At 40.6% G+C, this 121,896-nt stretch overlaps 1 protein-coding gene across 1 annotated transcript; it reads right to left on the reverse strand.

Moving 5' to 3' along the window:
• Nucleotides 1-62,817: 62,817 nt before the first annotated feature.
• Nucleotides 62,818-110,697, reverse strand: LOC143736301 (uncharacterized). Its single transcript, XM_077227043.1, has 5 exons — nt 110,360-110,697; nt 108,292-108,612; nt 63,425-63,550; nt 63,286-63,317; nt 62,818-62,859 (listed from the first exon to the last, which is right to left on the reverse strand). The coding sequence occupies exons 1-5, from the start codon at nt 110,589-110,591 to the stop codon at nt 62,818-62,820; spliced, it is 753 nt and encodes a 250-aa protein (XP_077083158.1). The 5' UTR covers nt 110,592-110,697.
• Between the last annotated feature and the right edge of the window lie 11,199 nt (nt 110,698-121,896).

Here is a 121,896-nt window from a genome sequence, read left to right on the forward strand (position 1 = left end):
GTGCCGATTGTCTGAAGCCTTATAGAATCACGCCAATTCATTGGCGGATGGCGTCCGCGCGATATGGCTCCGCCCCGACGCTCTTACGTCGCATCATTACATATTCGCGCGCGCGCCATCTGCTCCTCAGATTTCTCTGCCGAAAAGAAACTGTCAGCAGCGCGAGGAGCTTGGCCGCCCACGCAGCGTCTCGTTCCCTATTCAGAGAACATAGGTTACGCAAGTAACCAGAGACGTTCTCTTTCATAGGTTCACTCAACCCTGCGGAAAGCACAGTGGGAACAGACTACCAAACTCGCCAAGCTAGAGTGCTTTTATAACTGGTAGATAAAAGAGACAACGACCGAAATGAGTTCAAACAGAAAGAACCTGGGAACCCAGGGTCATGTCAAGATCCAAGCTATAGAACCTTACAAAAGTGTGCGGAGAGGACCAGCATGCCGCAACACAAATATCCTCCAAAAGTGCTCCTCTGAAAAGAGCTTGAGAAGATGCTACACTTCTGGTGGAATGTGCTCTAATGCTAAGAGGTGAAGGCAAGCCACGCACCCCGTAAGCCAACGAGATAGCCTCTGTGACCCAGTGAGAAATCCTCTGCTTTGATGCAGCAAGCCCACGGCGGCTAGCACCGAAGCAAACCAGAAGCTGGTTAGATTTCCTCCAACCGCCTGAGCGGTCTACATATATCTTAAGAGAACGAACTGGGCAGAGCAAGTTAAGCTTCCTATCTTCCTCAGACGAAAATGGAGGAGGGTGGAAAGCGTTAAGGTTAACTACCTGTGAGCGGAAAGTTGAGGAAAGAACCTTGGGGACATACCCTGGTCTCGGCCTCAAGGAAACTTTGACCAGGCCAGGGGCAAAGTCCAAGCAAGACTCGCTAACAGAAAGAGCTTGTAAGTTTCCCACCCGCTTTAATGAGGACAAAGCTAACAAAAGAGAAACCTTGAGAGTCAGAATCCTCTCCGGGGCTGACTCCAAGGGCTCAAAGGGGGCTTTCGTCAAACCCTCTAGGACAACAGAAAGATCCCATGAGGGAACTCTAGGGGAGCGAGCCGGTTTCAGGCGCTTCACCCCACGCATAAAGGCAGAAACTAACCTTAATTTGCCCAGGGGAATCTCATCCGATTCCCTATGCGCTGCAAAAGCCGCGACATAAACTCTGAGAGTGGTAGCGGCTGCTCCAGCCGCAAACTTCTCCTGCAGGAATTCCAGTACTGAACCAGCAGGGCAGTTAATTGGGCTCCTATCATGTGCTAAGCACCAAGTCTCAAAAACCTTCCATTTGGAAGAATATAATCTCCTTGTAGAAGGGGCTCTAGCACTCGCAATGGTCTCCTGAACGTCAGTTGGGAGACCAGAACTTAATGCTAACGGCCTCTGATCGGCCAAACATACAGCTTCCACATGTCTGGGCGAGGATGCCATATCGTGCCCTCTAGCTGGGACAGCAGATCTTCCCTGACCGGGATCCTCCAGGGGGAAGATTCCAGTAGAGGTATTAGCTCCGAAAACCATGGCTGAGATGGCTAGAACGGAGCTACCAGGAGGAGGCGGACTCCACTCTCTCTCACTCTGGCCAAGACCGCCTGGATCAGTTTGATGGGCGGGAAGGCATAGAGTTTCTGCGTTGGCCAAGGGTGAGCGAACGCATCTATCCCCAATGGGGCCGGGGGACTCAGGGAGAACCAAAGCGGGCATTGGGACGACTCTTGAGATGCAAAGAGGTCCACCTCCGCCTCTCCAAAAACCTCCCAGATCAGGCCCATCGTCTGGCGGTTAAACATCCATTCCCCCGATCTGAGTTTCTGTCTCGACAGAAAATCTGCTGCGAGGTTCAGAACCCCTGGGACATGAACCGCTCTTAGAGATAGGAATCTGCTCTGAGACCACAGGAGAAGGTGAGAAAACAGAAGAGGCATGCCTGTCTAGGGTGCGCGACCAAGAACCTCCCTGCCGGTTCACATGAGACACCACTGCCATGTTGTCTGTTCTGACAATGACATGGTGACCCTCCAGAAGAGGGAGGAAATGATGCAGAGCCAGAAAAACTTAACTCCAGGCAGTTTATGTGCCAAGAGAGAGCCTCTCCGGTCCAGACCCCACATGCTGGTCTGCCCTCGAAAACCGCTCCCCAGCTGGTGAGAGAGGCATCCGTCTTAATCATCTGGCGACGAGATACCGCACCCATGCTGACCCCTTTCCGAAGAAAAAGAGGGTACCGCCAAACTGACAGGGCTCGAAAGCAACTGCGCGATACCTTCAGTAGGCGAAGGGTTGACCCGGAGGGTCGAACCCCTGAGAGTTTCACCCACCACATGAAGGGTCTCATGTGGAGTAGGCCCAGCGGTAGCACGGAGGAGGCCGCGACCATAAGGCCCAGCATCCTGCGGCAGGTGCCCACAGACACATGATGGCCTAGCAAAAAACGAGCCATGCATGTCATCAAGCTGGAAATCCGTGCAGGGGCCAAGCGGGCCTGCATGAGAACGGAAAACGAGTTCCCCTCATGTCTAAAAATACTGTCTAAAATAACTCACTGAAAATATTTAATACGCGAACATATTAACAGTCAGTAACTAAAGTCAACAAGTTAATAACAACTAACCAAGTCTAAAAACACGTAACGTTAATCCTCCGGGGCCAATTTCTGTCATCCGTTTATCGAAAACATTTCTCAGAAAACTCAACGTTTTTCTAACAAAAGAATATTTTTCAATAAACAAAATAAGTAACAAGTTACACAGAACAAAATAATCACATACTGGCCTGAAAATTGTGTGTTTGAAATGGATAAAAATAACTTACTGATCACAAGAGAGTCCGTTGCTACCGAGGCGATGCTTCTGTGTAGACTTGATCACGCGCATAAAAACGTGCACGCGCCACCTAAATGCCCCCTTGGTTAAAAAGGCAATATTTACTTTTGTCTGTTTGTTGGGTATTATCGATATAACATAAATTGTGGCATACGGATCTACACAAGCTCAACATACCTTCGCGCTTACATTGCCGGCTTGACGTGGACCACGGTTGCGTAGATCTAGTAGGCAGCAGCATTTGTGGAAAAAAAGAAAAAAAAGCGGGATCGGCAAAATGGTTCCTCGCGGTTCCTCCGCCGATCTCCGCAGTGTGCATGAATTGGAGTGGCTGTAGACTCATCCCGCCGATGGTTTACCCACCTAAGTTTTTTTGGTGTGCAGGGGAAAAACCCCTTCCGATACTTTGCCGCTGGTGCCCTCCAATTGCCAACGTTGGTAAGACTGAACGTGCTGTCTGGGATGAGAATGTGCGCGGCTCTGCGTGCCTATTTTAAGTTTGAAAATACGTCCGTTACTCTCGGTTGGTGAGCAGCTGCTGTTTGCGTTGATTACTCGGTCAGACCTGGATTATTTTATATCTGCCTGTTGAATTCTTAAATTTTGAGTGAATTTTAGTTGATATGTCAATGAAGAACAAAAGCTGGAATATGAACAGAGGAAGGGGTCATACGTGGTCTGTTGGCGATATCAGGTAAGAAAACATTTAGTCAACAGTCTAACGTTTAGGGACACGGGTAGCTAATTTAACTGTCATAGGCTTACTGCAACCTCATAAGATAAATAAGTTATCTCTGTGTGTGTTTTTGTACTGCTTCACTATTAACGTAGCGATTTTATCACGTGTTTCAATGTGTTAGTACCATCTAACTTTGCTGTGATTTGTTGTTGGTAAGTTAACATGAGAGGTAAAAAAAGCGTGGGAATGAGTAAAGTGATAAAACCGTAATTTATTCGTTAGAAGTATGTTTACATAACCTCTTCAAACACTGATAACATATTGAAAAGATATTACTTTATTTTTTATTTTTTAGATCAAGCATTGGAATAAGATGTTTATCGGGGGAGAACACCAAACAGAAAGACCCATTCACCAACTAACGTTACAGTAAGTCAATTTTACCCACGTACTGTTCGAAAAACCTACACTGGAATAGTATTAAGTGTGATTTTCATACTGTTACTGATGGAAAGTCTGAGTAACTTTCTGTCCTTTTGTCTTTCTTCTGCTGAAGTGGCGCACTGAAAGGGGAGATTCGTGTCACCTTCATCAGTCCTTTCTTTAATAACTGGAAACCATTAAAGGAAATACCCTCAGATGCAGGTACAATTATTTGATGGGGTTAGGGTTATTTGATTTTGGTGTACCAATTGGCATTTTTTGTGTGCTTCCCTTTCTATGATACACATTTCTGATGGGATTGCCATGCTTTATGTGTATGTTTACATTTTTAATCATGTAATAATGTCACATGTCTGTCCTGTCTTGTGATGCACATGGGTGTTTTGTTATTTTGAGCCATGTGCTCTTGTCATTGTTTGATCCCTCCCCCTTGTTATCTGATTATTGGTTTAATTGCTCCACCTGTCTGTCTCGTTACCCTCCTTTGTTTGCCTCCCTATTTAGTCTTCCTGTGTTTTCTGTCCTGTGCTCGTTCGTTGTATTTGTTACGCGTGTTGTATTCTGTGCCTGTTCCTGCCTTGTCTGTTTTCGGATTTAGATTTGGTTTGTTTATTTTATGTTTTGTCTCATTAAAATACTTCTTCTCTGCACCTGAATCCACAGATTTATTCCCAATACCCACCGTGACAGAACGAACGAGCCACATGTGGATTCAGCGGAGCGAACTTTGTCCGGCTGAGAGAGAGAATGGGATCGCTCTTTTTAAATATTTCTCTCTGTTTGCCCAGAGGAATGAGGAGAGGAGGGCAGCAGAGTCTTCCTCACTGGTCTCTCCTGGAATGGGATCATTGTCGTTGAGTCGTTCCAGCGTTGGGATTCCGTCTATGGTTTTGACCAACCTCGAGTCTGCACAGATCCGTCAGAAGGGACGGAGAAGGAGAAGGGGGAGACACGTCACGTCTGCCCAGTCAGAGACTGTTCATGTTCCGGCTGCCCAGTCAGAGATTGTTCACGTCCCGTCTGCCCAGTCAGAGACGGCTCACGTCCCGTCTGCCCAGCTAGAGATTGTTCACGTCCCGTCTGCCCAGCCAGAGACTGTTCACGTCCCGTCTGCCCAGTCAGAGACTGTTCACGTCCCGTCTGACCAGTCAGAGACTGTTCACGTTCCGTCTGCCCAGCCAGAGACTGTTCACGTCCCGTCTGCCCAGTCAGAGATGGCTCACGTCCCGTTGCCCAGCCAGAGATTGTTCACGTCCCGTCTGCCCAGCCAGAGACTGTTCACGTCCCGTCTGACCAGTCAGAGACTGTTCACGTTCCGTCTGCCCAGCCAGAGACTGTTCACGTCCCGTCTGCCCAGCCAGAGATTGTTCACGTCCCGTCTGCCCAGCCAGAGACTGTTCACGTTCCGTCTACCCAGTCACGGACTGTTCACGTTCCGTCTGCCCTGTCAGAGACTGTTCACGTTCCGTCTGCCCAGTCAGAGACTGTTCACGTTCCGTCTGCCCAGTCAGAGACTGTTCACGTCACGTCTGCCCAGCGAGAGACTGTTCACATCACGTCTGTCCAGTCAGAGACTGCTCACGTCCTGTCTGTCCAGTCTGGGACAGAGCAAGAGATGCCCATTCGCGTGGCTGCCAAGGCTATGTTGGACTATCTGGAGCGTTTCTGGCTCGGATCCTGGACATGCCGGTGGATGCTCCGGGGCCGAAGGCAGAGCCAGTTTCTGCTGTCTCTGAGCCGGAGCCAGTGTCTGCTGTCTCTGAGCCGGAGCCAGTGTCTGCTGTCTCTGAGCCGGAGCCAGTGTCTGCTGTCTCTGAGCCGGAGCCAGTGTCTGCTGTCTCTGAGCCGGAGCCAGTGTCTGCTATTCCAGAGCCAGAGCCAGTGTCTCCTGTTCCAGAGCGGGAGCCAGTGTCTGCTGTTCCAAAGCTGGAGGCAGAGCCAGTGCCCGTTCCAGAGCTGGAGGCAGAGCCAGTGCCCGTTCCAGAGCCGGAGGCAGAGCCAGTGCCTGTTCCAGAGCCGGAGGCAGAGCCAGTGCCTGTTCCAGAGCCGGAGGCAGAGCCATTGTCCGTTCCAGAGCCGGAGGCAGAGCCAGTGCCCGTTCCAGAGCCGGAGGCAGAGCCAGTGCCCGTTCCAGAGCCGGAGGCAGAGCCAGTACCCGTTCCAGAGCCGGAGGCAGAGCCAGTGCCGTCTGCCTTCATGGACCTGGACTATCTGGAGCGTCTGGCTCGGATCCTGGACATGTCCATGTCTGCTGTTCCAGGGCCGGAGCCGGTGTCTGTTCCAGGGCCGGAGCCGGTGTCTGTTCCAGGGCCGGAGCCGGTGTCTGTTCCAGGGCCGGAGCCGGTGTCTGTTCCAGGGCCGGAGCCGGTGTCTGTTCCAGGGCCGGAGCCGGTGTCTGTTCCAGGGCCGGAGCCGGTGTCTGTTCCAGGGCCGGAGCCGGTGTCTGTTCCAGGGCCGGAGCCGGTGTCTGTTCCAGGGCCGGAGCCGGTGTCTGTTCCAGGGCCGGAGCCGGTGCCTGTTCCAGGGCCGGAGGCAGAGCCAGTGCCTGTTCCAGAGCCGGAGGCAGAGCCAGTGCCTGTTCCAGAGCCGGAGGCAGAGCCAGTGCCTGTTCCAGAGCCGGAGGCAGAGCCAGTGCCTGTTCCAGAGCCGGAGGCAGAGCCAGTGCCTGTTCCAGAGCCGGAGGCAGAGCCAGTGCCTGTTCCAGAGCCGGAGGCAGAGCCAGTGCCTGTTCCAGAGCCGGAGGCAGAGCCAAGGCCTGTTCCAGAGCTGGAGCCAATGTCTGTTCCAGAGCCGGTGTCTGTTCCTGAGCCGGTGTCTGTTCCTGAGCCGGTGTCTGTTCCTGAGCCGGCATCACCGCCCTGGCCGCCCGAGGGGTCTTCACCGCCCTGGCCGCCCGAGGGGTCTTCACCGCCCTGGCCGCCCGATAGACTCTGTGTTTCGCCCTGGCCGCCCGATGGACTCTGTGTTTCGCCCTGGCCGCCCGATGGACTCTGTGTTTCGCCCTGGTCTGTTCCTCCCGTCCCGTCCTGGTCTGTCCCTCCCGTCCCGCCCTGGTCTGTCTCTCCCGTCCCCCCCCTGGCCTGTCCCTCCTGTCCCGCCCTGGTCTGATGGAGCGTCTGGTAGCCGCTCCGTAGGGAGGGGGTTATGTCACATGTCTGTCCTGTCTTGTGATGCACATAGGTGTTTTGTTATTTTGAGCCATGTGCTCTTGTCATTGTTTGATCCCTCCCCCTTGTTATCTGATTATTGGTTTAATTGCTCCACCTGTCTGTCTCGTTACCCTCCTTTGTTTGCCTCCCTATTTAGTCTTCCTGTGTTTGCTGTCCTGTGCTCGTTCGTTGTATTTGTTACGCGTGTTGTATTCTGTGCCTCTTCCTGCCTTGTCTGTTTTCGGATTTAGATTTGGTTTGTTTATTTTATGTTTTGTCTCATTAAAATACTTCTTCTCTGCACCTGAATCCACGGATTTATTCCCACTACCCACCGTGACAAATAACTAACAGTCTCAAAGATGCCATTACTCAAAGATAACATTTTTACAATTTAAATCAATTTCATATACATTATATATATATATATATATATATATATATATATATATATATATATATATATATATATATATGTTTCCTCACAATATGTCAAATGTGCTTGTTAACTGCGGCAGCTTTTATACATTTTACAATTTTAATATGCAAGTTAACATTATGTCGAGTCAGCAGGGCTAACGTTAAAACTGGCCGTTTGTTACGTTATGTATTAACCTTATAAAAGTCTGTCTAGCTTTAGCAAATGTAACATTATGCTGGTCGTAATAAAGTTAAACCGTTAGTAACGTTAGCCCTGAATGTGAAACATGCATCACAGGGCTCCAGACTAACTTTTTGCCTTGATTGCACTGGTGCGCCTAACTTTTTTATTTAGGTGCACCAGCACAAAATTTAGGTACACTCAAATTTTTCCTCGTCTCGCGTCGCCTTTAACGCCACAATTTGAAGGTCACCTTTTTATCACGCTCCATATATTCATATATATTATGTAAATGCTTTTAAACCAGAATAAGTTGTAGTTTTTTTTTTATTTGAAGCACAATTATACTGTATATAAAAATATAAATCTTTTAAAAAAAAAAATTTAAAGTTCTGTTTTTACATTGTTCAAGTTAGGGCAGGGTATTGACACAAATTTCACAATTCGATTCAATATTGATTATTTTGGATATCAGGTACAATACATGGCAAATTTTCTCAAGGAAAACAAATCTCAACTAATGCTGTAAACTGGGAGTCAGTTGTAGCCCACTATGCTTCATTAGCCTAGAATAATATTGAAGGTAAAATTACCTGATTTGTAGACAAACACTTAAATTACACTTCTATTTATTTTTATAATAATAAAGTTATATGAAATATAAACATTTAAATGGTGGCTGCATAAAAACTTGCCAGATTTTTTCAAACAACATGCATTAAATATTGAAAAACATTAAAAATTATAATGACTGTAATATGGTGCATATATTTGGCAAAATGCTCCTCTAGAGTTAATTTTTCTAGCTAGCTAACGAGTTTATGGTCACTGGATATGTTTTTTCTGAGGTAAATGTGTTACATTACATTGTTTACAAGCGTTTTACTGACGTCTTTCCACGGTTGAAACACTGATTGAGCGATTCCATGTGAAAGATACGGATTTCGATAAGTTGTACTCTATCTTTTAACACACTTTCAGATGCTCGTTCATGTTTATGTCATGAATCAGCTTCTTTCCTCTCTATTTCCGCAGTGTTACACACGCACACACGCCCAGCTGTTCATCATTATCTCAGCCTTCGCGCTGCGCACACTTAGTTGCTCCCATTCATGGTTTTCCCCTATCTCTCTTCTCGCAGCTGTTTCCCATAGCAATTAACACTTACACTGATCCTGTCTCACCTGTGCTCGCTTCCTCTCTAATTACTCGACTACTTCTAGTCACTGTTTTCTCTGCTTCCTTGTCAGTTTGTTGTTATACGTTGAGCTTTCGCTTTGTCTCTTTGTTTACATACCTACCAATATATTCTCTCACGAGTTTCTGCATCCTGTCCTGTCGAGGTGTGTGAGTTGTTTGGAGATTCACCATTGTTCTCTACCCAGTTCATCTGCTGTCTGAGGATCACCAGCTTGCCTGCCATCCGTGAGTTTCATACATTGGACACGGTTCTCAGTTGCTGCTCGCCTCCTTGCCGGAGCTGAACCAACTATTTACTAGGACGGTATTATTGTTTTCGTTTTTGTCAGATCTGCGTCCATTGACGGCAGTCTCCTTATTTCCAGTTACTAAGAAATAAACTCTGTTATTTGCATTACCTCTGCTTTTGGGTCCTCTGTTCGAACTGTGACAGTTTATTTTGCGCTGTAACAGGTATTATTAAGGCGGAAGAGAAGATCATGTGCGCTCCGCGCTGCTGCATCTCTTGAGCTGAGCCAGAGCGATCTCATTCCACAGCGTCAAAACACTTATTTATGTTTTTGAATTTCGTAAGAAAATGGACCTAATTTGAAATCTGAGACTTTGTTTCATATCAATAGTAACAAAGCACAAAGATTATTGCGATTTATTGGATGGGATGCTCGCTACAATGTTCCATTCATCAACTGAAAACAGCATAGCCCAACGGTTCTAACAATGAGGGTCCGTGTACGTTCGTTTGTTTTTTCGTTTGAACCACAAAACAAAATAACGAGAAACCACCTTTTTTTTCGTTTGTAGTTTCAAACCAAAAACAAAGAAACGATAAAAAAAGAGCCGTTCTCCCGTTTTTGGTTTCTGAATCCAAAAACGAAAAACGACTAAACCAAATTCAAATAACGGTCCGATTTTGGTTTTTTGAAATTCCTTTTTTCATTTCTCCGTTTGAAGATCTACATTAAACGGAAAAAATCGGATAAATGACTTCAAAATCCGTTTTGCACATGTGGGCGGTCATGAGACGTCCCTTTCAGCCGATTGGTCAAGCAAATCTGAGCCTGTGACGTCATCAGCAATTCCCCAGGTCTTTTCAACAAAGTAATAGTCATATCTGCGTACCGCTTCTTAAACTCTACAGGGCTGTGCAACGAGCGAGATGATTGACAGGACAATAGCAGAGGAAAAAGATCAAGATAGCCTAACATGTGTTAGTTAAAAAATATTTCTTTGTTTAATATAAGTGAGTTTGTATTTGAAAACGACAACAAAGAAACAATCAAATAACAGCGTGAACCACAAACTGAGCGTTCATTTTAAAGATAAATTTCCAAATATATTTTATTTATTTGTTATAATGCTGTTGTTTTATGTATTCCGTCTTAATCGTTTTGTTAAAAGAAGTTTAATACTATGCGGGAGTTTTTTACTACTATTTTATTATAGGCCTATATTTACCGAGGCATTTCATAAACCTAATTAGAAAGCTAAACCGTTCTAAGCATGAACAGCAAGATCAATTAAGATTTTCATTTGGGTTTATGAAGTGCCTTGGTAAATATAGCATAGGCTACACATTGCATTATTTATGGGTATGTTCATGGTAGCCTACTACTAATTGCATAAGCTCCTGTGGTTTTGATGCAATACATTTTATTGACCCATGCATGTTTCTCATTTTTATTTTTGATTATACAGCCAAGACTGGAGTTGTCTGGACCATTGGGCTAGACTGGGCACCATTTGGGTCCCACCCAATATGATCCTGAATCAACAGATTGATTGAACGCATGTTCGCTTGATTTGTTCCGTTTATCTCAGTCAGAAATTATGATGGGCCGACAGTAATGCCACCAAATTTAAAGAAACTGAGACCAATGCAACTGAGTTAATGTATCATATTTTCATGATATAATTATGTAATTTGCTTATGGCTGACTTGGCGCCACCTACTGGCGGTCTTGAAAGTATTGTTACATGTAACTTCATATTTTTCACTGTGGCATTTAATAGTCTCTTAGTATGCAATTGAAATTTATATGTAAATGCACTTACTGTGCCACATTTGAGCTGCATAAAACTGTGTAAATGCATCTAAATTCCATATCAGATACAGATGTCATCAGACAGCACAAATTGCAGTAGCCATACTGTAGGCTGATTAAATATTTAGAAAGTGATGACATTTACAGGTTTTAAAGAAAACAATTCTACATTTGCCAACAACATTTTTTTTACGAAAACATAATTTCGCTGGACAATGTCTATTACAGTATACAACATATAGGTGCTAAGAGTGATACAACACTCTTTAAGAAAAGTTTGTTCATCACACTGTAAAGTGATTTAGAGGAAAATAAATTAAAAAGTTCAAATTCCAAAGATTTAAATATAAACTCTGTATGTAATCCATCATAGGCTACTGTACATTAGTTGGTACCGCGGGAAGTAGGGGTGCTGAGGGTGACCCCTGGCGTAGAGTCCAGGGAAAATATGCTGCCAATAAAGCACCTAAAAGCGGTCACAAAGAACTGGCAAAAGTGATGAATATAAATGTCAAATACAGCAAGGAGACATTTTAATTGTTTATTAATAAACATATGTTTTTTGTGTGTCAGTGTCGGCTGCAAAGATGAAGTTGAAGATGCTGACTCTTGATCTTCGCAGTAGTGAACGCGCCAGAGAGAAATGTACATTTCATACGGATAACATAAGCAGAGAGCTGTCTGTTTTTTTCTTTCGTTTTGAATTGTTCTGTTTAAAAGCTTTCTATAGATACATTTCTCAGGTCTGTGAGGCAAGTAGGCTACCTTATACGTGGAGTTTCGGTTCATTTAAGAGGCGAGCTCCAGTTCACGCGCCGGCGCCTCCGTGTCGTGATTATCTATTGTCTGCTACATATTTACTTCTTATTTATTAAAGCCAGGCAATTGGTTGATGAAACATTGATTCAAATTAAGATCCAATTAATAAAAAACAAAATTCACTTTAAAGAAAGGCTTTGTGCTTTCTGTTTGAGGTCTTTGAAGTTTTAAAGTCTTTTAGTGCCGCTTTCAGAGCGGTCACGTCCGTAACATTGTTTTTTCCGCATAAATGCGAACACGAAACATTTAATAAAATGAATATTTTATGTTCTGTGGAGAACCAACTCAACTCGCAAATTGTAAATCACAGAATTACTACAAAATATTTTGCCACCTAAAAGTTAAAGATTTTTTGTCACGTCCGCAACGCATATGTACTTCCCTCATATTAAATATAAAACGCATGTGTATTTCCTTCATATTAAATATACAACGCATGTGTAGAATTATATTTTTCTAATGTCTGAACTCCTTTATTAAGGAGTAATAAACAAATTTTGTTTTGTTTTATTTGCACTATACAAAGAGTAGGTATAGGCCTATTTGTTATTTCTTTTTGGTATAGTGCTTAACAAGCATAATTTAATTGTGCCCAGTTGTGGCCTATTGAGGGGCAATAAATATCAAAAGTTCCAAAACATATATTGTGTTATTTGTATCAATCCACTATAAACATAATATCTACATGGCATTTGATTTAACATCTCACTTTGTTCCAGGGCAACATTAAAATAGTTTAGATTGTGTACATTGTTTCTGTTAATAATGTATTGTATTAAGTGTCCATTTCATTATAATATTCAGGTTTATCATTAATAATTGAACATGCACATGTATTTTAAGTTCGTTAAAGAGGGGTGGAGGTGGGGTCACATTTGATTTAAAAAAGTTACTAGTTACTTTGTCATTTGTAACTGAGTAACTAATTTAGTTACTTTTTGGAAGTAGTAACTAGTAACTAAGTAATTACGTTTTTAAAGTAACTTGCCCAACACTGATCATAACAAATAAAAGATATATTGGAAATTTCTCTTTAAAATGAACGCTCAGTTTGTGAGTTCACACTGTTATTTGATTGTTTCGTTGTTGTTGTTGTTTTTAAATACAAACTCACTTATAGGTTATTAAACAAAGAAATATTTTTTAACTAACACATGTTAGGCTATCTTGATCTTTTTCCTCTGCTATTGTCCTGTCAATCATCTCGCTGTCTCACTCTCGCGGTTATGATTAGTTACATTTTAATTTACCATCATCGGTACCCACCATCCATCAGCAGTTTTGCATTACAGTATTTGCAATGACCACCCCTTGTCCAAAACTGAGCGTATTGTCTAAAAGAAGAGTTATGACTGCTGCGTATTTACACTTGACAGAACATTGGTCTGAACTTCACCCGCTCTGCGCTGTCTAGTGCAGCACTACACAGATTTAACTCTGCACAGCTAATTAAAACCGTCTGGGTGCAGATTAATACTTAATATTTCTGATATAAATATTTCTGTGAAACGCGTTAAGTTGCACAGCCCTGTACAGTTTAAGAAGCGGTACGCAGGGCAATATGACTATTATTTTGTCGAAAAGACCTGGGGAATTGCTGATGACGTCACAGGCTCAGATTTGCTTGACCAATCGGCTGAAAGGGGCATCTCATGACCGCCCACATGTGCAAAACGGATTTAGAAGTCATTTATCCGTTTTTTTCCGTTTAATGTAGATCTTCAACGGAGAAATGAAAAAAGGAATTTCAAAAAACCAAAATCGGACCGTTATTTGTATTTGGTTTAGTCGTTTTTCGTTTTTGGATTCAGAAACCAAAAACGGGAGAACGGCTCTTCTGGGGTCAGGGGATCTCTGGATAATCCGTAATTCGTTTGAAATTACAAAACGAAAATGCCGTTTTTCTGTTTTTTGTTTCAAAACGAAAAACCAAATAACCGTTTTTGGTGTAGGAATCAAAAAACGAAAAACCAATTAAAAACGGCCCGTTTTTCGTTTTTGGCGATCATTTTATCTTATTCCTTTTTGAACAAAGAATGAAGAGAGTCTTTGAACTTCAGTCAATTTGTTTTTCGTTTATAAACCAAAAACGGAAGTCACGTGGTATATTTCTTTTTTGGAAGCGAAAGTAACTGGTAACACTTTCAAAATAAAAGTAGGCTAACTATAGTTAGCGAGGTGATTGTAGACTAAAACTGAACTAATATAACGTTTTTTAGTAAAACTAAAGTAGCACTGGGTGTGAAAAAAACACTTTAGTTAACTGAAATAAAAATTTAAAATAATAAAATAATAACTCTGGCTGTTAGGGAGAATTAAACATTTGTAAGACCATTGGTGACCTGCAACTTCAGATTAAGACAAGTGAACTCATTTTATATGTAGCTTAGGATAGCAGGTAGCCTATTTATTTATAAGTTTCTATTATTTAATTCACATTTTAGTTTTGTAACATATTTATAGCCCTTCTTGCTATGTGGAAGCTCAACCAGCAGAGGTCACTCTACCCCCTTCTGTGCACCGACTCTTTCTGTGGGACAACAGGCAACAAGTGTTTGACCTTTTGACTTGTGTTTATATCAAAGAGAAGGCAAGCACTGCTACCAACAGAAGCTAATCACTGAGTTTGAAGGGTGTGCAGAACTTCACCTGCCTTCCAGCTCCTCTTTCTATGGCACTATATCTGCTAAACACTCTCAGATTCCACCATCTGCTGTTACTGTGTCAAAACAAAACTCTTCCAAAACAAATCTATAAAGTTGTATACTTTTTCTTTTTCTTTTGCATTTTTCTCCAGTGTAATATAGCCTACTTATTATGTTAGTTAAGTAGATGAAATATTTGTTATGCAGCTTGTAGTTCTGGTTAGTTATGTAGACCTATTGTGTGTGAAACCTAGCATTACTCAGTCAAAAATGGTCTCTAGCTCTGGGACTTTCAGATCTTTTAGTGCTTTTTTGGGGTTTAATTCTGTTTGATGAACCACCAGGGAAAGGCAGTGCTCTGTACTCTTGGTACTTGTGTAAAATAAAAGTGTAGTTAAATCATTTAGTTTTTCTCCCTGGTACTCATCTCAGGACCTTCCAGATTTGACCCAATACCTGGAGGATGTGATCCTGTGCACTGTGTGTAGGGTTTAAGGACTGATGATAGTATTAAGACTGGCCCCAGTCACCTACCATCACTCTCTCTTCAAATAAATGCTGGACTGGCAGGACAAAGCAGCACACCACTCCTTCCTCCGGCACCATAAAAGGGCCTTGTTGTCACTTTCAGATATTTACATCATGGTTTATGGTAAGCCACATCTTTGAATTGTGGCACTACTTTTGTGGAATTGGATATTGAAATAAGTGTGTCCTAAGACTAATTGTGACTTTGGTGCTACAAGTGCGGCACCCAGTGTCACTAGTAATGCTTCTGTTGGAAATAGTGGGACACAAGTGCCACTAAATGGAGTGTAATGGAAACTGTTAAAAGGAGTGACCAGGGCACAAATTAGTGGTTGATTTTCCTTTATCACCAGCCCAACAAACAATACTACTATTATGTTTATGGTTAAAATTGAACATTCACCCAAACAAATTTCGTTTTTTTAGTTGTCACAGGTAGAACTATTCTGTATGCTTTTCATTAAGTTATTTATTTAAATGTATTGTTATTCTAGTTCTCATGGCTGTGCTGTATTTATTTAATTTGCTTGACTGTTTCTTCTTTTGATTCTCCCTCAGTTGTTTTCTTATGTTAGCTGTTTATTGCTGTTATTTGGCTGGTTGTCTAGGTTTCACACACAAGTAGGTCTACATAACTAATGAGAACTACAAGCTGCATAACAAATATTTAATCTACTTAACTAACATAATAAGTAGGCTATATTACACTGGAGAAAAATGCAAAAGAAAAAGTATACAACTTTATAGATTTGTTTTGGAAGAGTTTTGTTTTGACACAGAAGGGGTAACAGTAGATGGTGGAATCTGAGAGTGTTTAGCAGCTATAGTGCCATAGAAAGAGGAGCTGGAAGGCAGGTGAAGTTCTGCACACCCTTCAAACTCAGCGATTAGCTTCTGTTGGTAGCTGTGCTTGCCTTCTCTTATCTTGATATAAACACAAGTCAAAAGGTCAAACGCTTGTTGCCTGTTGTCCCACAGAAAGAGTCGGTGCACAGAAGGGGGTAGAGTGACCTCTGCTGGTTGAGCTTCCACATAGCAAGAAGGGCTATAAATATGTTACAAAACTAAAATGTGAATTAAATAATAGAAACTTATAAATAAATAGGCTACCTGCTATCCTAAGCTATATATAAAATGAGTTCACTTGTCTTAATCTGAAGTTGCAGGTCACCAATGGTCTTACATGTTTAATTCTCCCTAACAGCTGAGTTATTATTTTATTAGTTTAAATTTTTATTTCAGTTAACTAAAGTGTTTTTTTCACACCCAGTGCTACTTTAGTTGTACTAAAAAACGTTATATTAGTTCAGTTTTAGTCTACAATCACCTCACTAACTATAGTTAGCCTACTTTTATTTTGAAAGTGTTACCGGTTTCTTTCGCTTCCAAAAAAGGAATATACCACGTGACTTCCGTTTTTGGTTTATAAACGAAAAACAAATTGACTGAAGTTCAAAGACTCTCTTTATTCTTTGTTCAAAAAGGAATAACGATAAAATGATCGCCAAAAACGAAAAACGGGCCGTTTTTAATTGGTTTTTTGTTTTTTGATTCCTACACCAAAAACGGTTGTTTGGTTTTTCGTTTTGAAACAAAAAACAGAAAAACGCTATTTTCGTTTTATAATTACAAACGAATTACGGATTATCCAGAGATCCCCTGACCTCTTTTTTACCGTTTCTTTGTTTTTGGTTTGAAACGATAAACGGAACAAAGGTGGTTTCTTGTTATTTTGTTTTGTGGTTAAAACGAAAAAACAAACTATCAAAACGTACACGGACCAATGAGAATCGATTAAAATCGAGAAATCAATATTTTTTTACCTAGCCCTAGTTCAAGTAGCCTACATTTTTAAAAGTTTCTTCGTCGTCTGTTTTCTTGCGTTTATTTAGCTGATGCTGCTGATTGCTGTAACTGATTCTCTGGTGCACAGGTCGCAATTTATTTCAATCACACAGTGCATTTTAGTCCTACAGGAATATCTGAACCACAGTCAATCAGAGGCAAAGACCCGCCCAATCTCTATCTCTGATTGGTTTAGACCACGATATGATCCAACCATGCGTGCAAGGAGAACAAAAGACTTGTTTGTGGAGAGGCAGCAGATGCGATCATGCGAGTACGTTAGGTGCACTGGTGCGACCTACGAAAAATTGTCGTCGCACCCTTACAAATTTTGGTCGCACTCTAGAGCCCTGCATCAGCCATCATAACATTAACGTTAAATACCGACTAACATTAATTTAATAACGTTAACTTAACGTTACATCTTACAAGTTACTGTTGCCTCTTGCAAACACGCATGCGCGTAATTTGCACGGGGGTTACGGGGGTCATGACCCCCTCAAAAATCAGATCCAGCTAATATAACCCCCCCCCAATTTCATCACATCATTCAGATTAAAATAAATATGAAATATTCTGAATGAATACTTTTGTTCGTTTTCTTTATTAAATTCATTTGCCACTAAGAAAGATATATCCTATTTAAAATAATCTGTAATGTACTGTACCCCCGCCCACCGCACCGACTACTTGGTATTACCCAACCCGCTTTCTCTACCAAGTTTGTTCACTATTTTGCGCAGTCGCTGGGATGAATGGTTGGAGAAAGCTGACGGTGCATGCTAACGGATGGAAAGATGAAAAGGACACTGAAAGGCAGCCAGACAACGATTTTTCATTGTTGGTCGACACCAGCCAAAAAGAGGAAAAAGTCCTGACCAAACGGAGGTACCCCATTGCTAAGTTAGCTGTTAAAGTAGCTCAGCGTTTCTCAAATTGTGGGGCGCGGGTTTTGTCAAACAGGTTTTGTGCCCATCTTTTTAATTCCTTTATTTATTGACCATACACTCAAAACAACACAAAGACACATTTAAATGTAATCCTTACTTAACCTTTTCACACGTAAGTTTAAAAGTTTTTCAAGGCGACCGTTATTGATCGTAGTATCACTTTATGGTTCCCATGGAGACGCGTCATTCATTGCTTGTCACACCGCAGCCACAATAGCTGAATGACTGATGATCTGCTTTTATTTCCTTTTTTATTCAAAATTTCCCAAATGTGTTAGCTATAGCAGGATATATCTGATATTCCGATTGTCAAATATGTGCAAGTGGATGCGTTTTGTTGTTCAAACACCTTTATAACGATCGCGTTAGTTGATCTGTATGCGCAACGTATTTTAGGTATCTTATTAAAATACCTTAAAAAAAAATACGTACATTATTAGGAATTTACCACCTCCGGCTCAGTTTGAGATTATTATTATTATAATTTTATTTTTTGTTCTTTTTACACGGAGTTTGCAAAGTGACCAAATAAATCAAAGCACAACTAACGTTAGTCCACACTTGTATTATCTCAGTTTCTGAATTTGATGTTATCAGAGGCTAAATGCAAACACAATTTTTTTTATCTACTTTTGAGTCTTATTTCATGCAAACTGATAATATAATTGCACTTTCATTTTCTCTATTTGAAAGTTTTTAATGCTGTTATTTGATGTTAAGTTTTTAAAATGTGATGTTAATAAAATACATTTTAACAGTTAAACGTAAAGCCTTATTTATTAACATTTTGTTGGGGTGATTGGGGACACGTTTCCTACCTCCGAAGTGGGGAATGGCATAAAAGTTTGAGAAACACTGAGTTAGCTGATGATTTGTTTTGTTTTGTTGACTGGATGGCGAGTTTTGGTGATTCCCACTAATATGTGAAATCTGTTCAGAATAAAGGTGCAAACTGCACTCCAGTGTGCCACCCTGTATTGTGTAATGTATTGAGAGTTGTATTGTGCATAATGCATTTGCTGCATGTAGGTGCCAATACAGTGATGCATTTGATTAATCTTTAAGTAATTGTGTTTTTTTTCATAAGATATTGAACACACACACAAAATCAATTAAGTGGAAGCTGCCACTGCTGGCTAGTGTTTAAACACCTAATTTAACTACTGTGTCATTATGGCATAAATAGTCAAGCGAGTAAAAGTATCACGATGTATTTCTAACTGTGCGTTCACACCGCCGCCGGCGAGAGCGTCAAAGTGGCCGGAAGTCATTCATTGTCAATGAGAGCCGGCGGCGAGCTCCGGCGAGAGCGGCGCGGCACGTCTTGGACGGTGAGAGCGGCGAGGAGAGTTGAAGTCAGGTCAACTTTATGGTAATAAGCAATGACGCGGTTCGGCGGCAACCGGCGGCAACCAATCGGAATATAGAGGTGCTCCGTTTGAGAGGAGTCCAGAGAACGCAGTCCTGTAAACTTTGGTTCCGACCACATTAGTTCCCAAGCAAAATTGAGGAGGTTGATCATTTGAATTTGATAAGGCGCGCAACACTAGTATTTATAGGCAATATTTTCGCGCTAGAACGCTTGTTTTTCAGCGGGAATGCAAATTATAATAGCACTTAACCATGAACACAAAAGCCACACCACACAAATGGCTTTTAATTTGTTTATTTCATTAGCAAACATGTCACTATAATTGTTAAGTTTTTTCCATCGATCAATTTTCTGCAAAAATAACGATCGACATGCTTGTTTGCTTTGTGGCCCCTTTAAATACAGTTGTAAAAAAGACCACGCGTTCGATCTACGTCAGAGCATCAGAGCGTCCACGAATCTTTCCAGGCGTCACTGGCAGGGCGGCGAGAGCGAATTTTGCCGCTCTCGCCGGCGGCGGTGTGAACGTACAGTAATACAGGAATGGCAAATTAGCATGTTACCTTTTACACAAGAAAATTATTCAATAAATTAATAAATATGCCGTGAGTTTAACCCCCCCAATGGTAGACCCAAAGTTACCCCCTTGCAAACACGTAACAGTAGGGGTGTGACGTTATTATATAACCGTGAGACCTACGGTTATAGTTGAACACCGTCATTAGAACTCTATAACCGCCAAAACCGTTATTAAAATATTTTTTACAAACATTTTTTTATCATAGAGAATGTTTAAATACTATTATCAGCTTACGAGGGAAACAGAGGTGGAGAGGGTGCTTCGGAGGCTGCTACTGCTGGAGATGATTCGGGAGAGGTATGTGCACCTTTACCGATCAGAGCGCACGCTGACACGGAGTAAAGCCTTGTTTATACTCGACGCGTCCGTTTCTTTTACTGTCTATGGTCCGCGCGCACCTTGCAAAAATGACGCGTTGGGTGCGCAAGACCCCATTTCGCTCGGCTGTGTGCACGGTTTTTTTGTAACAGTGCGCACGACGCCGCATCCGAGGATGAACGACTTCAAGCCGAATCTGCCCGAGCGTGTACGTCTCCGCACCGGCATCCAGTTTAGGCGTCTAAATTGCAGTTCATTGCAAAGTTTTTTTTTTGTTAAGGTTTTGTTTACTCTGCAATGAACGTGCTTTGTTTTGAATAAATCACACAAAATGTTTTTGTTTTTTCTTAAGGATTTGTTTACTGTGTGTGATTCATTTAATGGAAAGCACATTCACTTCTAGTCGTCTTGCTGTTAATTTTAAATAAACGTAGAGCAAGTAGCTAATCAGTGTCTGCTCATTTATTCAAACTAAGTTGTCCTATAACAGACGAACGTCGCAACGCAACCAGTTAAATTTTCATTCAAGCTCCAAACTGCAATTATTGTTAAGGGGCAACCTAATGGCTCTGCTCTGGCGATTTTTACAAGCATGATACATCTTATCTATTTTTCAGGACAATGCCTGGTGAGAGCCACTACAGAGGATCATAGCCATCGTTGGAATTTTGAAAGGACGTGGGTGAATATCAATCTGCCAAATGAACTTTTTTAGCATGCACATTCACATCTGTATATTAATACTGATTATATATGAACTTTGTTTGTTACTGGAAAGAACTTAGCTTCTGAGCTAAGAACAAAGAACTTTTTGACTGAAGGACTTGACCGTGTTTTAAGCCTATGTGAATTTTAGCCTATGTGCATTTTAAAGTAAACCCCATGCCGTAATGGAAAAAAGTATGTACATATATTGGACAGTTGCTTGTATAATTGCTATCAAATATTGTTTACATAAAATAAACGTGTATTTTTACATATATTGGAGAAATGCTTGTAATTACTGTCTATTAATGTTTATATAAAGTGAACCCATACATTGAGTAAATGTCATGTTGATATATTGGAAAGTTGATTTTAATTAGTATAAAGCAATGTTTATATAAAGTATACCGCATACATTGATGGTAAAAGTATATACAAGGTAAAGCCCCATACATTAAAGGTACAAGTATGTAGAAATATTGGAGAGTTGCCTAATTATTGTCAAATAATGTTTATATAAAGTAAACCCCCTTATTTAAATGGTAAACATATGTAAAAATATTGGAGAGTTGCTTGTTATTACTGTCAAATCTTTATATAAAGTAAACCCCCGTATTTAAATGGTAAAAATATGTAGAAATATTGGAAAGTTGCTTGTAATTACTGTCAAATAATCTTTATATAAAGTAGCACACTGTATTTAAATGGTACAAATATGTAGAAATATTGGAGAGTTGCTTGTTAAATAATGTTTATATAAAGTAAACCTGCATACATTAATGGTAAAAGCTTGTAAATTTATTGGAGATGTGTCTGTAATTTCTGTCAAATAATGTTTTTATAAAGCAATAACTGTTAAAAATATGTTTCTGAAACTTAATATCACAAGATCTTGTTTTATTTGTACAGGATAAAACCAATATTTAACAGGAATTTACTGTAAATAGATTGAATAATGACATAAAATAAAAGTTTAAATCGATCAATATACTGATATTGGGCTTTAAATTAGGGTATCTGAAGGTAATTATACAACATTTGCTGTGTGTTTTACATAGAAAAGTCTTTACTTTGACAAGGAGTTCTTGTAGATGGATTGGATTATCCTAAAAATATACCAAATATTACTGTATTAAAACAGAAGTCTTTGTTTTAATTATGCAATTTTAAGGTATTTCTGCAATATTTGTAGGTTTCTATACAGCTTTATACATTCGTTTAACATTCAACAGACATTTATTATGAGATTTTTTTTTCTACAGCAGTTTGACTGTAAAAATACAGAATGTTTACGGTAAATATCCGTTTTCAAAAAACAACATTTTTCTGTAAAATAATTTAAGTTTTTTTACTGTAATTTGACAGTAAGTGGTTGGCAACTTTGCTGCCAGACTTTTTACCGTCATTTTATGATTTTTTTTTTTACAGTGTAGGGTTGAACGGTATATCTTTAAAGTATTTGCTTATATACTCTCCTCAACCAGGCTTAGTTGATGTTAAAATCCATTTAGCAGATAATTTAAATGCCTTGAAGTATTTTCTACATAAAAAGAGTGTTCTCTTTCATAGGTTCACTCAATGCTGCGTAGCTTTAAGACGCAGTGGGAACGCCCTCTGGGTGTGCCGATTGTCTGAAGCCCTTATAGAATCACGCCAATTCAGTGGCTGATGGCACGGGCGCCGCCCTGATGCTCTTACGTCGTAACATTATATACGCGCGCGCCATCTGCTCCTCAGATTTCTCTGCCTTCACGAAGCGGCCATTTCATGCCCTTCGCTTTCGGTTTTTCTGAGCCCGAAACTTCGGATTTTCAACTGCTTCGTCGTCTTCCGCACTTCAGCGACTGGAATAAGTGGAACTCTGTTCTCCTTACGGTGAAGTGCAATGGAATATCGCCATTGTTCTCCGCCATGTGCTCGCTTCATTGCGAGCAACGACCCTCACAGTAAGTGCGTTAAGTGTTTGGGTTTGTCGCATGCGCGTGAGGCTGTTTTATAATAGTCTAAATGCAAAATCTTTGACCATATGCTTCTCAAAAACCTCCGCTCTAGGCTCGCGGTTTTCGAGAAGGAGTCATTCGTTTCCCCCGTCGCGATCCCGAGACAGCCGAAGCTTCTCGAGGATCCGCGACCCGGGGTTCGGATGTAGAGCTCGAGGATTTGGAATATGAGCAGACGGGCCTCGCCCTTCCTCTCCCGAGCACGCACGTGGCATGCCAGTCGAGTTCGCACATGATTATTTATGCCCCAGCCCGGGAGCACGCGAGACGGTTTCTTTCGGGCTGGAAGACGTCATTTATACTGCAGCTTCCGACTCCAAGGATTTCGGGCCTGCTTTAAGTAACAACGTTATCCCGCCTAGCGGCCAGGAAACGCGGCCTACTGCGGCCTACACCGAACTTATCGACGTGCTTTCGCGCGCTATGGAAAAGCTCGCTATCGACTGGCCTGACGAGCCCGCGAGTCACAGTCGTCCAAACTCGACGAGAGATTTCCTAGTGGCCCTAATTCTAGGCCCGAGCGAAGAAAACTGCCCTTTTTCAGAGATCTGCATCACGAGATTTCCAGATCCTGGAAGCAGCCTTTCTCTGCTCGTTTGACTAATGCATCAGCCGCTGACTTCACCAACCTTGTGGGTTCTGTGGAGCAGGGTTATTGCCTCATTCCAGCGGTCGAGGACACGTTAGCTAACCACCTCGCTCCGTCGTCTGCGCCATCTTGGAAGTCGCATCCGCTCCTTCCTTCTAAACTATGTAGGACTACTTCCTCCCTTATAGCGAAATCCTACATGGCGGCTGGTCAGGCAGGCATGGCCCTACACACTATGGCCATTCTTCAGGCCTACCAGGTGGACGTCCTGAAGGAAATGGACGAGGGAGATGGAGTGACTCCTGAGGCTGTCAAAGAGCTTCGTAAAGCCACAGATCTGGCCCTAGGAGCAACTAAGCACACCGCACGCGCTGTAGGCCGTTCTATGGCGGGTGCGGTTGCCGCGGAACGCCATCTATGGCTCAATCTCACTGAGATATGCGTCAAGGAGAAAGTTTTTCTCCTAGACGCCCCTATTTCACAGTCTGGTCTGTTTGGGGAGGCGGTCAACACGGTGGTTGATAAATTCCAAGCTGCTAAGTCTCAGTCGGCGGCGTTTAAGCAATTAATGCCTAGGAGGGTTAGGGAATCGTCCAACCCCCGACGCTTTCTATTCCTGCCGATCGCATCCTCGGAGGCACATTTCGTTTTCCTCAGGAGCAGGCAGACCCTGTCACTTTGATCCAGGCAGTGGCATCTCCCGTCACGTGTCAGGACGCCAAGTGCTCTCCTCCACGGCCAACCACGCCACCCCACGGGAATCAGCGCGACACCCTGACTCAGGTATGACAAACAGCTTTCTTAGGGGTGCACATGGATTCCATTCTTATGCAGGCCCGCTTGGCTCCTGCGCGGATTTCCAGTTTGATGACATGTTTGGCCCGCTTCACGCTAGGCCATCATGTTTCTGTGGGCACTTGCCGCAGGCTTCCATTTTCTATGGTGGATGAAGCTCTCAGGGGCACGGCCCACTGGTCCAGCCCTTCGCCTATTGAAGGTGTCGGCCAGTTGCTTCCGCGCCCCATCAATTTGGCGGGACCCCCTCTTCCTTCAGAAAGGGGTCAGCATGGGTGCAGTATTCCGTTGCCAGATGATTACGACGGATGCCTCCCTGACCGGCTGGGGAGTGGTCTTCGAAGGCAGACCAGCATGTGGAATCTGGACTGGCGAGACCCTCTCTTTGCACATAAACAGCTTGGAGCTGAGAGCTGACTTCCTGGCTCTGCATCATTTTCTCCCTTGTCTCAAAGGACACCATGTCATTGTCAGAACAGACAATATGGCGGTAGTGTCCCATGTAAACCGGCAGGGGCGTTCACGGTCTCGCACCCTGAACAGGCATGCGCGTCACCTCCTTCTGTGGTCCCAGGACAAGTTCCTCTCTGTTCATGTTCCGGGGATTCTGAACCTCCTTCTTGTAGCCCCATTCTGGCCGTCCCAGCCGTGGTTTTCGGAGCTTATTCCACTGCTGGAATCCAGAGGAATTCAATATAAATGAAATTAATAGCTTTAAGCTTTGGTCTCCCAACTGATGTTCAGGAGACCATCGCAAGTGCGAGAGCCCCTTCTACAAGGAAGCTGTACTCCTCCAAGTGGAGGGTGTTTGAGTCATGGTGCTCAGCGCATGCTAGGAACTCAATTAGCTGCTCAGTTGGCTCAGTGCTGGAATTCCTCCAAGAAAAGTTTGCTTCTGGAGCGGCCGCTACCACTCTCAGAGTGTACGTCACGGCTATTGCCGCTCATAGAGAGTCGGACGAGATTCCCCAGGGAAATCTTATGTTAGTTTCGGCCTTTATGCGTGGGGTTAGGCGCCTAAAACCGGTACGCTCCCCTGGAGTTCCCTCGTGGGACCTGTCAGTCGTCCTGGAGGGCTTGACAGAGGCTCCCTTCGAGCCCTTGGTGTCGGCCCCTGAGCGGATTCTGACTCTTGAGGTTGCTCTTTTGTTGGCTTTAACTTCGTTGAAGCGGATAGGGGATTTGCAAGCTCTCTCTGTTAGCGAGTCATGCTTGGACTTCGCTCCTGGTCTAGTCAAGGTTACCTTAAGGCCTAGGCCAGGGTATGTACCCAAGGTTCTGACCACAACGTTCCGCTCTCAGGTTATTAACCTTAACGCGTTCCATCCTCCTCCTTTTGCCTCTGAGGAAGATAGGAAACTTAACTTGCTCTGTCCAGTTCGAGCTTTGAAGTTCTATGTGGATCGCTCGAGCGGTTGGAGGAAATCAAACCAGCTCTTGGTATGTTTTGGTCCTGGCTGCCGCGGGCTTGCCGCATCAAAGCAGAGGGTTTCCCATTGGGTTACGGACGCTATTTCACTGGCTTATGAGGTGCGTGGCATGCCTTCACCTCTTAGCATCAGAGCACATTCCACTAGAAGTGTGGCTTCCTCTCAAGCTCTTTTTAGAGGGGCCCTCTTGGAAGACATCTGTGTGACGGCAGGCTGGTCCTCTCCGCAAACTTTCTATTATTTCTATCACACAGATTCTATTATTTAGATCTTGACATGACTCCAGGTTCCCAAGTTTTATCTGCTTGAACCAGTCGTGTAAGAATTTCTGGTCTTGTACTAGCTATGGCAGCGCGTTAGCTTGGCGAGTTTGGTATTTCGTTCCCACTGTGTCTTAAAACTACGCAGCGTTGAGTGAACCTATGAAAGAGAACGTCTCTGGTTACTCACTTAACCTATGTTCTCTAAATAGGGAACAAGACGCTGCGTTCGCTGCCAAGCTCCTTGCGCAGAGAAATCTGAGGAGCAGATGGCGCACACGTATATAATGTTACGACGTAAGAGCGTCAGGGCGGCGCCATGAATTTGCGTGATTCTATAAGGGCTTCAGACAATTGGCACACCCAGAGGGCGTTCCCACTGCATCTTAAAGCTATGCAGCGTCTCGTTCCCTATTCAGAGAACATAGGTTGCGTGAGTAACCAGAGACGTTTTCCACCCATTGTAGGAATAAAAGACTAAATTCAATCCGTTCAATCATATAAAGCGATCAAGTCTCTTCAGAAAAAAAGTCCTCTTTGGACTACATTGCCGGATTCATATAAATTGTTTTGTATTAACTTTTGTGACAAAGTGGTAGTTGTGTGTGCTGTCAATGGAGGGACAGACATTTCTTTTAGATTCCATTTAAAATATCTCCATATTTTTTCTAAAGATGAACAAAAGTGTTGTGGGTTTGGAACAACATGAGGTTGAGTAAATGATATCGTTTGCATTTTTGATTTAACTACCTCTTTACCATAAATCGCTGTGGAGCAGGATAGGTTTGGAGAGAAAATTCCCGTTTGATAGTAAAAATACCCATGTTGCATAACCTGCTGTCTGGACATTTTATCTGGGTATGTCAGCGAAACAAGCAAAGACACAACTAGTCATAAACAACTTTCGGTTTGCATTTATACAGAAGAACACAATTTTACTTGTGCATTTACACTGACAAAAGCTTTTATTTCCACAGAATCGGGGATGTGTGACTACTGTAAAATGAGGGTCTTTATTTTGCTCTTAGTGTGTGTGTTAGTGGCTGGTAAGTGCCTTTATTTGTTGCAACGTCTTTTTCGAATGATAATGAAACAAAAAGTGTGTAGTGTGAACATGACCCTGTTTGAATTTATTCAGGTTTAATCATTTTTAGCTATTGCTGTTTCAAATATGGGTTTATGACTAAATTGTTATTTTAGGAGGTTTCTGTAACAAATTTGCATGTAAAATTGTGTCCTGGTCAGTTATTCGGAATCACTATTAATGTTTAATAGAAAATAATTTGAATTGTTCTGTTAAATGTAAAACTTTCAATTGCTGATAAATCAGATTCTGTAAATGCAGTAAAAACAAAAGGGCATTGATACTGTACAATAAAACAATGAATACAAAACATGAATTTGTATGGTGGAAAATAGCAATAAAACAATTCACACTGGGTTCTAGGGGTTGATAAAACAAGCAATGATCTCTGTGTGGGAAGGGGATTTGTATGAAGAGGTGTGTGTGAGTTATGTGTAAGATCATAATCTCTGTGTGGGAAGGAGATTTGTATGAAGAGGTGTGTGTGAGTTATGTGTAAGATCATAAATGTGTAAATAAATAATGTTCTTCTGCTGTTTGATTCCATGTTACATTATGAATTTGGTCTTTATCTCATTTCCTGAAGGCAATATGGTTGCAGCATTTAGACATATAAACAATACACAAAAAGTACATGACAATGCATACACCCTTAAGAATCTTAATTTAATTTCTTCCCAAAATTGGAAAATGAAATATTAAATTTAAGAGCTCTACAGATGATTAGAAAAACTGTCCAGACTGATTTGTTCTAATGCTGGATATTCTAAAATGAATGCAAGAGCAGAGTTGAAACTCGTAGTGCTTCCCTTCCCTTCAAACAAAGTAAAAAATATTTTGGTAACACTTTATTTTGATGGTCCCTTTTGAACATTCTGTTAACTATAGGTAACTTTGCAACTACATGTCAACTAACTGTCATTAGAGTATTAGTGGACTATCTGCTTCATATCTGCAAACTCTTTATTGTGATGGTCCTCCAACAGACACTCTACTGACTATAAGTAACTTTGCAACTACATGTCAACTTATTCTAACCCTACCAGTCTACTAATACTCTACTAATACTCTAATGAGAGTTAGTAGACATGAAGGTGCAATGTTACTTATAGACAACAGAATGTGTTAAAGGGACCATCAAAATAAAGTGAAACCAATATTTTCACAGCACTTTCCTGATGTATAATTTTGTTCAGCTTATAATTCACTTTTTGTCTTCTTTAGGTGTTCCTGGTGTTAGTGAACATGAAGTGATTGTGACAAAGGGAGATTCAGTCACTCTACACACTGGTGTTACAACAGACCAACAAGAAGAGATTAGATGGTATTTTAATGACATTCTCGTCGCTCAAATCAATAGAGATCTCATTGATATCTGTACAGATGTTCAGTGTAATGAAGATGCTAAGAGATTCAGAGACAGACTGAAGCTGGATCATCAGACTGGATCTCTGACCATCACAAACATCAGATACACAGACTCTGGAGTTTATCATTTACAGTTTAACAGCAGCAGCGACAGTGAACAGATCTTCAAGGTTATTGTCTGGGGTAAGTTGAGTGAAAGGCAGGTTATATATGTTTAAATCATAATATTTTTTTTATTATAATAGTAATGTTCAGACATTCCTGTAGTAAATTTACAGTTTATACAATTTTGTGATCACAATAAGCTATTTTTATGGTTGTTTATATACACGTGCATGTGTAAATTGAGTATTGTGTGGGTCAAAAATGGCTCCTTGCAGCATCCATTGGTTTGCGTTTCAGATATTTCTGTTGCAAAACAAAAGAAGGTCACGGAGGGAGAATCTGTCACTTTAGACGCTGGTGTAATAAAACAAAATGAAATGGTAACATGGTATTTTGATGACACTCTCATCGCTCTTGTCACTGGAGATCTCAGTAAGATCTGTACAGATGTTCAGTGGAAGGATAGTAATGACAGATTCAGAGACAGACTGAAGCTGAATTATCGGTTTTCATGGTCTCTGATCATCACAAACATGAGTTTCACCGACTCTGGACTTTATACACTAAAGATCAACAAGAGCAGTTTCAGCATCATGAGGAGCGTCACTGTGACTGTTTCTGGTGAGTGTCATTTAATCATTCAGGGCACTTCTCCCTTGAGCAGTTTTAGAAAACAGGTGTTAAATTGACGCAATAATGTTTTTTGTAAAACTTTTTTTAAATTGAATATCATTTCACCTTCGCATGCATGTCAAAGTAACACAATTTTCACCTTGTGTATTACTCTCAAAATCATGAAAAGCAAGTAAATGTTATGAAAGTGATAGTTCACCCAAAAATGAAAATTCTCCTATGACTATATCATTTCAAATGAATACATTCAGAATTATATATATTTATATATACATATATTTAAAAATATTCTACTCAAGTAAAAGTACTACTACTTCAATGAAATTTTACTTAAGAACAAGTAAAAGTACCGGTTTAAAAATCTACTCAAGTAAAAGTAAAAAGTAGCTCATTTAAAATTGACTCAGAGTAAAAGTTACTGAGTTACTTTTTTAACAGCGGGGGTGGGGTGGGGGACCCTCCCGTGTAGGGTTGTAATGGAATAAGATTTTCACAGTATGGTAACGTCTCAGAAAATATCACGGTTTACAGTATTAATCAATTGTTAAATAAATAAAGTGTATTATTAAATTATGGCTATTATTATTATTATCATCAGTTAAAATGACAGTTAAAGTAATGAAAACAGGATTTTTTTTTTTGGTTGAACAAATGCTTTTATTATAACAAACTTGAAATAATTTGTTTGTTTATTAAAATTTCAATAAAACATGTCTAATCAATTAAATTCGATAATTAATAATGAATTAGATTAACAAATTATTTTTAACATTAATAATTTATTAAAATGTTTAAGAATAATATTGTCCTATGAAATTTATTTTATTCAGAAAATTAATGTTTCTTTTTATTTGGGGTGTAACGATATTCGAACCAAACCGAAGAACCGCGATACAGAACCCACGATTCGAATGGCGATACTCTCATTGCGTACCGAACACGCCCCGCCCTGCAAGCTACCCCGGCCCCGCCCAGCCCGGCTCATTGATTGGACCTGGAATCAGTGTTGCCAAGTCCGCTTATTATAAGCAACTTTGGGCTTGTTTTTCTGTAAAGTCGCTTACAAATATTCTGCCCTACAAAGGCAAAAGACCTTAACTCACCAGAGTGTGAAACTGAGAAAAATGAGTTTAAAGTTTTTTTGTTGTCCAGCCAATTGTATGATAGGTAGGACACTGAAAATGTGCTAAGTAGTTGTCATAATGAATATATTTATCTACATAAAAAAAAAAAATAGCTCAAACTTTACATTTGACCTTTATTCGGAAGTTACTGTATTCTGCCTTTGCATTATCTGCAAAACAATCATGGGTCATACAAAGGTAAAATACCTTAACCTGTTAACCGTTGCCAGAGCGTCGGCGCACTGAAGCGTTTTTTTTTTTTTATTTAGTTCAAATTTACTATCAGATTAATGTTATACCTTGACAAACTATACATCATTAAAAAGATATAATACTCAAGATTCAGTATTTGACCACTATTGTATTCTGAGAAACTTATAGTGACTTAAGGTTCATAACTCCTGACACAAATTAAGACATAACTGTCACTATAAGTTTCTATGCGCGGTTATGTTTTCTCCTCGCCAGGGGAGGTGTGTCGTGAGCGTATCGTGAGGCGTCCCCAACCCACTCGCGTTGTTTTCTGTCAGTGAGTGTCGAATTGGCAGGCAGCTAGCCAGCTTGTATGGCACGAGAAAACTTGTAACGTTAGGCCTACTACTAGTACTAGTACTACTAGTTAATACAGTATCCAGGCTTTGATTTATGGTGTCTTACAGCGGGCACACCATCATGTAGGCTATTTGTGGATCAGGAACAGTTGTGTTTCGTGTGTCAAGTAACGTTACGTTAGCCTTGTTTAGCCCAAGTTTGCATCGCTAGCTAGCTAACTAGGCAACCAGTATCCTAGCAGAATTAAAATCTAAAGTAGAATTTTTTTTTCTTCATGTAATGTTATCCATATCATCCATATTGATCTTGGTGTTTGCGTTTTAAAGCCATCTCTACCATAGTTTTCTTGCGAGAATAGGAAATTCTTAATGCTAGATAGAAAACAACCACTACAACAATTTTATTTTCACTTTATTTAATGCGTGTTGCAAAAGAGCTTCAATTACATATAGGCATAACACCGTAACTTCAGCACGGCAAACGCATTGCTGGTGGGTAAAAATAAGGCAGAGAGTATTAACTCCACTGTAACTTATAATAACAGCGTTCTAAAGTGTAGCGGTACAAAGCAAAAAGACTGTAACTGATGTTAGGGTCTTCTGCCTTTGCTTTCCCTCTGCTTTTGGAAGTTATGGCAAAAAACATCATCTTATTTTTAGCAGAAAACAACAAAATTGACGCAAGATATTTGTCCACATGATAAAACTGATCTCGATTGTTCCAAATATGGCAATAACTCATTTTGACCAAAATTGAAGTTAAGGTCTTTTGCCTTTGCACGGCAGTATTGGTGGTCGCGTTTTTTTTTGGGCTTGTTTCTAAAGTGTAGTTGCTTATTTGGGCTTGTTCTCAGCTCGTTGTCAAGCAGATATTTTCTATATGTTATTTAAACGTAGGAGTTTGTCTTGCCTGTTCCCTCTGTCTCTCCCCTTTCCCTATACACAGAGTTTTTTTCCCACCCACATCCTGCTTCTAATTGGCTCTGACCCAGATGGCAATGAGTACTAGCCAATCAGAGGCAGAGCAGGGCAATCGTTTTTTTTTTTCTGGTTAGGAAAACGTCAGTGAGTGACGTTTAAATGAAAATACGTGCGAGTCGCGAACGGTCGCGACTGATGGTGACTGGACTGTAGGAGAGTTTTTATATATAATTTATATTTTAGATATTATAGATATAGATATTATAGTTTAATATTGTTTAACCCTTTAACTGTCACTCCCCCTTTTTTCGCATAGACATGAAAATCACTTAAATGGTTGTAATTAAAGAATGCTTTGGAATATAGACCTATGGTTGGTCTTGTTTTAAAGAAGACATTTGCCAGATTATTGTTGAAGTGAAGTTTTATGAAATTATGAAAGTGAAACAGAAAAAAAGTTATACAAGTTTGAGTTTATGAAAATGAACAATGTAAAAATATAATTCCCTTTCGAGGGAACTCGCGATGCGTCAACGACGCTTTGGGAACGCTCCCAGCGTGAATGCGTCTGAAGCATCTATGTCAACTAGTCCAATGGAAGGAATGAATGTCACGGGCGGGTGACGTCATGACCAGGAAGTGATAAAAGAGCATCCGGTGCAAACCGGCATTAGCTTCTGTTGCCTCAGCAAGCGATCTGTGTCAAACTGTCTGTTATATTTACTGTTGTCTGTCTGATATATATATTTATGGAAACTAAACAATTGCACAAACTCTGTGTTCTCCCTGCTCGCGCTATTTAACGAGTAGGGACACACACGAGCTTTGTGTGATGTGTTTGGGAGTAGAGCATGCGGTATCAGCCTCCGAGGGGGCTGATTGCCAACATTGTGAGAAGCTTTCGCTTCGCATGCTCCGCTCCCGCCTGTCACTTTTCGAGGAAAGTGGCCGGGCTCGCAATTCTCAGGGTGACAGGTCCCGCGTCTGCCGAGGCAGCGCGGAGAATGCATTCCTGTGGATCGCGAATAGGATCTCTTTACGGGGTTGGAGACGGGTCCGCGGATCTTATCTCCTCCCTTTCCACGAGGGATCCAGTGCTCTCTCGCCGGTCTCGGAAGCCCGCGCTGCGGTCTCTTCCGCCCGGGGAGAGAGAGAAATCAATGCTTCAGTGCTCTACCTCCGAGGAGGTAGATGTGCTGGGCATTGAAAGTGACACAATCATGGGGGAAGTGAATTTGCCATCTCTTTCCCCAGCGTATGAGAAATATATATAGCCTATATATATATATATGATAGTTTATATATTATATATAAAATAAAGTGAATATATATAAAAAATATATATAAAAAATAATAAGCTGGTGGAAGTGTTTACTAAGGCTGTAGATAAATTAAATATTTATGGCCAGCAGAAATAAGGGGGCACTCGTCCTAAAAATAAATAAATTAAACGAGTTCCTTCCCTCTATTTTTCCACCTCCATCACGGGGCCTTCCATTTTTCCCGATCTGCACAGCGAGCTGTCTAGATCATGGAAAAAGCCTTACTCCTCTTGTCTTTTAGCCCCCACATTCATGTATATTCAGATATTTGGGGTTAAGAGGGTAAGGCTATGGGGCAATACCCCGGGTAGAACAGACGCTTGCGAGCTATCTGTCTCCCGGTTCAGTATCGTACCTGAAGGCGTCGGCTTCTCTCACTAAACCATTAAAGAAAACTATTTTTTAATCTAGTGGGAAAAGCATATATGGCAGTGGGTCTAGCATGGGCCTGCTTGCACACCATAGCAGTGCTACAAGCATATCAGGCTGACCTGCTGCGGTATTTGGACAGAAGTGAGGGAGTTTGGCCCGATGGGGTTTGAGAACTCCGTCGGGCCACAGATTTATCTCTCAGGGATGGCAGCCCTTGTGGTCACTGAGAGACACCTCTGGCTCAATTTGATGGGAATCATAGAGAAAGATACAAGATAATCTCTCCCTCGCTATGTCCAACCCCCTGGGGCTGCTGGGCGTGAGCAGCTCCAGCCGTCTAGTTTCTCATACACAACACAGCAGCCAAAGCCTTCAAAGCAGAAGCAGGATCCGAGGACCGTTCTTCACGCTGAGAAGGCTGCGGCTCAAAAGAAAAGGTCTGGCCGGTGAGGGCAGCCCCAACCGGGGTGGAATGGTGTACACCTCATTATACGGTGCCCTTTCCATCTCGGTGCCCTCAGGGGACCGTTCTGCCAACCCCGCCACCCTTGGTGCTTCGGGGCGCAGCGGTCTCCAGCGAGCTTCTGGCGCAGCGTCAACTCGACATTGCGTCGGAATGCGCCCTCTGAGGGGGGTTCGAAAACAGTCAGTTCGGGTGGTTCCTGCCAGTATGCTTCAGGTCCCCGAACTGGCTGTCTTTATTACACCAGAGGCCAGCCTCGAGGGGCTGGTTCCCTTGGTAGATTTTCTGGCAGCGCGGAAGCTACTGCCAAATATATCTCTATGGGTCCTGCAGTTAGTAGTAAGAGGCAGATTTGGTTCTCGTCCTCCAGGCTACAACGGGGTGTTGCTCACGTTAGTGCATTCCGAGCAGGCTCTGGTAATGGAGCAAGAGGTAAAGGCCCTGTTAGCAAAGAAAGCTATAGAGCAGGTGTACTCACCCGACATTGCGTCGGGTCTTTACAGTCGTTATCTCATTGTTCCAAAAAAGGATGGAGAGCTGCGTCACATACTAGATCTTCGTCTGTTGGAGTGTTTGGTGCTGGAACTCAAGTCCAAAATGCTGACACTCAAACAGATCGTGACTCAAATCAGATCCGAGGACTGGTTTGTCACGATAGATCTAAAAGACGCATACTTCCATATCTCCATCCTCCCTCAACACAGGAGGTTCCTGAGGGTTTCTTTGGGGCAAAGAACACCAGTATCAGGCACTTCCTTTCGGTCTAGCTCTATCACCCCGCACATTCACGAAGCGTGTAGACGCAGCTCTGGCCCCGCCAGGCTGCAGTGCATATGCATTCTGAATTGCATAGATGACTGGCTGATTCTAGCGGAATCAGAACAGTTAGCGGTTCGGCACCGAGGTGTCGTTCTCGCTCCTATGCAGATGTTGGGGTTGAGGCTCAATGCCAAGAAGAGTGTGCTTTCTCCAGTACAGAGAACCACTTTCCTTGGTGTGGTATGGGATTCAGTGACGATGCGGGCCACTCTGTCGCCCGTTCGTGTAGCTGCTATCCTAACAGCCACAAAAGAGCTGAGGCTAGGCCAGTCACGCACTGTAAAACAGTTAGAGAGACTGTTGGGTCTTGTGACAGCAGCGTCCAACGGGATAACTTTTGGCCTGCTGTACATGAGACCTTTACAGTGGTGGCTCAGGACCAGAGGGTTCTCCCCGAGGGGAAACCCACTTCGTATGATCAAGATCACGCGGCGGTGTCTCCGCACCTTGGTTATATGGAGGAAACACTGGTTCTTAACCCAGGGTCCGGTGTTGGGAGCTCTTTGCCATCGAGTTGTGATCTCGACAGATGCTTCCCTCACCGGCTGGGGAGCGGTATTGGAAGGCCGCTCAGCTCAGGGCTTGTGGAGGAGTCATCATCTCTCTTGGCACATGAATTGCCTAGAGATGATGGTCGTCTTCAATGCGTTGAGACATCTCCTCCCAGACCTGAGGGGCCATCATGTGTTGTTCTGGAACAGTGACTGTTAGGCCTCAGGGCAGCAGCGTCCAATGTGATACCCTTTGACCTGCTGTACGTGAGACCTTTACAGAGGTGGCTCAGGACCAGAGGGTTCTCCCTGAGGGGAAACCCACTCCTTACGATCAAGATCACGCGGCAGTATCCCCGCGCCTTGGTTATATGGAGGAAACTCTGGTTCTTGACCCACAGACAACACGTTGGTGGCCTCTTATTTTGGTCCCTCAAGAAATTACGCTGTCTGAGGGCAGTGTATATTCCAGGGGGGGCCAGAATATTGGAGCAGACACCCTGTCGAGGCAGGGGCTGAGGCCAGGGGACTCCACCCCGAGGCGGTGGAGCAAATATGGGAGTTTTACGGCCAGGCAGAAGTGGATTTGTTCTCGTCTCAGCATACGACGCACTGTCCACTCTGGTTATCCCTCACTCAACCAGTCCCCTCGGGGCTGGATGCTATGGTGCAGACGTGGCCGAGGCTACGTCTGTACGCATTTCCCTCCGTTGCTCTGCTCCCAGGAGTTCTGGAGTGAACCCGCCAGGATGGAATAAGCCTATTTAGTAGCACCACCCTGGCCGAGCTGAATTTGGTTTGCGGACCTAATTTTTCTCCTCGACGGACCTCCCTTGGAGGTCCCGATCAGGAGAGACCTTCTGTCTCAGGCAGGGGATGCAATATTGCACCCCCGGCAGGGGATTTGGGAACTGTGGGTTTGGCCTCTGAGGGGGCCCAACTCATAGAGAGTGGTCTCTCAACCGAGGTTGTTTTGACCATTCTAAGCTCCAGAGCTCCCGCTACGAGGAAACTATATTCACTATTTCGAGAGTTTTTCACTTCTTGGTGTTACCAGCGTCAGTGGGATCCGGTTAACTGTTCAGTAAACACAGTATTCGAGTTTCTGCAAGAACGCTTTGTATCAGGTCTATGTCCTTCCACGCTTAAGGTATAATATGTGTGGCGGCCATTGCGGCTTTCCACGCCCTGGTGGGTAGTACATTTTTGGGTCGAGACCCCCTGATCACTCGTTTCCTTCGTGGCACTTTGAGGCTGAGGCATGCAACTTGCACTAAGGTGCTGGCTTGGGACCTTGCAATAGTTCTAGAAGGCCTATCTGGGGCTCCCTTCGAGCCCTTAGATTTGGTCTCACAGAAGTTCCTTTCTTTTAAGACTATTTTCTGCTAGCTATTTCGTCCCTATAAGAGTCAGAACTTCAGGCCCTTTCGGTCCCCACCTGCCTTGAGTGCACCGGGATGGCCAAGGCAATCTTACCCGAAACATGGATATGTTCCAAAGGTGCCTACCATTATTCCGAGGCCTATTGTGCTGCAGGTTTCTGTCCTCCCCCATTTTTCGGACCAGGAAAAGCTGAACCTCTTGTGCCAGTGCGAGCACTGGACACTTATGTTCATCGGACTTCTCTGTCGAGAAAATCCAACCTATTGAGCATATAGATAGTCGAGACTATTCTTCTTGCTTGTGAGTCTTCTGGCCAACCATTTGGTCGTCAGGGCTCATTCCACTAGGAGTATGGCTTCTAAGCGTATTATCTGGAGTTCTCTCCAAGACGTTTGTGATGCGGCGGGCTGGTCCTCACCGCTCACATTCATGAGGTTTTACAGCTTGGACCTGGATGCTGCCCCAGGATCCCAGGTGCTTGGTGCAGTGTGACAACAGGCTGACACTCAGGCATTTGAAAGTCTGGCGTTTTGGGTATTCTCGTTCCCAAAGCGTCGTTGACGCATCGCGAGTTCCCTCGAAAGGGAACGTCTCAGGTTACGACTGTAACCATAGTTCCCTGAGAAAGGGAACGAGACGATGCGTCACCCTGCCATACTTCCTGCATCCCTGTGATCGGCTTGCTTCGGCAATTTTTGAAGCTAATGCCGGTTTGCACCGGATGCTCTTTTATCACTTCCTGGTCATGACGTCACCCGCCCGTGACATTCATTCCTTCCATTGGACTAGTTGACATAGATGCTTCAGACGCATTCACGCTGGGAGCGTTCCCAAAGCGTCGTTGACGCATCGTCTCGTTCCCTTTCTCAGGGTACTATGGATACAGTCGTAACCTGAGACGTTATTTATATTTTATATAAAATATATATATTACAAAATATATTTTACTCTAAAACTGCCAGAAAATGTAAGCCAAAAATCTGAAGAAGTTGTGTTCCAAATTTTAGGTTGATATCTCAAAAAATGAGCTTTCAGTAAGATTTTATTTGGCCGCAGTACCAACATTTTTCACTAAACGGACAGCCAAGCTTCATACCAGAAGAAAAATAAACTACCGTGTGCACAGTTTTACAAAACTAGGCACAGTTTACCAATCTGTCCACATGGATGTAAATTGACAATCTGTACCCACAGTTTAAAACTATCTGTCACCACGGATTGTAAAACCGTGCACACAGTTTATTTATTTTTCTCTTCCCGGAACCTAGGGGGGCTCTGTAGAAAAAGCTCTTTTACTGTCTATGAGAAAAAGTCGCTTGTTTTGGGCTTGTTTTCACGGGCCTGGTTGCTTTTGTGTCCCGCGAGATCTGGCAACACTGCCTGGAATGTGTACACAACGAATTCAGTTTTGTAGCCAGTGCTTTAAGTGGCCCAAAAGAGGTGCCGGTACTCTATTATAATTTTTTTTTTTTTTTTTTTTTGCTGACTCCCCTCCTCCCCTGAGGTAACAACAACTATATTGAAGGGTTTATATATAACATTTTGTAGCCAGTGCTTTAAGTGGCCCAAAAGAGGTGCCAGTACTCTATTATAATTTTTTTTTTTTTTTTTTGCTGACTCCCCTCCTCCCCTGAGGTAACAACAACTATATTGAAGGGTTTATATATATATATATATATATATATATATATATATATATATATATATATATATATATATATATATATATATATATATATTTACAGTCAACAGACGACCTTATAAAAAATAATTTAATTGTGGATTTGCTTGAGCTAGAAAGAGCTACTGAACATAAAGAAAATGTGCAAAAGGGTATTGAAAACATTTTGAACAAAATGTTACATAAAATTACACAAAATTACATAAAATAAATTATAAAACATAATAGCATAATAACCATAGAACAGTAGAACATAAACATGAGTCTTGCTATGGTTCATTCATTTCTTTACCCGTTTCACACACCCTCTGCGGACCATGTTGTGTTGACACCATGATTGACACATGGACACTTATAATCGGATTGACAGCTCGATCGGACTAAAAAACCTCATGTAAACACCTTAATCGATTCGATTGAGCTCGATCCGAATGACATATCGATCGGATTGAAAGGGTTGGTTTATCCCTTATGTAATCCGATCGAGAGAACATGTAAACACTTGATTGGAAACCGAAACTGAATGGACTGCACATGTGCAATGACGTTAAATAAATATGAGTATAACGCGCGCAACGAGCTGTTTTTCCTGTTGAATAAAGTGTCATATTAATAAGCTTCCCGTCATTCTAAAATTCTCATTTCACTCGCGTATTCACTCGTATTTGAAGTGAAGCAGGACAACGTCCCACCAGTCCTTGTCATGGATTCTCATCCACAGACGCCTGGTTTTGGCGGCGGGGAGGGGCATTTTTACTTCGTGATCAGCACGGCAAAACGGTTAATATGCTCTAAATTATGACCAGAGACGAATTATTATTACGTCTGCTTTTTAAAACAAATAAAGAACCAATAGTGGAGAATATTTATGCGCGAACAGCGGGAAACTCTGTATATTCGTGCAGTTTGTGCATGTCAAAAAATCAGATCCGATTTGAAACTTGTGACATATAAACGCGCACATCAACCCAATTACTTTATCATTCATGTAAACACCTTGTTCAGATTCATCAATCGTATCGATTTCATTCCGATTGTGTCCATGTAAATGTAGCTACTGACAGCGGCAAAAGCGACGCATGCTCTTTTCACTTGTAAAACTCAAGGGTGTATGGGTAATGTAGTCTCTGCTCTCGGTGGGACGAATTAGGAAGCGTGCCGTGCATTGTGAAGGGCGCTCTGAAAAGCGAGAGCGCAGCCAAAGGATTAAAACGGATGTGCAAATGAGCGTACCGGTACGCTAAAAGCACGTTCTGGGCGCACGGAGAGGTGGCGGTACGCTCAAGAGCTATATTTGGAAGTGGCGGTACTGAGTACCGGTGCGTACCGGCCCACTTAAAGCACTTTTTGTAGCCTAACCAGGGGTGCCGCTAAGGGGGGAAAAGTTAGGACGATTCTAAGGGCCCACACACTTTTGGGGCCCCCAGAGATCGATTTTATTAATGGAATGGGTGGGGTAGGGGGCCCAACCTCATATTCTTTCATAGGGCCCAACATTTCTAGCCGCGCCCCTGCGCCTAACCACCATTAACACCAAATAGCAAGCTCCGTGTTTTGTTACTTTCGATAATAAGCAAGGTGTAATCTTCAAATTCTGACTATTTGATCACAAAAATCAAACAATAAATGCCGTTTTGGCGCTCTTTGATGTGGCGTGGCAGATCGCTGTACTAGCTCCTCATTTCAAGCGGCAGCGCGGAGTAAACGCGAGTAAACGCGATCATCTCTTCCTCAGTTACAGAATAAACATGAATGGACACCTGAAGGTATGTTGAAAAATACAGTATACTTACTGAAAGGCATCATAGCTCGTGTAATCGCTCAATCAGTGTTTCAGCAGCGCAAAGACGTCAATAAAACTGCATAGCTTGTCACTAGCATTATATTTACCTCAGCAGGGAAGTGATTCAGTGTCCACAACTTGTTGGTTCCTATAAATGAACTCTTGCACTAAATAAATGCACAATATTATCCTATATATTATATTTTACTTAACCTGTTAATTATATCTTGATTATTTAATGTACGTTTAAAATATCTTTCATGAAAATGACAGCAACTGTATAAATTATTATATTTCAATAACAAATTAGAGTAAAGTTAATGCAAAAACTGCCTTATGTTCAGTTTACATGTTTTCATACAATGTGTTGGGTGTTGATTATTATATCTAAAAAATAAATAGCATCTAAATTTAGGCTCTGTTGTTAACCTTTAATGTTATAGTAATGTGCGGCTCCCTATATAGTTTACAGCATTAGCAGATTCTTAATCCTTGCAAAACGTTTAATTGTAATTGAATTAATTTAAAGACAAAGACACCATTTTTTCATTAAACCACTGTTTAATTTTTTTTTTTAGCTTTCTAAACCGAACCGAACCTAGACGTCAAAACCGTGGGAAAACCGAACCGTCAGTTTTGTGTATCGTTACACCCCTACTTTTTATTATTTAATCCAAATATATTATCAAAAACGGTGGTAATCAAATGTAAATTTAAACTTGTGTCCTTTTATTTTTTGGGGAAGCGCTGCAAAAACAGATTTACTAAATTAAACCATGGACAAAAAAAAATATTCCTTTAAATAATGTTCAAATAAAATGTATTATTATTGTTTTATTATTATTATTTTAAGTAGGCTACGTTCTATTGTATGCCTACAATAGTAATATATTTCAGTCATAATTTCTCCTAGTAAAACCGAACTTTTATTTTGACGGGTTGTAGTGAAGACTGGTTTCAAAGTGTATTTGACAATGGTTTTTCTCAAATAAAATTATGAAAATGCTCATTAGGCGTTCTCTCAGAGCAGCTCTGGAAATGTTCATGTATTCATATCCTCAAATTGTTTGTGAGACGCTGAAAACACCATGAACGTCACGAGTACTTCAGTATGTAGTAGACAAACGCAGCTCAGCAGAACAAACAGGGTTATATATGCAGTATATATTATGCAGTATTTTTGCGATTGGATTTATTGCACAGTTCTACTTTCCATGTATTCATCCATCCATTATTTTGCATGTTTTACGTGACATCTGCATTAATTGAATTCCATTTTCATGACTGGATTCCGGGATTCCCTTTGCATCACGTAAATCGGGACATACCTTTATCTGCAGGAGGGATGGTGTCCTATATCCTCTTTTTGCAGCCACTTTGCGTCCACATTTTTTGCAAATTGGATATCTATCCTCGAGGACAACCACGCTTTTTTTCTTCTTTTCATACTGGCCATAATTCGCTTGGCGCTTCGCTTTCAGCTTCAGCTGGGTCTGCGTCACCTTTTGTGCGCGTTTGTTCTCCCGCCCTTCAATCAATTCAGTAGTTTCCGGAGTGTGTGATTTTTTTTTCTTTTTTTTTTTTCTTTTTTTTCCTTGTATTATTATTTTTTACTCCGTAACGGATATGATTTCAAATGTAGCGAAGTACAATACTTCAAAGAAAACGTACTTAAGTAAAAGTAAAAGTACAGATTTTAAAAACTACTTTAAAAAGTAGAAGTACACAAAAAAACTAAATGTAAATGTAATTCGTTACTTTCCACCTCTGATTATTAGGAACACCTGTTCAATTAATCATTAATGGTCATCTAATCAACCAATCACATGGCAGTTGCTTCAATGCATTTAGGGTTGTGCTTCTGGTCAAGACAATCTCCTGAACTCCAAACTGAATGTCAGAATGGGAAAGAAAGGTGATTTAAGCAATTTTGAGCGTGGCATGGTTGTTGGTGCCAGACGGGCCGGTTTGAGTATTTCACAATCTGCTCAGTTACTGCGATTTTCACGCACAACCATTTCTAGGGTTTACAAAGAATGGTGTGAAAAGGGAAAAACATGCAGTATGCGGCAGTCCTGTGGGCGAAAATGCCTTGTTGATGCTAGAGGTCAGAGGAGAATGGGCCGACTGATTCAAGCTGATAGAAGAGCAACTTTGACTGAAATAACCACTCGTTACAACCGAGGTATGCAGCAAAGCATTTGTGAAGCCACAACACGCACAACCTTGAGGCGGATGGGCTACAACAGCAGAAGACCCCACCGGGTACCACTCATCTCCACTACAAATTGGAAAAAGAGGCTACAATTTGCAAGAGCTCACCAAAATTGGACAGTTGAAGACTGGAAAAATGTTGCCTGGTCTGATGAGTCTCGATTTCTGTTGAGACATTCAGATGGTAGAGTCAGAATTTGGCGTAAACAGAATAAGAACATGGATCCATCATGCCTTGTTACCACTGTGCAGGCTGGTGGTGATGGTGTAATGGTGTGGGGGATGTTTTCTTGGCACACTTTAGGCCCCTTAGTGCCAATTGGGCATCGTTTAAATGCCACGGCCTACCTGAGCATTGTTTATGACCATGTCCATCCCTTTATGGCCACCATTTAATATACATGTAGATAACGAAAAAGATGCATTGTGATTGGCATTTAAAGACATTCTGAACTCTATTGGAGTTAGACAACACGTGTCAGAACCTACTCATTGTCGTAATCATACTCTAGATCTAATATTATCCCATGGAATCAATGTTGATGCCGTTGAAATTCTACAGCACAGCGATGACATCTCAGATCATTATCTAATCTCAAGGAAATTTTGTTTAGCCAAGGCTGCAAAGCTGACTCCGTGTTACAAATATATTAGACATATCACTTCTGCCACTAAAGATTGCTTTATTGATAATCTTCCTGATCAGTTTCATCATCTCAGCATCCCAGATAACTCGGTTTTGCGACAGAAACTTTTAACTCTCTCTTTTCCAGCACTTTAGACACTATTGCTCCTTTGCGCTTAAATTAGATTAAAGAAAATAGTCCAACGTCATGACGAGCACACACAGGCCTCAGGCCCTTAAGAGAGCAGCCAGAAAAATGGAGCGCAACTGGAAGAAAACAAAACTAGAGGTATTTCGCATTTCATGGAAAGAGAGCATGATTGCATACAGAGAGGCATTAAAAGCTGCTAGATCTGCTTGTCAACCCTATTATAAGAAAATAAACAAAAACCTAGGTATTTATATGAAACAGTGGCTAAACTAACGAAAAATAAAGCTTCAAGCCCAGACGTTTCCAAGCAGCACAGCAGTAATGACTTTATGAACTTCTTTACTTACAAGATTGATATCAGGGAGAAAATTATAACTATGCAACCGTCTACTACAGTGTTGCATCAGTCAGTGCATTGTTGTCTCCCTGACGAAAAATTCGATTCATTCATTGGTATTGGAGAGGAAGAATTTTCTAAACTCTTTAAATCATCTAAATCGACAACATGTATATTAGACATACTGGCTAAGCTACTGTAGTGTTACAAATTTATTAAATGTTTAATTAGGTTCCAATACAATAGAATATAAACTGAGAAAGTTATGTAGGCTACATTGTGTTTTACATTTTAAGGTTATGATGATGATGATATCACCTGTTAAGCATGACAGTCCTGCCAGTAATCTTCTCTCTATTGTAAGTTGAATGAATCAGATTACTGAGACTCTTTGTCTTTAATGGCTCTGGGAGACCCTGTCTCAACGTTTGAAGAGTCATGCTGAGCAGGTTTGAAAACCTTGGGGTTCCTGTCTCAGTGCGGGAAAGGCCTGCCCTTCCTGTTCTCGTGTCTTAACGTTTGAAGAGTCATGCTGAGCAGGTTTGAAAACCTGTATACTTCATTTCAGGGTGTCTCCCCCCTCGATGTAAATCCCTCCCCCTAAAATGTGTATAAAATTGCCATGTAAAGTTCCCTTAGTCAGACTTGATTGAGATGGCTACAGCGACGCAATAAAGAACTTCTTTTTGAAAGATACCTCAAAGTCTCCTGGTCTGAGCTTCTGAGTTTTTCTACACTTTAGAAGGAAAAAGTTCACAACACTACTGAAAGAGATGCTTCCAGAGGTCATAGATCTTCTTCTTAATATCATTAATTCATCTTTGTCATTATGATACTTACCAAAAACTTTTAAGCTGGCTATGATAAAACCACTTGTTAAAAAAATGCAACTTGATCCTATATAATTAGTCAATGACAGGCCGATCTCGAATTTACCTTTTCTGTCAAAGATACTAGAAAAGGCAGTATCTTCACAACTATGTTCCTTTTTAGAAAGAAATGATATCTGAGAGGATTTTCAGTCAGGATTTAGACCGTACCATAGTACTGAGACAGCTCTCATTAAAGTCACAAATTTGCTCTTATCATCCGATCGTGGCTGTATCTCACTACTATTGTTACCCTTAGAATCTGATTATTGGACAAAAAAACTTCCTCACGTAATAACCTAGAATACTGTCTAACACTTGATGGCTGCTCTGTTAAGTCTTCGTCGTCAGTTAGGAACCTGGGTGTGGGCTCTTTGAACCTCTTTGAACCTGGGCTCTTTGATACCAATCTTTCATTTGAAAGTCACGTGTCTATCTGTAAAACCACATTTTTTCATCTTAAAAAATATATCTAAATTACATCATATGCTCTCAATGAAAAATGCAAAACAATTAGTTCATGCGTTCATGACACTAAGGCTAGATTATTGTAATGCTATTATGGGTGGTTGCCCTGCACACTTAATAAACAAACAACTGCTGGTCCAAAACGCAGCAGCTCGAGTTCTTACCAGAACCAGGAAGTATGACCATATTAGCCCGGTTCTGTCAACACTGCATTGGCTCCCTATTAAACATTGTATCAGTTTGAAAATATTGCTGATTACTTACAAAGCACTAAATGGTTTAGCTCCGCAGTACTTGAGCGAGCTCTTAATGCATTATAGTCTATTGCAATCTCAAAGTAGCCAGTTGATAATACCTAGAATATCAAAATCGACTGCTGGCGGTAGATCCTTTTCCTATTTAGCACCAAAACTTTGGAACAGTCTTCCTAACATTGTCCAGGAAGCAGACACATTCTGTCAGTTCATAAAAACACATCTCTTCGAACTAGCATAGACAACACATTATAGACTTCTATAATTCAATATTAGACTGCATAGATTAGGTCAGCCGGAACTGGGAACACATAAATCCTGATGTACTTGGTACATCATAAGAAGGTGTCTGCGCTAATATTAGTCTCTCTGTTTATCCCTTGGTTTAGCACAGTCCACCAGATCCAGGCCGTATCCAGATCTAATGAAGGACAAGCGCCTGTACACGACAACAACGCAGCCCTGAAGTGTCAACTAGTTCCTTTCCTGTGAAGGCCTCCTTCCCTTTAACCCTGTACAGATAAAACGCTGTCGGGATAATTCTGGTTCGTGTGGCTACGCAGACGCAACAAATATTTCTGTATAATACATTTTTAAGGCCAGACAAGTAGTTAGCTGAGGGTTGATTTATGAAGAAGGACTAAATGCCTGCGCACATATATATTCAAACACGCATACCTATGGACTGAAAACGTGATGCGCATGTCTGCGGGTTTGCCTTTTTGAGGTTTGCGCAGAGATAACGTATAATCGTCTGCACTTTCGAACCTATTTCAGGGAGTGCGTTCTCGAGACACCAGGCCCTGTTTTGTTGGATAAACGGCCGGAGAGTGTTAAGGGTTTTTCTGTTAGAATGGTGTCGTATAAGCAACCCCTAAGCTAATAACTAATGATCTTCGCAACAGAAGTGAATCAATCAATCAATCAATACTAACTTTAGCTGGACAACAACTTTATCCTAGAGCTGTGGTAAAGCCTAAACAATCTGTTATGGTAATTTATTTTATCACTGTAAAGGTGTTATTATGGTTTATAAAGTTTTAAATATGGATATTTTTCTTACACAAAAACATTTTTATTATACATTTTTATGGTGGGTGGACGCACATTTTCAGGCTTCAAAATCTCGTGCCCTATTCACTACCATTATAAAGCTTTGAAGAGCTTTTAAAGATTTTAAATATAACTTTGATTGTGTTTGTCTGAAAGAAGATAGTACTGTACATGTAGGATGGCTTGAGAGTGAGTGAATCAAGGGATACATTTTATTTTTGGGTGAACTAACCCTTTAAAGTGAAAAATTTATGAAATATTTGTTTTTCCTGGGCTGATGTTTACCATTGAGCTCACAGTAATGTGATGATGTTTGAGCTTCTGTTATTCAAAAACCCACCAGATGGTCTCATTCAACGGATGATTAAAGTCGAAAGTATATCTGTAAAATCAGTTCCATCATTCCAGTAATAATGACTGTCTGTCTTTAAAAATTCCAGTTCCAAGTCTGATACCGGCTGCTTTTGCTACTGCTGTTCTGGTGTTGGCTGTTTGTTCCTGTTGCACGGATCTTCTAAGTCAGAAAGGTGAATATTACAAACAGACCATTTGGAAACACAATGGAACTAGATTTATAGTGGGGAAATATTTTTCAAAGAAAACAAAAATATGTATTTTCTTCTAATTTTCCAAATAAATAATGTGTTTAATTGATATATATGTGCAATTCATCACATACTGAACCACCTTGAGTCCGCAAACACATATGCCTGCATCCTGTTCATGGATTTTAGTTCTGCATTCAATACAATAAACCCGGTCAAACTGTTCAATATATTTCTGGACATCGATCCATGCATCGGTCACTGGATTCACAATTTTCTTTGGAACAGGCAACATAAGGTAAAGATTAATAATAATAATATATCCTCCCCTCTGTTCCTCAGCACAAGCGCGCCCCAAGGCTGTGTTCTCTCACCCTGGCTATTCTCTCTCTACACAAACCAGCTCACATCACACCACAGTTCTGTCAGCCTTATTCGGACGATACAACCATTATAGGACTCATCACCAACAACCAAGAAACCACATACAGTGCACAGATCAACCAAGCATTGACCTGGGGCCCGTTTCAGAAAGGAGGTTAAGTGAAAACTCTGAGTATGTTAACCCTGAAATGAGGCAAACTCTGGGTTTTCTGTTTCAGAATGGGAGGTATGTCAAACCTGAGAAAGCAGAGTAAGTCAAGCCCGTTTCTGAAAGAGAGGTAACTTATATTCAGAGTCAGTTACCATGGCAACTTACTCTGTGAACCTAACCCGGTCGGGAGCAGGTTTTCTTTTGTAAACCCAGAGTTTTTTGCGCTCTCCTCCCCTTTTTTAAAGAGGAAGCGGTGTTTAAACACCTCATTCATTCTTTCAGTACATTTATTCATTACTGTTTTTACTGCTGTTTTTTCCTATTTTTTTAATAAGATGAAGTCTAAATAACTCCTTAACTGGCAACTAAAAATACAGTAGATTAGAGTTACATCATGTAATTCTAAGTAAATTCTACAGAATTAAACTGTGGCATTTACAGAAAATCACTGTACCATGTTCATCTGTGGGGGTGGGGGTATACATATCCATTTATACTTAGATATAAACTTAGATTATATAGGTTACGTACATAAAAATGTGAAGAAATGTGAATGTGTAGATTGTTTGATGTGTAGACACATAATATTAACATTACCTCTGTAGGCCTCTCTGTGGCAGCAGAAACTGTTTCTTCATCCCCAGTCCTGTGGAGATGAGCATTTGATTGAGTAAACTTTATAATACTATTTGTCATAATTTTTGGTGTATTGAGTACTTACAACTGCCTGGGGTTCTGTTGGGACAGGAGGCTCCAAAAGACAGATATTACCATCAGAATCTGTTGGGACCAACAAAAAACCCAACCCAAAGTAAAATAAATGGAAATATCAAAAATTATGGAATGCCAAAGCTGACTTAATTAAAAATAATAAATGCATAAATAAATATACGAAGAAATGAAAAAAGCAAAAATACATAAATAAATATACAAAGAAATGTAAAAAAGTACAAATAAATGAGTATTTATACTTTTATTTCCTTATTTATGTATAACTGTATTTTTTCACACATTTATTTATTTTTTATTTATACATTTATTTATTTCCACTTTTTTTTATTTCCACATTTATTTATTTCCACATTTATTTATTTATACATTTATATATTGTATTGTATTATATATATATATACCGATAAATTGATTTCCATGGGCGTTCAGCATCATATACTGTATGTCAAGTTCTTAATATTAATCGATAAACTACTCAGTTATTATAATAATAAGGCACTATGGCTGTTATCAGTAAAATAAAATTAACAAAAGTCATTAAGTCATTAAAAGTCAAAATCTTAATACAGAGGAGAATGTTTTTACACTGCAATTACAATTGCATAAAAGTCGTTATGAGATTAATGTTAAAAATAAAACATTTGAATATAGAAATATGAAATGATGGAATCAATTAAATTGTACGTTTAAATATGAAACTAAAACAGCCAGTAGGTGGCGGTAAGTCACTGTCTTAAACGAGTGAGTCATATCATTAATTCAGACCGATTCATTCAACTGAATACTGAACTTACACCACGTGTTATGTTCAACTGTACAGCTCAGGTATCAAAATTATGGCGGGGCGACGTTGCACCAACATTAATAAAAAATGTCCGCATTTAAAAATGCTGTAAAAAAGCCCATGAATGAGATAATTTTATTATAATTTTTTCCCCGAACTGAATGAATCAGTATTTGAATGAATCGGTCTGAATTAATGATATGACTCACTCGTTTAGGACATTGACTTACCGCCACCTACTGGCTGTTTTAGTTTCATATTTAAACGTACAATTTAATTGATTCCATCATTTCATATTTCTATATTCAAATGTTTTATTTTTAACATTAATCTCATAACGACTTTTATGCAATTGTAATTGAAGTGTAAAAACATTCTCCTCTGTATTAAGATTTTGACTTTTAATGACTTAATGACTTTTGTTAGTTTTATTTTACTGATAACAGCCATAGTGCCTTATTATTATAATAACTGAGTAGTTTATCGATTAATATTAAGAACTTGACATACAGTATATGATGTTGAACGCCCATGGAAATCAATTTATAGGTATATATAATACAATATATAAATTTATACATAAATAAATGTGGAAATAAATAAAAGTGAAAATAAATAAATGTATAAATAAAATAAAAAATAAATGTGTGAAAAAATACAATTATACATAAGGAAATAAAAGTATAAATACTCATTTATTTGTACTTTTTTTTTTACATTTCTTTGTATATTTATTTATGTATTTTTGCTTTTTTACATTTCTTCGTATATTTATTTATGTATTTATTTATTTTTAATTAAGTCAGCTTTGGCATTCCATACTAGAGAAGACATCTATCCATAAAATTCCTTTTTCTTCTTCTTTGTGCTTCGTGGTGATTGGAGACCAACAGCCAATCACAATTGACCTTTAATTTTCTGATTGGTTGATTTTGTGGCACACATGTAACGCTGTTGCAAGTTGAGCGCGCCTGTGTGTCAAGAGTTGAGCGTGCACAGAATTAAAAGGTTGAGAGAGAGAGAGAGAGAGAGAGAGGAGCGCAGAGAATAAGTTTGTGAGAGCACCTGAGTAAACTGTGTGAGAGGGGTTATTATTGCACGTTAATATAGATAATAGCAAATACATTTATTGAGCACGGAATCGTTTTTTCTTTGCTCAAACGAATTTTGTTTTTTTGCGATTGTTAATTTCTGTTCAAAATATAATGCAATGTGCTTGCAAAATATAGTTCTCTGTGCACAAAACTTACAATTACTCGCTCAGGATTGAGGCACACATATAACGCCATAGTATGCTCTAACAATGATGCCGAAGTTAGCAGTCTCTAGAGCACCTCTTGAGATCTGGGTAGTGAGGAGTTTCTTAACCCACTGTCTAGTGCCGCTTATCAATCGAAAGACTGTTACTCATTGTCATTGTTTGTGGATAAGATCACTAATACAAGTGTGTCAATTACACCTTCGCTTCCGTGTGTTGAACAATCAGTAGGCATGTGTTGTTGGATTCTCTTTGACCTATATTAGAACAGGATCTTTATGAATTTTTCCAACAGCTGAAGACTTCCAGTTCTCATGCTGATGTGGTTCCAATAAGACTGTTTGGTAGTTTCACCCCGACGCAGTGATCATTTTCACATCCTTACTGTAATGAGTATCTATTATGTAATGAGTGGAAATGTGGATGCACATTGGAGGACTTTCAAACAGCAGTTCGAGTTGTATGTTGTTGCTATCGGACAAAAAGCGGCTGTGGATGAAAGAAAGCATTGAAAGAAAAACCTCTAATTAAAAAACGTACCGTTCCCCTCAAAGCCTATAATGGAGAACCAATTGAAACGCGAGGAGTGTGCAGATTAAAAATACAAGTAAAAGGAAAGCTGAAAAGTTTGATGTTTGTTGTAGTTCCCAATGGCCATGAATCTCTGTTAGGAGATAAAGCGTGTGAAGACCTTCAGTTGGTTAAAAGAGTATATCAAGTCAACAAGGAAACTGTAGTCTTACAGACTGTCTGAGACAATATAACTGACACTGTCAAACAATTTCCAGATGTTTTTGAAGGTCAAGGCACATTGCCTTTTACCTATGAAATACAACTGAAAGATGATGCTTCTCCCGTTATCCCTGCACCTCTGCGTGAGCCCTTGAAACAGGAATTGGATCACATGACCCAAACAGGTGTTATACAACGGATTGAACAACCTACAGATTGGGTGAATTCTATAACTTGTGTGAAGAAGCCCAATGGCGACTTAAGAGTGTATTTGGATCCTAAAAACCTTAATGATGGCATAAAAAGAGAACATTACCAGATACCCACACGAGAAGAGATCATTAGTGACATGTCAGGAGCTAAGTTTTTTTAGCAAATTAGATGCATCTCAAGGATTCTGGCAGATTCGATTGGATGCTGAAAGTAGCAAGTATTGTACATTTAATACTCCCTTTGGGAGATATTGTTTTCTTCGACTTCCTTTCGGAATCAAGTCAGCTCCTGAGATTTTTCATCGAGCCATGGAAACCCTTATTGAAGGTCTAGAGCAGGGGTTCTCAAAGTTTTGATAGGTGAGGGCCAATTTATGAACCCAACATTGAACTGAGGGCCGCCAAAGGGGCGGGGGGAGAAAAAGAAGAAAAAAAACTGAAAAGAAAATCCCATTTGAAATAATTTTAATGACCAGGTTGCATCTCTACAGTTTACATTAGTTGCAATAAACACATTTTAATTCATAACTGAGGCTAAACCTGGCTAAACTTGGGGGAGAGAAAGAAACTTTTAAAATAGAAGCTTACCAAACAAGTCATCATCATCATTCATTATTGCTTGTCAGTCGCGTTTCCATTATTGCAGATTTGCGTAAATGCTTTGCGATATTATTATCTATCTTTTTTAACCCGTAACTGAAAAACGAAAAATGAACGGTTGTTGTCTTTTTAAAACGCAAAGTTGAACACAATTTTAATTTGAACTGGCTACACCAACTGCTGCGCAAAAAAGTAAATATCGACAGACTTTTTCAGATTTTTGTTTAAATGACTTTTTGCCCCTTTATTAAACATTTTAAATATTCACAAATTAATTATGGAAAACATGTGGATTTTACTGGTTTTCTAAGGCCAAATTAGAACCTGGAATTTATATTTTTCCCGCAGTGATGAATGAGAAGAGCCATAGCCTGTCTCTGGAACCACAGCCCACAGAAAGGTTATACGCCCCCTCAACGGGACTCTCCCGCCCCCTCAGATCACCATGAATGTAAACGGGATTTTATTGATAAAATATGCTATTTAAAAATCACATTTTGCCAATTACATTTTCACATTTCCGTGAATATTAACCTAAATGTATATTTTAGTTAGCCCTTTCACACGTAAGTTTAAAATATTCTAACTGACCCCCCAGCGTGAGTTTTTCAAGGCGACCGTTATTTAGAACCTGTCGCTTTAATGTTTCCATGGTGACGCATCATTGCTTGTCACGTGACAGAGCGCAACCGCAACACAGCGCTGAATGAATGATGATCTGCTTTTATGTCATTTTTCCTTTTTTATTCAAAATATTCACAAATGTATTAGCTATAGCATGAAACACTGATATTCCGATTGTCAAATATGTGCAAGTGGATGTGTTTTGTTGTTTGTGCGATGGGCGGCGCCATGTGGTTTGTGCCACTACCACAGTTCAGAGAATCAGATCTGTTGGATTTACAACACGTAATTTCTCCAATAATCATGAAATACATAAGTGGCCGGTGAACTGAAGAAGAAAAGAGCAAAATGTAAAGCTACTTACACAGTGTGTATCCAACATGTAAAACGTGTCGTCTTATTATTATGGAAAGGATTATTATTTATTGCCGCTTCCATAGAGATTAGTGTGTTTTAAAATTTCACTGATCGAAGCGGCAACGAGCACTTTGATCACTTGATTTAAAAAAACAACACATTTCAGCGCTATAATGACTGTAATTTGACAAACGAACAAAATGCTCTGCTAGTTAACTGGAGATGTTTTATTATTTGTATTGGTACAAATTGGTACATGCCGCAAAGATGTTTTAAAAAGTGGTGGGGGGAATATCGACCCTGGCAAAAAAGTGGTGACGTGCGTTAATGTGAACGCACCCTCTCGGTATTCCAGACGCCCCCTCATCAGCGCTCGGCTGGCGCCGGCTCTGTCGTGCCCGCGAATATTTTGAAAGGTAATGGAAACGCGGCTATTAATAAGCTTGACATTAAGTCACACTGAATATTGATTACTTGGTCAACATACCCTTTTAAATTGCAATGGGATTTGTGGTGCTGGTTTCGGTTGGCCACGATTCCTGTTTGTTATGTCTGAGTTCAGGTAATCAAGACAAGAAAGTTTCTTACTTCTTTAAGGTTTATTCAAACCCACAAACAATTCACACTGCCGGCAGTTACATGATTAGGCAGCAGGTGCACTCCTTCCATTATTACTCTACACCTTTTATAGGTAACATCATGTGAACTACAGCGCCATCTCCTGACAAGTACATAAACACAACACTGTTCCTGTGTAGACAACTGTTCCGTTGATGGCCTTGGGAGTGAGGTCAAGTGCGATCGGTCGGTCGGACCATGTAATTACCGCTTATGCCTATAGATCCCGCTAAACACCACTAAACGGAGATATTAATTTTTTCAAAGCAATGTACAGTTTTACAGATGTTATCAGATGTTTTCGCGGGCCGCAAGAAATGTTTTGGCGGGAACCTATGGTGTAAGCCATACCTAGCTGTGAGACCGAGGACGATAATCAAAGACCCCGACGGAGCCGGATATCGTTACCGAGTGGTGGACTTTGCCCAGATCGTCAACCATGTGACTCTTCTCTTCATCTGCATCTTCATTTTCTCTTCATCTTCTCTTCATCGCGAATCCTCTCGTCCTGTTTTCTGCTGCTGACACTTTGATCCGGTGCACGTGAGATTATATTCACATTGAGTAAAGGTATTATTTTGTGTTTGGCCTGTGTGGTGAAGCAGCCATTTGATTTAAGGCTACAACGTACTCGAGCTACAATCAGTCCAGTTGAACATTTGACGGGTATTACAAATTCAACTAGGGTTTTGCCGGCTATTTTATTTTCTTGGGCCCTTTTGTTTTGAATGTGAATTTGAATGCATTAGTGATATGAGGTGATTTTGTCAAGAGACATTTAATTACTCTTTCTACTTTTTCCAAGTAAATCTGTTATTCTTTTTTCTATATAACAGTTGTGGTTACTGACTCTTTTAATATTTTAAGTTAATTAAGAAAATAGTATTTTTGGTTTAAATGTGAAAGTGTTTACAGGATAATAATTCCAAGACATTTCATTTCCGTTTAAAGTGTAAATATTACTGCTTAAATTGTAATAGGGAAAGAGTATTTCATATATTTAGTTAGTATTTACAAACACACACAAGTTAAACACTGTTAAGTTTATTAGTGAAACCTCACTTATTTGATTATAGATATTTAAAGAACACAGGGTAGCCACCTCTCATTATAGTAAAATACGCTAGAGAGGCGCTACATCTGGTTGATAAAAAAACAAATAAAACAATTTTCTTTTTCCTTGTTCCTTGTTTTTACACTGTTGTTTTTGATTACCTTTGTTTAATTGAACCAGCTGCACCCATAGCCTTGATAACCTCATAACCTCAACTCATTTCCCTGAGCAACCCCATCACAAATATAGACATATTAATGGTTACCTGTTGTGTGAAGTGTCTTTATCTGTAAGGGAATGTACAGAGTTTAGTGAATTTCTACTACTGAGACATATCTTTTAAGGTAAACTTGAAAAAAATATTATTTTCTATATTAATATATAGAGTTTTGCACCGACTATTCAATGACAATTTCAGATATTTTCTATGTTAAAGCAGAACTAATGTAAGCTGGCCAAATGTTTTCCTTATACTTGATTTCATCTCTGTACAATATGAAATTACTGTAAGTTCAGAAGAAAAAGGACAGCTGCAAAATACTTTTATTTTGTACTCATAAGCTCGAAAAACGCATTAAACAAGAATCTTTTTTCTCAGCTGATTGTTCAAAGATTTATTCTAGCTTTATGCATTATTTTTTTATCAACACTTGAATGTGGGTAATTTTCATTAAAAAAGAATGCAAGAAGCTAAAATAAAATGTTTTTTAAATGGAAAGAGTTACAGTAGCCTAGATTTAAAGGTATTTCAAGTATAAAAAAATTATACCTAAATAGGAACATAGTTAAAGTGCAAACATATAAATAGTAAACTAAAAGTCTGATGTTCTGTTCACTTAAAGAAAACTTCAGGTAGGGGAGAGCAGGGGCGAAAGTACCATTTTTCAGGAAAACATAATTTTAAAAGATATTGTTTTAGACCGAGATATATTTTTGCTGTGGTTAATAACTCACAAGTGTGGTCTATCAATACCAGGTGGTATTTTGTACAAATGTCGAATGACTTCAGTATAATTTCACTTTGAACATAAGTTGCACATTGTCAGTGTCACCCATCTGTGAAGACTCTTTCTGACCACTGGGAGCCCAGTCAGTGTCACCCGTCTGACCACTGGGAGCCCCGTTAGTGTCACCCGTCTGTGAAGAATCTTTCTGACCACTGGGAGCCCAGTCAATGTCACCCGTCTGACCACTGGGAGCCCCGTTAGTGTCACCCGTCTGTGAAGAATCTTTCTGAACACTGGAAGCCCTGTCAGTGTCACCCGTCTGTGAAGGCTCACCCGTCTGTGAAGGCTCTTTCTGACCTCTGAGAGCCCCGTTAGTGTCACCGATCGGTGAAGGCTCTTTCTGACCACTGAGAGCCCCGTCAGTGTCACCCGTCTGACCACTGGGAGCCCCGTTAGTGTCACCCGTCTGTGAAGAATCTTTCTGACCACTGGGAGCCCAGTCAATGTCACCCGTCTGACCACTGGGAGCCCCGTTAGTGTCACCCGTCTGTGAAGAATCTTTCTGACCACTGGGAGCCCAGTCAATGTCACCCGTCTGACCACTGGGAGCCCCGTTAGTGTCACCCGTCTGTGAAGAATTTTTCTGAACACTGGGAGCCCCGTCAGTGTCACCCGTCTGTGAAGGCTCACCCGTCTGTGAAGGCTCTTTCTGACCTCTGAGAGCCCCGTTAGTGTCACCGATCTGTGAAGGCTCTTTCTGACCACTGAGAGCCCCGTCAGTGTCACCCGTCTGACCACTGGGAGCCCCGTTAGTGTAACCCGTCTGTGAAGACTCTTTCGGACCACTGGGAGCCCCGTCAGTGTCACCCATCTGACCACTGGGATCCCTGTTAGTGTCACCAGTCTGTGAAGACTCTTTCTGACCACTGATAGCCCCATCAGTGTCACCCGTCTGTGAAGACTCTTTCTGACCTCTGAGAGCCCCGTTAGTGTCACCCATCTGTGAAGGCTCTTTCTGACCACTGGGAGCCCCGTTAGTGTCACCCGTCTGTGAAGACTCTTTCGGACCACTGGGAGTCCCGTCAGTGTCACCCATCTGTGAAGACTCTTTCTGACCTCTGAGAGCCCCGTTAGTGTCACCCATCTGTGAAGGATCTTTCTGACCACTGGGAGCCCCGTTAGTGTCACCCATCTGTGAAGACTCTTTCGGACCACTGGGAGCCCCGTTAGTGTCACCCGTCTGTGAAGAATCTTTCTGACCACTGGGAGCCCCGTCAGTGTCACCCATCTGTGAAGACTCTTTCTGACCTCTGAGAGCCCCGTTAGTGTCACCCATCTGTGAAGGCTCTTTCTGACCACTGGGAGCCCCGTCAGTGTCACCCATCTGTGAAGACTCTTTCTGACCACTGGGAGCCCCGTCAGTGTCACCCATCTGTGAAGACTCTTTCTGACCTCTGAGAGCCCCGTTAGTGTCACCCATCTGTGAACGCTCTCTGACCTCTGAGAGCCCCGTTAGTGTCACCCATCTGTGAAGGCTCTTTCTGACCACTGGGAGCCCCGTCAGTGTCACCCATCTGTGAAGGCTCTTTCTGACCACTGGGAGCCCCGTCAGTGTCACCCGTCTGACCACTGGGAGCCCCGTTAGTGTAACCCGTCTGTGAAGACTCTTTCGGACCACTGGGAGCCCCGTCAGTGTCACCCATCTGACCACTGGGATCCCTGTTAGTGTCACCAGTCTGTGAAGACTCTTTCTGACCACTGAGAGCCCCATCAGTGTCACCCGTCTGTGAAGACTCTTTCTGACCTCTGAGAGCCCCGTTAGTGTCACCCATCTGTGAAGGCTCTTTCTGACCACTGGGAGCCCCGTTAGTGTCACCCGTCTGTGAAGACTCTTTCGGACCACTGGGAGTCCCGTCAGTGTCACCCATCTGTGAAGACTCTTTCTGACCTCTGAGAGCCCCGTTAGTGTCACCCATCTGTGAAGGATCTTTCTGACCACTGGGAGCCCCATTAGTGTCACCCATCTGTGAAGACTCTTTCGGACCACTGGGAGCCCCGTTAGTGTCACCCGTCTGTGAAGAATCTTTCTGACCACTGGGAGCCCCGTCAGTGTCACCCATCTGTGAAGACTCTTTCTGACCTCTGAGAGCCCCGTTAGTGTCACCCATCTGTGAAGGCTCTTTCTGACCACTGGGAGCCCCGTCAGTGTCACCCATCTGTGAAGACTCTTTCTGACCACTGGGAGCCCCGTCAGTGTCACCCATCTGTGAAGACTCTTTCTGACCTCTGAGAGCCCCGTTAGTGTCACCCATCTGTGAACGCTCTCTGACCTCTGAGAGCCCTGTTAGTGTCACCCATCTGTGAAGGCTCTTTCTGATCACTGGGAGCCCCGTCAGTGTCACCCATCTGTGAAGGCTCTTTCTGACCACTGGGAGCCCCGTCAGTGTCACCCATCTGTGAAGACTCTTTCTGACCACTGGGAGCCCCGTTAGTGTCACCCGTCTGACCACTGGGAGCCCCGTCAGTGTCACCCATCTGTGAAGACTCTTTCTGACCACTGAGAGCCCCGTCAGTGTCACCCATCTGTGAAGGCTCTTTCTGACCACTGGGAGCCCCGTCAGTGTCACCCATCTGTGAAGACTCTTTCTGACCACTGGGAGCCCCGTTAGTGTCACCCGTCTGACCACTGGGAGCCCCGTTAGTGTCACCGGTCTGTGAAGGCTCTTTCTGACCACAGAGACTCCTGCAAGCGTAACCCGTCTGTGAAGACTCTTTCTGACCACTGAGAGCCTTGTCAGTGTCACCCGTCTGCGAAGGCTCGATCGTACTACTGGACGTCTCACCAGGATCACCCGTCTGCAAAGGCTTTGTTTGATTAAATGACGTCCCTTAAGCAGCATCCATCTGTGGATTCTCAGGCTGATGAAGGGACGTTTCATTAGTGACACCCTTCGTTGAATTGTTAAAAAGGGGCGTTTGTTCTTGGTTATTCATCTGAAAGAATGAACACAAATTCACAGAAGTTAAAACAAATGGTCAGGATTAATGATTCAGTCACACAAACACAGAAAATTGTTTTTCTCTCTGATGTTTGTTGAATGTAAAGACTGTTCTTCATTCTGAAGTAAAACAATACAAGATCAGCGCTCTTTTAAATACATCAATAGAGATCGCTAAGACATGTGACCAACTGGGCGGCAACGTCATGAGAATGCAAAGAATTATGGGTATGTTTGGCCCGTTTACATGGGCTGGCATAGCCATATACATCATATAGATAGACGCCCTATCGACCGCTACTGCCTATTGGCGCGGACGAGCCGTGGGGCCGCCATCTTAGACCGGTCACCCGCTGTAATCTGCCACCGTTGTGAGCTGTCAGCGCATTCAATTAATCATAACTCACTGAATACCAAACTGATTTTCACGTGTTTTTTTTTTTGCTGCAAAGGTCATTCATGTAGCTATGATACAGGACACATGGTTCGGTTTATTTTAATATTCATAGTAGGCTAAACAGTAATATAATATTCTGATATAAGATATAAAGTCACCAGACACAATATATGATGTATATGTGATGTAGGATATAAGGTATTTTATAAATCACACACTATAAATATGATGAAGAAGGATAGTTGCAGTAAAGTAAGATATTTTAATAAGTTGATGAAACAATTTATGATTTGTGACACACACTCTCTCACACACACTCTCACACACGAACAGACACAGTCTCTCTCTCACACACACTCTCACACACGAACAGACACAGTCTCTCTCTCTCTCTCTCTCTCTCTCTCTCTCTCTCACACACACACACACACACTCTCACTCTCACACACACACACACACACACACACACACACACACACACACTCTCTCACACACACACACACACACACACACACACACACACAGTGTGGTAGACGTATCCCTGCCCTTTTCCAACTAAAATGAAGAAGCATAATACATAATGAAATTTGTATAAAGGGATGAGTATCTTACCCTGCCCCGTGATTGATAATATAGGCTAATATTTACATTTATGAATGCTAACAGCCTTATGAGGATACACCTACTCTTTGGAGGTGTACAGGGAAGCTGAAGACGGAAGGAATAACATTATCTCAGAGTCTGACAATCTGACCTGTCCTATCAAAATCACCCTGCTTAAAATGTTGAGAGCAAAGCACGGATGAATCATTTGGATGGAAGACTTCTCTCCTCAAAGCCACTTCCCACTTCTTCCTCACAACTTTGTCCCTGGGAAACCTTTAAAATGAAAACGGAAGATTTTGGAGTCTACACAAAAACATTTCACAATGGAGGTCAAGCTTATTTTCTTCCTTCACATTTCTTAGAACCTTTCTTCAACAAAACTCCCATTTTTAAATAGAGTTAAGCTACTGAAAAGTTACTTGATTCAGTAAATAGTGAAGCTAACAACAAAATAATAAGTTACTAGCTAAGCTACAAGTAGTGACTGCCCAACAATGATAATACAGTCTATGACACTTGTGTAAAATTCACTGGCCAATGTTATTATACCAATAATAATTGTTTTATTTCTACATAGAATTATGGGAGGGGGTAACTTAATTTGCGCATCGCCGTCATGCGTGTATTATATTGCTTCCTGATATCACGTGCGCAAACAAAAAAAACTATATATATATATATATATATATAATGTATTTATACAACAGGGCAGTTGAATGATTGTACCTGATAACCGAGAAGCTCTTGTAATTATTACTTTACCCCACCTCAGCAGTAAACATAGCCTAGCTAACGTTAGCTGGCTACGATTTCAGTACAGTAATATCAAAGATCCTTGCTCCTTCTCAATTATCTGGTAATATTCCATTCACAAAATACAACCAATAGTACGATAATGTTAAAACTTACTTGTGAAAAGTAATCCCCCGGGCCCTATTTGCGATGGTCCGCCGATTAGAACAGGAAAATGCTCTACAATGCTCTGGCATCTTATCTGCTACCACGCAACGAAACTAGGAGTATGACCGGTTCAAGATGGCGGCCCTATTTCTCGGTGCTCAGCGGCCAATAGGGCATCTAGTCTCTATATGATGTCTATGGGCATAGCAGGCTAGTGTTCTGGCATGAAAAAAATAGCGTGAAAAACAGAATATAATCCTACAAAATTCAGCGGGCTAAAGAAAACATTGTCGACCATACCAGAAAACTGTCGTCCGTTCAAAAGTAGGCAAATGTTTTAAGCACCACACTCCTCGCTCTCTCTCATCTATCTGCATGCAGTGAGAATTAATGTCAAGATTGCAATGCTGGTGTGTGTGTGTGTGCGCCCGCGAGAGAGAGAGAGAGAGAGAGAGAGAGAGAGAGAGAGAGAGAGAGAGAGAGAGAGAGAGAGAGAGAGAGAGAGAGAGAGAGAGAGAGAGAGAGAGAGAGAGAGAGAGAGAGAGAGAGAGAGAGAGAGAGAGAGAGAGAGGCACGATGAACAGTGGAAACATAAAAACATACTCCGTCATTTTGTTCATAGAGGTTATCATTCAAACTGCAAAGTGTTTACTTATATTTGTGTAACTTACACTCGCAATAAAACACAACATTGTGCTTTTGTCACACTCTAAACTCTTGTCAAGCTGTAACCTACAACGGTCACCCAACCAAACACACAGTTTTAAAAGCAACATCCAACCCCATTTCAAAACAGTCTGTGGGTTACATCTTTTGGACATTAATCATATCGCATTGGTTTTCATTTATTGTCTTCAGAGCAGTTACATATTCTACACTGATTAAAAAAGAAAATCAAATGTGTTTTTAATGGTACACTCAAAAAAATTATTCATTGGATGAACTCAATTAAGTTGTGGGCAGGATTTCCATCCATTAAATATATGTAGCCCCAACTCAAACTTTGTACATCCATTCAACAGAATGTAAATTAGTTAACCTAACTCATTTGTATCAAATAGATGCAAAAGAATATAAACAAGTGACTCGATTAACTTATTTCTATCAAATACTTATTACTAACCAGACTGACTTAATTTCTGTCAGATGTCTACAAAAGTTTTATTGAAAATTAACAGGGGTTTAACTCTGTTTTCCATTTAAAGTTACCATAACAGTGGTTAGTGTTTCCATTAGTTGGGCTCTTAACTCTTATTATATATATTGTCTTTTTAGGCTGCTGTGACAGTGTGTTTGTTAAACACATTTGGAGCAGCAAAGTAAGCTAAAGTGAAATGAGATCAGCTGATGATGGTTACCTGTTGATGGTTTTATAATCATTATGAAACAGAATGATTTACTGAGGTTTTTATAACCTAACCATTATGTTGTCACGTTTTTTTCACAACACATACCTTGTGTTACTGCAGCATGAGATCAAGGAATATTATAACACTAAGTTTGAAGACTTTAACGAACATGAGCACAAAAACGTCTGTTTATGAAGACACACACAGACATCAACAATCAGCGTATGAATCTCAACAATGGTGACAATCAAAAGTACTTTGCTGCAATGCATGCTGGGTACCACCATAGTACAAAACTCCCAGCATGCATTGCAACATGAATAAATTATGCAGCTGAACTGTCCTGTAATTTTGTTTGATTCTAAATATTTGCTTTTATTTTTTGCTGTTGTATTTGTTGTGAATTAGTAGATTTTCAGTGATGTTCTGAATTAATCTGTTTATCTAAATATTTGTGATTGTCAACATTGTTGAGATTCATACGCCGATTGTTGATGTCTGTGTGTGTCATCAGAAACTGATTTCTTGTGTTCATGTTCGTTAAAGTCTTCAAACTTATTGTTATAATAATGCTTGATCTCATGCTGCAGTAACACAGGGTTTGTTGTGAAAAAAAAAAAAAAATTGTTAGATTAAAATACCTCAGTGAATCAGTCTGCTTCATGATGATTATAAAACCATTAACCGTTAACCATCATCAGCTGATGTCATTTCACTTTAGTATTCTTTGCTGCTCCAAATGTGTTTAACAAACACATTGTCACAGCAGGCAAAAAAGTCAATAGATATAATAAAAGTTAGGAGCCCAACTAATAGAATCATTGATCACTGTTATGGTGACTTCAAATGGAAAACATAGAGTTGAACCCCTGTTAATTCTCAATAAAACTTTTATAGATGTCTGACAGAAATAAAGTAATTCTGGTTAGTAATACGTATTTGATAAAAATAAGCTAGCCTCTCTCGTTTATATTCTTTTGTATCTATTTATTACAAATGAGTTAGGCTAACTGATTTACATTCTGTTGAATGGATTTACTCAGTTTGAGTTGGGGCTACATATATTTATTGGATGGAAATCCTGCCCGCAACTTAATTGAGTTCATCCAATGAATATTTTTTTTGAGTGGAGCTATAAATAACTTTTAGTTAAACCAATTAAATATATTTACACATATGATCTTAAATAGATATATTTAAATAAAGCAAATTAGATTTAAATGTGTCACCTCTAAGAAGGGCTTGAATCATTTTTTTGAGCGTCAGATAAATGTAAATACGAAAATCAATTATTTACCATTCAGGTGAGAAAAAAGTTAGCGTTAATTAAAATTAAGGAAAACAAATATATTGATCCGTTCTTAAAAGATAATTCAGGTATAGCACTTTGAGTCTATTTTCTAGTTTGTTTTGGATGAACTAAGTTAGAGTGGTGGGTAGAATTTTGACGATGGTCCTGTCTCGACTTTTTTAATCTTTTAGAATCGCCTCTGACCACTTCAGAGTGGCTGTCTACGAGCATATACAAACATGTCTTTAAAACAACCCGTAACGTTCGTTTTCAAAACTCTGCAAGAAGGACTATTGCAGTTTATAACACAGCAGGTAGACGGTATCTTGAACACTGCGTTCTTCCCTCCATGCAATCAAGTCTGGCGCCTTCTGTTTGTGCCGCGGATTCCCAAAATGCTTTGCGTTCACCACTGGTAATACGTCACGATGACGTCACATTAGCAATCTCTATTAGAAATGGTGTTTCTGTGTGATGATTTCTGAATGAAACCACACATACATTCACACAGAAAACACAAACAGACACCACCAAAGGCCCAGATATTCTCATGGTGAAGTTCGTTTTCCTGCTTCACTTCAGGGTAAAAAGAAGTTTTAAATTCGTGACTAGTGATATACTGTATGCAAACATCCAGACGCTGCCTGCACTGCTGAGAGCGAGTTTAAATGAATATGTAAAAATGTGCAGCATGCTTTCTTCTCAATAACAAAATAAACACTCAACAAAAAAGACGGCAGTGAGAAAACAGTCACACCTTTAGCTTAATCACCACAAACCAATTTTGGCATGTAGTGTTTTGTTTTTGTTTTTCAATTTTGTTGGGCTTTGACAGTTCTCACAGTTGTCAGTCTGCTGTACATTCAGTTTTTTTTTAAAGGTAGATTCAGTGCTCACAGTATCTCACCTGATCATCATTTTTTCTTGGTGTCTTGTCTCCTGTTTGAAAAAAACAAACTCTTACTTTAGTCATTTTTCTAAAGATTATTTTTGCACAATAAATCTCATATTTACATTTTGTATAATCAGCTGTATGTTATACTTACCATTTCGTTTTGGTGGAGTACATCTCTTGTGATGATAGTAAATCACAGCAGTGACTGCTACAGTCACAAACAGCATAACAACAGCAACAGTTATTCCTGCTATAGCAGCTGAAGACAAACCTGGATCTGGAACAGATGAAGACACACATTCATTATTACTGGAGATCACCTGATAATTGATTTTACCAATTCAGTTGACTGATATTAACATCTTTCTATTTTCAGTTGCATGATTTTGATTTAACTCATAAATTGTGCCATCTGGTGTGTTTTTGAGCAACAACAGTTAAAATAGCATCAGCTCTGTGAGATCAACAAGAAACAACGTTCACAGGAAAACTGACTGATATTGTGCACTTACATCTTGTTATTAACAATAGACTTTAAAAATTGTGAGTCTGTTTGAGGACGATAGAGATTATCTCAATTATATTTTAATTTTGAAATGTATTGAAATGTAAAATGTAATTATTTATCTTTAAAAGTGCCTTAAAGTTTAACTTAAATAAAACACTATTTTCTTGAAAAAGGAGGTGAACTTATGTTCATCTGACAATTGCTATTAAAAGATACATTTTCTCATAACGGATCACATGTGAGTTTGTTTGCCACAAAATTATTTGTGAGTTTGTTATATAAATGAACTAAGTCATGATTTGAGTGATTATTATTATGTTTACATCGGAAATGTGATTTCAATGCTACACTAAACGTTCACTTTTATTTTTGGAACGGTGAATACCTAGTTATGACTCTAGATGGCGCACTACAACACAGCTCGTCATGCAGATTGATAATGCAAATTGGCATTTCTGTAATCAATCAGGAAAAACAGATCAGACGATTTATCATATTACACAAACTATGGCTCGTTTTGTAAATGTGAACAGTTGTAGTTTATGCTTATCACTGGAACTTAATTACTGTTTCAAAATTATCCATTAAGCCAGTTGTGATTTGAGGCACGTGCAATAGCGTCAAAGGCTCATCCAATTGCGTCCTTCGTTTCCTGTGAAATTAAGGATACGCCTTATGTTGTTGAAGTTTGTTTATTTAAGAAATTCATAATAAACATTAATAAAGCAGGATACCCTGTTGAAATGCAAACTTGTGTATTGAGACAGTACTTGGGCAGCGACTGATGACGTTTCACAAGTCCACAAGAACACAAGTACAGACAAGAACGCATATTGAGAAACGGCCTTCATCAAACAAGTTGGCAGATCTGTCTAAATCGGTTCGCGAATCAGTTCTGTTCAGTTCCTCACGCACCGAATCGTCTGAAGCGCGTTCAATCACACTCGACACGGAGTCGTAACAGGAAGATTTAAGAACATCAAGAGCTACAGTTTAGTCTAGTGAAAGCAAATCTGCAAATGCATCATATTTTTTTTGCCAGCGATGAAGATCTTTATTAGTTGAACACCTTCGTAAGCTGTCTGTGAATGAATGATTCCACAGGACGATACTCGATTTCATTTCATTCAGGTAATACATTTCACAACCAAACAGATTATTACGCCACGATAGCACTACTAAAAAGTATGACATTACCCGTTGGACATATAAATTAATTTATAGGTTACAAAATAAATAAGCTTCCATTGTGTACAGTTTATGAAATGAACACCCGCCATCCCGCGGTAATGTGTGTGTTTTGCCCAGGGGCATAGTCACACGAATAGTTTACATTGATTGAAACTAATTTGTTTAAAAAGGAGGAGGCTTCACATAAAAAGGAGGAGGTTCACATAAAATCATTATGACATATGACATTATTTTTTGATCTAACGAGCATCTGGTTTGGCGATGCAAAAACGGACTGTAGCTACATGCTTATTGTTTTTTTTTCTTCTTCCAATTAGCCTAAATTACTATGTTTAAAAAAAACGACGAAAACATGTTACTTGTTCAATTAATAAACAGTTTGTTTGATGACAAATCGCTAAAGATGAAATTGGCCTCCCTTTCTGTCATTGTAATTGTGCGTTGTATTTATTTATTTTATTTTATAATTTTCTTTGAACGATATTCGACTTTTGCTCCTCTATTGTCGAATGGCATTTTTGGCAGAAATTCACATCCCTACGCGAGGCAAACTATTCTCAAAGACTAACTTTTAGTTATTATTTGGGTAGCACACATATTCTGAATGCCTTAGGCAGAATTCAAATGAGTCATTTTAATCTAGATTAATCTAGATTAATTCCAAGATTCCAGTGAGATTAATCTAGATTAAAAAAAAGAATCTATGCCCACCTCTAATTTAATGTAATTGTTATATTTCATCAATAATACCAAAGAGGACTTTTAGAAAACATCCGTTTGGCCATTAAATTTAAATAGGCTGCCATTTTGCGTTCATAGTCTCCGCATGAAAGACAAAGTGAAGTAATACGCACTACAGAGTGATGATATTCACGTCATTCAAAAAGTATTTAAAATGACTTCCGGCTTAATTTCATTTGTGCAGTGCTGTAAAATTGTGTTTTATGTTCTTAGGCTATATTAATCACTTCGACTTGCAGCGTGGTTTTGTTTGTCTAAAAATCTGAAGGTCGTTGAGCAGAACAGTTAAAGGGTAACTAAACACTAAAACAACTTTTTTTAGTTAATGATCTGTAAGAATGGAGCTTCATAAATGCTGTTCATTGATTCAAGTACATTTTTTGACATTTGGGTTTAAAGTGTTTTAATTCTACAATATATGGTGTAAAAACATCTGAAGTGCTGCCCTCTTCAGGTTGAATGGTGGCTACTGCAGTTGAATTTTCCTATTGGTGGTTGCGGTGGTTCGTGACGTAAGGGGTGGTGGTGACGAAGGCAGGTTCCATACAGACAGTTGCGTCTCAGGTGCACACCCCCCTCCGCTGGGCTCTGCCCACTTTTCCAGCATTTTTCAAATATTGCCAGTGGGGAGAGTCAGGCTCTGACCAGGGGTTTAGTTAACCTTTAAAGGTATAGTGGAGGATTTTTTTTTTTTCCGGGTGGATCATCAAGACTATTGGTCCTCCTAGTTGTCAATCATTCTGGTGATATGTTTACGTAAGGCCGTCGTACGTGCTCTTCCCTAGGTAGTTTTCGCTTTCTGCGCATGCGCACTTTCAGGTGTATATGTGTGGTGAGCTACGGTTTCAGCCATTCATTGAAGCTCGCCGTTCTCACCGGGTTTTTTCAAAATGTCTGAGGGTCGCAAGAGAAAAAGTGTCTACGAATTGTACGACAAGAAGAGAAAGGCCTCTGAAGAAAGAAACAAGACCAGAGTGTTTTTGGGAGAATATTTCACACGCTAGCGTGCGCTAAAAGCACAGGTTGGGCTTCCCACCGATGCCTCAGTGGCAAAGTTTCTACTCGACAGGTAAAGTTTGGCATGCTATTGGGAAAATCCATTTAAAATCACTGCTAGTAAAAGTTAATGTAAGCTATGATTAGCGATGCTAGCCTGGCACAAGTCACGCACCGCTCTCTCATGCACACGTTTAATAGGCGTTTTTTATTTATTTGTTCTGCACGGATATCACAAGGATACAGTTCAAGGAGGGGAACAAAACCCACTTGGGTTTATACAGAGTTCCACTCCGCTTACATGAATAAACAAAAAATAAATAAATAAATAAAGACACGCAGACAAATAAGTTGAATAGTAAAGAGAGGGAAAAACATATTTTCCAAAGCCTGATTATCCTTTTAACTTAAGGTTACAGATGTTGAAGAGTAACGGTAAAGGAGAATCAAAAGTGAAGAGCAGCATATAAAGTGTACTGCAGGAGACTAGAACCAAATGCTGTCATAGTAAAATCAAAAGGTCCATCAACTGTTTTTTAAAGACAAACAAAGAAGACATAGATCTTAGGGACAAACTTAATTTACTCCATAATTGAGGAACCCTAAAACTGAGGTCAGTTTTATAGCCTGAAGTTCTAGAGAACGGTAAGACAAGATTTAATTCACTATGCCTTGTTTGATGTATATGAGTATCTGAGATAAAAGTAAAAAAGTGTTGTAATATCGGTGGAAAATCTTCTCTCTTGCAAATAAACTTATGAATAAATATGCATGGTAAGTAAACATTGACGTTCTCGATTGGTAAAATCTTAAATCTAAGAAATAGCGGTGCCGAAGGAGCATATTTAGACGATTAGGAAATCATCCGCAAGAACTTCTTTTGAATTTTAGAAATTCTTGCAAGATAAGTGGGAAAAGTAGCACCCCAGACAATATTGCAATAATTCATAAAGGGGAATAAAAAGCTATAGTAAAGCGTTAGATGAGTGAATTGAAGGTAAAACAATTCTTAAAATATTTAACATTTTAGAGGATCTTGTACAGACTAGATCAACATGTTTGACCCAAGTTAAACCTTCATCAATCAGGACACTGAGGAATTTTGTTGAAGCCACTTGAATAACTGGAGCTCCATCAATTTGAATACAAGCATGTTCTTTGGGGTAGAATTTTTTAATATTGTGGAATAACATAAAGTTACATTTTTTGACATTGAGCTTTAGCTTGTTGGTGCGAAACCAATTTGATAATATTTTTAACTCGTCATTAACATGCCGTATCAAAGTGACAAAATCCTTGTGCACTGCAATGAGACTGGTATCATCAGCAAATAAAATGGGTAGTAAATGTTTACAACAAAGAAATAAATCATTAATATAAATTAGAAACAATAAAGGACCCAAAATAGAACCCTGAGGAACCCCAAATGAAATTTTTGAAGTTTTAGAAAAGAAGCCATTGAAATAAACAAATTGTTCTCTGTTAATAAAGTAATTGTGGAATCAAACTAAGGCAGTACCCTCCACACCATATCCATTAAGCTTAGAAATCAAAATATCATGTGAAACAGTATCGAAAGCCTTACTTAAATCAAGAAAAACACCAAGAGCAATTTTTTTATTATCAAGGGCATTTGATATATAATTTACAACCTGTATTAATGCGTGTTCTGTTGAATATTTTTTTCCGAAACCCATATTGGTGTTTATAAATAATGTTATTAGCAATTAAATGTTTATTTAATCGTTCGTAGACGAGTTTCTCAAATATTTTAGAGATACAAGGCAGAATGGATATGGGACGATAATTGCTAAACTCCTTTATATCACCTGATTTAAAAATGGGAATAACTTTTGCAATTTTAAGAGCCTGGGGAATAATTCCGGATTGAAATGATAAGGAGATAACATAAGTGAGAGGTTGAATAATATGATCAATGGTCTCCTTGAGGAGGATACTCTTAATACCATCGTATCCAGGGGCTGAATTTTTTAAAGAAAAAATAATATCTCGGACCTCCTGCGTAGTTGGGGGATCAAGATTAGGGAGGGGAGCGTACCGCCCATTTATTTGGCAACATGGATCATTATCAGTCTTCTGGATATTGTGAGCTAAATCAAAACCAATTTTGGTGAAAAAATGATTAAAGCCATCAGCTATATCAAGGGGGTCTGATAGACACCTATCATGGTCCCTCATCTCTGTGGGTGCAGATGTAACCTTCCTATTACGACTCAGTACCTGATTTATAATGTTCCAGGTTGATTTAATGTCATTAGAGACACGATTAAACTGGTCGGCATAAAACTTTTTTTTAGTCGCCCCAATTAATCTTGTGAATTGGTTCCTATATTTTTTTTATGTTTCTAGGTTATGAGGAGTGGGCTTGATGATAGACTTGCGATACAACCGATTTTTCTTTCTAGATAGTTTCCTTAATTCACCAGTAAACCAGGGTTTCTCTCTAACTACTTTGGATTTCACAGCGATCAAAGGAAAACTGGATTCCAGAGCAGAATTAAAGAGAGTCAAAAATAAATCATAGGCTTTAATAGCATCCTGCAACAACATGACCTCATCCCATATGATAGAACTGATGGCTGATTTGAATATTCCAATATATTTAAGGGTGACATTTCGATATTTTACATGCACATTATTAGTAGTACAAGGATTAGAGACAGAGTGCATCATTTGAAAGACTGGAAAATGGCGAGACACGTCACACCATAACAGCCCTGCTGACACTTTGTAGTCACATGAGTTGAACAAAATATTGTCTATAAGAGAAGCTGAGTGAGTAGTAACCCTAGTAGGTTTTGTAATTAAAGGATACAAATTTACAGAGTACAGGGTGTTAAGGAAATCATGTGGAGCAGTGAGATCAGCATGTAAGATATTCAAATTGAAATCACAGTGTAACAGACAGAGCTTATGTTCCTTTGAAATATTATCCAAAGTTGACTCAAGTGCATCAATGAAAGCATTTAAATCTGTAGCCGGTGGTCTATAAATACATCCAATCGCAATGCTTTTCCCTTTAAATAAGTAACATGAAGGAATTTTAATAAATAAAGATTCTACTAATGTTAAGTTGAAGTCATTACTTAAATCCTTTCTGAGAATATAATTAAATGAATCAGCCACGTACAGAGAGACTCCTCCTCCTCTTTTCATTTCTCTACAAGAGTGAATAGCATTATGTGATAAATTATAGAGGTGTGATGTATCATTATGGAGCCATGTTTCCGTAAATGCTAAAACTGAAAAGGAGTGTGACAAGGTAGATAAGAAAGTTTTAAAGTGATCGAAGTTTTCTCTGAAGCTACGTGCATTCACATGAATCGTAGAAAACGAAGTTCGGTCAGAATATAGAATATATCAGGTGGTAAATACTAATGTGTTTGTTTCCCTTTTGTAGTTGTAGTTGTTTTTTTTTTTTTTGAGACTTACCTTTTTGAATCTGTTGTACCTTTTGGATAATTAATGTTGTAAATAAATGCCATACTTGCTGATAAATCGGTCTCCTTTGTTCCTTCAACCCGAAATGGTTTTATTACTGTCACCAACCTCCTCCTCCCCTGGACTTTCCACTGGAGGTTCGTAACAGGAGTATTCCAATGTGCAAAATATTACAGCCTCTATTTATATCTAGCACCTGATGTTCTTGTAGTTGTTTAATATGGCATTTGTTACAATAAGGATATAATTACAGGTAAGACCACTGATGGCACCTCATTACCATTTATTTATAGCATTTATTATGAAAATATAGCAACCTACACATTTAGAAACTATATCTACCTGTGGTAATATAAATATTTAGTGAAAAATCTATTCCTTTAACAGATTATCTATTATAAATTCTACAAGTTAATGAGATCAATTCTAGTAAAGGTGGTCATGAGTAGTTTAAAAAGGTTGCAGGATGATGTTTCGCCCTCTTTTCATCAGTCTTTTTAGTGGCTTAGATTATGCTCGACTTTCTTTGTAGTGTTTACTACATTCTTAATTGAACAAATGGTTTGTACATTTTATCTAATTTTATCTATGACGCTACGGTGATTCTCGTGCAAAATTAAACAATTGGGGTTCAGTCACAGGCTAGTTTGAGATGAGCAAAATCAAGGCGGACGTGTCGGATTCTGCAGTTTCTCTCCACCAACTGTGCTGATCAAAAGCATGATGGGAAACAACTTGCTGACGACACAACTTAATGCTCATTGGTTTAACAATCAAGATGTATTGTTCTCTTAACATGTTTGATTTTAAAACTCTGATGCCAAGTCTTTATCCGTCTAATTTGTGTAAATTTTCCTAATCTGTCTGACAGTGCTATCTCTACGGGATATGTGATTGTTTTTATATTTCTAAAAATATATAAAAACATGTCTGCAAGTAAAAACGTTGAATAAACACTTCTTTCAAATGGAATTACTCACAAAAGGTATTTTCCAACTTTGGTTTACGCCTAAGCAAAGAAGAAAAAAATCTTTGCAGTGAATATATCGGGGCCTTAAGTCCGTTTCATCCAATGCTTTTTTGTTTGATGTCTTTTTGTCTGAGTCCGTTTCGTCTGATGCCTATTTGTATGAGACCTGACATGTTTTTCCTGAGACCTGAAGCCTTTCAGTCTGAGGCGTGATGCCATTTTGTACAATGGTTGTAAATAATGTTAATAAAAATAAAGTACTCTACTTTCTTTAAAACACACGGTGGTCATGGTTTAGCAGTACCTTTGTCTGTCTTTTTTTTTTAAGTACACGTCTGTAGCGTTATTACTGTTGTTGAGTTTCATCATGACAATGGTCATTTAGCTGCTGTGTTTTCTGATGCTTTTCTAAACGTAGCATATTATCAATACAGATTTTTAGTGGTAAGATTAGGCCGTAGTCATTTGTCTTGTTAGTGTGCTTGTTTTAACAAGAGAAATAATCGACTTTCACTTTATTTAGAGGGCTAAACCAATAAGGCACAGACCAACATTTGCTGACAAAGGCTGTCAAACAAAACCCCAGATGTGCTCAGTTGGGACACAGCTTTCTATGAAAACTCTACCTCATGTCAAAAGTACTCTGCGAGCTGGAGAGGGGGCGGGGTATGAAGTGTCTCATTTGCATTTAAAGAGACCGCACCAAAACGAGTTGCTCTCAGACGCACATAGGAAAAGGGGCCTGTGGAGCTATAATAATGAGGAATTCAGACCCAAGCATTGCAGTTCTGCTTTATATAGACCACAAATGTATGATTTATATGAAAAAAGTAACAATTTAAAAGCATGATATGTCCCCTTTAAAGAAGCTCACTTCGAGCACTGGTTACAACTTCCCTTACTGGTAAATTACCGGAACCGATTTAGCTGTATTTTTGAAAAGGTCCAGTTCACACATGCATTGTCTCTTACCGGTAGTTTACCAGTAAAGAGTGCACGTGTGCAAGGGGTTATTTAAAAAAAAAAGTAAAACCAACCGCAGCAGGTTTCAGTTTGACTCATTTATCAAGTGTCACACCTCAATGAGACTGACAATAGTCCCTTTCACACATTCAGTCTTTACTGGTAAATTAACGTAAGAGATAATGTGTGAACAGGACATTTAAAAAAAATACCGGTTAATTGGTTCTGGCAATTTACCAGTAAGGTAAGTTGTAACATTACCAGTAAACTACCTGTAATGTTCTCTGTGTGGGCGAAAAATTAAGATTGCCGGTATTATCACGTACGAGGTCAGAACGCCCAGACGTAGTCTGCTTTAGGCCAGTCATAAAGGTCTTATGGACGTGGCCCGGGTATTGCCTACTTCAATTTCTGCATCCGAACGAGTCTCGCAAAGTATACATGAGCCTTAAGGTTTTTCAATAGTTTTTCTATTTAAAGTCCCTCTGTTGTCAATAATTGTATCCCTTAAAACTCATTTTTGATCATCAAAATGACATATTTAAACATTTTGTCCTTGAATTTTTTTTTTCATGTTCAAAATAGCATGAATGTAATGGCGCTTTTCCACTGCATGGTACGGTTCGGCGCGGCACGACTCGGTTCGCTTTAGCTCGTTTGCTTTTCCACTGCAGTTAGTACCGCTTCAAAGTGGGTGGGATTATGACTGATCGTTATAGTTTATCCGTTCCTCGGCAACCAACAAGAGGAACGTCTGCGCTTCTCGTCCACTGACCACGATTCAGCCATTTCGTTTTTGGAAGTTTTTTTTCTTCAAGCAAGTCAAACAAGTAGTTTTAAAACAGGTGCTACAGCGGTGGCTGTTACTGGCTATTTAAATCTAGCGGGTTTGATGTCTCGCAAATACAATGACGCTGGTAGTGACGATTCTGTCTGTCTGACCAATCAGTGATCTACAGTGCTTCCACGTCACATTTTAGTATCGGTACGGTACGCTCAACAGAGGTGGTAGCATTTACAGTTTTTCTCAATTGCTAAAACACTAAACCCTATTGTCTGAACCAAATGCTCAGTTGCCTGAACCCACTGATTGAATCAATCACTCTTTTGGCAAAACTATAAGCACTTTTCACCTGTTTAGACACAACTTGCCAACACATTTTCATTGTGATGCACCCGTGCTGCATAATGGTGAGCACAGGTGACAAAAGTCAAACACAATTAAAGCAAAGGTGTCACCGCTTGAACACAACAACTCAAAATTGATCACACTTGTGGCTAATGATGTGAGGGACATATACAGTAAGCCAGTTCAGAGAGCACTGGTTTGTGAGGCCCTACAATGGACAGAAATCTGAGAGGAAGAGTTCGTGTGAGAGGAGGTCGAGGTGGTCAGCGAAGACAAAGAACAGTAATATCTGATGAAATCAGAGCTACTGTGATCGACCATGTTCTTGTCCATGGTATGAGCATGGGGGAGGCTGGACAAAGGGTACAACCAAACATCAGTAGACTCACTGTGTCCACCATAATCTGAAGATTTAGAGAAGAGAACAGGTAATTACCTTTTTTTGACATTATAATACAGTATGTAAATGTTGACAGCAATTACTGTATGACATACTATATACTGTACCACAGTATACTGTAAGTAAATATATGTTTCAGTACATCACTGTACCAATGTACTGTAGAATTGTAATGGAGGGTTGGTCTAACTGTTTGTAGGCCTGGTATTCCATGTATATTTTTTGTAACTCCATGTTCTATTTTTGTAGAATTGAAAGACTGCCACATGGGGGGTCACTAATCCTCCACACACCAAGAGACCCTAATTGTTGATATGGTCCGTGAGAACAATGCCATTAAACTGAGTGAAATTCAGCAAAAGATCATTGAGGACCATGTAAATTTTGAGGGTATCAACAGTGTCAGCCTCTCTACTGTTGATCGTGTCCTCAAGCGCAACAACTGCGCATGAAACCGCTATACAGAGTGCCATTTGATCGCAACTCAGACAGAATCAAAGAGCAAAGATTCCAGTATGTACAGGTTGGCATATATCCAGACACATTCAATGTTGATTACTCTAAGTTGTGATTTACTGTAGTGGCCTAAATCACTTTTTCCATATCACTTACAAAACTATATCTATTTCTAGAGAGGGTTTTTCAACTGGATGCAATGGAAAGACCCCATGAATACATCTACATGGATGAAGCTGGGTTTAATCTCACCAAAAGGAGAAGGAGAGGCCGTAATGTGATTGGCCATCGGCCATTGTTGGTGTTCCTGGGCAGCGTGGTGGCAATGTCACATTATGTGCTGCCATCAGCAATCATGGGGTTGTCCACCATCATGCCAACCTGGGGCCCTACAACACTCACCAGCTCCTGATTTCCCTCAATCACATGCGAGATGCTCTGTTAGGGCAGCAGGATGAGCATCCCATCTATGTTGTTGTTTGGGACAATGTGAGTTTTCACAGAGCCCTCCAGGGTAGAGAGTGGTTCAATATGAACCAAGGTTTTATCAATCTTTGCCTTCCACCGTACTCCCCTTTCCTAAACCCCATTGAGGAATTCTTCTCCTCATGGCGGTGGAAGGTATATGAACGCCAACCTTACACCAGGGTAAATCTCCTGCAAGCCATGGGACTTGCCTGTGGTGACATCGGTGTGGAGGCACGCCAAGCCTGGATACGGCATGCCAGGGGGTTTTTCTCCCGTTCCCTGGCCAGACAAAATGTGGCCTGTGATGTGGATGAAGTCCTGTGGCCTGACCCAGTACGGAGACATGATGCTGTGGCTGAGTAATGCACTTATTTGTATATTTTTGTACTTTATTTTTACACACACACACTTACTGTACACAAGTGGCAAACGCATAAGATTTCTGTTTGTTTTTACAAGTGCTATGTGTAAATACACAACATTTCTGTTTTGTCTTTTTGTACAAGTGCTCCAGTAAATGCACAGGTTTTTTTTTGTTTTACAACATGCATTTAGCCTACAGTGAACAATAAACATTTATTTCTCCAGCTTCATGTACTGAGCATTGTGTTTTCTATTTTTCTACGTAGTGTTTAGTGACTGTTCAGTAGTGTTTTTAATTTTGATTGACTCGGGGCACGATTTGACAACATAGTTCAGTTTTGAGCACAGATTGAACTGTTTTGAGGTGAAAGTTTGGTTTTGGAAGAAGAGTCTGAGGTTTTGTGAATGTAGCTTGAAAATTGGGTTTTGTGTTCACAGTTTAGAGAAAAGGAGAGCAGCTTTCAAGAAATGTGTCTTAGCAATCGAGAAAAACTGTAAAGCGAGCCGAAGCGAGCCGTACCGTACTGTACCATGCAGTGGAAAAGCGCCAAAGCATGCCGTACCGAACCGAACCGTACCATGCAGTGAAAAAAAAGCGCCATAACTCTACACCCTTGCCTCATTTAGTATACGCAGTTATTTGAATATCCAAATTGGCCCCACCTCCACTCACTCACAGCAGCTCAGAGATCCACTCGTTGACGATCACACGTTGATCTGATTGGTTACAAGGTAGTTTGTAACGTCGGAAACACCAGCGATTTTTAAACCGTGTTTTTGAGACTGTCTTTGGTTCACTTTAAAAAGAAAAACTCAGCAATGGTGTTGACATTAAAAACACCACATAGACATATAAAAAACATTAAAAACTTGATTTTAACCACAGGGGGACTGTGCGCTATACGCTATAGATGATCATTATCTGACCCTTGCGCCTCATCTCACAGCTTTTTCAACGGTCGCGCTCGAGACCTTGCCTTCTTTTCCATTCATCAGTGTTGCGGCTCTGCAGTTGGGTACTATTATATGTGTCTCCTGTTTTTAAGAGCAAAAAAAGATTCTGTTTAATCATCCCTTGTACCTATCACTTAAAATTAAAAAAATTGTCACATTGAACAGATATTAAAACTAAAGTGCTTCTCATTCGATCAGATGAAGACAACGGCACTGCGTTTCAAGATCATTTTCGATGACTGACATCACAGAATTAACGGTATTTTGGAATCTGATATGTGAACAGTCTCTTACCGGTAAACCGTAATGCCTTTGTTTGTGTGAACAGCGTATGTACCAGTATTATGGCAATTATACGGTCATTTACCGGGATTGCTGTGTGAAAGGGGCTAATAATTTGATGGTCACATCAAAGGTTCTAACTTTTTTTTATTCATTTAGCTACACAATTATTGATTATTCAATTGAATTATAAAACCATTTGAAGTTTTTAATTCAAGGAGATTTACACAATTTTCTTCTTCATTGTCAGTTAAATTCCACTATTAAAACAGTTAGGCCTGGTTTCACAGACAGGGTTTAGATTAAGCCAGGATTAGACCTTAGTTCAATTAGGAAATTTATGTAGCTTTTATAAACATGCCTCAGAAAAACATCACTGGTGTGCATCTTGAGACAAAACAATTGCACTGATATATTTTAAGTTATGCTTTCAGTTAAAACAGCTCAAACATGCATTTTAGTCTGGGACTAGACTTAAGCCTTAAATGTGAAACCGGGGATTAAAGTCGTAATAAGAGCTGTAATTATTTTTTTTTTTTCTTAATGTAACTATAGGCTTTTTAACATGCGTTCAGGTTTTGTTTGAACTAGGAGGGTCAGAATCGTTGTGGGAGGATTCACACATGAGTGTTATCAGTGGAAAGTTTTATTAGATCAGACACTGAACGGGTGAAGAAAATGTACCACATGTTTGTTTTGTTCTGTTTTTGCTGGTGCCGTCTGACTGGTAAGTTGTAAAAGCATATCTTATGACTTAATATTTCAGAACAGCGTATACAGTACATTTGCTGTTGTCTCTGTTTGCCCAAGAATTTTAAAATTGTGATTTACAGGCCATAAAAATCTATTAAACTGTTAAAAGTCAGGGTTAATAATAGAAATTACTATACTGAATAAACTCAGTGGGGCCAAAAAAACACTTTACAAAACTTTCTCTGGGTTAAATTAATTAATTTCAAGGATTGTTACTGAACATATAAAATACAAATAGCTATCTCAAAAAATTATTTAAAATATTTTAGTAGAACAAAAACAAACAAAGGAGCCGTTGCACCATGATCTAAGCTGGCTCAGCTTCGCCCAGCCTTTTAATAAATATTTACACCTGTTGCACCAAATAAAACTACGGCCATGTGCAACTACATCCAGCGTAGATAATGGTTAACTTTGCTATTAATAAAGAACTTAAATTCTCATGGCATCATAACAAGTGAAGCCAGAGCACCATCTAATTTCAATGCATAAACGCTACAGAATGAGGTTTTTATATCTGAACTCCTCATACATTCTTACCACGCAAACGTCCAAAACATGTAAATGGTTATTAATTAATTAAGTCAGGAATTGTGCTAGCTTATTAAAAGGAAAATGTATTAAAAAGTCAGGGAAAATAATGGAAACTTCTATACTGAATCAACTCAAAACTCAGGGCTTTTTTTGTGTGTGTGTGTGTTTTTTTTTTCTGGGTTAAATTTATTTATTTGAAGGATTGTTACTAAACGTACAAATGCAAATAGCCATCTCTAAAAAATTATTTAAAAAATACTTTGGTAGTAATAATGAATAAATAAATAAATAAAGTATAACATATAAACATCAGAGGCACATTTATTTTAAATTGTTCACAGGCTAAATATCACTAGCTGTGAATGGACTTAAAGACGTGAAATATTATTTCCAAACATACTCCGATGAAGAGAATGCATGATATACCGTTTCCGCTTATAATCTCAGATAAATTAATATTTAATATTACCTACATTATTACATACAGAAATGTTGTTAATAATAATAATAATACGTTTATTTTTTTATAACGCCTTTCAAGAAACCAAGGTCGCTTCACAAAATAATACAAACAGTTGAAAAAGAAACAAAGCAATCTGCTTATTATAACAGTCAAACATGCAGAAGAGCAGATGGAGACAACAGATAACTACAAAATAATTAACATGAGAAGTAATAGAAGTTGACGTACAACAACAGAAGCTTACACTGTTACACTAGTGAACTGACTCGAGACCCACAGAGAAGGAAAGTAATAGTTGAAATAAAGTCGTTATTTTAGTTTTTTTGCACACAAAAAGTATTCTTGTCGTTTGATAAACTTAAGATTGAGCCACTGTAGTGACTTGGACTATTTTAACGATGTCTGTAATAACTTTTCGGGACCTGCAAGTTCAATCCCTCGAGAAGGCTATGGAGGAGTGATCCAGCTCTCAGATTTCATCAAACATATCTTAATTCGTGTTCCGAAGATGAACGAAGGTCTTACGGTTGGAACAACATGAGGGTGAATAAATACTGAGAGAATTTTCATTTTTGGGTGAACTATCCCTTTAAGGCCTATAACACTAAAAGCCCTACCACCCACAGTAGAGAGTTTATACTTGGGTACGACAAGCAAATTTTCATTGCTAGATCTAAATCTCCGGGGCAGGAACATATGGTTGCCCTAACTCAGCAAGGTATTGAGGTGCGGGTCCATGGCAAGCTTTATAAACTAAGACTAAAGGTTTAAACTGGATGCGGTTGTCCTCAGGAAGCCAGTTAAGTTGGTAAAGGACGGGAGTGAAATTATATAATTGGTTGCTATACAATTTGAAGGCGATCTATAGCTTTGGTGGGTAAGCCGCTATGTAAGGAGTTACAGTAGTCCAATCTGGAGGTTATAAAAGCGTGGATAACAATTTCAGCATCTCCAAAGTTAAGAGAGGGGCGTATACAAACAATATTCCGCAAGTGGAAGAAGCATGATTTAACAATCTGACCAATGTGTGAGTCAAAACGTAACGAGGAGTCGAACAAAACTCCCAGATTCCGCACAGTTTTTGAAGGCCTAATCTGCACACTATCAATATCAATGAAAATGTCTTGCATGGGTAAACTGTGATTTAGGGCCAATCAACAGGATTTCAGTTTTGCCAGCATTAAGTTGTAAGAAGTTATCAGACATCCATGTTTTAAGTTCCTGAAGGCAAGAGATAACAGAAGCAGGTGGACAAGTTGAGTTAGGTTTAACCATGAAATAAATTTGAATATCATCAGCGAAACTATGAAAGTTGAGACCATGCCGTCTGATGATTGGTAGTGGCGGCACATAAATGAGAAATAAAAGAGGACCAAGTACAGAACCTTGAGGTACACCATGAGAAATATCGATGGTACGGGATCGATTCTCACCTATCCTAACAAATTGCTGTCTATCCGATAGTTATGAAGTTAACCACTGAAGAGCAGCACCAGTGATACCTATTGCAGACAGTCGAGAAAGTTAGGTCAGTTACATCTGTCGGCAGTGTTCGGCACACACATCTCACTTATCCTGCGCAAATTAACCATAAACATTACAGATTTAGTCTCAGATGTGCAATACTCCTAAATGGTGCAACAGGTATTACTTCCATACAGGACTTTAGGTGTATTTTACATCCAGTCTAGTCTTACAACTCAGTGTACGTCCAGCTGGGGCAACCAAACTCTTGTTTATAAACCATCAGAATAAGCCTTAATCTGATCGTGTTTATGTTCTCCAGGTGTGTTTGGTGAATCAGTGTCAGTGGTGGAGGGAGATTCTGTCACTCTAAACACTGATCTTACTGAAATACATGAAGACGAAGACATAATGTGGAAATATGGAGCTGAAAACTCTCTGATAGCTAAAATCAGCATTGAGACCAGAGTGTTCTCCACATCTGATGTCCCTGATGGGAGATTCAGAGACAGACTGAAACTGGACAATCAAACTGGATCTCTGATCATCACAAACACTACAACTGCGCATGCTGGAGTTTATCAACTACTAATAACTGGAGTGAAACGATCGTCAAAAAAATTCAGTGTTTCTGTCTATGGTGAGTAGAGATCATTTGTCTTGTCCTTCAAATATTTGTTCATTTTTACATATTGAATTGGATCATTTGAAATGATGGACCACATAAATACCCATTACACTGACCTAAATATATTATTGTTGAGTAGATTTACCCAAGTTTCTCTTTATTCTTTTAATGTTTTCCAGCTCGTCTGCCTGTTCCTGTCATCATCAGTAACTCTTCACACTGTTCTTCATCATCATCATCATCATCATCAAATTGTTCACTGGTGTGTTCGGTGTTGAATGTGTGTAATGCGACTCTCTCCTGGTACGCAGGAATGAGTGTATTTTCCAGCATCAGTGTGTGTGATCTCAGCATCAGTCTCTCTCTACCTCTGGAGGTGGAATATCAGGATAAAAACACCTACAGCTGTGTGCTGAACAATCCCATCAGCAACCAGACCACACATCTCGACATCAACACACTCTGTCACACATGTGCAGGTACAGCTCTGATGATATATGTGTGTATTACTGGCCTGATCTCTGTCTTCTGTTGTAGATCAGGCTGACACATTCACTTACATTAATGACTGTCTCTCTTTTCCTCTCCTTCAGTTCCTCCAGTCTCAGTGTCTCTGATAGTGTTGATCTCTGCTGGATCTCTGATGATTGTTGCTGTAGTCGTGATGTGCTGCATCTGCAAGAAATGTAGAAAAACAGGTCAGGAGTATAAGCAATTCATCTGTGCACATCTTTTTTTTTATATATATATATTTTTTTAAGACACACAGACACACACAAAAATATATATATATTAAAAACTATCATTGTAAACATATCTGTGATTATTGTTAATGCAGTTGAGACCCAGGAGGAAGGCAGAATTAATTCAGCATTGAGTAAACCAACAACACGACAAAAGGTAAGAAGTAGTTGCAGTCAGTAAGTGTGATTGAAGTTTGTTGATTAAAGTTTGCAGAATCAGACGGTCAGTGAACAGACGTTTGTGGTTTATCGACTCAACCGTCATTATTATCTTCAGCAGAGAGCAGATCAAAAGCCTATGAAGGCTAAACGGTTTGCAGCTCAGTGTAAGTTTTTTTTCCATTTTACAAGGCTATTTAAATTCTACAGACCTAAAAATAACCCATTGGTAGTTCAAAATCAAAATGTATCATCACATATAGGCCTATCAAAAAATGATTGATTTGTTTTTCAATAGTCATTGATAAATTATTACATTAAAGTGTTAGTTCATTACCGCCTAATACGACCATTAAAACATACAGCAGCGATCGTTAAAGGGTTAAAGTAATCCATGTTACTCCAGTGCCTTAACCTCAGTTTTATGAAGCGATACAAGTGTTTTGTTAGCGCAAAAAAAATAAAAAACCTGCATAATATTTTGTAAATATATTTTTATTTTTTTATTTTTTTTGTGATGAACTCAAACCCTGAATTAACCCTATAAACAATACAAGTTCAAGTTCAAGTTCATTTATTTATAAAGCACATTTAAACAGCCGCTTAGACAGACCAAAGTGCTTTACACACTGAAAAAAATGATTCTGACCCCTTGTAAATGTTACATGTTTTTATCTGGTTAATTTCACTGATTTTAATGTGTTATTTAATCCTACTTATTTTTTATTAGTAATTTTGAAATTGAATGCCCTTGTTTAAAACAAGTTAATTTTATTCAATTAAAAGTAATTAGAAAAAAATATATGTTTAATTTAAAATTGTGGCAAAAGATTACAGGCAATATTATTAATTAAATTTAACACATTAGAATTGAGTAATAATTAATCAAAATAATTCCTTAAAAGTTAACCATTTTCAAATGAGTAAACTGAGAGAGACTGATTGGTAAAAATGAGTAAAATGAGCCCGCCCCCTTGACACTGTGATCCAGAGCTATGTTCAATACAAAATCATTTTAATACATTTTAAACAAAAACAACAGACAGGCGTCAAAGAAGAAGTAATAAGTCTTTATTTTTATTGCCAACATTGAAGACACCTGATGTTAACAAGCAGAATCACTGAAGGAGAAAACCGTAATTTGGTGTCACCATTATGGAGATTAGTGTTTGTTTTAGTTGGGCTCTGGACCCATGACTATTTAACTTTAGAATTTTGATTGACTGCTGTACCTGACTGAGTCATTACAGCCAGATGAACAAATAGAAAAGATAAGCTAATGGTGTTGTTATTTAACAATCATTATTTCACAATCATTTGACCTCAATCACTGAATTTTGTTTGAACTGTAGCATGCTTTATAATTGTCACCATTGTTAAAAGTCATAGGCTGATTCTTGCAAAAATTGAGTAAATTCAACTCATAATAATTTAGCTAAACATATGAATATAATTAATCTGAAATTACTTATAAAATATAAGTACAACCAATTTACAAAATATAAGTACATTCAACTTAAATAAAATATCTGGATTTAGATAATTTTATTTCGTGCAACCCCTTGACATAATAAAATTAAGTAAAGTCAACATAACATTTTTTTCAGTGCAGAACAGACAAATAAGAAAAGTAAAAACAGCAAAAATACTTGTAATCCATTACAAATGTTACAGTCTTGAAACCATGACCAGTCTCTATCAGTCTCGTGTCTACATCGGTGTATCGTTTGACTGAACTAGATCACTCCTCTTATAATCAAAGGAGTTGCATGGTGACGCGTCTTTAGTTTAAGGACAAACCATTTCTATTTCTGTTTTTGCTCATCATGTGATCTCTGGCCTAAATTATCTTTTGTTTAAAATCACATGTTGTAGGCTATGTGGTTTGTTATTTTTAAACAGCCTAACGCATACAAAAGCAGCTTTTATACATTAGATTTGAAGAGAAAGTAGGACACTGAGTTCTTACTCATGTCACCTCTGCTGTGTGTCCTCGAGCTGCAACGTCTCTGCGGTTTATCATTATTCTGAGGTGAGATGCAGCTTTAGCAGTCATTGGTTGCTTGTAGGCGTTCTGCAACAAGTGTCTTTGCTGTTGCTTTAGTGTGAAAGCAGTCATTCTCAGCACAGGCTGTCATGACAAACCTGCAGATCTTAAACTGTTTGATGATTTAACGGTTTGAAAAGTCATGATTGATGTAATTTCCACTTGTTGCTTCATGTTAGCATCTGTTCTGTACAGTAGTTTTTCAAAAAACAAAACATTAAGCTTTGCACAGAGAAACCTCAGTTGGTCTTTTATTAATGTTCTATTGTATCAGCAATGTTCTTGATTAAATATATTTTTCCTTGCAGAAATCAAAGACTGATGCTGTGTATGAAAATATTCCCAAAAAACAATGATCAATACGCTCCCATGCAAGTTTTTATTGTATTGTTTAGTTTCATTATTAGTTTCAATGAGTGGTGCTCTAGCATCCAGAAACTCAACTAAAATTTTCTATTTGTATCTTGTCATATGGAAATGTATCTAACTTTCACTATTAAACATTGATCCTACCCCTCACTCTGTTTGGTTTGTCTAATAATAGGTTTGTTTGATATTTACAATATCACAAAGAGACTATGGGTACAGTATACTGGACATTTTGATAAATGTAACAAGCACTTCATCACTTAAAGTCCAAAGCAGACTGATACCTTATTGAGCAAACACTCAGTAACAAACTCAATTTAACAGATTACATAAACATGTCATATTATCATCGTATTGTATGCTGTGCCAGTACATCTAATGATAGCCATTCCTTCATGATAGTAGTAAACCACACCAGTTCCCGCCACCAGCTCATGACCTGAAGACAGAGCTGAATCTGTTATGATAAAGACATACTGTTACTAGTGATCAGCTGAAAAATCATCGTAGGCTACTCATATATTTGACTGATACACAGTTTTACTTTGGTCATCACATTTATAATGTGAATTTATAGATGGCGCCACCTGTTGGTCTTTAAGAGAAACAGCTGCTAAAACAGCATTACTGTATATCTCTGTCCAGAAGGAACTGCTAAATGCGGCTTCTGGTTGTTTGTGACGCTCGGTCACTGTCTTTCTTAACTCTGAAAACTTTGTTTCCCGTGAAGTGAAGGATGTACAAACGGATCCTTTGCGGCCCAGCCTACCCCAGAATTCATTGCGCATTTGTTTGAGAGTAATTGCTGAATTGCACTTTTAAATGTAAATATTGGCTCTCAACATAGGCCTACTCAAGTATCTAATGATACGAATGTAAAAAATAAATAAAATGAAAATATAAAAAAACTTAACACTGGTTCAAATGTTGACATATCTTACTAAGATTATAAATACTTTATACTCTTTATTATATACAGAAATTGACCACGGTGAACATTTTTTAGACAGTTTGTGAACCCTCTTTTGTTTTGTTCAGACAGTTTAAAACTTTAAAAAAGTCCAGTACAAAGATACTGTCTCTCATCAATTGCAGCATAATAATAAAATAAAAAAAAACATTCTGGAAAAATTGCATACCCTGCCTTTAAATAATCAATTATCATACTTCCTACTGTATGTGGACTATTAGACAACAACAACAAAAATACCACAAAGTATTTTTTTGCTGCGATATTTTTGTGTAGCCTAATATTATGTAAAAAATATTTCTATCACAATGCCCTGCTATTTTTACCAATGACAAAAATAAGCGGTTAGCAAAATACATTAGACAATGTGAGAGCATTACTGTTACTATTTTGCTTTTAAATGGTAGCAAATAAATGTTTGCATTAAATGAAAACCACTTTGCATGTGTAATAGAAGGGGTTTAATAACACCGACTGCTTGTTACAGCTGTAATGGTTATTAATAATATACTAAGCATGTGCACTGAGATGGTTGTCATATTACAGTTCTGTTGTGTTTATTTAAATCCCCTTTTCCCACAGGTTTTTCAGCCAATAGTTACTAAATCAGACTTATCACTGAAATATTGTGGAAAATGTTTTCCGTTTATTTTGTTCTGTTTATTATATCTTGTGATGTGTTTTTTTTCTTTTTCTTTTTCACAGAGAGTTAAAGAGGAAGATTATGTGGGCTATATGGAATAACCAGAGCATTGGTCATTGATTTCACTGTAGAAACCTCCTGCAACATCCTCACAGTCTGACATGGAGACAAGCATGCTATTTTCAGCAAGTTTTAATGTTCTAGTTTTAATGATATTGGACATACAGCAGGGTCATTATCGGGGTTCAATTATAGGGTTCACTTGAGATATTTACAGAAGGGCTGATGAAATGAAATGGTCATTTAGTGTGAAAGCAGTCATTCTCAGCACAGGCTGTCATGACAAACCTGCAGATCTTAAACTGTTTGATGATTTAACAGTTTGAAAAGTCATGATTGATGTAATTTCCACTTGTTGCTTCATGTTAGCATCTGTTCTGTACAGTAGTTTTTCAAAAAACAAAACATTAAGCTTTGCACAGAGAAACCTCAGTTGGTCTTTTATTAATGTTCTATTGTATCAGCAATGTTCTTGATTAAATATATTTTTCCTTGCAGAAATCAAAGACTGATGCTGTGTATGAAAATATTCCCAAAAAACAATGATCAATACGCTCCCATGCAAGTTTTTATTGTATTGTTTAGTTTCATTATTAGTTTCAATGAGTGGTGCTCATGTGCAAATGTGGTTTTATCGGTTGGGTGGACAAACAGTTTCTGCATTAATGTAAGTTTGTGGTTGATGTCAGTTGTGAGTGTGTATTTCAGGAGACAGTAGTGTGGCTCAAATGATTTCAGATCCTTCAAAACAGCTGTGACTGAAACATCTAATACTTTAAATGAATGGTGTAAATGTAGAAAGACACTTTCTGCCCACACAATGATGAAATTACAATTACATTTTTAAAAACGCTGATTCTGATTTTAATATTCTCAGAATATTAAAAATGTCCAGCGTTATTAAAAATGTTTTAAAACTGCACTGAAAGGCATTGTGTATTGTGAATTGAAGCAGCTACAAAAAGGACATATGTCTTGGTTTCTTGATTATTTGAATGTTAAAGACTGTTCTGTTCCATTTTATCATTCTATTATTACAAGAATGTTACTTTTATTTTTTCTCTGAACATTCCAAAAAAAGTAGCAACACTTAAAAAATGTTTTTGCTCCAGTAGCAAAAGAAAATTTCCACAATAGCGGATAAATGCAGTCTCAGTCTATATATGGGTCGTCCCATTAGCAACACCCTCCGGTGGACTGCCAGTGTGATTAAGGGCCGTTTCTTCGGTGACATCCTCCTCCTGAAAGGAAGAAGTAGATTCACAGAAATTAGAAAAATGTTCAGGATTGATGATTCAGTTGTTTACTGAATGTAAGACTTCATCCTTAGGTAAAACAGCACAAGACAATCACTCTATCATATGAGTCAGTTATTACTGTTTCTATGTAATACTTTCTGAATGAAACACAGAAAACTCAAACAGGAGCTGTTTGCAACAAAGCCCTTAGGTTAAGAAAACTCTTAGTTCCCTATCGGTCAGTCACTACAACGTAGGTCATGACTGACCAATAGGAATCTCGCTAGAGAGGCCAATCTACTTCGAGTGAAACTAAAACAAGCCAATACACATTGGCGTGCAATCATTTGCATCAGCTGCGCGCCCTCGTTAGCGCGGGTATAAACGAGCAGCTGGTGCGATTGCACACTAGCTTTTTGCTCAACAGCGCGAGCGGTCTTTTTTCTCTTCTCTCTCTCTCTTCTTTGTTTGTTGTTTTAAAACTGAGCAAACAAAAAAGCTGTTTTCACGGCTGGTAAGGTGCGCGGTTAAAGCGCTCAACGGCCGTATTTACGGCTGGTAAGGTGCGCGATTAAAGCGCTCAACGGCCGTTTTTACGGCTGGTAAGACCAGCGAGAGAGAATCGCGCACAGACAGGTGCACATTCCTGTCTGTGTTCGCTGTGACCGTTCCCCTGCGTGCTTCAGCACCAAGGAGAGCAGTCTCTAAAAGAGCTTACACAGATAGTTTGCGTCTTTTTCAAGATGACATTCTATCTGTGTGTTTCTGGATGCGGTCGTTACCTGGGGTCGCGGGATGGTCACGATCGCTGCCTTGTGTGTCTGGGCCTCGAACACGCACAGGCAGCGTTCGTGGATGAGTCATGTACCCATTGTGGGAAGATGACCATCTCGGAGCTGAGGTCGAGACTCACGTTCCTGCAAAGGGGCGGAGTCCCCGTGCCTGCACCTCGTTCCAACCCCCCTTCGCGAGTGGCTTCGGGCAGTGACACGGGTGACCTGAGGATTACAGTGAGCGCGCTTCCTTCGGGGAACCAACCCCCTAGGAACCCTCACTCCTCTCATGCTCCGCAACCAGTTGAGCTGCCAACGGAACGTTCTGGACCGTCCTCGAGATGTGTACCGGTCGTTTCGTTCGGCGCTCCCTGCGACGACCAGATGTCGATCGCTGCATCGGAGGGTGGGTCAGACCTCTCCGCGGACGACGGCTCGGAGCCGCTGCCTCCTTCAGGTGTGCCAGCGGTGCCAGAGTCGGACCCGGAGATGATGGCCATGCTTTCCCGGGCTGCCAACAGGATCGGGCTCGTGTGGAACCCTCCACCGTGTCCCGAGCCCTCGAGGTTGGACGATTGGTATCTCGGGGTGGCGCGCGCTGGTTCTCAGCAACCCACCCCAGTGCCTTTCTTCCCGGAGGTGCATGAGGAGCTCACAGGGACGTGGACGGCACCTTTTACTGCCAGAAACCGTCTCGGTGGATCCTCCTCCCTCACCACCCTTGATGGCGGGGCAGCTAAGGGATACACGCGTATCCCGCCAGTGGAACGGGCCGTTGCTATGCAACTGTGCCCTAACTCCACTTGGCGTGGAGAACCGTGTCTTCCTTCCCGGGCTTGTAAGTACTCGTCGGACCTGACCGGCAAGGCTTACAAGGCCTGTGGGGAAGCTGCCTCTGCCATGCACGCCATGGCGTTGTTGCAGGTTCATCAGGCCAAGGCACTGAAGGACCTGCACGAGGGTGGTCATGATCCACAAGTTCTCCAAGAACTTCGTGCCGCAACTGACCTCGCGCTCCGTGCGACGAAGGTCACTGCGCGGTCATTGGGTCGTGCTATGTCCACACTGGTGGTCCAGGAACGCCACCTCTGGCAAAAGAGCAAACTCTCCCCTGTGCAGAGGATCTCTTTTCTCGGTATGGAGTTGGATTCGGTCGCCCAGACAGCGCGCCTCACAGAGCAGCGTGCTCAGTCGGTGCTGAACTGCTTGTACACGTTCAAGGGCAGGACAGCGGTCCCACTGAAACTCTTTCAGAGGCTCCTGGGGCATATGGCAGCAGCATCAGCGGTAACCCCGCTCGGCCTGCTACATATGAGACCGCTTCAGCACTGGCTTCACGGCCGAGTCCCGAGATGGGCGTGGCGTCATGGCACTCACCGGGTGGCAATCACACCGGCGTGCCGCCAGACCTTCAGCCCGTGGTCAGACCCCTCGTTCCTGCGGGCAGGAGTCCCCTTGGAACAGGTGTCCAGGCATGCTGTGGTATTCACAGATGCCTCTGCCACCGGCTGGGGTGCCACGTACAACGGGCATGCAGTGTCAGGGGTGTGGACGGACCCTCAACTGCGTTGGCACATCAACTGCCTCGAGTTGCTAGCAGTACATCTCGCCCTGACCCGCATGAAAAGACGGCTACAGGGCAGGGACGTGCTGGTCCGTACGGACAACACTGCGACCGTTGCGTACATCAACCGACAAGGTGGTCTACGCTCCCGTCGCATGTCGCAACTCGCCCGCCATCTCCTCCTCTGGAGTCAGAAGCATCTGAGGTCGCTTCGAGCCATGTATGTCCCCGGCTTGCTCAACCGTGTGGCCGACGAGCTATCATGTGCTATATATGTGCTCCCTGTCCACCCCCAGGCGGTTCAGCTGATCTGGAGAGAGTTCGGGGAGGCTCAGGTAGACCTGTTTGCCTCCTCAGAGACCTCCCACTGCCAGCTGTTTTACTCCCTGACCGAGGGAACACTCGGCACGGACGCACTGGCACACAGCTGGCCCCGGGGCCTTCGCAAATATGCGTTTCCCCCAGTGAGCCTACTTGCGCAGACACTGTGCAAAGTCAGGGAGGACGAGGAGCAGGTCCTTCTGGTGGCTCCCTATTGGCCCACCCGGACTTGGTTCCCAGAACTCATGCTCCTTGTGACAGTCCCTCCCTGGCCCATTCCTCTGAGGAAGGACCTTCTGACTCAGAGACGGGGCACCCTATGGCACCCGCGTACAGACCTCTGGAAACTCCATGTCTGGTCCCTGGACGGGACGCGGAGGTTTTAGGTGACTTACCCCCTGAGGTACTTAACACCATCACTTCAGCACGGGCGCCGTCCACGAGACGTGTTTACGCCCTGAAGTGGAACCTGTTCGTCAAGTGGTGTTCTTCTCGCCGAGAAGACCCCCGAAGATGTCCGATAGGGTCTGTGCTTTCCTTCTTGCAGCAGGGGTTGGAGCGTAGACTGTCTCCCTCCACCCTCAAAGTACATGCTGCCGCTATTTCAGCTTATCACGACCACATAGATGGCAAAGCAGTGGGAAAGCACGACCTGGTCGTCAGGTTTCTTAGGGGGGCGAGACAATTAAATCCTCCTCGACCCCCCTCCATACCCTCTTGGGATCTTTCCCTGGTGCTTCGAGCACTTCAGGATGTTCCCTTTGAGCCTCTGTAGTCAGTAGACTTAAAGCTTCTTTCCATGAAGACCTTGCTGCTGGTTGCACTGGCCTCTGTCAAGAGGGTAGGAGACCTGCACGCATTTTCGGTCGACGAATCGTGCCTAGAGTTCGGGCCGGGTGGCAGCCACGTGGTACTAAGACCCCGGCCTGGCTATGTGCCCAAGGTTCCTACCACTCCCTTCAAAGACCAGGTAGTGAACCTGCAAGCGCTGCCTTTGGAGGAGGTAGACCCAGCCCTGGCTTTGCTCTGTCCCGTTCGCGCTCTGCGTATGTACGTGGACAGAACTCAAAGCGTCAGGACCTCAGACCAGCTCTTTGTCTGTTACGGAGGCCAGCAGAAGGGAAAGGCTGTCTCCAAGCAGAGGATGGCCCACTGGATAGTGGATGCCATCGCCTTGGCTTACCAAGCACAAGGCGTGCCCTGCCCGCTCAGGTTGCATGCACACTCCACGAGAGGCGTTGCATCCTCCTGGGCGCTGGCACGTGGCTCCTCGCTAACAGATATCTGTAGAGCTGCGGGCTGGGCGACACCTAACACGTTCGCTAGATACTATAGCCTACGTGTAGAGCCGGTGTCCTCCCGTGTTCTCACCCTAGACGGGTAGAAGCACTGAGAAGTCTGGCTCTGTCGGCTTGCTGCACCCTACTGTGCACCCTTATTGCTCCAGAGTAAAACCTGTTGAGTCCTCCAAAACCCCTCGGCCCGGACTTGGCGGAGCGTCCGGCGCCAGGCCCTTATCCGCTGAATCCTTGAGAACCGGATCTGGGCTGGGTTCCATTTGTGTGACCCTACGGGGATCCCATATGTGTATATTCCACGGCTGCTCCTATCGGAAGCCCGTGTCTTTCCCTTGGGCTAAGTCACCCTTTATTTCATATGCAGTACAGCCTTCGGCTAGTCCATATGCATTTCCACATAACTCTTTGAAGAAGTGGCTTCCGCAGCGTTCCTTCCTAAACAGAAAGGGCACGCTTTCCCAGTGTTATCCAATATCTCACTGTATGGGTTATTACGGAACAACAGTGTCAGACTCACTCTGTGTAAGCCTCCGCCTATCGTCCTTCCAGGCAAGAAGGTGTAGAGGCTTGCACGGGGGCGCTGGATGGGGTGCAGCGGCTGTGGCGCTTTGGTAGGGATTCCTATTGGTCAGTCATGACCTACGTTGTAGTGACTGACCGATAGGGAACGTCTCGGTTACATATGGTAACCCTCGTTCCCTGAGGGAGGGAACGGAGACGTAGGTCCCGTCGCCACATCCGCTGCCGCCCGCCGGGGCGGCCAGCTTCTCAGGCTTGGCTCCTCAGCAAAAAACTAGTGTGCAATCGCACCAGCTGCTCGTTTATACCCGCGCTAACGAGGGCGCGCAGCTGATGCAAATGATTGCACGCCAATGTGTATTGGCTTGTTTTAGTTTCACTCGAAGTAGATTGGCCTCTCTAGCGAGATTCCTATTGGTCAGTCATGATCTACGTCTCCGTTCCCTCCCTCAGGGAACGAGGGTTACCATATGTAACCGAGACGTTATACGGTTAATGGAACCCTTAGTGAAACATGAGTTGTAAGAACAAAAAAATGGTGTATGAAAAATGGTGCAACAGCCATGGTGTCACGTTTCAATGTGTTTAAGTTCGGTTTTGTGATCTCGTTTTCCCCTGTCTTTGTGTTTTTGGTTTAGTCCTGTTATTAGTTCAGTTTTGTGATCTTGTTCACCCCTGTCTTTGTGATTTTGGTTTAGTCCTGTTAGTGTTTCCTGGTCTGTTTAATTAACAATTCCCTTCACCTGTGTTCTGTTATTTATCCGATTAGTCCCTGTTCATTTAAGCCCTGTGTTTGCCCTCAGTGTTTGTTGATCGTCGTCAATGTATGGTTGTGTTTCCTGAAGTCCTGAAATGTTTTCTCTTTTGGTTTTGATAGTTAAGTTTACGAATAAAGCATCTTCATTGAGCTCATTCTGTCCTCGTCTTCAGTCCCCTGCACAACCCTGACACATGGCAGTTTCCTTAAATTTGGTGTTCTTTTAGCTGTCAAACATCAAAATAAACGCATTACTGAAAAAAAAGGTTATGCACACAATGTATCCTGCAGCCTAGGGTGAAGTCAGAGAGTACATTGACAGTGACTAGGGACAAATATAATGTAATTTAGGCTAATTGAAATTCTTTGGAACGGCCAGATTTTTAGCAGCCTTGTATACGTTTTCTAATACAGGGTTCGTAGAGATACTGCAAAATGAAATTTTTTGACTTTTCAAGCTCTACTTTTTTGGTTTTCAAGGACTTCAATCATAGATATCACTAATCAAAACAATATCTTAATTATCTTTCAAATTTGAAAAATTAAACAGATAAATAAACATAACATATACCAATAAAACAAAGTGCAGCACATGCAAAGTATGCAATATATTGTCTTTCAATAACTCAAGCACTTTTCAAGTACCTCTTCATAAATATGGCTGTTTTCAAGGGTTTTTCAGGACTTAAATTTAAAAAAAGTCAAATTCAAGTGCTTCAAGCACTTTAAGCACCTTGTACAAAACCTGCTACTAGTTCTACATGTTTGGTCCTTTATCGGTTTCTGGTTTAAGTGGCAGACGCCAAAAGAGCGGCAGCTCTTTCAAAAGAGACTCACTTGAGGTAAAGAGAAGCAGTTTTGCCTAATGAAAATGGGCGAGTTAAATTCATACATCCATGTTCGACAGTCAATCAATAAACTTTTGCCACGAAATCACTTGCTTGCATGCATATTTTTTTATTAGAAATTATTAATTTAATATTTTATAATACTGAATAGGGGAAATTGTATTAGGCACAACCGAACTACATCTAAAAGCACCATCTATATGAAATGGGTAGCTGCAGCTCGGAGAAATGGACGTGTGGAAATAATTGAATATCAATTATTATTTTGTCAGTAGAACAAGATATTTTTGTTCAGTGATAACAGAGAAAAAAGATTGTAAAACTGTAAAACCATAGTCATATAGTAATGGTGTTCCCAAGTAATTGTATGAACTTCCGGGTAAAGCCATACCCACTTCCGGTTGTATCTTAATACAGATAGATACGAATAATTTTGAGGGTGCTACAAATACAAATATTGGCTCCACTACACGCCCCTAGTGCAAACACTCAGGAAACAATGTTTTAAGATTTAAGGTCATTTGTGTCTTTTAGGAAACTTTTTGCTTTTTTAATCTTGTCTTTAGTAATCTCCATAGGTAAAATATCGTAGTACAGCTACACAACTGTGTTTAGTTAAACATGTTTAAAAGTAAGCGGTCTTTATGTTCTGTTTATGAGATATGTAAAATCTATAGCAGCTGCTTTCCTATTGCTGTGTTTTGCCAGAAACTATCGTGTAATGCTTAGTATAAAACACTTAGGTAAATAAATTTTCCCCTTAGGGATGCACTCAATTAAGGTTTTTCATGCAACCGGGCCCTGATACACACTGAGATGTCAATCTGTAGTATTCAGTGTTTTGCAGACAGAGATTCAGAGCTCACAGTATCTCACCACCGATCATCTCGCAGTGTCCAGTTTCTCTCTCTTCAACTCTTACTTTGGTCATTTAGAATAAAAATACATATTTTTTAATTCTTTAAAGATTATTTTTGCACATTAAATCTCTTATTTACACTTTGTAAATCAGTATGTAATACTTGCCATTTTGTCTTGCTTTCCTTTTGCTAAGATCTCATGTGGTGACAGTAAATCTGAGTCATGAGCAGCAGAACACCAGCAACAGCAGCACATATTCCTGCTATAGCAGCAGAAGACAGACCTGAAACTGGAGCAGCTGAAGACAGACTAACATTATTACTAGAGATCAACTGATAATCAATTTCTTATAATCAACCAATACTTTTGACAGACATTTACATCTTTATTTTTTTCATTAGAAAGTTGTATATTGATTTATTTGATAAATGGAGGCATCTGTTGGGTTTTTGAGCAACATCAGGGTTCACACTAAAAATTACTTATATTGTGCATTTGCATTATTATTGCATTATTAAAGGTGCATTGCGCACCATTTCATGTTAAAAATACCCGTTTTTCTAACCCATACATTCATAAACAATTGCCTGATGGGCTGAATGAGCCCTTCTCTGATCACTGCGATTGCCTCTATAACCCTGTAGGGATTCGGGACGGAATCACTGGGCGTGACGTCAGGCGCGTTCGCGCTCACCTGGCTATGTCTGGCAGGTTTCTGTATTCGAGCGACAAAAGTAGAAGATGGATTCAAAGAGACCGGCTTGTAGTCCATTCCAAACCCCAACGCAAACTCACGTAAGACAAAGAAAACACACCTCTGGTTGTAGTTTCGCTTGTTGCCAGAGGGGGGCATAGCTCTGCAAAAACTCAGAAACTGGCGCTATGCACCTTTAACAACAGACTAATTGTAAAATTTGCAATGTGACATTATTTTGCTTCGATGTGCGTAAGGTAATCCACGCTGAACACATTTACTGGGGGGATTATTTCAAACTGTAGTCTACTACTGAAGTGAAAAGGCACTGAATTAATAAAATATTCTCACCAGTGACAGAAACATTGAATCTCTTAGTGATGCTGAATCTGCTGCTGTTGATCAGTAGTTTATATTCTCCAGAGTCTGTGTTTCTGGTGTTTGTGATGGTCAGAGATCCAGTCTGATGATCCAGCTTCAGTCTGTCTCTGAATCTCTTTTTACACTGAACATCTGTACAGATCTTACTCTGATCTCCAGTGATTTCAGCGATGAGAGTGTCGTTAAAATACCATGTAATCACATCACTTGTGTTTTTTATTACACCAGGATCAAAAGTAACAGATTCTCCCTCCTTCACTGACTTTCTCTTCACTTCATCTCGTTCAGCAGCAGAAACACCTGAAACACAAACCAACAGATGCTGGAGGATCTTTAAAGACACACAACATGAGAGAACTGTGCAATAAAACATGTTTTGACTTTCAGTTTGAAAAGCATCATTTATCAACATTCTGTGATTATGAATACATTTAAAGTTGAGTCACCTTTATTTATATCTACGCAATACAACATGTTACATTATAACCTCTGTATTTTGGATTGCTGGTGAAAAAAACAAAAACAAAGTGATGGATTTAAACAGATATTTTGAAGAATGTTGGTAATCAAACAGATGATGGACCCCATTGACTTCCATAGTATTTTTCCTATACTATAGAAAGTCAATGAGGTCCATCAACTGGTTACCAACGTTCTTTAAAATATATTCCATTGTGTTCAGCAGAAGAGAGAAATTCATACAGGTTTGAAACAACTTGAGACTGTGTAAATGACAGAATATGTATTTTTGGGTGATCAATTTCTTTAAATCTGTTTATCATATAAAGTGAAAAATGGACTAAAACACTCAATTAATTTGATCAACAATCTCTTTATGAACTTTTATAAGAGTCAAAGTGTCAGGTGTGAGCTGTCAATGGAGGGACTGAAATCGCTCAGATTTCATTCAAAATATTTTAATTTGTGTTGTGATGATGAACAAAATTCGTATTGGTTTGGAACAACATGAGGGGAAGTAATTAATGACAGAATTTTTGGGTGAACTGATAAGCAATAGTTACAGTAGTGTTTAGAGGTTATGTAAGATGTGTTACATTTCTGACAGTAGACCAATCACAACACACTGGGCCTGGCTGACCAATCAGAGCAGACTTTTTAGAAGGCAGGTTTAAATGAAACCAAAACTAAAATGTTCAGAGAGAGGGTGAAAACAGCTGTTGCAAAAATGTAAATGAAACCAAAACTAAAATGTTCAGAGAGAGGGTGAAAACAGCTGTTGCAAAAATGTAAATGAAACCAAAACTAAAATGTTCAGAGAGAGGGTGAAAACAGCTGTTGCAACAATGTAAATTATAAGGAAAATAATGAGTTTCTACAAGTAAACAGAAAAAATACCTCTGAATGTCAAAGCAAAATAATTCAATAAAACCATTTATGATGTGATTTAAATGTACAAGACTTGCTCTTAAACATAATGACTCACCATGAACAGAAACAATAAAAATACTCCCACTTATTTGTATTTATTTATATTGTGATACTGTCCACCAAATCAAGATACAATGATGAGTTTTACCAAACGTTTTTAGTCATGCTGTTTTAATCTCCCACATAAATAACATGTTTCAATCACGCCTGACAAGACTGATAGGCCACTATGACGTCGTTCTTTTTATCGTCGACAAAAAGCGATTGTGACAAATATTTCTATTATGATCAGGGGGAAAAACACACAGCAAAATACAATCGATAAATGCATTTCTGTCGTATTTAATATTAGAGCTGATACAAAACATACACTTTTGCTTTTGGACGAGGTGAATGCTGTAACATAGCCTACTGCTTAAATGTAATAATGGTCACGTAAAACACACTGCAAAATACAAATTGTAAACGAGACATATAAAACCTAAATGTCTTACCACGGACGATTAAACCCCAGAGCAAGACGAGCAACCGAGAGGGAACCTTCATCTTCACCACTTTCCCCAAACAACAATCAATGCAGATTTTGATACACAACATCAACGCTTTTTGTTGGGCATTTTCGAGGGCTAAAAGTCAATACGAAACTTATGAGTTCGACATCGGCTGCAGGAGGAGCCTGAAGGCTGATTTTGACATGTTTATTGAAGTTTATTGAAAAGATTTCTGGTACAGGATACAATCCTTTATTCCAGACTCTAAAACATTATATATATATATATATATATATATATATATATATATATATATATATATATATATATATATATATATATATATATATATATATATATATATATATATATATATAATTCACATTTTAACATTTTATAAAAACCCATTAAATTTCATAATTGAAGAAATTTCTAACAATCATAACTAAATTACATAAATTAATTACATTAGTTAATAACAAGCTTTATGCTTTATGCTTAAGCTTAATGGCACACTCCGGACTTGTGGACTTTCTCAGAGTCCACGCTTTGGAGATGTCATGTAGTGCAGACCTATAGGGCCCTTGGCGCGAGTCCACGAGGGCGCATGAGAGGTATTTTTGGGACAGACTCGATCGTCACGCCAGAAATAACGGTCTGGTTGTTGGAAAGGAGAAATCCCTTTTTTTGCGCTCCAACGTCTTATCTCCATGTCAACTACAGCCTAATTTTACAGTTCTATATTTTGATATTGTGCATGCCACCCGGGCATTAGACAATAGATACATCATGCTTATTTAAATGATGTATACAGTTGTACATAATAATACATAATGTTCCATTTGAACTAAGATTACAATTTTAACACATAATGAACATGTGCATGAGTTTCAGATGAATTTACAGGTTTCAATATTCATACATGTTTACATATGACTAGGGGCCTGTTTCAGAAAGGAGGTTCAACCAACTCTGAGTTAAAACTTGAACTCTGAGTTGACTTACCTTGAGATGGGAAACTCTGAGTTTTCGGTTACAGAACAGCTGAAATGAGTAAGTTCAATCAACTCTGAGTTGACATACTCTGAGTTAAGCGCGTGCACCACAACTATAAAAAGCCATTATCAATGGAGCACAGATATTATGAGTCACCATGAGAACAGCGCCAGACAAAAAGAGGTCTTCATATTTCTCACCAGTACGAACATTATTACTGTAATTTTACAGTATTAGACCTTTAATACTGTAATTTAATTAAAGGGATTACTCTTAATTCTTCTGTGATTTAAAGTAAAATCTGATGTAATTGCATTAGACTATAGAAAAATTATGTATATTTAACATATATTTTTAAAAGGTATATTTTTTATGTAACCTTCTCCCTCTACACACTTTTCAAGTCAATTCAAGAATAATTCAAGCAATTGTATATTGTTTATTCGAACGCAATAAAAGTGCAGTCTCTTGTCTCTCCTTGTATTGTTCAAGTGGTTGAGGTTTATATGGGATTTAGTAGTAATAAGTAGACTAATACTTTCTAAAGATTGCCATTATTACATTAATCTAATTACATTAGAAGATGTCATTTAGTAACTTACCCAACTGTTATAATATCAGAGGTGAAACTGGAAGAACAGTATGTTTTTCAACCTAATTTTAATTTTCATGTAGGTGTAATCCTTCAGGTATTAAAAGAACATGGCAGCAGCTGAAAATTAAATATAAAAACATAATTCAATCAGGTAAGGCTTGAGCATGTCATGGGTGTAGGCTACCTGACTTTACATTTGACATATTAAATAACTAAATAGCATCCAGTGTCTAGCAGTGCAGCAGCATTTTTGGCTAAGGGAATTCCTGGAGGGACTTCAGAGCCAGTCACTGCCGAAGATCCAAGGGCCTTCATAAAATGTAAGAGGTTTACATGTTTATAGGCTATTTTTGATATTTCCATTTATTTTACTTTGGGTTGGGTTTTTTGTTGGTCTCAACAGATTCTGATGGTAATATCTGTCTTTTGGAGCCTCCTGTCCCAACAGAACCCCAGGCAGTTGTAAGTTGCCAACTCAATACACCAGTGACCAGATTATGACAAATAGTGTTGTAAAGTTGATAAATTAATAAAGTGTCTGTAAATAATCTTTACAGGACGATGAGAATATATAGTTTCTGCTGCCACAGAGAGGCCTATCTGTAGGTAATGTTAATACTATGTGTCTAGACATCAAACAATCTACATTCAGATTTGTTCACATTTTTATGTGGATAATCTAAGTTTAAATCTAAGTATAAACGGGTATTCTTATCTCTCCCCCCGCCCCCAGAGTGTGGAAGAACAGTAGGAGGAAGGTCCATCAACTTCTGGTGCACAAATGAACACAGTTCAGTGATTTACAGTAAATGCCACAGTTTAATTATATAGAATTTGTTCAGAACTACATGATGTAACTCTAATCTACTACTGTATTTTCAGTTGCCAGTTAAGGAGTTATATAGACTTCATCTTATTAAAAAAATAGAAAAAAACTGCAGTAAAAATAGCAATATTTTATTTATTAATAAAAGATTAATTTTATTAATAAAAATGTACTGAAAGAATGAATGAGGTGTTTAAACACACTTCCTCTTTAAAAAAGGGGAGGAGACCAATAGAAACTCAGGGTTTACCGAAGAAAACCTGCTCCCGACCAGGTTAGGTTCACAGAGTAAGTTACCATGGTAACTGACTCTGAGTATAAGTTACCTCTCTTTCAGAAAAAGGCTTGACTTACTCTGCTTTCTCAGGTTTAACATACCTCCCATTCTGAAACAGAAAACCCAGAGATTCCCTCATTTCAGGGTTAACATACTCAGAGTTTTCACTTAACCTCCTTTCTGAAACAGGCCCCTGTAGGCCTACATATTGCTATTTTGTTCAGTACCACATGAGCTCATATTTATTTTAATATCAACTATCTAAAAAGTGTGCATCATGACACCTACATGAACACTTTCCATTTGGTTCGGTTGTATGAATGTAAGTAATTCTCTTAAAAAGCTAACCCATGCTCAGTAAAATGAAATGGTCACTGAAAATCTTCAAAAGTAGTTGCTCTGTAGGAATTCTAACAATTATCTGTATATATCTAGTGCAAAACATAGCTGCAATCTCATCTATATGACTTTTTTTATTTCTTTATTTCTTCACAAATGTGGTTCCCTTTCGAAGGGAACTCAACAATACGTCATCGGCGCTATGGGGGGATGCCTCAGGCGTGACAGGTGTCTGAAATCACTATCAAATCACGTCAATCACATTGACCGGCGACAGCCCGTGAATCATTAGAGTAATGATTAACATGCGACCTGGAAGTATATAAGGGCGCCTTGCAACATGACAAATCATCTCATCGTCTTCAGGGACTGTTTTTTTGAAACGCTATTCAAGTATACGGAAAGGTAAGAGAAAGATGAAACGCACAGCTAAGGCAGATTGTTTTCGTTAGTGTGCTGACCCGTGTCCGAGGTTTCTGACACCGGCCGACACACACGAGCTATGCGTTTTTTGCTTGGGTGAAGAGCACTCACGGGAGGTTGTCGAGGGAGCCCTCTGTGCGAACTGCGAGCGTTTTTCTCTTAAAACGCTCCGCTCTCGTCTGGCCCTCTTCTCGAGTGAAGGGGGTTCAGTGTCTGGACCTCATGGTGCGGGTCCCGCTCGTGCCGAGGGCCGAGCGGCGACTTACATCATGGGGCTCCCAGATGGAGCTCGTCGATCGCCTCGAGAGGGCTGTAAACCTCTCAGATGATTTGACGGCTGACGAGGGCGAACTGCAGGTCGATGGGAAAGATTACTCACCGACTGTACCTGCAGTTGATGCTCTTCAGGACGCGCAGGAGATGGCTGAGGAGGTTTATAATCAGGTAGATCCTGAACCTCCTCAGCCATCCTGCCCCGTGTATGCAGAGCTGGTGGATGTGATGGAGCGCACCGCCGACAGGCTGCAGCTGCCTTGGCAGCGCGCTAGAGGAGAGACCGCTCGCGGTAGGCTCGACGATCGGTTTCTCCCCGGCCATACACCACCAGCTCAGGTGAGCCTTCCATTCCTTCCTGATCTTCATATGGAGATCGAGAGGGCATGGAAGAACCCATATTCTGCCCGTATCCACCGACATCAGTGGGCCAGTTCGCTGATGTTGAGGGGATCGGAGAGCATGGGTACGTGTCAATGCCGCCCATTGACGAGACGTTCACGAACTATCTCGTGTCTGGGCGGGCAGCGACACTGGAAGCTCCAACCCTGCCATCCAAACCGCTGGAGACAACGGCTCGTTTGAATGGCAGAGCATACACGGCAGCAGGTCAGGCCGGTGCTGCACTGCACATCATGGCAGTGTTACAGGCATACCAGGCCGACCTGCTGGGGGATCTCGACCAGGGGGCAGGGATGTCCCCTGAGGCGGTGGCTGAGCTGCGCCGCACCACAGATCTGGCTCTCCGGACTACCAAGAAAACCGCTGCCGCGATCGGACGGTCGATTGCGGCGATGGTGGCCACGGAGAGGCATCTGTGGTTAAATCTAGCTGACATCGGGGAGAAAGAAAAAGCCTTTCTCCTCGATTCGCCGGTTTCGCCTTCCGAACTCTTCGGCACCTCAGTAGAGGCGGTGGTGGGGAAGTTCAGGGAGGCGAAGGCGCGCTCAGTAGCATTCAAAACTTGTATTCCGCTGAGATTCGCGTCCGTACCCCGGCAAGCGGGAGGGCCTGGCCCTTCACGGTCTGAGGACCGTAGGCAGGGCCAACGAGCCAGTGTCGCCTCTCGTGCGCCCCCTCTCTCAAGGAGCAGGTCGCAGAGAAGGCGTGACTCCCGCAACAGGAGAGATCTGAGGGAGGTTATCCAGCGCAAACGTACACAGCGTCGGTGATGGATAACCTCCCCGGAGGGTCATGACATCTGCCCTCTCCTCTCTCCTGACCCACAGGCGTTCATTACATCAGGCCTGGGGATGGGCCTATGATGAGAACTATGTTCTGACGGCCCACCTAGGCTTGGTTTTTGGAAACGCCTCTTTCAGGCTTGTGAAGTGGCGGATCCCAGGTTCTTAAAAGAACTATCTGGCGGGTCTTTACTTCGCACGCCGCAGGTGAGCTGACCGGTCTTTTGAAGAGTATTTTTTGTGATTAAAAAATAAAATGTTTCTCTTTACAGACCGCGTTCCCTGTATAGAGTAATGGGGTCATGTCAAAGTACTAAGGTAAGAGAACTTTATTGGATTATTAGGGCCCTGAAGTTCCCTGTTAGATGGCCAGAACGGTAACTGTGTTAGCCTTCGGGCTGCTAGGCCACCTTAGGGTAGAGTAGTTGGTCTCTCTCTTTTAGAAGTTTTTACTTAGAGTGTTGACTGATGCTAGTGCTTCAGTTAGATCTTATGTGCGGCCCACGGGGCCGTTTTGACTTCTCTGAGTGTTTCGCCCCTTGAGCTCTGTTTGGGTTCTCAGTAGGCTGAGCGATTTTGCAGCCCTTTGTATGGAATAATACAGACTATATTCTTTAGTGGCTGTGGCTCCTCTGAGCCCTCAGATAGATCTATGCTTGCAGGCTGGTCCTCACCAGTGCCGCCTCTGTAGCTGGCCTAGGCTGTCCCTGGGATATTGAGGCGCTCTGCTTAGTTTAGCATTTCTTCCTCTGACTCTTCACTTTGTGAATGTATGTTTCTAGCATCCCTGTATAACAGCCTCCTCCCATGGGAGTCGTTAGGCCATGGCCCACCCCCTTCTCTGCATTCTGGGGCGACTAGAGTAATGCAGCTTGGTGCAGAGGTTGGTTTGCCTCAAATAGTGGAAGGCCTCAATCAGGCCTCCGTGGTATTTCTGTCTTTTTTGAGCAGGGTTAGGTCGTCTTTCGCTTCACTAAGAAGACGGGGTTTGTCTGCCCGACCCTGCCGTGCAGAACTGGCATACGGATTAGGCCGCCAGTATAGGCTTTACTTACCTCGCTGAGCTACTGCTCGAGTGCTGGGTTGTAGGTGGTGGCTTTTAGGTCAAGCCCCACTCACCTAGGTTGGGCACAGTTACATTTCTGTCACCCCTAGAGCCGCTGGCAGGCCCGCACCCTGGTAACCTCAGGGTGAAGTGTGAGTATTCCCCTGTGATACAGGGTAGGTCTGAGCACTTCACTCCCAGTTCTGTATTTTCCTACCTCGCACCACTATGGCTAGGGTCGAGTATGAAGTAAGCCTTCACTTCTTCTTTTGTCGAAGTACACTCCCCTGAAGCCAGAGCATTGCCCTGAGCTGACGCCCATGCATAGATGGTAGGCCCCTGACTAACTGGGGCCTCCGTTTAGGCAGAGTGGCGTATGCTTGTACTCCCCTTGTTTTAAGGGTGCTAGCTTTCTTGCAGAGTACACTGCCATGGGCGATGTGGTTAGGCACCTGGATGCTGTAGGCGCTGTGTGAACAGCTTATCTGCCAATGAAGGCTGCGCCATTGAGTAGTAGGCCTCAGCAGGCCTCCTTGATTGGGCAGCCCCCAAGAGGGCGCTGTAGGCCAGCTCACTACACGTGGTTGGCCTTGGTGGTACGGGCAGTTGACTCACTGATGGGTAGTAGGCCTTAAACAGGCCTCCTCGGAGGTGAGTCCCAACATTGTGGGACATACCTATAGCGCTACTGAAAGCCCAATAGTAAATTATGCTTGTGTAGTATGGTTCCCAACAGTGTATGTTAGCATAATATGACTTGCTATCAGCTAGTAGGCCCGACCAGGCCTCCTGCTAGGCGAGTCCCCAGCTGGCTGGCTGGCCTTAGCAGGCCACCTTGCACTATCACCCGGACTCCGGGCTCATAGCTACCAGTGGTTATCAGTTAGTAGGCCACCCAGGCCTCCCTGAAGGTGAGCTCCCCACGTACTGTGATTTCCAGGTAGTAAGCCTCACCAGGCCTCCCTGAAGGTGAGTTCTCCACATACTGTGGTTATCAGGTTGTGGGCCTAACCCGGCCGCCCTGAAGGTGAATTTCCACTTACGTTGGTTATCAGGTAGTAGGCCTCTCTGGGCCTCCCTGAATGTGAGCTCCCAAATGTTGTAGCTGTCAGGTAGTAGGCCTCACCAGGCCTCCCTGAAGGTGAGTTCCCACATGCTGTGATATCGTATTGTCGTATTGTCTAGTTCCCTGTTCTCAGGGAACATAGGTTACAGTCGTAACCTGAGACATTTTATCGGTTGGGTGGACAAAAAGTTTCTGCATGAAAATGTGGCAATTAAGGTAAGTTTGGTTGATGTTAGTTGTGTGTATATCAGGAGACAGTAGTGTGTCTCAAATGAATTAAGATCCTCCAAAAAATATGTGATATGTGAGGAATTATTTTCTCAAAAATAAACGTTAAATCTCCGGATGTTGATAGTAAATGAGCTCAATTATCTCGGTATAATATTGGAATCAAATCTCAGTTTTAAAAAACATGTAAAGAAAATGGTGAGAAATATTAAACATAATATGGCAAACTTAAGACAAATTGGACAATGTCTTTCTTTTGTAAAAGAAAGTAGCTTTGTAGCTAAGGCTCTTATGCATGCTGCAATCTTTTCTCATGTCTTACTGTTTGACATGTTTGGGTCAAGCTGGTGAAACTGTTATTAAACCCTTAAAATCTCTATATAAACAGACATTAAACATTTTAGATAAAAAAACTAACCATTTTCATTCTTGTAAGATCATAGAGAAACATCATTTTTTAAACTTTGACAATTTTAGACTGTATTCAAGTTTGTGAGGGGTTCATAAAATCCTAAACGGTCTGGCTCCGTCTGTATTACGTGACTTTATTCATCTTCGCTGTGAAACCTCTGTGAGATCTACCAGACGCTCACTTATGAATAATTGTCTGGTTCCCTTTCGTCATTCTGCATTTGGACTATCATCTTTCGCAGTGAAAGCCACTAATCAGTGGAATGCCCTACCAGAGGACATAAAAGGGTGTAAAGCTCATGGTCTTTTTAAATTGAAGTTAAAATCTTTTTTAAAATTGAACCAATTATGTAACCAATGAGATTGTTGTAGTTAAATTGATTGACTGATATATTTTTTTTGTTTTTTTTTTATGACCCTGACAGTATGTGTGTAATCTGTGTATGTATGTATTTATTGTATGTGAACATAGGTATTGTCTGTGTAATGTTATTTTAGCGTTGACCTGCCTGGGGGACTACGGATGAAAAATAGCCTTTGGCCAAATCCGGTACAATACATGAAATGGAAATTTTATGTAGAAAATTGTGCACGGTCCCTTTATAAATAAATAAAAGTAAAAGTAAAAAAATAAATAAAAAAAAAAAAACTATGAAACATATATAATACTATAAATGAATGGTGTAAATGTAGAAAGACACCTTTTGCCCACACAATGATGAAATTACAAGCTTTTACAGTAGGAGCTAATTGACCAAGTTAACCTTTCATCCAATATAATATAGCCTACATGCTATATATAAAGCTTTTAAAATTACATTTGATTAGACATTTAACAGTTGAACCGCTTGTTAGCTTGAGTAATAGTTAAAGATTGAGTGTTGATCTCTAAAATCATGACAATTTCACAGATTTCAGCAGTTATCAGACCGTTTTAATGGCATCCATCACATGAACAGAGATCTTTCAAGTTAATGTCCATTCATAGAAAATGTGTTTTTTAAAAGTTTAAGGCACTTTTTTTCTTGGCTAATGCAACATTTATAAAAGAAAAGAAAAAATACATATCTTTATATATATATAAGTGCATGTGATCATTTCCATCACATAGGGACATATTCTACAATACAAACACATCAAGGAAACATAATTACATGAAAAAAACACACAACCAAAAATGAAAGAACTGAAACAGACAAAATGGAGGTAAATAGAGGGAGAATGCTACAGCATTCTTTACCTCGAACGCCCCACAGGTCTCCATCATCCTCACATCAAATACAAGAACTTCACTGTAAAAAACTAATCAGCAATACTTACAAAAGGCAGAATGATGCATTTTATAATTTATTTTTTGTAACAAAGAAAATGTACAATTTTCAACAGTGAAAACATAACAATAATGTTTTTAGATGCATGAACACTGTTCAGAGGCTTGTGCAGCAGCCATTAACAGTAGTGGAATATAATATTTTATATTACATTACAAAGACATCTGTAGCTGCTTCCATTCACAGTACACAGTATCTTTCAGTGCAGTTTGTAAAGGTTCACTTCCTGAGATTCAGAGTCAAGGACACAATGATAATATTTCATGGATCAACTCTTGCTGGATTTGAACGGCCTTTTTTTACCACAAAACTTTGTTAACCAAACATTCAAGCATCAGCGTGGAGTGTGAAATGTTTAATATCAAGTATTCCCAGTAAAAAATATACCAGTTTAGAGTTAACAAAGCTGGTTGAACAAGGGAGGTTTGTTGGTTAAATGAGTTGTTCAGCATCAAAACTCGAAATACTGTGTTTTCAGCAATGAGGTTTCTCTGTCCCAGCAAACTAAATATGTTCTAATCTAAGTTATGAAAACATTTTTTTATACATATTCTCATAATATTAAAAATGTTTGAAAATGTCCAGTGTTTTCAAAAATCTTTAAAAAAAAATTTTTTTCTTGATTATTTGAATGTTGAAGACTGTTCTGTACCATTTTATCATTCAACATAAGAATGTTACTTTTGGATTTTCTCTGAACATTCCTAAACAAATAGCAACATTAAAAAAACAAAAAAAATGTTAGACAAACATCAAACTAAATCATTTCAGAAAACCAAAATGTTTCATTAACACTGTATAACATTTTTTGTGCTAACATTTGGAGAACAATCATTCCATTCCTGTAACTGACCCTGAGAGAACCTTTCAAGAACATTAGCTGAGTTCTGGGATTAACATTCGCTGATAGTTTAGCCTAGATGACTGCTAAAATTGTAAACATTTAACATTATCAGGCATACTACAGTGTCAATAGTACAGACTAAATTGTCTTAAAATAGTCTGTGAAGAGCACTCGCACCTTGCAATATGCAATTTTTAGGCCATTTACATGCACCCAAATGATCTGTTAGTAATCAGACTGATGGCTCAGATTGATTGACAAGCCTTCCTGTAAACACCTCAATCAAGCCATTTCCATCAGACTGAAAATATCATAATGGATGAAACATTTAAAGCTTAACTATCTTCTCAGCTTTTAAAATATGCATGTTTATGTCTTGCATGCTTCTTATGAACTGGTGATGGATGAGAATGAATATTTAGTAAACCTTAGCTCTTCTGCTTTTCTTCTTTTTTTTTTTGGTTTGTTAAGGCAAACACAGGAATCATACTTGAGGCAGCTCCGGCGATTATCTTCGCAACTTTCTCCTGTTCTGAAAACACATGTGCTGCAGTTTTGTTCTGAAAACACATCAAGGACCCTTTGCACATTTCCACGGTCTCAGAAAATTCCAACAGAGGAAAATAATATGGTAACCTGACACAATTTTTTGCCTAATTTTCTCATTTCTCTTCAAGTTCATTTTTAGTGACACTATTAATATAATAATGTTACTCTGGAAACTAATAATCAACTCATCAGTGCAGTCTCATTCTCTTAATGGGGCGACCCATTAGCAACACCCTCCTGTGGACTGCCAGTGTGATTAAGGGCTGTTTCTTCTGTGACATCCTCCTCCTGAAAGGAAGAAGCAGATTCACAGAAGGTAAAACAAATGTTCAGGATTTATGATTCAGTCACACACACAAATTAAAGGGTTTTTCTCTCTGATGTTTAGTGAATGTAAAGACCCCGTTCTTCTTTCGAGCAGCACTCTCTTGTGCCTTAATGTGTGCAGAAATAATTTAATAATCAATTATTATTTTGTCAGTAAGACAAGCATTTTTTTTTCAGTGATAACTACAAAGAATAAATAAATACAATTCAGATATGAATAATTTTGAGGGCGATACAGATACAGATGTTTGCTCCGCTGCACACCCTTAGTGCAAACACTCAGAAAACAATGTGTTAGGATTTTAGGTCATTTGTGTCTTTGAGGACACTTTGTGCTTGGTGTCTTTAGTAATCTCCATAAGTAAATATTGCAGTCCAGCCATACAACTGTGGTGAGTTAAACATGTTTAAAAGTAAGCGGTCGGTTATGTTCCGTTTATGGGAGATGCTTCAGAGATGCTGACGGCCAAAGTTTATTGGAGAGGTCAAAACTGATCGCAACCGCTTCCCTATTGTTGTGTTTTGCCAGAAGCTATTGTGAAATGCTTAATATAAACACTTAGGTAAAGAAATTACTTGGGTTTTCATGCATACACTGAACACAGTCAAACCAAAATTTATTCAGACACCTTGCTATCCTAACTTACACAAATGAGCTAAAGTGTCCTGCACACAGTAGTAAAAAAAAAAAAAAAAAATATATATATATATATATATATATATATATATAGAAAATTATGTATGGTGTCTAAACACTTTTTGGTTTGACTGTACTCACGGATCTGATAGTAAATTCACAGTGTTTTGCAACAGATTCAGAGCTCACAGTATCTCACCTGAGGAGGATCATCTCGCTGTGTCTCGTTTCCTGTTTGAACAATAACAACAAACTCTTACTTTGGTCAATTAGAATAAAAATACATACTTTTGGGAATTTTGGAAAAGATTCTTTTTGCACATTACATCTCATATTTATATTTTGTACAAGCAAGTGTATGTAATAGGATACTTGCCTTTTTGTTTTGATCTGTAGAGATAGTAAATCACAGCAATAGCAGCCGCAAGCAGAATAACAGCAACACATATTCCTATTCTAGCAGCACGTATTCCTCCTACAGAAGCTGGAGACGGACCTGAATCTGGAGGAGCTAAAGACAGACACACATTATTACTAGAGATCGACTGATAATCAACTCTACCAATACTCCTGACCGACATTTACACCTTTCTACTTTCAGAATTAAGTTGTATGATACTGTATAAGTATATTTCATTATGATTGTATAAAATTGTATGATTTATTTGATAAATGGCGGCATCTGGTGGGTTTTTGAACAACTGCAGCTAAATCAGCAGTTCACAAAAAAAAAAAAACATTTACTGGGGGGATTATTTCAAACTATTTTCTAAAACTACTTAAGTGAAAAGGCACTAAATTACTAAGCTATTCTTACCAGTGACAGAAACACTGAAGCTCTTAATGATACTGAATCTGCTGTTGTTGATCAGTAGTTTATATTCTCCAGAGTCTGTGTTTGTGATGTTCATTATGATCAGAGATCCAGTCTGATGATCCAGCTTCAGTCTGTCTCTGAATCTCTCTTTACACTGAACATCTGTACAGATCTTACTCTGATCTCCAGTGATTTCAGCGATGAGAGTGTCTTTAAAATACCATCTCTTCACATCATTTGGTTTTCTTCTTAAACCAGGATCTAAAGTGACATATTCTCCATCCTTTCTCTTCACTTCTTCTCGTTCAGGCGCAGAAACACCTGAAACACAAACCAACAGATGCTGGAGGATCTTTAAGAAACACAACATGAGGGAACTGTGCAATAAAACATGCTTTGACTTTCAGCATAATTTATACACATTCTGTGATTATGAATACATTTAAAGTTGAGTCACCTTTATTTATATCTACACAATACAATATTTTTGCATCATAATCTCTGTATTTTGGATTGCTGAACTGAAAAAAAAAAAAAACGGCTAGATTTAAAGGATCATGAACCCCCAAAACACATTTTTTGAGATGTGTACAGATATGAACAGGCTGCTCATCGCTGAAAACACTAAAAGCACTCATACATTTTATCAATAAGTGGAAAATGGTTATTTTTGCGTTTTTCTGGGCAATTACGTTCTTCTGGGTTAAAAAAGCCAAGTGGAAGCAATGTCATGGAATGAAGCGCAGTAGTATGTTCCTGCACAACCAGAGGCTGCAGTTTCACGACCCCAGTTCTGGGACCGCAGTTTCAGAACCCTAGTTTTTTGTGACAATCGCCACCTACAGAACTGGATGATATAGCGGCGGATGCAGTTTCAGGACCGCAGTTCAAGGGTCCAGGTGGTTTAGTTTGTCCATAGTATCAAGATTCAAATATCTTAAGTCTTGTTAGACAAAAAACAAAAAAAAACAAAAAAACTATTTTTGGGACCTTATGTGAATTATTTTAACAAATTATGGAATAGAAAAGCTCCTGCAGCAGGTGGAATTAGAGAAACAAGTAGCATCAAGCTAACGTTACAATTTAACAGATTAATATTACACTTTTACTTAAAGCTCACTTTAAACCACCATTGAGTATTTGTACCATATTCACGGTCGCGGTTTAAAATGGTTTTAAGAAATGAATGTCACTGCAAACCAGTTTTATCGTAAACAGTGGTCAAATATTGAATATCGAAGTCTTAAATCTTTCTAATGATGTTCAGTTTTTGTAGATCCAGTTCGGTAGGTGGCGATGTCACAAAGAACTAGGGTCCTAAAACTGCAGCGCTGTGTTCAACAACGCTTCTAACGGGGATAATGTAGTTCATATACGGACAAGAGCAAGCGTGTTTCAAGGTTTATGGACATATTTCATACACTCTAGCGCTCATACACTCTAAACATGAACCAGCACTGCGTATGCGCACGTTGTATTCAAATTAAATATGTGCAAATAAGGACAATGATACACTTCGTCTGATCATGAACACAATGACACGATGGATTATTCTGATACACAGAAGACAATAATGTAGACCGACAATTCTAAGAACAACACAAGACAAAAAAAGGAACCAAGCCTTTATTCTTTCTGTGTTAAACTGACACATCATTTGTACAGAGACTGTAGTGCTCGTAAATGTATGAATATACGGTTATATGGTTCATGACACTAAGATAAGCTAGAGTAGTGTTCACAGCGCCTCATGAAGTCTCCGTGGCTGATACTCGTTGGTTATGGTAAGAGCCTTTACATTTTTTGACACATGCTCTAAGCGGTAGACCAATCACAACACACTGGGGCCAGCTGACCAATCAGAGCAGACTACGCATTTTGGAAGGCAAACCGAAACTACAACAGAGCATACGGAGAGAGGGTGAAAACAGGTGTTGTTATGAGAAAAATACAGGTGTATAGTTTCTACAGGTAAACAGCAAAAATACCTCATAATGTCAATGAAAAATACACTCATTTATGATGCAATTTAAATGTACAAGACTTGCTTTTAAACATAATGACTCACCATGAACAGTAATATTGAAGGTCTTTTCTCTGTCGCTGCTGCCAGTGCTGATCCTCAGTTGATAAACTCCAGAGTCTGTGTTTCTGGTGTTCATGATGGTCAGAGATCCAGTCTGATGATCCAGCTTCAGTCTGTCTCTGAATCTCTCAGTGCCTTTATTACATTGAACATCTGTATATATCTTACTCTGATCTCTATTGATTTGAGCGATGCGAGTGTCATTATATACCATCTAATTCTGTCTTGTTGGTTTGTTTGAACACCAGTGTATAAAGTGACTGAATCTCCCTCCATCAATGACACTGACACTTCATCTGTATCATCAGCACCAGACACACCTGAGGAAGAAATGAACAGTTCATTATGAGCTGAACAACATTATGCAACAGGAAAGTGCTGTGGAAATGTTTATCTATAGAATAAAGATTGCGAGTAAAGCAATTCATCTGGATTCATGATGTAACATGCAATCAAACAGCAGAATAACATCATTGATTTACACACTCACTCAGACAAACATACATGCAGCACACATCTGATATTTCTCCCTCCTACCTATGTGCATTCACATCACCAAGTGTTTTTTTTATTTTTTCTCAGAAACATGGCTACATATTAAAGTTACTGATGATGAACTATTAATTCTCTTGAGAAGCACAATTAATGTATTATTTTGGGTGATTTTAATTGGTTGGATCATTCCTCTGTTAATGATATACATTTATTTGGTAGTTTAAATCTTACTCTGTTGATCAATGAGCCTACCAGAGTTGACTATCTTTCTTCATCTTTGCTGAATTGGATACTTGTTATTAATCCTGAAAGGATAATCACATTTGATGTAATGTCACATTGTTTAAGTGATCAGTGATAGATATTTAGTTTTAATTTTCCAGACACAATATAAGACTGAGACAGTGTAAATATATGAATGCAGATGATTTTATTCAAGACCTAATTGATTTAGGTTTCAGTTAATTCCCTTTGTTGAGCATGCATTGAGTTTTTTTTTTTTTCCATTCTGAGGTTATAAATGTTATTAATAAACATGCTCATTTAAAGACTATTAGAGTCAAAGGCAGACATTTACCTTGGATCAGTTCTAATCTTATCAAACTTCTTAAGCCAAGGGATAAAGCACTGACCAAATACGGTTACTCAGGGAAAAATCAGTTACACTGATTGGGAAAACTATAGATATGTGAGGAATTTATGCAAGTTAGAAACATGGAATACAAAAGCTTTTTATTATAAAGATTGTTTCTCTCAGGATTTCCACAACCCTTAACAGTTTAGGAATCAGTTGAGCAATCTTTAGAACAAACCCAATAAAAGCTCGATAAAAATACTACATTTAATAATGAAAGTATTTCTGATCCTTTACTCATTTCTCAGCTTTTAATCAGCATTTCTCTTCTATCTGTGGTTCTCAGTGCTCTGATTTCTATTGTACTATTGGTTCTTTTAATTCCACTATATCAAATGGTTAATTTTCCTTTAAGAAGTTTATGCCTGTCAACGTCTACTATGCTATTTGTGATCTAAAAACAAATAATAGTGCTGGTCCTGATGGTTTGGAAGCTACATTTGTCAAATTGGCTGCTCATGTATTAATGTATTTTATTTGTAGATTCATTTAATTTGTAATATTCCACTTGTTCCGTTCCCTTTATATGGAAATGTGCAAGAGTTACTCCTTTGTTCAAAGATGGAGACTCATCTGATGTAAATAATTATCCAATTTCTACTATTTGTTCTATTGCAAAAAAAAATCAAACATAATAATATGTAAACTTATTTTTAATCAATTATCACTATTTTAATTTATTAAATATTCTGTAGCCTCGAAAGTGCGAAAGAGCGCTCACTTTACAATCTTTATAAAGCTGTCATCTCACTGATGCCCGCAAATTATATGCAATATAATTACCCAACTATAAGTGCAACTATAATGTAAAAAGCATTGAAATATATTTTTACTTCCCATCAGATATTATTTTCCTTTCCAAACATAGTATTCGGGTTTTGGGCAACATCCCTAACGACAACACTACAATTCACTGAAGTCTTGTCTTCTTTTAGTTACATATGTCTTTGGGTGGGAATTATGCTAATATTTCACATTGAGTCTTAGACGTTTGAGGAAATAATATCTGGACTTTGATCAAGGCGTTTTAAGCAGGTCTAGTATTCTCTAGATAGAATAAATGACTTTGTGGGAGACTTGAATACTAGAGCTGTGTCCAAAATGACACACTACACTATGCACTTATAAACTATGTACTTATGCACTATGTACTCAACCATGTAGTGTATAAACTTTGTTTATTGTCTTTCAGTATCGGAGTCTGAAATGTACAAGACTTCTAAACATAATGACTCACCAGTTACAGAAACAATAAAGGTCTTTTCTCTGTCGCTGCTGCCGCCGATGATCTTCAGATTACATCCTCCAGTATCTGTGTTTCTGGTGTTTGTGATGGTCAGAGATCCAGTCTGATGATCCAGCGCCAGTCTGTCTCTGAATCTCTCAGTGCCTTCATTACACTGAACATCTGTACAGATCTTACTCTGAATCTCCATTGATTTGAGCGATGCGAGTCCCATTACAATACCATCTAATTCTGTCTTGTAGGTTTGTTAAAACAACAGAGTTTAGAGTGACTGAATCTCCCTCCATGACTGACACTGGCACTTCATCTGTATTAACACCAGACACACCTGAGGAAGAAATGAACAGTTCATTATGAGCTGAACAACATTACAAAACAGGAAAGTGCAGTGAAAATATTTTTGTACAGATCATAAAGATAGTAAGTAACTACATTTGTCTGGATTCATAATGTAACATGCAAACAAACAGCAGAAGAACATTGATTCACACATTCACATCAGACGAGTCGCATTGACGATCTTGAACAACTTCATGAACATCATACAAACCACATCCTGATTCATAAAGTTCTGCTCATAGGTTGACATAATTCACAATGTTAATTTTATCAAAGAGGGATCATAAAAATTGGCATGTCATTTTCTATTTGGTGCTGTATTGTTAAAGCGATTTCATAAAACAAATGTTGGCACACAAGAGTAGACAAAATAACTTAATACACACAAAAGAAACACTTCAAAAGTGTACATACCGTTGAATCTTAAAGTGATAGTTCACCCAAAAATGAAAATTGTCATTATATATCTCCCTCATGTCATTCCAAACCCGTAAGACTTACGTTAATCTTATGAACACAAATTAAGATTTTTTGACTCCAGTGGAGTAACCTCAATTTTATGAAATGACACTTGCTTTGAACAAAAACAAAAAAAAAAACATACTATTTACCACTTAAATATTAGTGCAACACAGTGTTGTTAAAAGTACCGACTTCGGTACCAAGTCGGAACTGAAATTTAAAAAATGTGACGGTTTGAGCGCTGTTGAGCAGAAACATCTCTGACTGCCCAATGTTTTCACACGCTCATCAGATATTTCTGTGATTGGCTAAAATGATCAATGCCTGGGAGCGTTTGAGAGCACACGGGAGGGTTTAAAAGTTTTTTTTTTTTTAAACAGGAGCAGGAGCACAAGCAGCCATCCATCAGCGGACTGGTCTGCTTTCAAAAGCTCCTGTGTGTATCGGTGTTGCGCTCGGTGAAGAGCGTCATTGATGTATATTTACAACATGTTTTTGAAGCGCTGAACATTTTAGCCAATCACAGACATATCCGATGAGTGCATGAGTACCAGCAATCAAAGGAGTTTAAGATTCCGCTCAACAGCGCACAAAGTGTCACATTTTTTAAATTTCAGCACTGACTTGGTACCTTTGACAACACTAGCCCAACGCACGTTCACGAGAGCATCATGATTAGGGTAGTGTTGACAAGGGCAGACATTGCGGGAATGTGCATCTGAGATATTGTAATAATTTTGTAAATAAAGAGGTAAATTATGTTTTTTTTATGCAAACAAAGCACTCGCTTTGCTTCATAAAACTGAGGTTAAACCACTGGAGTCACTGGATTACTTTAATGATATCTTTACTGCATTTCTGGGGCTTGAAAGGTGTAGTTGCATAGACTGTCAATGGAGGGACAGAAAGCTCTCAGATTCCATCAAAAATATCTTCATTTGTGTTCAGGAGATATATACGAAAGTCTTACGGATTTAGAATGAGATGATGAGGGTGAGTAATTACTGTAAGAATTTTAATTTTTGGGTGAACTACCCATTTAATGCTATGTTGTTACCTGGATGATCAATGACTGTGTTTGTTTTTAGTTGATGATAAGGCCCTTTGACTCAAGCAGTAAAACTGCTCAATTTCCCAGCATCTTCTGCATATTAAACCCATTACAGTAGTGACTAAGATTTTGAGATCTTTTCACACACTGAGAAAGAATGAAGGACTCACTCACAGCCAACTATTAAAAAACATGAAAACATTCCCTGATGCTCAAGAGAAAAATAATACTTTAGTAGCCTTTCTGAATTGGATAATCAGTGTAAATGGTCTTATTTTGTCTTTTAGCAAACAAGTAAATGAAGAGTTCAGAAGTGCCATCTGAAAATATCTCTAGAATGATAATTTTTATCAAGCTTGTATAGGCCTTTTTAAGTTCAGTAATTTCTCTTAAATTACAATTAATAGTTAATTTGCATTGCGATTTAAGTGTAAATTACTTAATTTATATATACAAGCTTGATAAAAATTATCATTCTAGAAGAAAATTTCAGATGGCACTTAGAGGCTTTTGCATCTGAACTTTTCATCATAGGTTTTATGTTTGCATTGTTATTCCTTATTCAGCATCAGTGAATGTTTTCATGTTTTGTAACTACTAGTGTGAACATTTGGATCTCAATATTATAGTTACAACATGACTATAGTTTCAATAATTCATTTACATGCATTTAGCAGAGGCTTTTATGCACATCATCGATTGTATTCAAGGTAAATTAGATCAATGCACTTATCAAATACTTTAGACGTACTCACGGCATGATGCCTTATAATCTTTAGAATACGTTTTTACAAAATCATACGACCTGAGCATTATATGTAGGCCTAGACCTTTTCCATATTTTTAATGATTTGTTCAATCACGACTCGAAATACTGACTGTCGTTCTTTTTTATCGTAAACAAGAAGAGATTGTGACAAATATTTTTATCATGGTCAGCTTGGTCAGGGTGAAAAAACACACACTGAAAAATAAAATCGATAAATGCATTTCTGTCGTATAGCCTAGGGGAGAGCGGGGCACAACCTAACACATTTTGGTTTTGGCTCAATTATTAAAAAAATAATTAAGTTAGATTCATCTTTCTTTTTACACAAGCAACAGACACATCTCTGCTACAAATGAACACTTAAAGTTTTTTTCTAGGACCTACCATTTTCGTACAGTTGCACTGAAAGTGACAGAAATCTAAATGTTACAACTTACCCCATATGCGGGGTTAATTGTAACAGACAGAGGGGTTAGTTGTAACACTTGTGTGAAACACACATCATTCAGTACTATTGTATCTGTATAGTTTGATATTGTTTGTGCATCTGTATAGATAGATATCCATACGTCCATCTCTAATCCAATCATCATTCTGTTATGGATCAATATCATGGATAGAGATATAGGAAATGGCTGCACAGTTTTGCAATAAATAAATAAAATCATCAAATATTGTAATTGCAATTGAATTACATTTGTGTGTGGCAGCTGCATGTAAAATTATTATTATTAATCATAATAACAGTAAAAATAATAAAAACGAGCTTAAAATAAAATTTTAAATGGTTTATTGCATTAAAAACAGGCTAAACAAGTGATCAATGCATAGTAAACTAAAAAAAAAAAAAAATTCCAACATTGTTTGTGGAAGTCCAACAAAGTTAAATATATAAATAAATACTCAAACCTGAAACATTGTGTGGCTCCCGTTTTCATTTGATTATCATTGTACACTTGGCGGCTTAGTTGTAACACTGAGCTACAACTAACCCCGCTGTGTAAAAAATATTTGAAGCCTAGCTAACAGTTGCTAGGAGTTGCTGACATGTTTCAAAACGGTGCTATGTTTTAGCCAACAAGACAGTGATTAATGTCAGATAAAGTTAGATTCGGGGACGTAGGCTACACACCACACTCAGAAACCGGAAAAAAACTATGATGAAAAAATGTAATTGCATAGTGTCAAAACACTCTTTGTCCAGTATCTTCACGAAATCTTATCAAAACTTTCCACAAATTCGCAGGAGAGCGTCTTCTGGCAGCAGGAGAAAAAGAGCGGAAACACACCTCGCATGATCCTGACTAACTATGTAAAAGGTCCGCGTTACATTTAACCCCGCGTTAGGTTGTGCCCCGCGCTCCCCTATAACAGAGCTGATACAAAACATAAATACTTCACTTTGCTTTTTGGACGATTGAGATAGTGTAACAGCCTACTGCTTAAATGTAACAATGGTCAAGTAAAACAGAATGCAAAATACACATGATAAACGTTTTTCTGTCGAATATAAAACAATGAGAAAATACGTCACATCGTTTTACGCCCGGAAACGACTCGGTTACTAACGTAACCTCGGTTCCCTGAGAGGAGGGAACGAGTATTGCGTAAGTAGCTTACGCTATGGGAAAACTCCTTTTCTCGAGAATATTGAAGTCTTTATGTAAAACGCATTGCAGCTGCACAGCTGACAGCAATGAACGAAGGCAGCTCGGTCATTGGCTGTGCTGCGGCAACTTGCTCGAACCAATGACGGGGCGACTCTGAATGCGCGACCAATGAGCGCGCTTCGCGCCCGCGCGCGTCAGAGCCCGCCAAGATGGGCGTGGCCAAGAGCTATATATTGGGCGCCCCGTCATGAGAGTTCTTTAGGTTAAAACGACTGAAGCGAACTAACCAAGCACAAGCACGGCAGCTTACGCAATACTCGTTCCCTCCTCTCAGGGAACCGAGGTTACGTTAGTAACCGAGTCGTTCCCTTTCGAGAGGTCTCTCCTATTGCGTAAGTAGCTTACGCTATGGGAACACCATGCAAAACGCCGTGCGTGCTGAACTTCGCCTTATGATAGCCAGAGGCAGGTGCCTGAGCTAAAAAAGCAAAGTTATCATCCAACTAGCCGGCAGAGGCGAGCTTTATATGTGGGAAAGAATACAGAGCGGCTAGAAGGCGCTCAGTGTGACACAAGCACATACATAATCTAGATACGAACTCGTAGTTCAACTAGCATCATGCTGATAGTACATTGGAATGCAGTGTCGGGACCTGTAGGTTGTAGAACCTGATAAATGTGGACGGTGAGGCCCAGCCTGCCGCCGCACAAATATCCTCGATCGGTATCCCGCTCGACCATGCCCAGGAAGAAGCCACACTCCTGGTGGAGTGTGCTTTGACTCCCCAGGGGCATTGAAGTCCCTTAGCTTCATAAGCCAGCGCTATAGCTTCAACTATCCAGTGAGAGATTCTCTGCTTTGAAACGGCGGAACCTTTCGTACGGCCGCCAAAGCATACAAACAGTTGTTCTGTCTGTCTGAATAGGGCAGAACGCTCCAAATACACTCTGAGAGCCCTAACGGGGCAGAGTAGATTAGCGTCGTGTTCGTCTGCTGGGGACGATAGCGCAGTTAGGGAGATAACCTGTGCTCTGAAGGGAGTGGTGAGCACTTTAGGAATATACCCATGTTTCGGTCTAAGGACGACCCTGCAGTCGTTAGGTCCGAATTCTAGGCAGGCAGCGCTTGTCGAAAGCGCGTGCAGGTCGCCCACTCTCTTGACCGAGGCGAGTGCCAGCAAGAGCGCAGTCTTGAGCGAGAGCTGTTTAAGGTGCACGGTTCGGAGTGGTTCGAACGGAGGCCCTTTAAGAGTGTCTAGGACAGTAGCTAGGTCCCAGATCGGCACTGAGGGGGGGCGTGAAGGGTTCATCCTCCTAGCGCCCCTTAGGAAACGAATAATTAGGTCGTTTCTTCCCAATGGACGTTCCATTACAGGGTCGTGTGATGCTGTGATGGCCGCCACATATACTTTGAGCGTGGAGGGGGCGCGGCCCGCCTCCAGAAGCCCTTGTAGAAAAGTGAGTACGTTCGTAATCTCGCATGTTTCAGGGTTCAGGCCCTTGGCATTACACCAGACACTGAACACTTTCCATTTCTGGGCATATAAGCGTCTCGTGGAGGGCGCCCGCGCCTCAGCGATGGTTTTTAGTGCTCCGCTCGTGAGGTTCCTGGGAACCCGTTGAGGGGCCATGCATGAAGGGCCCACAGATCGGGGCGGGGATGAAATATCATCCCGTTGGCCTGACTGAGGAGGTCTGGCCTCAGTGGAATCGGCCGTGGTGCAGATTGCATTTGCATCAGATCTGGAAACCATGTTTGGTTCTTCCAGAGTGGGGCTATCAGCAGCACTGCGTCTTTCTCCTCTCTGACCCGACTGATGACCTGCGGTAGCATCGCGATCGGGGGAAAGGCATATAAGGGACGGCTCGGCCAGCTCTGGGCGAGCGCATCCATGCTTTTCGTGAAGAAAAGAGGGCAGTGCGCGTTCTCCTTGGAGGCGAAGAGGTCGATCTCCGCTTTGCCAAAGGTTTTCCATAACCAGTGAATCGTCAGCGGGTTGAGAGCCCATTCTCCTGGGAGAATTTTGTCTCTGGATAGCATGTCCGCCCCCTGGTTCAGGGCACCTGGCACATGCGCTGCTCTCAGCGAGCGCAAGTTGTGCTGGGACCATAAAATGAGTCTCCTGGCCATTGAATGCATGGAGCTCGACCTGAGTCCACCCTGGCGATTTATGTACGATACTACCGTCATGTTGTCCGTTCGGACCAAGACGTGTTCGTTTCTCAGCTGTGGGAGCAGGGCTCTGAGAGCCAAAGCGACCGCTTTCATTTCCAGACAGTTTATGTGTAGGCGCTTCTCCGGGTTTGACCAAAAGCCGGAGACAGGCCTGCCCTCGTAAAGGGCCCCCCAACCTATTTTGGAGGCATCTGTCGTTATCATCTTTCTCCTTGTGTTCACACCCAGACTCACGCCTGACTGGTACCAGTCGGCGGCTTTCCAGTGCGTCAGGGCTTTTATACAGCCGTGGTTCGCTCTGATTAAAAGGTGGCCCGAACGCCACGCGTGAGTAGGGACGCGGCTCTTGAGCCAGCGTTGGAGAGGGCGCATATGCAACAATCCTAGCTGGAGTACGGCCGATGCTGAGGCCATGAGACCGAGCATCCTCTGAAACCGCTTGACGGGGGCGAGCGCGCCCGCCCTGAATGATGTTGCAAGGCGCCGGATGGTGAGCGCGCGCTCTGATGAGAGACGCGCTGTCATTTGCATCGAGTCTAGAACTATTCCCAGGAAAGAAATCCTCTGGCTGGGAGATAGTATGCTTTTTGCAAAATTGATTCTTAGACCCAGGCATTCTAAATGGCTGATAATCCAAGATCTGTGTGTTATTAACTGACTCTCTGATTGTGCTAGAATCAGCCAATCGTCGAGATAATTCAGTATTCGCACTCCCCTTCGCCTTAGGGGGGAAAGTGCTGCATCCATACATTTCGTGAATGTACGGGGAGCCAGGGACAGGCCGAACGGAAGTACTGTGTACTGGTACGACTGTCCCTCGAAAGCGAATCTCAGAAACGGCCTGTGATGAGGCGCTATTGGAATGTGAAAGTAAGCATCTTTCAGATCCACTGAGAGAAACCAATCTCCTGGGCGTACTTGCGCGAGGATATGCTTGGTTGTTAACATTCTGAACGAGCGAATCATTAGTGCTTTGTTCAGGTGTCTGAGATCTAGGATGGGGCGGAGACCGCCATCCTTTTTCGGGACGAGAAAATAGCGGCTGTAAAAACCTGCCTCGCTCAGAGAGGGGGGAACAGTTTCCACAGCGCCCTTTTCTACTAGTTTGCGCACCTCGGTGCGTAGAACATGTGAGCACTCTTTTCTCACTTTCGTCTCGACCACAGTCGTAAAACGTGGTGGTCTGCGAGCGAACTGGAGCGAGTATCCGTGCTTTACTATATTCAATACCCATTTCGGCATATCTGGAATATTTTCCCATGCCGCTGCGTGTACAGATATGGGCTGAATACAGGCTAGGGGCGGGCCGCTGTGACGCAGGGACCCGGCCAGCGAATCGCCTGAGCTCATAGCTTTCAGAGGCGCGGGCGCGCGCTGAGCAGCTGAGTGAATGGGCGCGTGTGTGATTACAGCAGCGCGCGCTGTGTCTGTAAAACTCGCAGCCTGGGCTGGGGTTGTGTTTGACACTGTAAGGACAGTGTTTATAAGTGGGGGTGCATAAACAGTGGTAGGCACACGCGTCACTTTTATAATGTTTCCCGCTTTTACTGGGGATGAATTTATAACTGTGTGAACAGTGCTTGTGTGTAGTGGTGCGTACATGACCGTAGGCACGTGATCTACATTCATGGGGTGCGCAGCTTGAGCTGGGAATGAATTTGGCACTGTTTTGACAGTATCTGGGAATGCACACCTTGTGGACATGTGAACCCTTAGTGACACAGGCAGAAAAAGACTCTTTTTGTGTTTTCTGTGCGTCGCCGTAAAAACGGCGTTTGTTTGCAGGTGAGCGAGCTCTGTGACTGGCCCATTGACTGCTGTATGAACATATCCAGCCGCCTGTAAGGGGACTGGGTAATGCTTGAGCTTTTGCAGAGAGAGTGGTCCGGCTTTTGCGAGACACGCTCTCTCTTTTCATTCTTGTGGCTAGGACGGCTTTCGAGGCTCGGGGTTCAGCACAATCTTGGGCCGAGGACCCCGTCGCTCAGAAGGCGGCTTGCGGTTGTGAGAGCGCGAGCGGCGTCGAGCGTCAGCCTGAGGCGCGGGCTGAGAGGCGGTGGGGGCTGTTCTAGCCCGCTGCGGCTGCGGCGGCCTCTGTCTGCTCTGCGATGAGCTGGAGCGCTTGGGCAGGAAATGCCGCATAGCTTGTGAAGCATTCTGGGCCTCAGTGAAGCGTTCGGCGAAACCCTTAACCGCCGGTCCAAACAGCCCGCTGGTGGAGATAGGCGCGTCGAGAAATGGCGCCTTATCCGCGTCCTTCATCTCAGTCAGAGTCAACCACAGATGGCGCTCGAGAACAGTCAAATTAGCCATGGCACGGCCGATAGACTGGGCGGTGGCCTTCGTGGCTCGCAGGGCTATGTCAGTCGCGCTGCGTAGGTCCTTAAAGGCTTCGGGTTCGGGGCCAGACTCGTCCATAGAGCGGAGAAGCTTGGCTTGGAACACTTGAAGTACCGCCATAGAGTGAAGCGCTGATGCAGCTTGGCCGGCGGCGGCGTAGGCGCGACCAGCGAGAGCTGAAGTAGTGCGGCAGGGCTTCGAGGGGTGGGAAGCTTTGGCTTTCCATCCGGTGGTGGAGGGCGGGCAGAGATGATTGGCCACGGCCTCCTCGAGGGGCGGTGTTCCCTCGTAGCCTCTTTCCTTCGCGCCGTCCACAGAGGAGAGCGAGGAAGAAAAAGAAGGCTTTAGGCGCGCAGAGTGGGGGGCTTTCCACGACTTGGTGAGTTCGTCGTGAACT

This window comes from Siphateles boraxobius, unplaced genomic scaffold (assembly GCF_051911475.1).
Source record: "Siphateles boraxobius isolate OS27281-9 unplaced genomic scaffold, OSU_SipBor_1 13, whole genome shotgun sequence".
Classification (NCBI taxonomy): Eukaryota; Metazoa; Chordata; class Actinopteri; order Cypriniformes; family Leuciscidae; genus Siphateles; species Siphateles boraxobius.

Coding starts and splice junctions, on each gene's coding strand:
- LOC143736301 (XM_077227043.1), bottom strand. CDS start 110,591: ATGGTATATAATGACACTCGCATCGCTCAAATCAATAGAGATCAGAGT. Junction 63,551..108,291: donor CTTCAGTGTTTCTGTCACTG/GTAAGAATAGCT, acceptor CATCTGTTCCAG/ATCCAGGTTTGTCTTCAGCT. Junction 63,318..63,424: donor TACTCCACCAAAACGAAATG/GTAAGTATAACA, acceptor TTTTTCAAACAG/GAGACAAGACACCAAGAAAA.